This window comes from Ambystoma mexicanum, chromosome 7p (genome assembly GCF_040938575.1).
Source record: "Ambystoma mexicanum isolate Mex_15411 chromosome 7p, UKY_AmexF1_1, whole genome shotgun sequence".
In the NCBI taxonomy this organism is placed as follows: domain Eukaryota; kingdom Metazoa; phylum Chordata; class Amphibia; order Caudata; family Ambystomatidae; genus Ambystoma; species Ambystoma mexicanum.
Window position 1 is genome coordinate 621156892 of NC_090939.1, and position 144179 is coordinate 621301070.

Consider the following 144179-nt stretch of genomic DNA (forward strand, 5'->3'; position numbering starts at 1 on the left):
CATCAATGAGGGAGGGAACAAGGGTGAAGACAGTACATTTATACAAGTCTTTCAAACAGTCCACAATGTGAAAATGAACTATCAAATCAAAGTACATATTACAAGTGCCTGGAACAATAAGGGAGAGTCTAGGGAGGGAATGTTGGAAAACAAAACTTGCATCAACATTGCTATGCCTGACGACAATAGTTGCAGTGCAGGAGTCACATAAGGAGGGGAGTGAGGGAAGAGGAGGGAAGAGGTAAGGAAAGTAAAAAAACAAGTGACAAACTGTGGAAGGTCGACAAAGTATCAAGATATTGCTGGGGAGGGGGAGAAGAAAGACAGAAGGGAATGGGGGAACAGACGGCCTGTAATCAGTGGTGGAGGGACCAATGATAAAACTAAGTGCCAAAACAATGCTAAAAAAGGTGAAGATGGGGGGTGGATGGACGGAGGCAGAACGGCAAATGTCTGCAAAGACCAAGCAGCTACGTATCACGTATGCCTGATGGCAATTGGGGTAGTGGTTGAAAATGACATACAGAGGACAAGGATGAGGGGAAAGGGTGGTGGAGAGGGAGAGGGAGGAGAGAAGGGAGGAGGGGCCAAGGTCAAAATGCATGAAGGTGGAGATGGGGAAAGAAAGCACACACAGGGGACAGTCGGAATGAAGACGGTGCAGAAGGGGAGGGGATGTGATGTTGAAGGGGGGTGACAGAGGGAGACAGGCAGGGGCAGGGTAGACAGGGGGACAATCAAGGGACCCAGAAGGCTGGTGGACAGGCCTAGACAGGGCCTCCATTGTGGGCTTTTAGTAGTGGTGGCAGGCTCCAGCCTCCTGGTTGGCTGGATTGTCACAAGGGACAAGTGCAACCAATGAGAGTGGGGAGCAGGTCCAGGACACAAACATGACAGTCAAGTCAAAAGCAATGCGGCCATACTTCAAAAGGCACATCAAAGCACCAGCCAGGGCTGCAAGATGGCCAAAGTGGTACAAGCAAGGCATGGGTGGTCGTTGAAATGCGTGGTGACATGGATAACTCAACATGCAACCTTCATGTGCCATATCCAAATCACTGTGGGGAAAGTGTCCCAATTCAACATTTTCAGCACACGGACCCCTCCCACCATCAGTGTGTGTTACACAGCCAAAGGGTGCATGGTACAACGTACAGCAGGAAGTGCATGAACACAGACAGTCAATACACAACAAATATCATAAGCAACATGATGAAATGCAGTCAACAGAATACTCACCAAAGTGAAGTGCAGACATGCATTGCAGAATCCATCCGGAATACCCACTAGGGGTGTACACACAAGTAGGACTGCAGGCTGGCCACAGAAATGACGCAAGCCCAATGCCCCTGTGTGAGATGCTGTTACACCGAGCCATCCTATCGAGCCCATGGAAAGGGGAAGCAGGAGCAGCATATGTGTCAGGACCCCAAGCAAAGCACATACACAAGACAAGCCTGAATGGGCCCAGCTGGAACACACAGTGGATGCCTTCCAATGACACAAAGCACCATGTATGCACAATAGACAAAAGAAAATGCAATAAATAAAAATCTGCAGAAAATAAAAATCAAATTAAATAATAATTTGAATTAAAAAAATAAAATGAATAATTAAAAAAATAAATAAAAAAAATACAGAATATCTTGTAAAAAAATAGTAATTAATAAAAAAATGAAAAAAAGAGAAAAAAAAACATACTTACCAGAAACTATAAAATTTGGAGGAAAATAAATATTTTTGCAGGACAAAAAAAAACCTGCTGGAAAAAAAAACAATTGCAGGAAAAAATAAAATAAAATAAAACATGGCCATACATGACCCAGGAGGTGGCGGGGGCACACAGAAGGGGGGAGGGGTACAGGGTGCAGCTCAACACCCACATGTGTAGATGTTGAGATTAAAAAATAAAAACTCACTGGGCTCAGTGCCTTCACGGCCCGACCTATGTGGGAGACAGGTTGTCATCATCACCCTTTGGATGGAAATCAGAAGGTGGACGTGGCTCAGTTGCCTCACCATGTCTAGCCGTGCCATGCCCCTCAATGGCAGCAAGTATGCGGGTTTGGTAAGCCAGGTCCTGGCTGGCAATGAGACTGAGGTCAGCATGCATTACCTCACGTGTCACACGTGCTTCCTCCTGCCAGGACTGACGTGTTAGATGGAGTTCTGCCTGCCTGGGCTCACATGACAAACGGAGTGACTCCCGGCTTGCATGAAGTTCAGCTGAGATGGTTCTTTGAAGCTGCACCATCCTGTCTTCTGCCCGCCTACTCTCGTTCATCCAGAGCACAGCCAGAGAAGATCTGAGGGATTGGTGTTCCACCCTCAGGGCCTCACGGTGTGCCTCTGCTTGAGCATCAAGTGCTTGACGCAGAGCCACCATTTCAGCCCTGAGTGAGCGGCACGTGGACTGCGTAGCCCGCTGCTGGAGCACCATTTGCCTTGCAGAGGGGAGGGTGGAATGAGCCACACGTTCCATACCTTAAGCAATCATCTCAACTGCTTCCCCCTGTTGCTGTGCTATGGCAATCATGGAATGCTCCCACTCAGTTGACCCCGGTAGCACATGGCCACCTCGTTGCCAGACACCACACCTGCTGGGCCCAAGGAGCCATGGTCCTTGCTGGGTTGGTGCCACCCGGGGCTGCAGGACTGCATCCCTCTGTCGACCTGATGCCCCAGGAACATGGCCAACTGGTGTTGAGTGTGACCGTGCACCCATAACCACCACAGGCGGACATTCCAACCCTGCCTGGCCCCCTACTGCAGGTGTTGCGGACAGAAGATCATCCAACACAGGATCACTCACCGGCGACTACACGTCATGATGCAGATCCGGCTCAACATAGTGGTCAGAGGATACATGAGAGCCTGACTCAGAGTCAGCTCTGGACACAATTGCCTGGAGCACCTGTGGGTTCTCATGGGCTGCCACCCCACGACCACCACTGATGTGTCAGGATGCCTACCCCCGGGCATCAGGACCAAGCCCATCAGCTCCGGGAGCAGGCATCCAGATACTTATTAAAACCCCAGTTCCTGCTTGCAGAATGGCTTCTTCCTTGACGTGCCGGAGGCCAGAGCCGTGCCTGGGGTCCCAGACTCTTGCGCAGGAGCATGGTTCCTCCTTTTGGCCGGTGGTACTGACCCTGAGTAGCCAATGTGGCCCTGATCAGTGGGGGCAGTGGTGCTGGTGGACTGGACCAAGGCAGTGGGTGTGAGGACAGAAGGTCTGGCTTGGGTCTGACTCACTGCCGGGGTGGTGGTGGCTGCATCTGCACATGCAGTTACCACCACCCAGCTTCTTGGGGCAGCAGATGTCATAACTGCCCCAGATATGTGTGCCTCAGTCACAGCTACACTGGACACACGTGACCCACATCTCCGGACAAGATGGAAATCGTCCAGGGAGTCCTCGTCACGCAACACAACATGTGCTGCCTGAGCCCGGGTGGTGGTGCCCACAGCTGCACCTGCAGTTACCACCACCGGTGGGCCCGTGACAGCAGATGTAAATTGCTGTTGGGTCATATGGGTGCCAGGTTGTGATGCAACAGCTGCATCACCAGGAGCCACAGGGGGTGGTGGCATGTCTGTATCAGCACATGGCTAGCCATCCCACCCCAGTGGGGCCCCCTTGCCTCTTCCCCCTCTGTAGCCACCCTGGCCACCCTGGACTCCCTGTCCTCCTTGGTCTCTGCGCCCACATGCCCGACCACGCCCAGCCTGGGAGGACGCCCAGCTTTGCCGCCCTTAGCCTTTGGTGGCCTCCCAACCATGTCACAGATGTAAAGTAGTCGAGAAGGGGGCAGGGTACTGAATGGAATAGGTACCCCAGTGCTCCTGCAAGGCTGTCTGTGACCCCTGGGGAAAAATGACAGGTCACGCAACGCTCAGGAACCCCCCAAAAAAAAAAAAGAAATCAAAAATTGACAAAGTATAAAAACAAAAATTTGTAATTTCACAAAAGAAAAAAGTGCTTGCGACCCCGGTAGCCCACGTGCGTGGATTAAACATCCAGCAGTATGGTGTGGCACCCAGGGACACAAAAAACACATACGCGTGGAACACGCGGGGTACTATGACCTCGAAAACGGTACGCGATGCACAGGGGGAACCACAGTGGGAAAAATAGCTTGCGTGACTCACCGCCAGCCTTGCGTGGAAAAAAAAAAAAAAACACGCGCGCTTGTGCGCGTAGGCAACACCCCACCAAAAGAAGAGGTACGAACTTCAAACAATGTGAAGTAATCGCATGTGATTCCAGCAGAGTAAACACACGCGTCAGTCTCCATGAACAGCACGTACAGTGGACTGCTGGCCCGCGCTCACCTTTAACCCGTGCTGAGGGAAACGCCTGTGCGTGTTACATCACATACGCGCTTACGCTCTAAGGGCCTTTCCTCGAATTACATGCTGACGTGCTGTTTTTTCACGTGCCAAATCACTCAGTATCAAGCTGGACATGCAACAACACATGGAAGACCACACTCCTGCCCAGAAGGCCATTTTCCTGCCCCCCAGATCCCTGAGCCGACTCCCACCAGCCATCTGCTGCTGCCTGCCTGCCTGCTGGCCAGGTGCCCTGCTATTTGGTGCCTGCACGTCAGCCATCTGCAGGAGTCCGGTTGCTGTGACCACCCTGCTGGAACAGAAGACTCCCGACTGCAGTTTCATCGCTCCACAGCCCAGCACCAGGACCCAGTTGCCCACCCACACCTGCCTCGGGGTTGCCATGTCGGGGGAAACACCATCAGAGACCACTGGCAACCCCCAGCCAGATATGCAGAGGGCTTCCAGCTTCACTGCAGGAGAAGTTGGCATCCTGGTGGAGCAAGTCCTGGTGCATTATGATGCCCTCTATGGAAGAAGATGTGCTGACAAGGATGGACGAGAGAGGATCTGGAAGGACATTGGGCCTCATTCCGAGTACGGCGCTAACCAATGGCGCTATTAACGCCTTGGTTGACGCCGTACCCGGACCGGCAGCGCCTTGGTGGTTGGCGGAATTACCGCCCCATTCCAAGGTTGGCGGGGCGGTAATTCCCCAATCCCCATTTACCCTTCCCCATTCCCATTCTTGCCCCATAGGGCATAATGGGAGTGGGGAAGGCGTCAATTACGCCACCGTAAATTACGGTGGCGTAATTTACATCAAGGTCCCTTAGCGCCATGGTTTTTAACACCTGCTAAAATCAGGTGTTAAAACCACCATGGCGCAAAGGGAACTCGGAGTATGGCGGTAAGGGATTACCGCCACCGCTCTCGTTAGCGGTGGCCGCTATCCCTTACCGCCATACTCGGAATGAGGCCCATTGTGGTGGCCATCAAGGTGGAGGGGGTGGCAACCCGCGACCTAACACACGTCCGTAAGTGCTGGGAGGACTTCAGGTCCAGGACCCTCAGCCGGGTCCACCTTAACACCGACGACATGAGGGTCCTGGAACACATTAACCCAGCGCTTCACCGCGAGGTCCTCGAGAGGCAGACTGGTCAAGAGTTGAGCGGTAAGTGTCCATGCATACTTATTGGATGCAGTGCATGTTGAGGTGTGCTGGGAGTGTGAAGCTTGGACATGTGTCTGAAATGGGCCATGTATGGATGTGCATGTGCAGGGACATGACCGTGCTGCATGTGAGTCCTGTCATTTGTGATGCACATCAATGGTGTATGTGTTCCAAAGCATGATGCACAACTGCATGTGGAGACGCACACATGATAGCATTTCTGTGTATGTACTATGGCATGGTTGGGGTGTGACACATGGATGCTGGTTCCACCTTCATGTACATGCACGGCATACAGGTGCGTGTGTGTGTTTGACATGTGTGCGACTGTGATACCCCATGCATCCATGTGACACATACATGTAGGAACCCAATCGGCAGATGTGACATAGTTGCCGATGATTGCACTGTGACAGGTGGTGGATATGTACAGATGCATGTCTGTCTGTTGGCATGTGTGCATGTGTTAGGCACTCCCCATGTTGCTTGTGACGTCATGCCAACCTTCAGATGTTCATGCTGTTGTGTGTGTGTGGATGCTGCTGCTTACTGCACGATTCCTGTTAATTTGTGCATGTGTGTGGGTTCAAATGATATGAGTGCTGGGGAGTGTGATGCCATCTGTGAAGTTTGACACTGACACTCATGTGCAACTGTCATGTGTGTATCCGACCATTGTACAGTGCCCTGATGCCTGTGTTCTGTCTCTCCCTGTCTGCAGCGTCGACTGATGAAGAGGGCGGAGACGGAGCTGTGGAGCACAGCGGCAGGGATCCCACCACCAGCCGGAGACGCAAGGCCCAGCTCTCCTCCCACGTAGTCATCTCTTCCGGGAGTGAGGAGTCTGGTGCCACGTCCTTGGCCACAGCTGCCGAGGGATGGTCCAAGAGGCGGAGGTTGGAGGTGGACTCCTCGGCAGCAGTAGGGGCAGCTGAGCCCACACAGGGGCCTATGGAGGGAGATGGCATGGAGTCATCCAGGTTGGTGGTGGGTTCGGTTGAGGAGAAGGCCGTGGAAGGCCCACGCACTGGGTCTGGACGGGGGGATTCCACTGGTGCTAGTGGTGCAGTCCAGGGGCAGGGACAGGAGACAGCACAGGTCGCCGCGGAGGTGCCTGTGTTTAATCCTGTCCCCGATCCTGTGACTGCATCATCCCACACCAGCAGGGATGCCTTCGTCTAGACCCGTTTTCAGAGAGGGGATGTGCAAACAACAACTGGCCTTACTCTCCATGCGGATGTTGCAATCCGCGACCGGATTGAGCCTGTCCTAGCTGGGGCGGCGTTGCATCAAATTGGTATTCGGGATGACATGCAGGGTTCTCGTCTGGACAATGCACGTCATTTCAAATACCTCTTTGACCGCGTCAGCCTACTAGGACAGGTCACCAGCGCTGGGTTCCTCCGTGCGCTGGATCTTCTAGCGACCCCTTCCTCAACTGAACCCCCTATGCACTCTTCCCCCGTGGCATCTTCCTGCCCAAGTATCACATGGGCACCCTGTGTAGCTGCCCCTGAGCCAGTGGCCAGGCAGTGGAGGACACATCCCTGCCACAGTCGGGAGTCGGAGGTCCAGCAGGGGTGGCCACCTCACCAACTGCACCCCAGCAAGAGGAGGAAGAGCAGGCATCGACAGGCAGGGCACGTGCACAGCAGCAGCAGGCTCAGGGTGGGAGCGATGATGGCTCGGGCCATCAACATCACAGGGGCAGGCATTGGCCAGAGGGCAGGAGGACCCTGGATTGGGAGTGTGTGGCAGTGGTTGGGCCAGCAGATAGATGCGGAGCCGCGGCGGGCGGAGGAGGCATGGCTCACTATGGTCAGAGCGGAGAACTCCATGCGCAAGGCATTGAGGCAGACTGAGTGCCTCGAGGCAACTCGCAGAGAGTTGGAGGAGGCCATGGCTGCATCCCTGCAAGACCTCAAGGCCAGGGAAGAGGCCCGCCTTCGCAACATCGACGTGGAGTTCGATGATGCCCTGGCCCAGCACATCAAAAGTGAGCCATAGGACTTGCCCGCCGCCTTTGTACATAGTTCTTTAGCGTTAGGTTTCCTTTGTTTTATCTTTTTTTTGGAGTTCATGGACTTTGCTCCACTTAATGTATATAGTTTTTTATTCATAGGACTTTTTTGTAGGTTTCCTTTTGTTTGGGGATCATGGACCCTTTGGACTTCCATTGTCTATAGTTCCGGACTTGTACATACTTTCATTCTCTGGACATCCCTTATATCAATGTTTTTTAAAATAAATGTTATGTACTTTATTTGGACATTGTCAATGGACCACTTCTCTTTTTTCCTGTTGTGGATTTTTGTTTTACATTGGATTTTTCTATTTTTCTTTTTTTTGCTTTCATTATTTCTTAATTTGCAAGTTTGAATTTTCATTATGTTTTTTCATTACGTTTTTGAATACATTTCATATACCTTAATTATTGGTGTTGTGTACTCTCATTGGTTTTGTGCATGTCTCTTTGAGCATTGCCTCAGTCATGTGTTGCCACTGTTTGGCTCTGTTGTACATTTATGCATGGCCATGGTGGTTCTTTTAAGACTCTCATGGCATGGGTAATTTGGGAGTGGGTACAGTGGATGGTTGCGTGCTTGGACTCGGGGGGGTTTGGATTGGCATTAGGGCCATGGGTCTGTTTTGTTAGGACATGTTGTTTGGTGGGCCATGTGTCGGGGCCTGCGGCAGGTGCCTGTCAATGGTGGGTGGATGGGTGGGGTGGGTGGATGGGTGGGGTGGGGGACATGAGTCAGGGCCTGCTGGCAAGTGCTTGTCAATTTTGGGCGAGGGACGTGAGTCGGGGCCTGCTGGCGGGTGCCCATCAATGGTGGGTGGATGGGTGGGGTGGGGGACATGAGTCGGGGCCTGCTGGCAGGTGCCCGTCAATGGTCGGCTGACATGAGTCGGGGCCTGCTGGCAGGTGCCCGTCAATGGTGGGTGGATGGGTGGGGTGGAGGACATGAGTCGGGGCTTGCTGGCAGGTGCCCATCAATGGTGGGTGGGGGACATGAGTCAGGACTCCCAAGTGCATGGTGCCATGTGGCCTGCCTGCGGGGCATGGTATGGGGTGATGGGCTGCCTGCGGGCCATGGACTAGGGTGATGGGCTGTCTGCGGGGCATGCCCAGGGGTGATGGGCTGCCTGTGGGGCATGGACTGGGATGATAGGCTGCCTGTGGGCCATGTATTGGGGTGATGGGTTGCCAGCGGTGCATGCCCAGTGGTGATGGGCTGCCTGCGGGGCATGGTCAGGGGTGTGGGGTTGTCCCCTGTGGTGTGGGCTGCCTGCGGGGCATGCCCAGGGGTGATGGGCTGTGCAGGGCATGGACTGGGGTGATGGGCTGCCTGCGGGGCATGGCCAGGGGTGTGGGGTGGTCCACTGTGGTGTGGGCTGCCTGCGGGCCATGGACTGGGGTGATAGGCTGCCTGCGGGGCATGGGGAGAGGTGATGGGCTGCCTGCGGGGCATGCCCAGGGGTGATGGGCTGCCTGTGGGGCATGGACTGGGGTTATGGGCTGCCTGCGGGGCATGCCCAGGGGTGATGGGCTTCCTGCAGGGCATGCACAGGGGTAATGGGCTGCCTGCAGGGCATGGTATGGGGTGAATGGCTTCCTGCCCATCACCCCATACTGCCCATGTACACTGCCCATGATGGGAGAACATATTACAGCCAAAATCATCAAGAAGTAAATAGTGTGGAAATAAATACCACTGCATTAACATATTGTTAGATTGACACTCCAGTAACAGGTACTGCTGACAGTAAATAGAATTTAAGATAAGTTCATCTACTCTCACAGAACAGATAGTTAAAATATACTTATATATATATATATTTTTTATGTAGTTAAATTAATAACTTTTTAATAGATCACATCATATATCACATCACAGTATAAAAAGGATAAAAATACATTCAGTAAAAAGTCGTGAATCACATTGCGCTATTGATTCATGCTTCGATTATTGCTAATAAGTCCCAAATTTCATTCCATACCCTGGAGAAGTAGATTATACATCCCTCATGGTTCCCGGACATTAATAAATCCCAGAATTCGTTGGTACTTACTATCAACTGGGGGCCTGAAGCTATAATAGCTTTCCGTCGAAGAGCCGCCACGGAGATGACGCACAGATTCAATTACTGGATCACCACAGTACCGGCAGAGTGGGAGGTTCCTTTCTACTTTATGCCAGCGGCCAGTTGTCTGAAATGTTTAACAGCATTGAATTTAAGGCGTGGGTAGACACAAACCAGGTGATTTCCAATGAAGTTCTTTCCAGTATATATGGGAAGAACGACTCAGCGGTTGCTTTCAAGGCCAAGTCAACTATCATCTGCTCATGAATGTGTGCATCTAATAGTGACCCCATAGATCGTTTATATTGGCCAAGATTAATTTCCAGTGGGTCCGTACTAAGTTTCCCAAGCCATAAGGGCACCACATGAAGAGGATTTCATGTAGTCAAGTTTTGTCTGGAACACCTCATACAGCAGGCCCATGAGAGTATTACTTGCAGCATGGGCGAGCGTCCAATATAAAATTAAGCTCGACAGCATGATGCGTTTGCTTATGGAGGTGAGGCCAAATGCCAGATAGAGCATTTCAGATGGCACATATAGTGGTAAGCGGAAAAGCCGCTTGAGGGTCATTCGCTCTATTCTAGAAATAACTTCTATTAACCCAAGTGCCCATGCCTCTTCAGCGTAGGAAATGATGGCTGCAATCTTTCTTCCAGTACAACTTGGTCACAGATCCCACTGAGTATCCACCTCCCTTATAGGCAAGTGAACGAATTGCACCTGAAGTTTGAGCACTGCAGACTTTTAGCTTCCTCAGATGTAGGAGACCCACTAGTTTTGCCCAAATAGGTGTGTACGTTCACAACGTCGATATAAGCCCCTTTGAGGTTCCATGCAATGAGGGCCGCTTTTTTATGCGGTGGCTTGAACACCATGATTTTCGTTTTTATGGTGTTTATTCATAGGGAGTTAACTTCAGAGAGGGAGAGGAGTTTATCCAGTGCAAGTTGCAAGCCACATGGTGTAAAATCAAGGATAACGATGTCATTGGCATAGCCAAACCATTGCACTTCATGATTGCCCAAGCGTGGTACCTATATATGCATGTTGTCAGAGATCCACAGTGACTTTATGAACACATAAAATGAGCGGGATGTGTGGGGTTTTAAGGCTCTCTGCCGGTGTCATTGAAAGTCGGCAGAATGTGTGGTTTCAATTTGAGTGAAAGTGGTGACTTCCACGAGCCTGAGACTCACTTCATGCCATATGTACTTGCTGCTCCAATACACAATGGGCCTCATTACGAGGTGGGCACAAAGAGATACCGGGCACCATTAAGGACATCAGTGCCGGTAATCCATTTGCGCCCTATTCCAAGGTCCCTTAGCGGGTCCCTTCCTTAATGCCTGGTTTTACCAGGTGTTATGGACGGAGCCCGGTAAGGGACTTCAGAGCTAATAACGGTACCGCAATTTGCGGTACCGTTCCTTGCGCCTTCCCCCTTCCTATTGAGCCCCATGATGGCTGAAATGGGAATGGGGAATGGCTTTTTCAATGGGGATTTACCAGTCCCGCAAAGGTCGGAATAGACCGGTAAGTCCCCATTGAACGAGGGCGGACTCGGTACCAGTATTGGAGGTAGTCATGGCGCTAATAGCGCCATGACTACCTCCAACCTCGTAATGAGGCCCAATGGGTATTTGCCAATAAGCAGCCTTTCTTGCATGTACTCTCGTGTGTCCAAAGGAATATATGACAATGGGCCTCATTACGGGTACGGCGGTAGGGGGTTAACGGCACCGGTAAGGATGCCGGTGCCGTTAACGCCCTACCGCTGCATTCCGAGGTCCCTTAGCGGGTCCCACTAAGGCCGGCTGCTTTTACCAGCCGCCCTTATTGGGAGTCGCTAAGGGACCAGGGAGCTAATAACAGGCCCGCTATTTGCGGGCCCGTTATTAGCTCCTTCCCCACTCCCTTTGAGCCCTATGGGGCTTGAATGGGAATGGGAATGGTTTACAGAATGGGGACTTACCGGGTCCTCTAAAGTTGGAAGGACCCGGTAAGTCCCCATTCCGACTACCCGGACCCGGACCCGAGTTTGGAGGCAGCCAAGGTGCTAATAGCACCATGGCTGCCGCCAAACTTGGAATGAGGCCCAATGTCTGTGACTAACCAATGGTGTGGTTTATTGACCTACCTGAGCATCACATTTGCAGGCTAGGACTGGCCTATAGGACCATAGGCAAATGCCCATAACAAAAATACAAAATGCTAGTGTGGGCCAGTTATTTGGGTCAAAGTGGACCACGTTTCTGGCCCATGTGGGCCAGTTTGATAAGTTACTTCACCATGCAGTAGGGCGGTAATTACGCCATCCACCAAGGCGGACACGGTAAAATACCGGTGGCAACCATGGTGCTAATAGCACCATGGTTACCGCCTACCGTGTAATGAGGCCCTATGTATTCGGTAACACTTATCAAAACTACTGATTGTCTAAGGACAGAGAAACATCAGATTCACTTAAGGTCCTCAGAGGAAAGAACTGTGTTATTTTAGATGCAACAGCCAGACCCGCAACAGCCAGTGCTTTAATTCCTTTGGGGAGAAAATATCTAGAATGGCAGACATCATAAGGGCGAGAGGTCAATTATCGTTGGCAGCTTCTGTTGAACTCACTGAAGTCATAGTTCCTCTTGTTAATGCTGAATCCAAGGAGGAGAAAGAGTGCCCGCTCTGTTCGGCCGCCCAACTTCCAGATGCCATGACGGTAACACGCTTTGCGCGCTTGCTACCACGCCGCAAAACCACCACTACAGCGCTGGGGATGTAATTTATATCAGATGCAGATGGCCGCTCCCAGGGGGTTACAAGAAAGGGTGCGGGGATACCAGAGGAGCTGACATGGATAGTGGGGAAGAGGGAGCTCCAGATGGGGATTATAAGGGTTCAGTGGAATGATCAAAGATTGGTAAAATGCTCTTAGTAGAGAAGGCTCTTTCGGTACTTCTTAAAGTCCACAATGGGGGGGGGGCATCTCATCTGCATTGGTAACTTGAGACAGGGTGTGCAGCAGGAAATGGCTTGTATTTTGTCTTTTCTTTTTTATTGTTCTTTGTTTTCGAGGCAGGGGATGTTGAGGCTTCTGGGGGTGTGCTAGACTCTGGAGACAGTGTGCCTCATTACTGGGTTGGCGGAAAACCCACCGTTAGGCGACGGGGTACTGGCAACCCTGTAGGCAACCCTGTAACACTGTTTCTGCCGCCTGACATCCCAGTGCCACCGGCACATCGCTGCAGGCGGCAGAAACGGTACATTTCCATTCCCGTGGAGTCCCATAGAACTCCATGGGAATGGGGACACTGAAGCACCGGCACTGTTGCTAACGGTGCAAGTGCTTCAGTGGCGACCATGCCGGTAGGGGCCTGGAAACCTGGCAGGTCAGGCCTGCCGGGAATACGTGGCCCCTACCGGCATTGCTGTAGTATGGCAGTTTTGAAAGGGTGCTGGTCCGTTTTTACTGCCACCCTTATTTCTGGACCACCATACTTATAATGAGGGCAGTGTTTTATCAGCCAGGTATGGCAGTGTTTTGGTTGTGATTGCCTTGTAGGTGATGCCGACTGGCTTGCAGCTCCATGAGGATGGGGCTGATGTGGTTCAATTATCTGAGTCTTCGGATGCGCTGTGCTCATCTTCTACACAGAAATGTTTTGATGTTAATATGATGTTAATATGTTATTTTGTTTTTTTATAACGCAAAGGAAGTGTGGTCTAAGGGTCTCCCTTTATTTTTATCTCTATTTATCCTGAGGTTCACCCTAATTCGGCATTCTTTTGTTTGGGTTTGTTTGGAGAACCCATGCCCTCCTTTATCTTACCTATATGTTTTTGAAAGCACCACTTTCAATAGAATTCTTGCAAAAGCTTGCCAGCAAAGCCTTACAATCCATCTCGATTTTGTTAAATGTGTCCTTGTCTCAGGCGTCTTTTCCAGCTCTGCTTAAGCTCTGTTTGATGTCTCCCCTTCTGACAAAGGGGCCTCTAGACCAGCAACACTGAGAAATCGTTGACCCATTGCAAGTCACCCCTTTTTAGAGAAGGGAAGCGGTAGCCATCTTGGTTCGATGTTTCTGAAATCTCTGTGTCAAGTTATCTTGTGTTTGCTTATTTGGTGTTCAGCTCTCCGCTGCCGTTGGCCTAGATTTACCCAGTACACAATGCTTACAATTAAATAAATTAAATAAAATGTGCTCGTTGTGTAGAACAGATTATGTTTGCTAATCACACTGTTGGGTAAAATAGCGTGCAAGCTATGCTTGATGCAAATTAAACACTGCACACAGCATGAAGATTGCTGTGCACTCTCTGCTCATGATAAGTATTTAATAACATAATCACTAGCTCTCCAATACTTGGCTCCAAGTGTCTATTATCGGTGAGAAAACACATTACCCGAATCACACGTTCAATCCCGAACAGGGTTATGTTGCCAGAAATCGACATTTATTTCACTGTTTTAATATCCATTTTTATAATACCCATATCATTTAAATATAGAATACTAGTGGGCTACTTGAATGTGAAAGTTCATTTTATTCACACATCATGTATAATTCATTTCATCTTAAATGTCATCATAACTTAATTTTTATGAATAATGTACTGTCTCTGGCTAGGGTGCACTTGGAGATGGTAGACAACCTTAATTCAAGGTTGCAGTTAAAACGTTGTATCATTTTGTTCTAACTGGGCATCATCAACAACCAATCAGAATATAAATACCCGGAGGGCGACAATACTTGATATGGTCTAAAACCACTGTAGGGAAGTATTACGCTTTGGGATTCCGTACACGTCCCAAAATTAAGTACAAATATTTACAAATGTCCCACCGTTTCAAAGTTTTCACTAGAGGCACATAGTTCCCATAAACTGATTGTTCAGGTGTTTAAGTAAGTGTGTGTTATTTTAGATGGGTAAATGGTGCTGGGGAGAGAAAGCTGTTTTATTATTTTGCCTCAAATCGATTTAACCAAAAATACATTCAGTTTACAAGTGGTAACTCTTTTCACCAAGTGGTCTGAGTTGCCATTTTTTAAATGATTTGCTCCAAATTATTGACAATTCCTCCAAGGACAGAAGGATGATAGAGCTGCTGGGCTAGATAGTACGCCACTTCCAAGTCCTGTTTCTCTCTTGTGGCTGCGCTGGACATGCCAACCTCCTGAGAGGAATCATTTCTGGTGCCATCCTTTCGCCTATTGCGCTTGCCTTGCACTTTTCATTCTAAAAGCAGGCACTTCATTTTTGGTGAGATCTTTAAATCTTTTTGGGAGGACGGGTCCTTAAGAAGGGACTGTTGGGGGTTTGTCCTTGGCCCCAATGCGTGCCCGCAAGCCCCAACCCTGAAAGGACCACACTGCTCACACGTCCTTCCAGTTCTGGCTTCCCGGTCGCTCTGCGGCAGCCGGGAACGCCCCGTTTATTTATACAGCACACGGCGGCGTGCAACGTCACGCTGCCGTGTGTGCGTCCCACACGGGGGCAGCGGCACACTCCTCCTTTTTCGGGAGGACACACAACTGCTTTTATTACTAAACACTACAAACCACACAACACAATAACATCAACATTTTACGCCCATACCCCTTTAATGTCAGCCACCCGGGTCCCCTTTAGTCTGGCATACTGTCCACATGTCCCAGCACGTATTCGCTGAGGTAAGCAGGTTTCCCTCGCCCAGCCCTCTGGGGGTACCTCCCGCTTACCTCCGGCATGGGAAGTCCTTCCGCAGCAGTACCCCGGTCAGGGGAATGCGGTGTGCCCAAGGGACTTCCAGCGTCCTCCGGCACCTCCGCTACATCCGGGTCCAGTGGTGGTTCAGTTCGTGGATCACCCAGCTTCTTAAAGAAACTGACGTTTCGGGTGACGTCAGATTTTCCATCCGAGGCCGTCACAATGGACCCCTTTACGGCTACCACGTCCAATGGCTCCGGCTCATAGGGGAGTGAGAGCTTCCCATGGGGGTGTCGGTTTCGAATGAGCACCTCATCTCCCGGTTCCAGCCGCTGGGGGCGAAGACCCCTTCGCAAGTTCTCCTGGTCAATCCTGACCCGCCTGTCGGGCTCGACCTGCTTGTTGTCAATTACTCCCGGCTCCTTCTCCTGGACCTCGGGTAGTAGGCCCCGGGGACATCGCCTGAACAGAGCCTCCGTCGGGGCTAACCCCGTGGAGGCATGTGGGGTAGTGCGGTACACGCACAGGAACTGGTAGAGGGCTTGTTGAAGTGGCTGCCCTTGTCCATGGGCAATCCTGAAGGTCTTATTGAGTGTACGCATCAGTCTTTCAGCGTCACCATTAGCTCGGGGCCACAGCGGGGATATCCCGCAGCTCTCCAGGAACTCCGAGAACCGCTCACTTTGGAACGGCGACCCATTGTCCGAGCACAGAGTGATGGGGAAACCATGGTCCGCAAACACCTTCTCCACGGCCACGACCACGTGCTCGAAGGCCACCGACTCCACAAACTCCACCTCCGGGTATCGTGAGTACTCATCAGCGATTACGAGAAAATGGGTGCCTATGGACGTCGACCCAAAGTCCGCATGGACGACCTCCCAGGGCTGGGTCCCCAGGGGCATCGCCTCGATGTCCGGCTCTCGTTGCATGGGAGAAGCTGCCTGGCACCACACACAGGCTGCCACAAAGTCATCCACCCTTCTCTCCAGTTCCGGGAACCAGACCTTCAGCCGCAGCCTCGCCTTGGTCTTGGCGGCGCCCTGATGTCCATGGTGGGCCAACGTGATGACCTCCGTTATCTTGGATTGGGGAACCACTATGCTATCACCTCGGAGTAGGAGACCCGATTCCGAGAAGGACAGCTCGTCCTTGACCTTCCACAATTGCTCGAGCCCTGTCCTCGCCTCCTGGGTCCGCCCCTCCAGTGCCTCCAAGATTGATTTCCAGGAGCCGTGCTGCATTGAGTGCTTTAGGATCTGGAAGCACTCATCCTCGGCTGCGGCCGCCTCCAGGTCCGACAGGGGCATCGCATTCAGCGTGGCACCCTCCACCACCATTCGACATGGTCGTCGGCCTCCTCCGCACAGGTGTCGTACTCCTCTCCCCTGCGCTCTCCAGGATGCCGGGAGAGGTAGTCTGCTGCGTTATTGGCCCCGGGCCGATACACCAGGGTAACTCCATACTCAAGCAAGGCAAGCATCCACCTCTCAATCCTAGCCGGGGGCTTCGAGGATGACCCAGCCAGAATGGGAAGCAATGGCTTGTGGTCTGTTACCACGGTCACTGGACGCCCCAAGACGTAGAGTCAAAAATGTCTGCAACCCCAGAGGACCGCCAGCGCCTCCCGCTCGATCTGGGAGTATCGTTGTTCCGTCTCCGAGAGCGCCTTGCTGGTGTATGCCACTGGGCGGACGCTCCCGTCCCGGTCCACCTGAGTCAGTACAGCCCCCAGGCCGAACGGACTGGCATCCACGATGATCTCGGATGCCAGCGCCGGGTCGAAGAATGCCATGGTGTCCTCTACTGTTAAGGCGCTCTTAATGTCCTCAAAAGCCGACTGCTCAAGTGGGCCCCATTGCCAGGTCGACTCCTTTTTCGTCAACGCCCTGAGCGGCTTGGACCTTGACGCGAGATTTAGAATGAAGCGCCCGCAGTATGTCACCATACCAAGGAAGCTCCTCACGTCGGACACCGACTCGGGGGGCTGCGCCTCCTTAATGTCCTGAACCTTCCTCGGATCGGGCGACACCCCCACCTCCTTGAACACAAACCCGAAGAATTCAATGGAGGGGCGCAGGAACTCACATTTATCCCTATGAAGGGTGTGTCCCAGTGACTGCAGCCTCTCAAAGGTCTTTCCAAGCCTCCTCAGATGGTCCACCTCTGTCCTTGCGAACACCAGAATATCATCGCTGATATAAAGGACACCCTCCAGATCTGCTGGGGCGCCCCGTATAATGTTCTGAAATACTTCTGCAGCCGATGACACCCCAAAACTCAACCTCTTGTACCTGTACAGCCCACGGTGGGTGGTAAACGTTGTTATGTACCGGGACTCGGGGTGGAGGGAGGACAACCTGATGATATCCTGCTCAAAGGTCTAGCTTGGAGAAGAAACGGGCCCCTTGTACTTCAGCGATAATGTCATCGATGGTAGGGGTGAGATGCCGCTCCCTCTTAATGGCCTTGTTGGGTAGCCTCATGTCCACACAAATCCGGACAGAGTCAGGTTGTTTAGGTTTTCTAGCCACCACAATGGGGGACACCCAGGGCGTCAGGCCCTCGACCTTTTCGATAATGTCCAGACTCACCAGGTTGTCTAACTCCTTGTCCACCTGCTCCCTGAGATGGAACGGCACCCTGCGGTGCTTCAGGGCGATGGGCTGTACAGAGTCATCAATGTGCAGCCAGACCGGGTCACCGGTCATCTTTCCAATGCCGACGAAGAGGGCAGCATACTTGTCCAGGAGGTCATTGATGTCTTCCAAGTACACCGAGTACACGAAACTGACAATTCCAAAAGCCTCGGCAGCAGCACAGCTTAGGAGAGTGTTGTTACTCACAGGGGTCACATAGAACCGAGCCCTGATCCGGGAGCCCTCATGCTCCACACTTGCCACGAAGGCACCGTCCAGCGGTATTGGTTGTAGTCCTCCAAAAGCGAATATGCGGGCTCTCAGCGTAGCCAGGTCCGGGGGGCGGGTCAAGGGCATCATAGTGTCCCCTGGCCATTACATTGACCGACGCCCCCGTGTCCACCAGCACCGGGACTGGAGAGTGGTTAACCTCCACCACACACCTCGGCTGCCTCCTGCTCTTCCCCTTCAGGACTTCCACACTCGAAACAAAGAAGATGTTCTCTTCCTCTTCCTCATCTGCCTCGTCCACCTGGGCCCCCTCTTCACCTTGCTCCACCTGGGCCACATTTGGTGGTCGGCTCTGGCGCGGAGTCCATGTCTGGGCCAGACCTCTAGGTACCATCACGGGCAGGGCCGCCTTGCACACTCTAGAAAAATGGTCAGGCAGGCCGCACATGCCACATGTTCTTCCCGCTGCCGGGCACTCCGTCGGGTGGGGAAGGTCATAGCCACACTTCTGGCACGACTCCCCTTATCTTCCTGTTCTGTCCCGGGGCTCCACCGCCCGGCCTTCTCATTCCTCGGCCGCCTCGCCACACAGCACACACTTCCTCCGACTTTATTGAGCGGGACCCCGCCTCCATCTTGCTGGCACGAGCCTCTGCCAACTCATGACATCGGCCCAGTTCCAATATGCGGGGCAGTGTGATGCCCGGCTCTCTCAGGACCTGCCTCCTGAGCTTGCCGGAGGAGCACGCCTCAATCAGCATTGTGCGCATCATGTCCTCCGCGTCCCCCCATGCACAGCCCAGGGAGAGGCGGCGCAGGCGACCATAAAAGGTGTCCAGTGTTTCATCGTCCTTTTGTTTGGCCGACAGCATGACAAATCTTTCATAGTCCACGTTGGCAAGGGGCAGAAAATGTGCAAGGAGCACCGCCTTGGCGGCATCATAGGATTGGTCCACCGGAGAAAGTGACTCAAAGATTTCTTGGACCGCAGGCCCCGCCGAGTACAGCATAGTGGCCACCATGCTGTCGTCGTCCGTCACCTGAGCAGCCCTGAAATACATGTCCAGGTGGCCAACCCACTTCCTCCACCGGGCCCCATGCTGGAAGGTGAGCCTGATGCATCAAATTTGAGAATGGGCTGCAGGGCAGCCTGGGCTCGTGCCTGAGCCATGACAGGGAGTCCTTGCTGAGCACCTGGCTGTGCCACCGCCCTGAGCCTGAGCACCCACTTGCGGGGGCAGCTGTAGAGCCGCCGCTGGTTCTTGAACTGGAAACACTGGGGGCTGCAAAACCTGCTGATCATGCGCCGCTTGGCCACCGTCCTGAGGAAGCTGTGCAGCTACGGCGGCCTCACCCTCCTGATCATCAATGTCACTCATGGGCTTGAGCGCACAGGCACCCCCACCTAGTGTCCTGAGGGCCGCAACTCAACCACCCACCACCACCATGCCGACAAACAAAAAACCTCCCCCCCTCTTCCATGCACAGAAACAGTCCAGCCTGGGGGACAGGCGGTGGTGACCTGTCCCTCGCTCACCTGGGACAGCTTCCAGCCACAAAACCACCGGAGGAGAAGAAGACACCCACTGCAGCCAACCCCGTGATGATGAAGGGTACAAAGAAGAAGCCACAGCGTCCTGATGATGAAGGGGACAAAGAAAAACGCTGTGTTTCCACCTTGCCGTGGTCCACAGGGGTGTGGATGTTCCAAAAATTAAGCTACAATTGTGGAGTGGACTAAACAGGCCCTGCCATGTTAGTCCATATCCTAGCTTCCACTCGACGTAGGAGTCCCAAAACTGGATGAAAATTCACAAACCAGGCATGGGCGTGCAGGTTACTCTGCCTGCAAGCAGAATATAAAAAAATTAGACCTGGATCACCTTCACCCTCCAAACCGGAGCCTGATGAAGTTCCACGGCCTCAGAGACAAAATGGCCGCCAGCCGCGTGTACAATCCGCAGCCACGACGTGAAACGAAACATCCGAACGTTCCTTTTCAGGGAAAAATTCCGGAAAGCCTTCACCGCCGGGCCCGGGCATCCGTTGACACTTGTCGCCACTGTTGGGGGTTTGTCCTTGGCCCCATGCATGCCCGCAAGCCCCCACCCTGAAAGGACCACACTGCTCACACGTCCTTCCAGTTCGGGCTTCCCAGTCGCTCTGCGGCAGCCGGGAACGCCCCATTTATTTATACAGCACACGGCGGCGTGCAACGTCACGCCGCCGCGTGCGCGTCTCACACGGGGCAGCGCCACAGGGACCCACAGTAGTGTAATATAACTGATTACGTCTTGTCCCTCTTTGATTTGCTGGTGAGTGTGTGTTTTGTTTTCTGTGAAACTTCTGCAAAGGAGGCTTGGTCTATTTCATTCTTACCAAATTCATTTTGTGAAGATTTTTGGCTGTAACGGCAGATGGGAGATTAAATCCGCAGAACAAGTAGTGTGGTGCAAACTCTTCACTGCAGGCAAAGTTGAAAAAAACCTGGGAAACTTTGCGTAGTTGCGTAGTTTGGAATGTGGCATAATTCCGAGTGCAAGCAGCCATGCCTGTAAAGCGCTGCTTTTGTACCATCTCAAAATAACAATCAACATGATCAACCTTGGGATCCAGCTGAGAGTAACACTGTGGAACCTACCTTCCATTCCACTGTTGGGTTCCTTTGCAGTTCTGACTAGAAAGAGCGTTACGTGTCTGCCAGAGCCTTTGCAGGTGCATCTGACAGAAGCCCTGGTGTCCCTCACCTGCTTCAGATGCAGAACGTTCTTATGACTGAAGACCCTTGTCACCACCCTCCACCAATCATGTCTGATGTTGAAACCAAACATACATTGTCATGGGCCACACTTGGCCTTTGATGCTTTTTCAGACATTGAGCAACTGCTGCAATGGCTGATTGTAACTCAGCGTTCATATAATGTCCATCTCGCTCCCACCCCCTATGTACTGCTTTGAAATGTGTACAAACCCGGCACTGCTTCCCTCCAATTTCTTCAAGATTGCACCATTCCCATTGTTCTTGAATTGGCTTGGCAGGCTTGAGCCACTTAGGTATCACAAGTGCCCCGTGTGATAAGGGTCGCACTGGGGCATGAAATGGTCTCGGACACCAATGAAAAAGTGTCCCACCGCTGCAAATGGCAATTCATTCCTTTTGTGAGAGACTGTTTGCATAATACAGAAGGGGAGTTTTCTGATAGAATGTGATGTAAAATTGGCATTTTAAAGAGTATGGGCCTCATTACACGGTAGGCGGTAAGGGTTTACCGGTACCGGTAAGGGCACCGGTACCGGTAAACCCTTACCGCCTTACTACGAGGTCCCTTTGCGGGACCCGGCCTTAATGGCTGGTTTTACCAGCCGTTAAGGAACAGGCCCACAAAGGGACCTTGGTGCTAATTACGGTACCGCAATTTGCGGTACCGTAATTACCTCCTTCCCCATTCCCATTGAGCCCTATGGGGGCAAAAATGGGAATGGGGAAGTGCCTTGGTGAATGGGGAATTACCACCCCACTCACCTTGGAGTAGGGCGGTAATTACGCCATCCTCCAAGGCGGACACGGTAAAATACCGGCGGCAACCATGGTGCTAATAGCACCATGGTTACCGCCTGCCGTGTAATGAGGCCCTATGTATTCGGTAACACTTATCAAAACTACTGATTGTCTAAGGACAGAGTTGAGCTGTTTGGGGAGTAAAATTATTGAACAGGTTAATAACGCTCCCCAGCCTAATATTGTTGCAACCAATGCCTGTCCTGGCTCTAAACAGCCCTCTACTGTTACCAACATTTATTGCACAGGGGGCTGCAGTAAGAGAGCTTTTACCGGCCCAGATTGTAGTCCATCATCATATGAAGACCTTCTTAGGCAAGAGCCTTGTGTGCACCCCTGAATCGGCCTTACTAAATTCTACCTTAGCAGATGCAGAGAACCCGCATACCTCGATGGGTGTTGAATCCATGAACAATGCAATCAATGCTTCTCCAGCGTCTCCAGATTCTTCATGTTCTCAACACTTAGCATTGGCATCATTGATAAATGTGATTCGATTAATACGAATATGGTTGCTCACTCACATATGATTTCTCAAACCAGCTAGATTGTTGACTAGTGTGGCTTGCATTAGGGATCTGTCCATTGAAATTCTTCCTTCCCCCATGCTTGCGAGTGATGCTGCCTGTAAAAGCAATACAGTGGTTCCTAGGGTCATCCAGACGTGGACCACTTGATCACTGTGCTCAGAGAGGCACAGTCCCACCTCACTGATGAGGCCCAACAATGCTGAAACACGTGTATGGGGTTGCTGTTGGTACTCTTGTTCAGAAGGGATTTGCCATAGCATTTTGGTGCTGGACTGCCCATGTGGGCGGGACAAAGACTGATAGCCAAATGGAAAGGTATCGTGAGCTAACGTGTGGCTGCGGACTCTTGAGTGGACACCTTACCAAAGAACAGGTCAATGGGCCGTGTTCGTTCTCGCAGAGGGGCGCCTATAACTAAACTTTGATTACATAAAGATCTATCCACTGGTTTGTTAGATTTGTTATTACACCAATTGAATGTTCTACTCTCAAGGTCAAAGTAAAAAGAATGATCTTTGAAATGGATTTGGAACAATCTTTGATACATTTGCTAACCAAATCATTGTCCCTAGAATATATTGATTATTATATGCGGTTCTCCAGAGTTGGTGGTTATTTAACCACACATGCCGTAATTGGATCATTGCCAAATAATTAAACATTGAATTAAATCTGATTTCAACTCATGAAGTTACTAGGCATCAGTTGAGATTAGCCATGAATTTGCGTAATTGTCGATTGTATGGAGATTGTAAGCTGAAAACTGCTAAACATTTGATGTTGGGGTGCAAAGCAAATTCTGACACTGTGCCCAATTTATGATTCACTTATCTTGAGGGGAATGGTGTTGATTTATTTTATAATTTTACAAAACTTTGGGGGAGGATTGTAATGATTTCCAATATTGTAGGCTAATGTGTTATTCATTGATTCCCTGTATCATTCATTTTTACTATTGTTATGGATGGAAAGTATTTGAGAGAATTTATACAAAAAAATATTATTAAGCCGTAATGTACTATTTACATTTACAAAAAGAATTAGAAACTATAGTTGTGTTTGTGGCACTGCCATCAATTCTCCACAATACATTTGAATTAAATAGGTGATCAGGCTCTTAGTAAAAAGCCTAGGAATAAGACTACAATGCTATGATAAATCTCGATGGCCCTCTGGGTTTTACAGTCAGCACATCCTGAAAGGATCTTCACCCATTCGAACAAGCCCATTCTCGTTCAGTGCACCAGAGCACAAGGTATTGGTTACCAACTATCAGGAACTTCTGTTTGACAACACATACATAGTGTACATTGCCCTGGCAATTCATGATACCGACAATGGTCCAACATGATGCAGTTGGACTGCTCTTCATGTTTATTTATTTATTTTATTTTTTGTATTATTTGGTTGAAAATGTATCGACCTTTAATACGTGTTTTGTGCACTGCCAGCATAAAGGGAGGACTCTCTTTGTGGTACTGGGAATGAAAGGGGGATGGGATAAGGAAACGTGAAAGGAGAAAAGCGTGGGGAGGCGATGATGTGTTGGCAGAAGCCACTTCAAACATGTCCCTGGGGTAGAAGTCCTCTGGGTCCAGTTACTGAAATCAGAAGTGCAAAAGAGTCATGGGGAAGTATTGAGGTATAAGTATCTCCTCATTTAACACAATCCCAAGGACTTACATGGAGGGAGTCAGTGAAATGTGGGAAATCTTTCATGCGGCTGAGGGAACAGTTGCAACAAGATTCTTGAACTTCCGCAGAGCTCCCAACACAAGTTGCTTATGAAATCCTGTGGAGGAAGAGAGTGCCAAGAACTCCTTAAGCCATCCTGTCTCATGGGTGAGGTTAGTGAATTCATGTTAAATCATATAAGCCAGCTGGAAAAGAAGATTTGGATCTCTTTACCAAAGTGGGTGTTGGCTGATCTCAAGTTCCTAGGTTGGTGGGGGGAGTAACAATTCAATTCCTTGGTGAGGTACTTGGGGCCTTTCTGCCAGATTATTTGATGCACTGTGAGTGGAGTTTGGACTTGAGTCTCTGTTCGAGTGGGAGCCAGTGCCAGCTTTATACGCCCAAGGAGAAAAGAGCACATCTTTTTAGGTCTTGATCATCCAAGCTGACATACTGTGGACGCAGTGCAGTGATTTCATTGAGAACTTGGGGAAACCCATCAATGGACTGTTGCACTAGACTAGCCTGCATAAGACCCGGGTCTGGGTAAATTCTGAGCATGTAGAGATAATAAGTAAGTGAGCTTGTGACTGACATGTTAATGTGGGCTAAGAAACAGCTCCAAGTTCAGGATCACTCCCAGACGTTTCACTGCTGCTACTGGAGAAGGGGCACCCATGGTAGGGGGCAGGGTGGACGGTTGAACAGAAACACTGCGATTCAATTTCCCAATCATAACATCGATATATTGGTTCCCTGGGAATACTTGGGTTACCATCAAGACAGTGAGCCTATAGGGAAATACACGAATGCAGATGTTCTTAAAGACTCCGACAGCAACATTCAGCCGTAGACCCTGAATGCTTCCTGTGCTCGCCACCAAGCATTGTTCTAAGTTTCCCTACCAAGCTGCAGTTCAAAAGGAGGCAGACACTTTGTAGACCAAGGACCCTGGAGATTAATTGTAGTGCCTAGAACCATAATTATTCGTACCAACTGTCCAGATTTCACAAAAACAACACTTCTTTTCTGAAAATCACGTGTTTCCTTTCTCCCACCCAGAAGCAATTTAAGAGGTTCAGAGAGGTGTAATGCACATTCAATAATTCATGAATTAATTCCGAGTACACAGTACCTACAAACTCTATTATATTTTGTTTTATGTGGTATTTTTAGAGTGTTGATTTGTCCTTGGTATGGTCATTTACTGCTGTGGGATGCCTCAATATGCACGATTCTAAGGTTTCTGATAGATGGTAAGCTTGTCAATTGCATAACAGTAACAGTGCATGGTTTAAAGATGGTGCAAGGAAAACAGTTCCATCTTCACTCTGGCACAACTCCTGCAGGGCCGAGAAAGTAAAGGTGGTCAGTAGTTGTACTAAATAGTTTTCTAGACTGCGATGATGGCCATCAGACATACTTTAAGCTTCAATGGAGAGTGATTAATTTTTGCAGTGGCTGCAAACGTTGACATTTTTTCACAGGGGTATCTTGTCCATAATGGCCGAGGGGGTGCCGAAGCACCCGTACCCTTCCCTATCATGGAGGAGCTGTGGCTTTAACTTTAAAATTGCAAGATGGTTTCCCTTTGACAGTTTATGATCCCCAGCATGCATGTACAAGGGGCTATGCAAGGCTGGGAATGTGTTGCATACCCAGCCTTGCATGGCCCATTGGGAATGCAGGCTGGTGAACTGCATGTACTAATGTGCAAGGGGGCGCTGCTGCACCTCTCTGCACATTCAAATTATTTGGGGTTCTGACAGTGTGACGCTCTGGCTCCTGCATGCATGTGCATGAACAAGGAAGCGTTCTCTACTTCCAGATTTCACAAAAACAACACTTCATTTGTGGTGCTCACATGTTCCCTTTCTACAACCAAGAAGCACTTTAAGAGGTTCAGAGAGCTGTTATGCATATTCAATAATTCATTAATTCATTCAGAAGACACAGTACATAAAACCTCTATTATATTTTGTGTTATTGTGCATGGGAGCCAGATGACACTCCTCAAGGGAGGCAGCATCTCAGCAGGAGCATCATCCAGACCAGGTAGTTTTGGAATTTTTTAAGTATGATGTGTATATTTGTTGTTATGTATGAATGTGTGTGTGTGAATGGATGATTAAATGATGTATGTATGGTTGGGTGCACACGTGAATGAGTGAGTGTGTGGTGTTTTGTGAGTGCTTTTTGAATCCTGAGTGAATGCTTGAGTGAATGGTGCATGAATGTGGGCTTGCATGAGTGTGTGAATGAGCGGGTGAATGTGCATGTGATTGTGTTGGGTTTGTGCCAGCACGGGACACTGATTGAGTGAAGGGGCGTAAGAGGGCAGATATTTTCTAATAGACATCCATGATAAAGCAAGCATGTTATGTGGCTAAACTGGCATTGTGGTGCTGCCAGTCTAGCCAGTTCTTACTGTGGCATGACATTTTTTACTGGACACCTTTCTATGATAAAGGAAGCATGATAAATGTTATTACGTGACTAAACTGGCCTTTTGGTGCAGCCAGTCTAGCCATTTCTTACTGTGACATGAGATTTTTTCTGGGGATCTTAGATAAAACCACTATGATAAGAGTATTTACATGCCTAAACTTGCATTTAGGCATAGAATGCGTGTGTGCATGTGTAAAAGAATAGGAATTAGGTGGGCTGGCTAGGTTCCAATAAGTAACCCAAGAGGTCAGGCATGTGGATGGGTGTCGAGGGAGGTAACAAAAGTGTGCTAATGCAAGGGACTCATTATGTGACCAGCTAGAATGAATATTGTCCTAGGTTGTCACTGCATTCTAATGGCAGAGGTGTTGAGGCAAGTCTGGTATAAGGAGGCAAAGGCGTAATGTGTCCAGCTAGACCAAATTTGACATTGTCAAAACTGCATTCTAGAGTGTGTGTAGGGATAGCTGCGCCCGCAGCAGATGTCCACCGAAGTGCTGCGTTTATACGTTCCTTATGCACAGATGGAGCTTGTCTTTGAACTCACTGTGTGATCAGATCGTCTTTGTGAAAAAGACACACTCCCCCATAGGCTCGTTAAGGCACTAATAAACAGACTACCCTCAAGGACTTCTAAGGGCAAATGGACTATCTTAGTACATCTTCTAGGCATGGCAGACAAGCTACCTTATGTGCATCATAGGATTCTCTAAATGCAGTAGGCAGGCTGCTCTTATAGTCTTCCATATATCATCTAAGTTCCATAATAGGTTACCATTGGGCATCTTCTAAGTGCAATATCACTGGGACCTGCACATATCTTTATGTGTTACAATGGCTACCTTATAGAACTTCTAAGTGCAGTGGATAGGTTACCATCATATATCTACGAGTGCAACAGACAGGCTAACACTATTTATTTATTTTATTTTTTACATTTGTATAGCACACAAATAGCCCTCGGGCATAGTGGCGCTGTTTCTTGAGGGGCACTTAGTTCCAGGGAGGGGTACAGGCTGAGTATACATTTGCAGTTTTATATCATATTTAAGTATGCAGTCATGCTGTGTCTCGTGCAGAGGTTGGTTAGGCAAAGAGCATGGTTTTCAGCGCCTTTCGGAATGCCATACGTGATCCCTCCACACATAGTAGCAGCCCAAATTGCCTACTCCAAGATTCAACTAAGACCAGCACCTTGCCCACCCTCCAGTCTGTCTAACCTTCACAGACCTTCTAATTGCAAAACATTTGCCAACCCATATCTTCTAGAGCAGTACATGTGCTACAGTTCCTAATGTGCAATTGTCTTTGAAGTAGTTGGGTGCCTAGGTCACCTGCAAAGTCTGTATTAGCGATAGATCGGAACAGAACATGCTGGCCTAGCATGCACCATTTCAGGATTCTATCTCTCACCTTCGCATGTATACAATGACCCATAGAGCACAAATGGTGCACTTAGATTTGATGTGTCTCCCTTCTCACCTTACTTCCAGCTCTCCCTAATTTCCTCAGAAGCTTATGGAATAATGTATCATCATTCTCCTTGAATTCAACATTGATCAAAATGTCCAAAAAGATTGTCTATGCTGAACACCTCTGAAGCAGACACTAGCCTACAAATCATTCACCTATACCTGCAGACACTTAGAGTTTAAACAATATTTTAGTTGTAGGGATTCAGGGAGTAACGCTATTTTATGGCAAGGCGATTATAAGTGCAGGGACGCAAACCATCTAGTCTTCCCCAACATGGCAAACATTTCATTCATTTGGAATACGATGGTGGTTTGCTCAAATAGCATTGCTTCATTATTTCACGTTGCTACATATATATATATATGTTTGTCTGGTTTCCTGATGACCACTACAGGGGCAAGTGGTCTCTGATCGATCCTTAAACATCGATTTTTTAAAATGTAGTTTTAATTCAAATTAAATTTTCACTCAGTACCGTTGAAAGATATTGATTTGAGTCTGGTAGAATGTTGACCTTGGTTTCCAGGATTTCAAAAGTATGATATCCACAAAAAACATACTGTTCCTAATTGCATTTACATGCAACAATGTGGAAAAACAAAGCTCTACCTCAAACATTCTCTAATTATGTTATAGACTGATAAGAAGCGTTAGGCTTGCACAGAACAGGGAAACTGTTTGAAGCAGGTTTAGTGGAATTTTTTGACCAGCTGGAGTCTGGTATTTAGATCATGCACATAGATTTCTTTAAATACTCTTAGGTTAGAGATCTTTTTATCGAGGACACCTATGTTGCTGTTGGTGCACAAGGTTATAGATGATGAGCCTCATTACGAGTTTGGTGCTGAGTGGTGAAGTTGGCGGTAACTCTGTATACGCCAACTTTACCAGTATGACTACTTACAGGTTTGGGCATGGAGTGGAGGATTTGCCTCCAATAAAATCCTGGAGGTAAATCCTCCAACTCACCGCTGAAAAATCTGCAGAATCTGTGGAATTATCGCAGCGGAAATTCTGTCATGGTAATTCCACCAAAAAAGCCCTATTAAATGGGGACTTACACCACCACTTGTAATCCGGTGAAAATTCCGCCGGACTAATTGGCAGTAACGGTAATTTTGGACACCCCTAAAGCATTTATTTATTTATTAATTACATTTGTATAGCGCACAGCAGCCCTTGGGCATTGAGGCACTGTTACTTGAGGGGATCTTAGTTACAGGGAGATGGCACATGGGGAGAAGCAGTTGTACAATGAGCAAAAAGAGCAAGTATACATTAGAATACATATAATATAAAATGAACATAGGTGAATAACATCTACGTGGGACCACGTTTATGTGGTGAGGTAGATTATGGCTGTAGATAGCGGCGTGTTTCAGGTGAAGAGCACTGTTTTCATGGCTTTGCGAAATGTCATGAGGGAGCATGCACCTTTTGCTTTGAAAATGAATTCTCTGTGACCTGTTAGGAAATGCACAGACATGCTGTCGGGTTCCTCTTTAATGCCATGACTGATTGGCTGAACTAGCAACTTTGAACACGCCCTCCCACTTAAATGAGGGTGCATTTTCAGACTCAAAGGGGCTCATTCACAAAGTGGGAAAAGTGGCTGCTTACTCATGAGTAAATGAATGTGAATTTACAAAATTAGTTATTCATAAAATAATATTCGATTTTCTTTTTGGCTTACTCCAAGACCATCACACGTGGAAGCTCCAAGGGGCTGCCAAGGAGATGGGTTACATCGATTGGCGGCCTGGATAGGAGAGTGGTGCACATACACAAAAGTGGTACTTTGCACATGTTCGCAAAACTTCAAAGTTGTCTTCTGGCTAAATATATATATTTTTTTCATTTTGGTGAATATGCTACATCTTACTTTTCTCCAAGAAAATACTCTGGCCCTCATTACGAGTTCGGCGGTAACCATGCCGCTATTGGCGGCATGGCTGCCGCCGAAATCGCGTCGGGGTCCGGGTCCTCGGAATGAGGACTTACCGGGCCATTCCGAGTTCGGAAGGCCCGGTAATTCCTCGCTCCAAGGACCCGGACACGGTCCTTCCCCATTCCCATTTCAGCCCCCATAGGGCTGAATGGGAATGGGAGAGGGAGCAAACAATGGGCCATTACGAGATGTCCTGTTGTTTGCTCCCTCTTCCCCTCGCGGGACCCGCTAAGCACGCCTGGTTTTCCCAGGCGTGCTTACTGGGTCCCGTGAGGGGAACTCGTAATGTGGTGGTACGGGGTGAACTGCGCCGGCACCTTTTACGGCGCCATTCACTCCGTACCGCCAGGGTCGTAATGAGGCCCTCTGTCTTCTTCCATGCTCCAGCTTGCAGCATCTACCATCATCTAGCCTCTTCTCTCCAAATAGAGACACCAGGTCTGTACTTTTAGAATAGAGTGTGGCAATGTGCTGGAGTCCTGATTGCAAGATGCCCATAGACAAAGCAAACTTGCAATGTGTGAAAGCTGCGAGGCCATAGAACGAAGGCATTTCAATTTATTTTATGTTTATTTCTTTTGAATACAGGACAAAGCTAGCTCCACTCAGCGATGGGGCACTTTGAAGAGATCTCCATTGTAGCAGGTGCATCTCAGGTATGTGGCAGTCTATATAGGACAGCATGGCGGATGGGTTCCCGCTGAAACTGAACTGCAGATACCAGAATTTAATGGACAGGAGGCTGGGGACATGTTATTGGCGCAGTAGATGCAGGGGTGGACTGGGAAGCAAGCGAGGCCCTGGAAATAATTTTCTAAGTGGCCCCATATTACACATTTTGAGCAAGCCCAACCCTTTTTCTATGGAAATAAAATAGGTTACCAAACAAAAGAGGCCTAGGGTGAAGAAGCCTACCAGGAAATCTCCAGAGTTCCCTGTAGGCCAGTCCACCCATGAGTACAAGAGAACATAATGTAGAGATTTGGGTTTTGGCACATATGTGGCACTTTAGCATTACCTTGTGGACAAAACAATGGTACAGAGAGGAGAACTATGGGAAAGAGTATTGAGAGCAGAATAGTTGGTTGTCGCACCAATTGGACATGCTTTTGGCATGCATCCGATGCTTAACATATTGGTATTATTTTATTTCCTGCCACTCACCAGGCGTTCCTCTTTCAGCAGGTCTCAGTGCAGCCTCGAGTAAACAAAAGAAACATGCAGAACTCTGTACTTTATGCAGTCTGGGTCGCAATACAGTCTCTCACGATAGTCCATCATCCTAGTCATAGTCCTTTATTTTAGTCCCTATTATAGTCTCCCATGCTACTCCCTGTCTTTCATCCTTCTGAGTTGATAATTCATGAGTAAAGTGCTGGTCTTTGACATGAGGACAGCCTGCACTTCACAAGTTCAAACACTGTGGCAAGGCCAATTTAGCCTTTTATCTTTCTAAGATAGATAAATCAAGAACCATGATGTTACAGTGCTTAGAAGCTGGAGGAAGCTGTCATGAAGCGCTATATACTGGAGTGCAAACTCCTATTGTTCTAGTTTCTGGTCCTACTTCTACTTTCGTAACATTTTCTCACATCCCGTTTCTCATCCTAGTCCTAGTCTCTTGTTCTAGTCCGTCACCCTAGATTATCATTCTATTTCTTGTCACTTTTGTCCTAGTTGGAGTCCAAGGGCCTGACTCACAGAGTGTTTTCCTATGGATTGCGCCATTATAAAACACTTCTGTGAATCAGGCCTGAGGTCTATAACTCAGTCAATCTTTCACGGATAGTTTGGCTGTCTATGAGGCACAGTTTCTAAATCAATCACAGTTTTTCTCTCTCTCGCCACCCTGTGAATAATTTCATCTGTATGTTCTTTTTTCCCCTCCATGTGTACATGTACATTTCTATCTTGGTCTCTTTCTCTCTCTCTCTCTCGAATGCGCTCTCAACGTCTCGCTTTCACTCCCTCTCACTGAGTAGTGGGGTGCCTGTCAAGGTGCACATTGAGTAAAGGAAGGCGAAGGAAAAATTAAAGGTTCCGTGGGGTGTTTGTAAGGCTCCTAGCGGTATTGTACAAAAATGTCGCCCTCATTTTGCCCTCACTGCGACTTTGGAGGCGCACAACATGAGGGTGACATTTACTGCGCACCAGCAGAAAAGGGGTTGCTGGGGTGTCCCCCGCTCTTCCCGGGTGCAGTAATGGGGGTCGGGGGTTGCGGGGGTGTCCCCCACTTACCATTTCAGAAAGCGGGGAACACCTAAGAAAAAAATAAAGAAAAAAAATAAAAGCACCCTGCGGTGTCAGCTCCAACCCACATCAGTAGGAGGATCTGACACCGCAGGGATCTCAAAGTGCGGGTGGCACACTGGCACACTTCTGCGCACACCGCTGTTGTACGTGGTTAAAAGGGACGCAGCCCCTTTAAGGAAAACGCCCACACCAAGGCGGGAAGAGGGCGGAACGGGAGGGACGAGGGAGAGAAGGGCAGTTATGTTGTGAAGAGAAATAAAGAAGGTTGACAGTAATCATGGCTCCGTGCATCTGTTGTGTGCATGAATGTCGATGAGTGTTGAGAGCCCATAACAACTGGCGAGGAGGATGACACAAACTCTTGTGTGATGGCAGCAGTGGAGGGCCTGTGAGCCCAGCAGCGGTGGACTCGAGCGCCCGACAAATCAGGAGGACCCGTGCGCCTGGCAGTGCGAGCGACCTCGCAGACCCAGCCAGGAAGGAGGGCCTGCGTGCCCAACGTATCTCGGGGGCCCGTGTGCCCAGTCGACCAGGTGGGCCAGTGTGCCCTGCAGGTGGAAAGGGCCTGCGTACAGACCCAGCAAGGAGGGAGGGCCTGCATGCCCAACGTATTTCAGGGGCCCGTGTGCCCAGCTGTCCGGGTGGGCCCGTGTGCCCTGCAGGCGGAAAGGGCCGGCGTGCCCATAGAGCACTGTGGGCCCGAGTGCCCAGCAACCCTTGGGGACTAACCTCGCGGGCCCGTGTGCCCAATACCGACTGAGAGGCCCGTGCGCCTCCCTACATAGACAGACCAGCAGCTGCAGAGCCGCTTCGATCGGAGCGCAGCAGGCCCGGCTGCTACATCCCGCCCGCCCGCCGGAAGAAAAGAAGAATGGACTGCTGCGCACGCATCCGCCACCAAGTAAGGAGCTCTGACGGGGGCTGGGAAGGAAAAACAAGTCAGGGATTAAGAATTCCCTGCGCTTTTCACGCCATAACTGCGGCACCAACAAACACGGGGCCCAGTAGCATAAACCCTGCGTCTCCCATTAAGTGACATGCAAAAACAAAACAAAAAACAAAGGGAATAAAGGTCAAGCAGAAGCCCGCGGTTGGCCCTATACTGACCGACCAACGGGAGGAAAATAACGTGTAAAGGACACACGGACCTAGTGCACAAAATAAGTGGCCCCCACAGTGCCCACACCCACGCCACATGCACACAGGAGAATCGGTGCCCTGCTCCAAAGAACGAAACCCACCATCATGTCAGCTCCAGATGCAGCAGACGCGAATGCCCAGCCACCACTACCAGGAGCACCATCCTCCCACGCCAGCGTAATGAGAAGGCCCGCACCATTTACACTGAACCCTCATCACAACCAGGGTCAGCGATCGGAAGAGTGGGTAGAAGGATTAGAGGACTTCGTAGGTGCCATTGGCACACAGGAACCCCCCAATATACTAAGCATCTTCGCCAACGTTGCTGGGAGAGAAATAAAAAACATCATGCGCCCGATCCCTCCCAGGACCGCACCACTTACTCGAAGCTCCTAGAAGCCATCAATAAGAAACTTGTCATATCACCCAATCCTGACTTTGAGCGGTACACTTTCAATCAATGTGGTCAACTCCCTCATGAATACATAGGAGAATTTGTCATCCACCTTCAAAGAAAGATAACTAAGTGCGACTTCGCCAACTTTAACGATGACGAAGCGATAAAACTACGCATAAAAGAAGGGTGCATATCTTCGATGTTTAGAAAACACCTCCTGAAAAAGCCCCTTTCCCTAAAAGAAGTTTTGGACTTGGCCAGAGTATACGAAAGAGTTGATGTCCAGGCCGCTGCTATTGAAAATCCAAAAAAGGGCGACATCATTGCAGCTGTAAGCCCTTACACCCGATACCCGACCTTGCAGAACAGACCAACTCCCAGATACTCCGCTCAACGGACTCAGAATGAACGTCAATGCTACCGCTGTGGGTTTCAGTACCCACACAGGGGACTGTGCCCTGCCATTGGCCAGCGCTGCCTAAGATGTGGAATGGAAAACCACTTTCAGGTGATGTGCAAGGAGCAACTCCCCCAGGGGAACTCAATTTTCCAACGAACTGCCAGCCGCACAACAGAAATGCACACAGAACAACAGCACCCTGTCGAAAGAAGTACAACACACCCCATGAACTCCTATCAACGCCCGAACACTGTGAGGGCACTAGAAGGGCTCCAGCTTGAACCGGATAGGAAAGATCATGAACTGTATGACATACGCCAACGAGACCCAATGCAAACGCCAGAACATGGAGCGACATACATGAGGGACCCCCTGCCATCTCATGAACAGGACATGGACACATACACCAACTCCCCACCAAGATATCAGCTAAGGGAAAGCGACCAAACTCAATACTTGCAAGACAGATACGATAGGGAATACGTCCGACTCCTCAGCGTCGATATTGAAGACACCTCAGCCCCCAGGGTGACGATACAAATGGGGGACAACAGTAACAAATTCATTGTGGACACAGGAGCGATGGTAAACATCATGAATGAGGACCTGTACCGTAACATCGCCCCTCTGTACCCTCTACGAGAATCCAGAACACACATCTTCCAATGGGGAGCAGTCCTGCCCATGACATCAAGGGGGCAATTTCAATGTGACCTGACGCATCGCGACCTCACGGTGACATCCACGATCCACGTCATAAAGAGTCCATCCATAGGTCGCTCTCTCCTCAGCTACCGAACAGCCAGTGCCCTGGCACTGATTGACCTACAATATGACCAATCGGAAGTAATGAAGGGACACCCCCCAACACGAGAATCCATCATGGCAATAACGTGCCAACCCCTCGCAAAAGGAGACACCCAGGCCCAAGCCTGGAAGATATGCTCATCAGGCTAAATCAGGCGAGGCACTTTTCAAAGCTAGATCTCAATCATGGCTACCACCAGCTCGTCCTGGACCCAGACTCAAGACCCATCACCACCTTTGCAACGCATGATGGGCTGTTTAGATACAAGTGGCTAAAATTTGGTATATCATCTGCTGCTGAGATTTTTTAAGAGACAATCCGACGCCTGATATCATCTGAAATGAATGCCCTAAACTACAGTGATGATATCCTGATCTTTGGAAAGGACCAAGAACAGCACGACAAAGCCCTATTAGCCATTTGCAAGAACATCCAAGAAGCGAGACTGACACTAAATGAACTCAAATGTGACATCAGCAAGACCAGCCTCAAATTCTTCAGGCACATATTCTCAAACAAAGGAATAACATTCGACCCTGACAAGATAAAGGCCATTACCGACCTCCATGCCCCCACGACAGCGGCCAAACTGCACTCCTTCTTAGTTATGGCGGGATACTGTGCGCGCTACCTCCCACAATCACTGACCCGCTCCGTACCCTCCTGAAAAAGGACCAACCTTTTATCTGGGACACACCCTGCCAAGCCGCGTTCATGACCATTAAGGAGAGTCTCACCAACAACCGCCAGCTGGCATACTTTCATCCAGAGTGGCACACCATTATTACAGTGGATGCTAGTCCAGTGGGACTCAGAGCTATCCTTGCCCAGACCGACGCCAAAGACAACGTCTGACATGCGGTGGTGGCATACACCAGCCACGCACTATCAAACACAGAAAGGGCCTATTCGCAAGCCGAGAGGGAAAGCCTAGCTGCAGTATGGGCCTGCGAAAAATATCACCACTTTGTCATTGGCTGGAAATTCACCCTCGTAACAGACCATAAGGCACTCCTCTCGGTATTTGGTAACCTCAAAACCAAAATGCCTCCCCGAATAGAGTGCTGGGGAATAAGATTACAGGAATATGACTACGCGATCATCCACAAACCTGGGGGAGAAGCCAACCCGGCAGACTACCTGTCCAGGCACCCCACGATGAACAAAGATGAAATCCTGGCTCATGAGGCCGCAGAATACATCTCCTACCTGTCCTCAAATGCCATGCCACCGACGATCTCAACTGCAACATTTGAGGAAAGAAGCAAGGCCGACCCGACGATCAAAGCCGCCGTTTCCCTCACCCGCTCCAACAAATGGAGAGAGTGCCAAAAAAAAGGAAACGGAGGGGAGGAAGCAGACAAGAAAGAGCTCGATCGGCTAGCTAAAGTACATGAAGAACTGATAGCCACAGACCAAGGCATACTACTTGGTGGAAACAGACTAGTATCCCCGAGAGACCTAAGGAAGACCCTGGTAACACTAGCCCACGAAGGCCACAGGGGGATTGACAACACAAAACAGATCCTCAGAAATCACATCTGGTTTCCTTACATGGACGCAGTAGTTGAAGACATGCTGATGCACTGTAGACCCTGCCAACTCGCAGCAAAAGGGCCAACCCCGAACCCCCTCCAACTAACCACACTTCCAAGAAGGCCCTGGCAAAAAGTTGCGATGGACTTCTATGAACCTCTAGAAGAAGGTGGATACCTGTTGGTAATCATCGACGAATACTCAAGGTTCCCATTCATCAAGCAAATACCATCAACATCATTCACCGAAACAGCACCCATCGTAGATGAACTATTCAGCGAGTGGGGCATCCCGAACATTGTCAAGACAGATAACAGATCTCCGTTCCAAGGACGAGAGTTTGCTAGGCTCGCGGGCCACCTAGGATTCCACCACCAGAAGGTCACGCCACTCTGGCCCCAAGCCAACGGAATGGTGGAGCGGTTCATGGCCACCATCAAATTAACCAGAAAGAAAGCTGTAGTGGAGCAGACACCCCACACACAAGCCATTTGCAGTATGTACAGAAGCTACAGAAACGCTCAGCACGACGCAACGGGAAAGCCGCCGGCTGAGCTCATGGTGAGATACCAACCCCGAACACGCATTCCCCGGTGGGAAGACAACACACCAGAAGAAGATATGGCCATCAGAGAGCGAGACGCCGTAAAGAAGAGGAAGGCCAAAGAGTGGGCCGACAGAAAGAGGAGAGCGAAAGAACACCAACTAGAGTTAGAACAAACTGTCCTAGTCTGGCAAACTCAGCGTAAGAAAACAGACACACGCTACAGCCCAGAGCCTCGCATCATCACAGCCATCAAAGGACCTATGATCACAGCGACCGGAGAACCAGGGGACATCACCCGAAACTCCTCATTCTTCAAGAGACTATATCTTGAAGAGCCAGAGACACACAAGAGACAGCGGCTGAAGACCCAAGCGGGGAAGACGGAACAGAACCCCCAGTTGAAGCGACTGGTGAAAGCAGGGAATCCCCAGGGAGACCCCTCAGAACAGTAAAGAGACCAGTGAGACTCATCGAACAGATGTAACCTGGCTTTCATGTTAAGAACGGGGGAGGTGTTGTACGTGGTTAAAAGGGATGCAGCCCCTTTAAGGAAAACACACACACCAAGGCGGGAAGAGGGCGGAAAGGGAGGGACGAGGGAGGGAAGAGCAGTTACGTTGTGAAGAGAAATAAAGAAGGTTGACAGTAATCATGGCTCCGTGCATCTGTTGTGTGCATGAATGTCGATCAGTGTTGAGAGCCCCTAACAAGCGCCCTGAAGGTAAGTGGAATGGGGGGCTTGGGAGGGGTAATGCAGGCCAGGAGAAGGGGGCACAGTGATCCATATGATCACTGCGCTGCACCGTATCAGCATTTTGGCCGTCACAGTTACGGGTGGCGCAGTGATCACATAGATCCGCTTCTAGCCACTAAAGCATAACTTGCTATGTAATCTACACGAATTTCAATGTATTGTGTTGAAACAGCTACCTTGTAAGCCTGAACTGCATGTGTGATTACTGCATTTGAAAATGAGGTCTCCGTTTGGTTGAAGGGCAAAGGGTATCAATTGAACTTTACACACTGATATTAATCCTGATTCATGGAATTATTTGCGAGTAAAACGGGGATTTGTGTGCCATTCTGCCCGCAACTCCCTGTTTGATGAATGGGGATTTGCAGGCAGAATGGCACACAAATCCCCGTTTTACATGCAAATAGTTCCATGAATCAGGGCAGAAGTGTGAAACTTGCAGGCTGATGCTTTAATTGTTCCAGATGTACATACTAAGGTATGCATCCTGCTGAAATGCTTCTCAATATGAAATTGGCACATGGTATTTAAGCTATCAGATCTTCCCCCTTGGATATAGCGAGCATGTATGCATGACTGTTGAGACTGCTTTGCACACATATGGCTGTGATAGTGGTGAAGTGTTTTGGTGCAGCTCATTACTCTAATCTTGCTGCAAATGACACTCATCAAGCAGTACATGCCCTCCTATATGTGATCACATATATCGTGCGTCTCTGTATTTTGTTTCAGAGTAGCACTGCCCTACCTTTGGCCTTGTAGTCACCAGATTGTAGGGGTTTAAACTGCTCTTTTGGACACTGCTCACAGCCCCATGTAGGTGGGGTCTGAAGATGTGTTTTAACATTATTGAGGGTGCAATGCTATAGGGTACAGAGATTTAGAAGCACTGATGTGCCTCTGCAGCAGTCTGTGTGCAAGCTGCAGGGTTTGTGCCCATGCTCCGATGTAAAATGTTATGAGTAGTTACTCAGCCAGCACAGGGTAACAGCTCCCATAACAGTAGTCAGTCGCATGATGATCAGACCGTGGCCTTGAATGTTCTTAGGGCTGCTACAATTCTTTGGGCCTCATCACGAGTTTGGCGGTAACCCTTAAATGCGGCGGTAGCGCTATTACCGCTGCATTTAAGGGTCCGCCACATCACGGGTTTGGCAGATTTCCCCCCAGCTCTGAGCTGGGGGGAAATCCGCTGAAATTTCGCGTTCTTACCGCCGGCGGGAAATCCGCCAGCAGTAAGAGCGCGAAAATTCCTCATTGAGCACAATGGGCAATGGGGAATTCCCGAATGGGCTCAGTGGGGAATGGCAATACCCGTTCCGCCAAACCCGTGATCCGGCGGTATTAGCGCCAGCGTTACCGCCCAACTCGTGATGAGGCCCTTTATGCGGCCGACACAAATACATGTGCTACAAATGTAAAATATAATGAACAACTACACAATTTTATTTTTAAAAAGATTCACTTTGTCAATGGTTGTTTTTGTTTGGCACAAGACGCTAAAGGGAGATGCCAGTAGTCACACAACTGATAATTTGCCAAATTGTGGCTTAGAAACCAGGTCTCTGGTTTCCACAGTCACCACTTTAGCCAGTAGAGCACAGACAACTCGTCCCTAAATACTTCCAATGCAGAACTGACTACATCGCCAATGCCCCAGGACAGTCCAGCGGTGCAGAGAGATGTGGCCATACAACACCACATCCACCTTGATCAAAAAGTGCTTGCACCTCACATTCTAGTACACGTCCACCGATGTACCCCGTCTCATATTTCCTTACTCGTCATTTACTTTCTTGATGAAACATGCAGATACATCTAGAAATACTAATGATCTTTGTGGAAGAATGCACCACAGTATCTTGCTGTCTCTGAGCGCAGACTCTGCGGCTGTGAAATGCATTGCAAAGCAATTCCGACATCACTGTAGTTCAATTGAGGTAAGCAGGATGGCATGCAAAGACCAGCTCTGTGAGTGACTAGCGGATACCAGGCTGTAATTGAACATGATCGCGAGATTGAGGTCAAGGTCCCTCATTGCCTTCACTTCCCTCCTAATTCCGCGCGATAGAGTCTAGTCAGTACTGATTATCACTGGGAAAAACCTACTCAAAGACTGGACGATGAATAGACATGCAAAATAAAGCTGTTGATGAGTATAACGTTTTAGCGGCACAAGTCACGTGACATGGTAAAGGTGACTTTATAAGGCCTTCAGCCCATTTCTTGTTCAAATTATCAAACATATGAATCTCAGGATTAGGGCAAAATATCTGATGAAGGTGCCCCTAAAATACATACCACTGGCTCATGTTATATTTAGACAATACATACCGGTTCAATAATTCCATTGATCTGTTTGGGAGCCATTTTAAACCACATATTTGACTGCTTTGTGAAGGAGACCTGAAGCCAACATGCCATATTTGGGCCATGATATAAAAGTTATTAATTTGTATTACATGTTATGAAATATGTAGGCTTACCAATAGTTAGGCTTAATTAGCAGACTGATCTGCAAACAGGTGCAGTAACGTATCCTGTAGTATATGGGATAAAGTACCCAACCTGTACGCTGAATGAACATTGCAAGTCACCAAGTACGCTTGTGACCAAATAGAGGAACAAGGCTAACGGCTGAGTTCCTTTATAAGTTAGGGAACTCCAAGGTGACTTGCAATATCTTTTTCACACAGTTAGTATGGATACTCTGTATAATACATAGCCACACCGTCATACAATGTAATACTTAGGGCCTGATTCACCAAACGTTTTCCTATGGAATTGCACCATTATTAAATGCTTCTGTGAATCAGGCCCTTAGTCTCTTGATTACTCTAATATCTGGGATCTTCCTTTGTTTAATACATATAATCAATATAGAATGTATTTGGATGGGAAACAACAGCAGTGTAAAACTGTTTGTAAGAGCAGTTTTCAGGGATGTAATTGTTGCTGGTGTCTCCCTTGCTACCTCTGTATTTATTTTAAATGGAAGCTCCTGGGCCCTGGAGCTGTAGGGGCCCCAACAGCCCCTGTAGTGCAAGGGGGCACCACACCAGGTCTGAGGGGCTCAAGCCCAGTCCTCACCCATCAGGATGAAAGCTGGGCCGGGGCTTGCATTGCAAGAAGGAAGCAATCAGTAAGGTTTGGAGCTGACTCTGACATGTGGCACGTATCACATGCCACGTTCAGCTCCAACCACTACTGTTTGTGAGCAGCACAGAGGAGCTGAGGGTGGCCTGGAGTGACGGACCGAAGCTGGAAAACCCGATAAGAAGGCTTTTTAAAAAAAAAATGTGATGTGTATTTTGCATGTGTGAAGTGCGTGTCAGATGTATGTATGTGCTATTGGTCATTGAATGGTGGGTGAATAAGAAGAACTGGTATAACGTGGGTTTGAATTATCCGGCTGTGTGTGTGCCTGTGTCTAGAATGCAGTGATAGTGGATGTAAAAGAAGGTGTATGAGTGAGTTACTGGTGAGTGAATGAGTATGCATGAGATAGTGTGTGTTTGAATGTTCTGAGTGGATGGGTGCGTGTGTGCCTGTGTAGAGAATGCAGTTAAGGCAATTTAAGAGAAGGTGTATGAGTGAGTAACTGGTGGGCTAATGTGTATGAATGTGATAGTGTGTGTTTGAATGTTCTGGGTGGATAGGTGGGTCTGTGACCGTGTAGAGAATGAGGTGATAGTGGATGTAAGAGAAGGTGCAGGAGTCAGTGACTGGTGGTTGAATGAGTCTGAATGAGATAGTGTGTTTCAATGTTCTGAAAGGGTGTGAATCTGTATGGAGAATGCAGTGTGAGTGGACGTGAGAGGTTTATGGGTGAGTGAATGGTGGGTGAGTGAGTAACAATGTGAGTGTGTGTGTGTAAATGTTCTGTGTGGGTGCGTGTCAGTGTGAGTGTATGTGAGAGAAGGTATATCGATGAGTGTCTGGTGGGTGAATTGGTATGAATGTGATTGTGTGTGTGAATGTTCTGGGTGGGTGGTTGCATGCCTGAGTGGTGAATGCATGTGTGTGGAGATGTATGGGTGGGCGAAAGGGGATTCCTGCATGCTTAAGTCTCTGGGAGACTGAGGATCACTAAAGCATATTTGACACATTTTTTATTTACTTTGCATGTTTTACTGGTATGTTCCGGAAAATCCAAGTTCATGTTTGTCATTACCTGGCTAGACTGGCATTTCTGTACAGCCAGTCTAGCCATTGCTTACTGTGGCACAACATTTATTACTCAGCATCTTTGATAAAGCATGTATGATAAGTAGTATTACCTCGCAAGTCTGCGGCTTTGCTGTAGCAGCCTGTATATTTCTGACTTTAGCATGACCTTTTACTACCTAAGCATCTATGATGAAGCAAGGATGATAAGTGTTCTTATGCGTCAAGCGTGGCTTACATTGGAACCATTTTAGACAGGTTTTCTTGTTGTGACATGTCACTTTTAATGGCCAAACCAATGGGAGTATTTTCTTGCATAGGAGTACTGGCATATATTGACAGAGCCAGCTTTATGCCTACCACCAGTAATGATACTATAAAAAACATCTCAAAGCGAACATGTGTATGTTCTGATATGGGAATACTAGCATATGTTGGCAGAGCCAGCATGGAAATGTATGGGTACAGGCAGAATCCAAATGTATTTTATACTGGCAGATACTGGAGGCACCTGCACTCATGGTGGCTTGCATCTATTGCACTTTGTTCATGAGTTACCATAGAAAACTGATTGCAAACTGTCTGGCCGTTTGCCCTCATTTTCACAGAAAGTGTGTGTTGTAATGCATCCTTTTTACCCTATTATACAAACATTTTCTCATGGGAGGGGGAAGAATCCCCCTGAACATCCCAAACCCATTTTCGTTAGTTCTGGCCCCCTTGCCATGCTCGGTCGCAATCGCATACTTGTGGCAAATATTTACACCATCCAATAAATCAACTCACCAACTCAACAACCACCACTGGTGGCTGGTATATTTGAGGAGCAGGCACCATCCCCTTCTTTCTACACTAGGTGAAACATTTAAAATTTGATTTAAAAACATATTTACTTTCACTTGGACTAATTAATGCCCCTGCGGCGGCATAATCTTCATAGACATTGCACACATGTGGAGGTCTGAGCGGGCCCAAGGTTTGGCGTGCCCAGTGCTTTGTTAAGGATCTCGTGGGAGAGGGCCCCCAAATGTTGTGCCACACCATTGATTGGGCTTTGCTCACCTTGAATAGATTCAAGTGTGATGTGAATGGTTGAGAGGGGCCGTAGACTGGACCAGGACTCTGCTCTGTTGCAACACTGTATAAGAAAATAAGTACTGGACACAGAGCCTGAGAAGTGAAAGAGCCATTGAGGGACTCACTCCTGCCCACTCAACTCCCTTTTGGTATGGGCTTTGTGGAAGCTTCATTCACAGGTTAGTCGGGGGGTGGGGGGGTGGTAATTGATTAATGCACTTCACACATAGAGCTCTGAAAATCGTAGATGCATTGAGTACCACTCTTGAGGGAAGCGCAGCCCCCCCCCTCACCACACCTCACCCTGCTAAAAAAAGATTGAAGAAGAGTCATGTATCAAAACCTAGGACATTAAGATGTTATGTTTGGTCTGGGTTGTGGGGGACAACGTGTGGTTGCTTGTCACAAAACGTAAAGATAAATGCACCTAGAGACAGATGGCCTCAGCTCACATCCGCACAATATGTTTCTTCTATCCTAGTGGTAGCTGACTCATAGATACATTTATAACCAGGGAATTTTGTTGACAGTAAATCCTAGTCAATTATTTAATTCTCAGGCCTTGCACAGAGCATGCCTCCCCAGGCCAATGCTTTGTTGAATTGTTTAACACACCAATGCCACGGATAACGAGAACATCTGTGCCAATTGATCTATAGATGTTTTATACACTAGCTGTAGCCTGTGTTAGAGATTTTGCTTACCCTGTTACAAGTAGTGCATTATGTATGTTTTACATATAGGCCCCATGCAGAATCTGAAAAATGACATTCTCCAAATGTGTGATCGTAGACAAATCACACCTCCCTCTGTGCCTGGGTTCTTATAGCTGGCTGAAATGAGAGCGCCTGGAAACACGGGTGTTAGACGCATATGAAGGTCGTGTGCCATCACTTCCTGTGATGTCAACAGAGGTCAAGGGTCATGTGATGTCACTACCTCTACCCCTAACATTTTAGTGAAATGACGTCCCTGGCTATTTTGTGGTTTAAAATGAGTGATAACATGCAGATTGATGCCTGTTCTCCTCTGATAAACTCCAGCAGTGCACACACTACACATATGATACCATCACACACAGTTCCTAACAATGAATGCTCTAAACTGCAATCAAAGCTATCATAGAAAAAATCATTTGAAAAGCTGGCCATGCCTTTAATCAAATGCTCCAGCATCAGCTGGAATTCTTCTGTGTGCTGGCTCAACTGTTACATGGTATTACAGTTATTTAGTGATGTGATGTTCCTGTGACCGGTGAGTAGTGATGTCACTACTATACTATAATAAGGACATGATCTGCACATCTTTCTTTCAAACAGGAAATTAAATGAATGTGGGAGTTAATTAAGTTGCATCCTATTTGGTAGAGTGTAGCCACAGATGTATTTACTGGATTTTTGTTATTAGGTAGGAGGGCATTGATTGACATTACTTTCCATTTCGAGATTGCACTTTTTGAGAGGCTTTGAGCTGTAGAAATTGCAGGTTCAATAGGCTGCTGTCTGAAGTGTTCAACTTACAATACAACACCCACAATGCTTCATGGGACGGTAGCTGCGAACTAAACTAAAATAGTCATTTATATTGGTTCAAAGGTGAGAATAAAAAAAAGAGTTTGAGCAGCTTGTTTCACGGGCACTCCTTGCACTATCCGCTCACAATGGGCACAAGTGGGCAGATTTGCATGGAGACTTCTGACACGCTGTGTTTTTATTATTACTTACAGTACAATGGGGCTTCCCAACTCAGTGGATATTCTGGCTAGGCGGCCCATTGGGTGAACAATATGTTTCATTAGAATTCTGTCATCCCTGTGAATTATGGAAAATAATGCACAAGGGTGACATCATCGTTGCAAAATATGAGTTTTGAATCGATTGATGTTCGTAAAAAGCATGGCTAGACACATCCCCCATGTAAGCCCTCTTTTTATTAGCCACAGAATGTAAAAGGGCTAAATATCAGCTACTCTGGGTTAGAGAGTTTTCAGACAAGTGCTTATCCATTGAGCTATGCTAACATCTTTATATGTGCAAACATTCACGGCAGAATGTTTTGTCGCGCTAGACTGACACTGCTGATTATGTTTACCGTATCTTTCACTCAGGGTAGCTATTTTGCACCCTTTTCTGCTTCGCAGCCTTACACATGACTGCCTGAGATTTCCTTTGCCATTTTCTCTGTGCACAGCTTACTCTGCCTAATTCAGGCAATTGGAACAACTGCTATCTGTGAAGATACACTGCAAAAAACAAGCATTGTCAAAGCCAACAGTTCTGACATTTGTGTAAATATGGGACAGGCATTTGCAGGCACCGCCATAATGGCAACACCTGACCATACAATCGTGAGATTACCTGGGCACATGCTAGCAGTGCTTGGTAAATGCTTATCTAATGAATATACACAAGCTCCCAATCTTGGTTTTGTAAATGCTTGTTTTGTACTGGACTGCAGTGCAAAGAAATGATAAAATTCAAGTGGGTGAAGGTCCACTTGGCTAAGACATTTTTATGAAACCAGTAGCACATAATTAGCTGCACCTGTGCCTTTATCTCTCACTAGGCTCCTTAGAAATAACCCTAGCAGGCTAATGTTTAGTGTTCCTGCTTGATAGAGCAAGCTCAGAGAGATCCCACAAGGATGTGTTTTGGGAAGAGACGGGCAGGCAGTGGGTGTAAATGGCCATTATAGATTAGCAAGTTTAATTGCAGTCAACAGGTGGGTAAATAGCCAAACAACACCCACAAGCTTGGTGTCTCGCCACCCTTGTCTTCTCCCTCCTAACTGTACTACATACAATAGTTTTAGCATAATTGTGGCGCTTAAGCCCCACCTAAAAGCTAAAACTAAATATGCAGCTTGTGATGGACAGAAACGTGTTTGTACACGTTTCCATTAAGTTGCGCTGATATTAATGATGTGTAATCAATAAGCTCTGCTAGAGTCTTTCCCAGACAAAGGGCCTCATTACGGGTCGGGCGGTCCAGAAATAACAGTAGCGGTAAACCCGGCGCCACTGTTAATACCGGACCGCCCGATCTCGAGTCTTGCAGGCGGGAGGTGGCTTCCCCACCAGGTCTGACCTGGCGGGTTTAACACTGCCCGCCTGCAGGCGGACGTGGAAACACCAGCACCATCACAAGGTGGTGCCAGTGTTTCCACTTCCCCATTCCCATTGAGTCCTATCGGAATGGGGATTTACAGAATTCCACCTCCGGAATTCCTGGGACACCGGGTCACCGGGTCGTAATGCCCCGGTAATTACAGGAATCACGCAGGCTGCGGTAACCTAGCCGGAAAAACTGGCAGGTTACTGCCGGACTCGTAATGAGGCCCAAAGACTTTTTTTTAAGAGACATTAGATTATTCGTTATATTCTCTGAAGACAGTGTTTGCTGTTCGCTAGTCTACATTAAGTGTACTGCTATTTCAACAGGAGGAAGGTACCAACGGTTCAACATTGTTTCCTCAAAGTAAATTACCTTGTAGTAATTTGCTTCACTGAAACTACATTGTGCCAATTTTTTTATGTTTTAATCCCCATACCCTGCTACACACCCCTAACTAACCCAGTCCCTTACAATCCCCACCCTCTAAACACCCTACCCCTAAACATATACATACTTTTTTAGCATCACAAATGAATGTCAGATAATTAAATTACCACAATGTAATATACTTCAACAAAACAGCAGTATTTATTTAGTTAGTTATTTATTTATTTTGGCATTTGCAAAGCGTACCTAACCCTGAGGCATCTGGGTGCTGAATGAAGCTACCAAAATATTGTTTCCATGAACTGCAGAAATATTGGTGGTAGTGGGTTCCATAAACAGGGCATGTGTTGTGGTGACCCTCTGTTTCTTGTGTTTACCTGAACGGGTGATCGCTGCTTGGAGCACCAGCGATCTTAGTGCCAAATCAAGACAAATTGACTCACACAGCACTCAGGGACCTCAGTAAGCAATCACCTCCTTCTTATTCCTTTTTTCAATAAATATGTCCATCTCCCTCAATGTACTGATTTTCTTCTCAGTCTCTGCTCTCTTGCCTTGTTTTCCACTTGTCTTTACTTCATTTTGCTCTGCCCTCCCTACCCCATCGACCCCTTCTTTTCTTTCTCAATCATCGACCCAGACTTAATGACTGGCTCAGCACTTGTTGGGTTTTTGATTTGCAGAAAGCCTAGAGCTGATACAGATACTTGGCTCCAGGTTGACTCAATGCTTCATTGGCTTGCCTCCTCTACACTTGTGTGTGTGTGAACCTGGTGTCCACAGGTGTAAAAATACATTTTGTGACTTGGGCCCGATGAATATGATTTACTTCTTGCGGTAAGTACATATAATTTCCCAAAAAGTAAACATGTGAAATTATGTGAGTATTCGATTGAAATCTGATTCACAGAGAACTGTAAAACAACCACGTATTTGCTTGTGGATTGCCAAGAGTGGCAAATGCATTGTGCTTATGTGGCTGATTAAAGAAAATGTTCTGTGAACAGTTTGTATTTCGTGTTTTTTTCAATGTAAAGTGGTTATTAGTTTGGTTCAGAAATGAAGGCGCCTCAGATTGGACCAATACACAATACCATTTCTTGAATTGCAAAACAATACTTCATTAATAAGACATAATCATTCTTTCTTCGCATTCGCAAATTCTTTAAATCAACAATTATGGTCTGCTTGTGTCAAAACCGTTACTAGGGAGTTTCATATGTTTTGCTCTGTATTCAGCGATTGGCTAGTTCTATGGCTGATGCATGTATACCCTGCAGGTGAAGTGAATCATGGAACATTTGATCCATTCTGCCTTCCCTGTATCTCATATTGAACAAAATGCAATAATGTGTCCAACACTTGTGAAGTTACGAGCCTGTACAAATGTATCCGGTATTCGAGATCCCGGTCTTGAAGTCTCAATGTCACACATATCACTTCATGGTGAGCCAGTGATACATTGATTCCAGGGACGGAGTTGGTTGAGTCACAAGAAATAGGTCACAGAGGGGGCAATGAGAAGAGCTAGCCCCAGAATCCAAGGATATCCTATATTTTTATTTTTAGAATGGATCTATTGTAACTCTGTAGCATTCTTGGAGAAAGAAGGGATCAGAGGAACCCAGGCTAGGTGAGGATGTGCAGGCTATATTTGTAACCAAAAAAAACCGTTGTTGCCAACAGGTAGTCCCAGCGCACTCCTAATTGGGGATCTCCAATAAACCATTCAAAAATGCATTTTCTTTTTTCTTTAACACTTGCCTACTTTCATCTCTTTACACAAAATATACTTTTAATTTGAATGTATTTATCTACCATCGCATAAATTGTTATTACACATCAGAGTATAGAAACAGAAACATTTTATTTATGTTTTCACGTTTTGTTGCCGATGGCTTTCGGATATAGATCTATCCTTCTCCCACCTTTAATCCGATGTGTTATCTTTATTTTGTTTTTTTTGTTTTTTTAGTGCCCTGGCTGCACGGGCAGGTCTATCCAATTTCCCATCCAATCTATCCACCCTCGGGTTCAATACGCAGTTGAAGTCCCCTCCCCAGATCACCGCGCTTCCCACACATACGCTCAGGTTCGCAATCAGTGTCCTAATGTACGCCACTGTGTTCTGGTTCGGGGCGTACGTGTTAACAATACTTATCTCCCTGTTCTCCACCAGTCCCCTCAGCATAACCATCCTCCCGTCTTTCTCAGCTACCACTTTCAATCGCTGAAACGGGACATGAGGCGCCACCCATATAAGTACTCCTGTTGCGTAGGCCCAGTACGATGAGCCCACCAACACCCCCTTCCACTTTCCTGCAATCATGTCCATCCTCTCACGTGTAAGGTGGGTTTCCTGCAGCAATGCAATATCTATTTTCTGCCTGCGCAGATACAGCATAACCTTGTTCCTTTTTAAATAGCTATTAAGCCCCCGCACATTCCATGTGAGTATTCTAAGGTCGCCCATGGCCTGATATAATCCCATTCCCTCTCCTCCAGGTGCAGTTTAACTTTGAGTTCCAATCCAATCTGTATAGACTCTCATCCCATTCTAAATCCCCTTTAACCAGAACACACCAAACTTCCCGCTCCCTCTCCCCCCACCTCCCATCCCTTCCCCAACATCACCCCCCCAACTGTTGCCCAGCTCCATCCCTGGATCTCAGGCTCGCCCGCATCTAGCTCTTTCCGGCTCTCGCCTGTACTCGAAGCTCCACAGGGTGAGGCTGCCCTAGTGGCCAACCTACTACAACTACAACTATAATTCAGGGGGTAGGGTGCTTTTGCCATGCCGCTCCCATAGCACATCGAATAACTACATGTTGCCATACAGTTTAAATATATGTAACCGCCACTATATTCCAGTCCTTCAAGTCACTCACAATCAGCAGTATGTTATTGAATATCAGCCTCCTACAGCCAGGCCCATTGTTCTTAGCCTTCGCCTAGGCGCCCTTGGGATGTTCACACGCCGCCATAACAGTATGCATACCGTATCTGAGTCACTTATCACGTCCATCTTGGGTCTCTTCCGTGTCTTGTTCCAGGCAGCCCTGCAGATCCAGCCATGTTGTTGCTTCTCCCGGAGTGTCAAAAAAATGCATTTTGCTCTTATGCACCGCCTTCAATTTCGCAGGGTACAGCAGCATATATTTTATCCCAACCGCCCGCAGCCTCCTTTTGATGGTTACATAGCTGTACCGCTGCCTTTGAACCACCATAGTATAATCCGGGTATGCCGTGATAGTGCTCGAGGCCCTCTCGATTGTTCCGCCTTTTCGAAAGTACTCCAGTAATTTCTCGCGGTCTTTGTAGTTCAGTATTTTAGCGATTATCGCTCGTGGAGGGGCCCCTGGTCTCGGCTTCCTCATGAGGGCTCTGTGTGCGTGCTCCACCACAAATCCCTGCGAGAGTGTACCGGCCCCAATTCCTTGTAGGAGTAAGTTCTCGATGTATTCAGTCGGGTCCTGGCCCTCCTCACCTTCCAGCAAACCCACCACGCGGATATTGTTTCTCCTCGCTCTCCCTTCTGCTTCTTCTGCTCGAGACTCCAAGTTGGCCACCTGTTGCTTAAGGACATGGATCTCCTTTGCATTGTTGGTGCTGGTGTCCGTGTTAATTTTCACTGCACCGTCCAGGCTGCTTGTGTGTTCCGCCAGCCCCCTGACATCTTGTCTCAGCAGGGAGACTTCGATGCCCACTGCTTCAATTTTAGCCTCCAGGGAAGTGCGTAGGTCCAACATCGCAACCCCCCAAGATTACTTCAGCTCCGTAATGGCTTCTAAAATCTGATTATTATCAGCCGCTGTGATGCCCTCATCTTGTGCCATCGGGCTTTTGGTTGCGGTGGCCGCAGGAGACTGTTGTGTTTTTGCAAAAATATCCATTGCGGGTTGTTTGTTCTTATTCTTACCCACGGCCCCTTGCGCTGCCATTTTCCGGCCTTCGTTAGGTCTCCCTATTACGATTCAGCGTCCGCGTGTCCCCCAACCGTATTTTCCGCTCTTATCGGCTGTTGTGGGGATCTTCAGGCAGTCGCGACATCCACCTCCTCTCACTGCTGCTAGTTGCTCATCAATGCCGAGCGAGCGCTTCTCGTGTCTGTCGTGGTGCGGCCTGCCTTTTCACACCTCTGCTGCCCTCGGGCTCCTGCCGTCCAGGCCAGCACCCAAGCCTTCGCGACCCAAGGCCCACCGCCCCAGGGGTTTCGCTCCATCTTCACTTCGCCATTATCGTTCTTTCCCCTTGCCCGCCGCCTGTATTCGTCCACTTCGGGTGCCCTAGTTTCGTTCCCTTTGTTGTCGGCCATCTTGTGTGACAATGGATCGAACAGCCGCTGTCATTCGTCGAGCAATTCCTCCAGAATCCTGCTTATGATTCTCTCGATCTTTTTACAATGAGCAGAGCATACATTCCTGTGCGTGTGTGATCAATTCTGGAACCAATGGTGCACTTTCAAAGGTAGTTTTCACAGGTCATCTGTCGGATCCTCCGGAGCTACACAGGAAGCAAGTCCTAATCCATGGCTGCTCAAGCCACGCATGTGTTATCTTTGTACTCTTCCTCTGTCTTATATTTTACAAAATAAATACATATAACATATTATATCTAAAAAATGTATTCTTATGGAATCTTATGCTCCTAATGTTAGTATTAACGTATGTCTCACCCACCTCTGGCTCTCATTGGTTTTGCACCATACTCAGTTGTCCAGAATCCAAAGTCCAAAGAACAAAAAATGAAAAATAAACCTTATAACTGTCCAGCCCAGATACCAAATTCCCTCATTGCCAAGCACAAATCTCTCTACAGCACGATCATGTCTACACTTACCCGATTTTGGGTCGGTAGACATTTATCTTCAATTTCGTTCCTCCAGCATGTCCTTGTCTTGTGTGAACAGCATGTCTATGGGAGCAGAAATGCCTCATTAGCACTATATAGTTCTTAAAATTGGGCAATAAACATGACTTGGCCTGGGCCTAAAATATAGGTAAACCCCTTCCTGATACCTTACCTTACTACAGCTGATAACGATCGCAGAGTGCAAGGCATCGAAACAGAGAAGCCAGTCAGGTGCCCCACGTCAATTTATGTGTATAGGCGTTGCCTTGGTTACCTTCCTCAATGAGAGTGAGGCTCGCAACCCGCCATCTTGTTCTAGTGGTTAAGCTGCATCTAGGCAGTGTAAATCGTCCCTTCAGGGAGTCTCTCCTGCCCAAATCTACACTTCTAACCCTTACTGAGGTATGTGTTTTGTTTTTGGTTGTGTGATTTCTCAAGCCACTTATTCACCCAGATAAACTTCACCATTTTCACTGAACCAGTCTCAACTGTAAACTGGTGGATAATTTCTATCCAGTATTATGGAAGGCTTCTTACCCACTCTGAGCGCTCATTCGTGGCCATATCCCCTCGATTCTCGTGTTCAAATATGCAACTCTGAGTCCCCCCAGATTGGGCTGTACAGTTTGTCATGTGACTACTAGAGCATATATGTTTCCTTTCACAAGCTATCGCTGCATTAAAGTATATAGCTTCCAGCTCCTACCGACAGGGAACGATCATTTCCCATATGGGTGAGATCGTAGGACTTACTCTTGCTCATATTCACCACGCTATCATTCCTGAAGGCCAACATGTATGTGCAATTACCCTGCTTTCATCTCCAACCTTGCCCACTTCACAAAATGCATCTTAGCTGCAAAGTCCTTTCAAAACCGTTATTTACATCTATTTGTGCCATGGATTCCCATTCCCCCAGGAATCTTGCCATGCCGCTTCAACCAGTAATCTTAACAGTCTACAGCTGCTGCAATACATGTTCCCAAGCTGTTGTTCATAGCTCTCTCCCGGACCAAGGACCCAGTCCCACTCTAAATTGCAATTAAATTTGCTTTTCACCATCAGAAACTTAGAGCTAATAGATGTTTGTTCCTTCCAAATCTCTGGCCCGTTCACAATCTGAAGAATAGATCCCCAGCTAGTTGTCTATAAAAAACATGATAGCTCCCACTCCAGGTTCATACACCTTGGGCCTAATGCATCCATTTCTATTTTATTGAGCATTTGCTAGGCGCTTATACAACAGAATTATGCTTCAAAGCACCACAAGGTTAAATGGCAAGTAAAGAGGGGAAAATAACAATGGCAAAACAGTAAAATATACAGTCATGGTCCTACTAGGCCTTTTGGTATTTGGACGTTTCATCTATTGCTGTAACAATCTTTTCTGTAGTTCACCCCCTCTATTGGGCATCACCACTCTTTCCAAAATCACAAATTGTACCTGTGCCGTGCTGTGTTCTGCCTCAAGTAAATGGCTGGCTACTGGGGACTTTGAGTTTCTTGTTCTGATATTCGACTTGTGCTCTGTCCAAAGGGTTTTGGCTTTACATGTTGTCATCCCTACGTTATAAATGCCACATGGACACTTTAAGCCATAAACCATTTTGGAAGAGTCACAAGTGCTCGAATGTCTCAGGGAGATCTTTATGAATGTGCAATGGCACCCCCTTTTAGGATATTCCCACAATGCTGGCAGTTATAACACGGCTGTGTCCCCATGTGTTTCATCTTATTCTGATGTTGTCTGTACTCAGCTTTTACCAACATGTTCCTTAGTGGCATGCTCTTCTTGTAGGCAAATACTGGGGGGATGGAAACAGTTTTTCTAAAGTATTGTCCAGTTTTAAAATGTCCCAATTCCGTTTGATTAGACCTTTGTTTTTCCGGCTTTGCACCGAATATGTGTAACATATACCAATGAAGGGTTTCCTTGGGAGCTTTTGATTTAAGTGCATCTTCTCTTGGAATTATTTGTACCCTGCAGTCAATCTCAATGGGAAAAAGGGATTGGTTATCAATTTTGATGGGGTTGCTACATAACAAAAGTATTGTTTTTAATTTGATTTAGTGTTCTGCTGTCCTCGTCATTTTGAGGACCTGAAATAGTTTCTTTGAAGTGTCATTGCTGTGGAACATTGCAGAGAAATGTGGTTTGTGTTGTGCCGAGTTTTGGGGAAGCCCTTGCGCATCAAAAACGCCAGAAGAATGACACGATACGTTGTCTCAGGAAACACAGCACACCAAGTACGGGTGGTACATGTGTGTCATGGGCAGAAAGGTGCCAGTGGGGGGATGTGAGTGACACAGAAATTGTTTGTGGAGAGGCTGCTGGAACAGTGTGTGCTATTGGTGCCAGGGCTGGCACAGTGATCCTGTGTGTTGATGGAAGAGGTGTGCCACACAGGTTGTGTGGATTGGTGTTAGGAGGCTATGCAGCAGGGGATGCATGCGCTGATGGCAGGGATAGGAGTGAAAGGTTTTATGCACTGGCGGTGGAAGCACCCAACAGTGGTTTTCTGCGCTGGTCGGATGGAAGGGGATGCAGCAGGGATTGTGTATGCAGGAGGGGTCAAAGGTGGCCCACGTATGCTGGTGGGAAATGGGTTGAAGATGAAATAAAATTATATTTTATTTATATCGTGCTCGTACACACAATTTTCAGAGCGCGTCCAGGCAAAAGGGAGGGGAACAGGGGAGAACAAAAAAAAAAGAAAACAGTGATCTTACTAGGCCCAGTGACATTTAAGAAAGAGCAAGTGCATGGAAAAGGGAAAAGGGGGAAAGTACATGGAAGGGGGTAGAGTGGAAAGTGCGCTACTGAGGAGAGAACAGAATAAATATTAAATAAAAAATAAATAAATAAATAAATGCGATAAACATGGTAGTGCAGCCAGCAAGTGGCCGGTGAAAGTTTAGTCAGATAGGGTATATCTGATAAGTGTAGAAGAAATGTGGGAGTGGGACTGTATGGGTACAGATACAGAACCCCAGTTCAGGGGGTGGCCTGGAGGCAGTGCAGGAGGGTGGCAGGGTGAGCAGGTACCTGGGCACGAAAGACAGAATGTGGCCAGGTGCACGATGCCAAGAGAAGAAACAGATCAACAGGGTGTTGATGTTGATCTTTAACTTTTAAACGAACCATCAGAAATGTGTGGCGATCAACAGTTCTCAATATAATTGATATTTTTAGTTTTCAGTAAGGGTGGGCGAACACCCTCAGAAGTGACCCACAGAATTTAGCCCAATTGCTTAATTGTGGCTTCTGTGTTCTGTGGATTGTAATGGCAGGTTTAAAATAAGCATTTACAGATCCTTGGGAGCTCAGGCAATGGGTACCCTGTGGCTGCATTGTTCTTCCCCACTACTTCAATTATTGAAGAAAATTCCTGGAATGCAGTCCAACATACTGCATGTTAATGATGAGCTTTCTAGCTTACAAACATTGAAGTACTTAGATCAGAGAACTCAAGTATGTCCCTCACTGCTCCTCATTCTAATAGATGGTTGAACAGATTATTACAACTTGATAACACATACTACACATACTACTCATTGAACTATCTCTCTGCACTCATCTTAAAGTGAGAATATCTGTGTGGCAAGATATTTTACAAAACAGAACAAATATGAGGTTCAAAGAGGCTAACCTAAGAGTTCTATTATGCACATGATGATTTTGATATTTAGCTTTGAGGGATCCTGAATAGCAGCACATGGAGCACTGAACATCCACCAATTATGCAGAAGTCACTGAGCATGCCAAGAACAATGCAGGGACATATGATTTCCCTATACAGGTTGCAGTTTCCTTGCATGGATGCCCAATGGGCCATACAAGGCTGGGGTGATTGCTTCCACAGCCTTGCATGGCCCTTGGGGCAAACAGGCTGAGATACTGCACAGCACAGTGTGTATACAGGTTTATCCTGCACCTCCCTGAACATTGAGGTGCCCTAACATAGCAATATCTGATGCTCTGTCATCACCACACATGTCAGGAACCAGGCTGGACGGGCCTCCTCCTGCTTACTTGTTCCTGTCAGCACAGAGCAATGGACTCAGAAGGCTACATCACCTTGAAATGAGGCAGTGTCAAATACAGATCTGGAGAAGGTAAGAAACATAGTATTTTTTATGTGTTTGTGTGTGTGTATGTATGCATGTGAGGGGGCTGTTTCTGTAAGTACAGATGCAATTGAGAGTGAAGTGTGAATGTTGTGTATATGGGTGTGCATGTGTCTGTGTGGGCCAGGGAGTGGGGCAAAAGGAAGTGAGGACATTAGTTCATCCACTATGTACGTTTGTACAGTGGTAATTGATGTTTTACTGACATGATGGACAAAGCTAACATGATGAGTGTTTTTACATGAGGGTGTGGGGACTAGATTGCAGGAGACATATGGAAGTTGTCGTACAGTTGCATGGCACATTTTACTGCCATTATGGTCAAAGCCAAAATGATTAATATTCTAACATGGAATATTGACCTACATTCGTGGAGCCAGAGTGAATTTTATTATTATTATAATTTTTATTTACAGTGGCATGGACAGTTTTATTGGCATTATGGGCAAAGCCATCTTGATGAGTGTTCTTACATGGGGTGGGTGGGGAACTACAATGTCCAGCCAGTAAGGACATTTGTATACATTGGCAAGGTATTCTTTACTGTCATTATTGGTAAAACCAACATGTTGAATGGTCTGGAAATTGGTGTGTAGCCCACATTTGGACAGCTCGTATGAAAAAGTTCTTGCAGTGGCAAAGCATGATATACTGGCATTATGGGCAAAACAACCACCATGAATGTTCTTATGTGGAAAAGGTACTACATTGGGGAAGACAGTAAGGATACCTGTATAGTATCATGGTATGCTTTACTGGCATTATGGGCACAACCAACTTGATGAATGTTCCTATGTGTAATACTGGCCTGAATTAGTGCAGCCAGTATGGACATTCTCTTGACATGTTTTATGGGCATTAATGTTAAAGCCACCTTAATGTGAGTTCTCACGTGGTACAGGGAGACTAAATTGGGGCAGATAGTATAGAGGTATTCTTGCTTTGTCTTGGCATGTTATACTGGCACTATGGTCAAAGTCAACATAATGTTCTTATGCAGAATACTGTTCTACATTGGTTCAAGCAGTATACATATTTGCTTACAGTGGCATGAAATGTTTTACTAGCATTATGGGCAAAGCCATTATGATTAATGTTCTTTCATGGAATACTGGCCCACACAGGTGCAGCCAGTATGGACCTTTCCCTACAGTGGGATGGCATGTTTTACTGGCATTTTGGGGACAGACAACATGATAAATGTTTTGGGAGACAGATGGTTACATCATCAATAGCTATTGCCCCTCTCCCAGCCCAATACCGTATAGGTGAGAAACGTTACTCACTGAGGCAACCATCCCACCCAAATCCCAGGCAGGTACAACAGGAGATGGACACAATCTAAGCTAAAGTTGGCAAGAATAAATTAACTGACCATGAAACAATACATGTGCATGCATTTGACACATAGCAAATGTGCACTCAACATGAAGAATGCAAACACTAGGTAATACATGCATTTATACATGAAGAATATTAACATGGCATCATAAGACATGAAGAATACTAACCTAAGCAATGTATAAGCTGAAAGCAACATAAATGACATACGATAATAATAGCTCACTTACATAGAAATGCAAGAGTAATGAGCACATCACGCTTCTTAGTAAATGGAAGGACTCATGACTTCATGAGTTCTCAAAGTGCTGAAATAACAAAAATATAGAACCGTTTTGAGCCTAGACAGTAGCTAGCAACCCAAGCCAAGTATACCCTGAAAAAGGGAGGATAGGAACATTGCAGTGAAAGCACAAGATAATGATTCCTAAGACGTAAGGTATATATTCTTAGATTAATTAAAAGAACAACCAGCCTTTGTAAGCCAGGTGAGCGAACCATAAACCTAAGAAGACCCCACAATGAAAAACTCAAGAGTGTCCCCAGTGGTAAAAGAAACCATAACACTCGTACAAATATTAGCTACAATCCCAATAAATGCACAGTGAAATAATTCCAAATGCAGTTTCATCATACAGGACCCATGATTGAAGAACATTGTTTATTCATTAGCAACAAACACACATAGGACACCTGCCTCACTCCCACACATATTCCTAGACACAAGGTGCCACACAAGGTTGAATACAAAGAAATCACTCTGGCTCATGGCCTAGAAATAAGGGATGGTATTTTCTTTAATTGGAGGGAAAGCAGTCCATGGACCTCTCTCCCCACACACCTGTCTGGCTCATGTCTTGACGACTTGTCAGTTACCCAAGGTTGGGTAGTATGAAGCCAAACAATGAAATTGCCTGATTCTAGGCCACCCAGTAAGTCTTATGCCAACCATGCGATTATATATTTTTACTATTATCAATTTAGCGGTGGTCTCGGGAGGAGCCATCAGATAAGCATTATTCAATCAGAACTTCAAACCCCATAGAATGTATACATAGTCACATTATTATCCAATCCCCATTCACCATAGGTTTTGTGAACTGATATTATGTTATGACGTCACTGAATACGCATTTGTAGTATTAAAGCAACTGGTTTTGATAAGCATGCTGAGAGTGACGACATTTTATAAGTGTATTCTGTCCCTGCTTTATTTTGATGTTCATGAAGCTGGGTTTTGCCTTGCACTTTGTATATTTCCATCATTGAGTCTGGTTTGATCTGGCTCCAGAACCTCTGTGTAAATGTGGTACTTTGCAGGAAGTCTTAACAAATGTTCTTAGATGGAATGGTAGTCTACATTGGTGCAGCTAGTAGGGATATTTTCTTACATTGGCATGGCATGTTGGGTAAAGCCAACTTGATAATTGGTCTTATGTTCAATGCATTCCTACATTGGTTTAGACAATATGAATGTGTCTTTACAGTAGCATAGCATGTTTTACTGGCACTATGGGCAAAGAAAACATGACAATTATTCTTACATCTGGGTGAGTCGCAGTACATTAAGGCAGGAAATATGGACATTGCCTTACAGTGGCATGGCTTTTTTCCTGAAAATATGGTCAAAATCAACACTGGGGATGATGACATATATTGGACCCTGTAACTGGAGTATAAAAGGATTATGATTAGAGGAAGGTTATTCCTTCTTGTTCTAGGCCTACTGTTCTCTAGATCTGGGAGTTGGGTTACCCACATAAAATAAAAGTAGATTGTGCAGCTCTTAGGTTAAAATGCCTGCTGAGATTCTACCATCTGTACGGGACACGTAGGCTTGGCAAGTGTCTGGATGTTTATAAGTTGAAAGTAGCATCACTAATGCTTTACAGAATGGAGGTATGGGAAAATCAAGAATGTAAACCTCTGGAGGTTTGTAAGAACAGGATCCTGACACAACTACTTGGGCTCCCTCCAGGTTGCCCGAGCAGTGCTCTAAGGATTTAACTTCGACTTCAGATTGTGAACCTATTAGCACAGTCCAGATTCTTATCCTACTGGGCAAAACTTAATTTGGGTTTTGATGATAACCCTAATGTGATTACAGGTTTCCAGAGATGGAATCTTTAGTGAGTGTGACCAAAGATTACTCGTTCAGGTCCGGGTTTACCCTTTGGCAGGAGTTCTTGTCAGCTGCTGGGAAAAACCCGGTGAAGGGTACACTGAACAAAATTAAGCAAGTATTAACACCTGGTCCAAGAAAAAGGCCCTGGGAAATGATGTGGTGAAATTTAAATATTTACAATATTTAGTTTGGTTTACTGAATTGAAGATCTTTAAGGTAGTTCTGGGCCCTATCACTAAGTTAAATTCACCTACAGGTAGAACGTTGTTAATCTTGGTCTGTTTGTACTTACTCCCTTTGTTCAAAAGGTTGAGTTGGATGAAGATGTCATCGAAATATAACTGTAAGACACGGTTGGACAAGGATCTGGCAAATTTTCTTTTGATTTGCCCGTATTATCATGATATCATGATGAGAGGAGGGAATGGCTAAAACCATACTTCAAAGGGTATCAAGTAATAATGTCTCCATACATAATGTCACCGGGAAAAGCCATTGGCAACATTATATATGGTGACATTATGTATGGGGATGGGTTGCGAGGATGTCCCCTACTCCCTTTGTAAAAAAAAACAAAATAAAATCAGGGTGTGCGGTGGTGTCCCCTGCATGTTCGATGTAATAATGTCTCCGCAAGAAACTGTGACTTTTTTGTCAGGAGCCATTTTTGCGGGGACATTATTACATGGAACCCTTCAAAAGCAATCCCATTAGGTCTCTTAAGGAAGCTCTGTGTTTTAGATTAAACTCTGAGGATATCCAATTTGTATACTATTTAGTGGTGAGCTACAAATTTGACATTCCACATTCTGCATAATACAGGCGATTAGAAGCCTGTTTTCTTCTTGATCCTGGATCCTAGTTAGCTGTTTTAATTGTTCTTATTTTGGGGGAGTGCAATGGTTTTTAATTGGGTTGTATGCTGTCAGTGTTTATTTATGATTGTGAAATGTATATTTGATGTTGTTGTTAAAGGAATGGTTCGCCCAAAAAATGTTATTGCAAAAAAGATGGGCAATAATAAAAAAAATCGATTGTCACTTTTTTTTTAAGTCCCTATGTAAAATTTTGAGAAAATGAAGCTCAAATTTTTAAAAAGGAAGCACATGGGGGCATCCATTTTATGAAATGGATGCCCGCATGTGCTTGCTTTTGCGGCACTAATGAAGGAAAAGCCAGCCAGCTGTAGTAAACAAAAGCTACCACTGGGTTGGGCTGGAAAAGCCCGGAAAACTTTGAAATAAAACTGCAGCTTTAAAAACATTGTATTTATGTTTGCGGTAGCTTTCGAAGCTCGGAGGAGCCTGAGAAACTTGGAGAGAAAAACCACAGCATTTTCAAACACAACCGCGTTGTGTTTCTGCCTAAAGCTGCTTTTCCATTTGGGGCTTTCGGGCTCCCCGTGGGGAGCCCGAAAGCCCCAAATGGGAAAGCAGCTTTAGGCAGAAACACAACGCAGTTGTTTTCTGAAATGCTAAATGCTGCAGTGTTTCTGCCTAAAGCTGCTTTCCCATTTGGGGCTTTCGGGGCTCCCCGTGGGGAGCCCGAAAGCCCCAAATGGGAAAGCAGCTTTAGGCAGAAACACACCGCGGTTGTTTTCTGAAATGCTAAACGCTGCATTGTTTCTGCCTAAAGCTGCTTTCCCATTTGGGGCTTTCAGGCTCCCTGTGGGGAGCCTGAGAGCCCCAAATGAGAACACAGCTTTAGGCAGAAACACTGCAGCATGGAAACACAACCACGTTGTGTTTCTGCTGCCTTGGCTTTCACTTTGGGTCTCCGGGAACACCGGAGACCCAAAGTGATAGCCACGGCAGCAGAAACACAACGCGGTTGTGTTTCAAAAACGCTGTGGTTTTTCTTTCCAAGTTTCTCAGGCTCCTCCGAGTCGGCGGAGCCTGAGAAACTTCGAAATACAAACCGCAGCATTTTCAAACACAATAACGTTGTATTCATGTGTGCGGTAGCTTCAAAAGCTACCGCAAACTTAAATACAATGTTTTTAAAGCTGTGGTTTTATTTCTAAGTTTTCCGGGCTCCTCCTAGCACTTACCGAGATGCAGCTGCAGCTTTTCTGCCTCTAGTCTCCGGTCTCCGTCCTGAGCGTCCTCCGAGTCCCGGCACCAATGAAGGAAATGCCACCCAGTGGTAGCTTTTGTTTACTACAGCTGGCTGGCTTTTCCTTCATTAGTGCCGCAAAAGCCAAAGCAAGCACAGTGGCGGGCATCCATTTCACAAAATGGATGCCCCCATGTGCTTCCCTTTGAGCTTCATTTTCTCCAAATTTTACATAGGGACTTACAAAAAAGGGCCAATCGATTTTTTTTATTATTGCCTTCCTTTAATGGAAAAATCCAAAATACACTTTTGATTGATTGACATGAATTGGCAAATGTTACACTGGCATACATTGTGGGCAAAAGGGACTACTGTGGTGACCTGGCATCTATTTGTTTTTTTCATGTGTTACCCTATAAAACCAATTGTGTACTGTGTGGCTTTTTACCTAATTTTCAAAGAAAGTGTTCTGTGAAATGGGAAATTTACAATTCTTTAATAAAATGGTCTCAGGAAGAGAAGACCCTTACAAACCTCTCTCAGTGGGTTGGGGTTACCTCACTGAGCTCAGACATTATCGCACATTCATGTGAAAAATGTAGGCCCCTCAATTTTAAAGGTTCACCACCAACCCCTGACTTTTGCTATTTTGGGAGGAAGTAGACTTAATAAAGAAATTTCAAAATATGATCCCTCTATTTAAGCGAAAGTATGAGACACTTGCCTGCATTTTGAACCTGTTGAAATTGGGCTGGTCATTTCTTGAGTAGTCTTAGCTTAACTGAGTAAAGGCATTCAAACATACAGTTGACTGTGGATACTTCTAAAATGAATCTAAAAGCGGGTGGTTGTAAAGGAGAATATTCATGAGATGTTAGTGCAGGAAAGGTTTCACAATATGATATGATAAGTCATTTATGGTGCGCCTGTAAAGAAGTGTTTCTAGCCGCGAAGATGAGGTTTAACTATCACTTCCTTCTACAAAATAGCAGTCTCAGTAAAAAGTAGCTTGTTCTTTAGATATGTGTTTCTTCTTTGAAAGGCATTACCACTATTTATAATAATCCACCTAATGTCATTCCTGTCACCTGCTCTTTATTAAGCCTGGACTGTTTCAGCCAGGATTCCTCAGGTTCAGAAGATGCTTTCATCTCCTATTTCTCTATAATAAACTCTTCAAGGCAGGCTACATAAGACCTGCATATATTAGCACCCGTCCAGTCTGCATATTGTCCTTTTATTATCCTTGTGTGCCCTTGAAATTGTCCACTCACTGAAATCTTCCACCACACACTAATCCTAAAATAGGCCTCTTAAAACTGTTTCCATTACCCCTTTCCTTGGTTTCTAGTAACTTTATTGAAGGACCTGTTTTTATAAGCCATCTTGGCAGAGTTAGTTATCCCCCAACTTTCTCTCTGCAATCTTACACCTATCAGCATGCACCTCACCTACGAGGCCACCTCCTGTACCATTGGCTGGCAAAATATGTCTACTATTTTCACTACTTTATGCCCTTTAGACCAACAACCGTTCCAAAGGTCTTTCTACCCTGTTCCAAAGGTCTGTCTACCATATCCAATCCATTATCGCTTTGTATCCACCTTTAAATGTTCTAGGTCAATTGTAATTAGAAAAGTGGTGTTCCCACTGATAATTGAAAACACGGGTATGATACATGACATCAAAACAAGATAAGATGCCTCCCCTTGTATGTATACTTAATTAAATTACATGTACATGTATTAACACGAAACAGCTAAAATTGAATTTAAACAATTCATCACGGATGTAATTTCACAACATCACACAGCCCGTGACCTCCCTGATAGCTCCGGAAGTGATGTTATCTGACCCTGCCCCCATGTGACATCACAGGAAGTGGTATAATGTAATTTAACCCCACCCCAAAATTACATCACAGGAAATACGGCGCACAGCCTTTCCCCTCTTGACATCACAGGAAGTGGCATCACATAGCATTGTCCCTCAGTACACTAAGAAGAATATGGTTATAATATCACTGTAATATGATATACATGATATATGTCAGAGGCCTCTGTCCTACCGCAGCGTGAAATAGAAAGTGCAGGTCATGTAGTGCATGGGGAAAGGGTGACGCCCAGGATAGTGCAACACCAGGAGCATAGATGCAGGTGGATTTTTTTACCTTCAAACAATCTGTACTACATTCAGAGAAGCCTTTCAATGCCTGTTCTACTAATGTCTTAAGGGTTTTGCATACAATATACATGTCTTCTGTGAAGGCATCATGAAGCAAGACACAGACAATAGACTTAACATCCAAAGTAAAATACTTTATTAAATTAAATGTCAGGATGGTAGAAGGCCTAACTTGCCCTATGCTAAGGTGGGATTTCCCTACGTGAATGAAACTAATTAAAATCTGAGTCAAAGAGTTCAACTTAAAATTCTACCTGTTTCCAAAACCTATCCTTTCCCTCACAACTAAAGCTAACCAATGTATAGGGATGTCAAAACCAAAAAAAATAGTGTTCAACTCAAAGTTCTGAGCTTCTTCCAGCTCACAGCTTCCTTTCCGTTCTCCTACACCAAGTGTAAGAAAGTTCCATGAAAAAGTCTCCAGATTACATTTCTCCAGTTCACGGTAATACAGTTCAATATAGTTCAAAACCAATCCTTCCCCAAGTTCCAAGTAACACAGTTCAGAGAAAAGAAAAGGTCTTGAGGTTTTGCTTTCAAGACGCACAATTTAGCTCCTCAAGTCTCATGGTTCCTTTCCCCAAGACCTTCACTTCATCATCACAATGTCTTTGGGGTTTCAACATTTAAGGCTCACTGGTCTAGTCTCAGTTGTCAGACCAAATCGTCCACCCATAACAAGTCACGCGACCAAGTTCCCTGATGTTCGGCCTCTTGGCTATGCTGTGTAGCTTTACAATCTTCTGGCTTTTCCTTATCAGCCTCTTGGCTCTGCCATCCCATGTCAAACATAATTTCCAGTCTTAGGGCCTTGTCACTCTACATTAATTCATAAAAGCACAGTTAAGGGTGTTTTACTCAAATCCACCTTTTCATGACTTTTACCTGGGCATTTGGGTTATTCACTTTATTAGCTTAGTTTATTCCATTCAATGCTTAGAATGCTTCATTTCAAGGTTTCATTCAATTCAGTGCTCAGCAAGCCTTTGTGCCGCTTAATTGTAAAGTTTCCTTCAGTGCGGTATTCAATATGCATTGGTTTCACTGTATTCAATATGCATTAGTTTTGCTTTGTTTTTAAAGTTCCATTCAATTTGGTAATCAATAAGCATTGTTTTGCTTAATTTTTAAAGTTCCATTTAGTGTGGTATTCAACAAGTATTGTTTTCACTCAACTGAAAAAGTTCCATTCACTCGGCATTCAATAAACATTGTAGGAGTGCCCCAGTGTTTGAGCGTCTTCCCTGACACTTACCAGCTTGTGGCATCTCTTTCCGAAGGTTCCCTCTGCTTCTCCTTCACCAATGACGCCAGGAAACTCACCCTCTAGCGCTCCGCTCCTGCTATGTGTCTTCATCTGCATGCCGAAACCAAGAATGCAGCTTTCCGGATGCGGACAGTGTCCCTTCTTCTTGGTGTCTTCTCACAGTTCCTACTGCTGAGCATGGTTTACAGGGGCACCCAAACTGCCAATACTGAAACAGCACACTGGCTACGGGCTGTAGAAGTCTTCTTGAAAGTTTGCTGACGCAACTGCTCCTTGTCACACCACAGCTGCTTCTGCTGAAACACGGCCCCATGCTGGTTCCTTCCACACAGGCCTCCTTCTTGTTCACTGCTCTGCTCCACTGGTCTCTTTTTATACACCACCAGTCCCTTGACAGGCTGCAGGTGTGGATTTCTGATGAGACTTGCCTGACCATAGTAAAATGGACATACCTTACCCTCATAGGTCCTGGCAGGCATCTTCTTCGTTCCGTACTAAAGTGGTGAAAGGGTATAGTCTTCATTACTCTTAGTTACTTCTTCTTCGTCCGAGTACCAAAGTGGTGAAAGACTGTAGTCTTCATTACTCTTAGTTGCTTCTTCATCCAAGTACTGGCAAGTGTCATATATGGGGAAATGAAGGAAAAAGCTTTACAATAACCTATGAAGGTCGAGGAGGGGTTTGGTTGAGTCTCAACAGGATTAGGGGGATACCATGCCTTGCCTGTTTTATTCTTACCCCTTCACTTCTTTACCCTTCTTCTGGTGCTTCTAGAGTGATACCATCTTTGGGCAATTTCTGGGTCAGTGGGACAGGAATAGCAACCCCTCACAACCACCTCTGACATATAGAGTTCTACCTGAAATGGAAATGGGGAATACTGTGTCCCACCCGAGTACCTCTCATTCCCACTGCCCAAGGACCATCCACTCAGGTGATCCCCTTTCGCTTCTCGACCCCCAGGGTCAGGATCCAAGAGTGAAGGCCTTTCCCTGGCAACCTGAGAAGGGAAAATATGCGAGTGTTCACTCAGGTTTCTCACCCATCATACAACCTTTTTCAGTATGTGTACCATCAAAGCAGACATCAAGCATATATAACAACATTACAGAGTTACAGTAAACAGAACATCTAATGAGTACATATTAAAAGTAAAGAATAAAAGCAGATAAAAATGCTGATGATGTATCACTGGATGTGGCGTTCTCTATAGCCTTAAAAACTCTTGATCTTCTTAACCATGCCCTGCCGCGCTCTGAAACACTTGTGTATGAGCGCGATATAAATAAAATATCATATCATATCACATAAGTACTTTTCTACTGAATAGACCACACGAGGCTCACATATAGTTGTACAAAAATTAAATGCACCTACAGTTCTCCGTATTCCATTTGATCTAAACATGGGCAATATATATGTGGCACTTAGAGCATCATACCCATGGCATAACAACAAAAAGTGAGTAACTGATTCAGTAAGTGTGCCACAGATCAGGCACACAGATCAGGCACTTGGAGGTATTGTGCTGGGATACCACTCGTTTGTATAATCAGCAATTCTCAGAGTGCCAGCTCTTAGATACAAATAAAGTGACCATATTTATGAGGGTTGAAAAAAAGGAAGATAGGGTTCAAACCCAAAATCTTCTTTGATGCTCAAATACTCATGACCACTAGAAATTTTAAGGGAAGATGTCACCATTGATTGCCTGTGAGCACGGAGGACCAACTTTTTTACTAGGTCCAGGGGTCCCTTCACCATTGAGGTTGGAATTTGTACAACCAAACCCTGACATGTTTTATCCAGGGAGTTGAGTGACTACCTTCCAAGGACATGAAATCGGTCCACATGGCTCTATAATTAGGTAAGGTAGGAGAAGTCCACAAATGTACCCAAAATAAATGGTTTTTTTAATAAAAATACGGTCTTCAATAGGCCAAAGGTCACAATCTAAATGTAAATTGCATTTGGTGATCCTTTCGGCTGAGAGAACAATGATTTTAAGAAATTGTTTTCGGTAACCCCCATGGTGGTTGATTTTACATAACCCCAGATTCCAGCACCATACAGTGCGGCAGGAGCAGCCTACAGCCTGTATAGTTGCAGAGCTGGGGATAGTGTGCCCCCACCATGAAGCTGTGAAAACATTCTTATGCCCCTGCCATACTTCTCTAGCTTCAGAATAGCCTCAGAAGCATGCTCAATCCAAAAGCCATTTTCAGCAAAATAGAGACCCAAATAATCTTAGGCTGAAACCTGCTCCAGTTTGTCCCTGTTCACCTCTATATTAATAGTAGATCTCCTAGATGATAAATGTGAAAACAATCATCGTCTTGGTTTTTGCCTTGTTGATGTCCAGGCACAATTCCCCACATTTCCTTGCAAAGATTGACATGGCGTGCTTGGCTTCCATTGGACTGGTGGCAGGCAGAACCGCAGCATCCGGGAAAAACAATGCTGGATAGCATGTGCTGCCCATTTCGGCCACCAACTCAACCATCAGTCCATTAATATAGAGATAGAAGAGTAGTGGACCAGGACGGACCCCTCGCTGCACCACAAAAGGGTCCACACATTTGCCTCTCATAACTCATCGTACTACCGCCTGAATACAAGGCCTGAATAACAACAAGTAGGGAGGGAGGAATACAATAAGAAATTAAAGCCTTCGAGAGATTGTTTCTTTGGACAGACTTAAAAGCAGCGAGGAGGTCTACGACAATTGCATACAATTTGGTGTTAAGTGATGTATGCTTTTTCACCTGCAAATTGAGCCGAAGACACTGCTCCAGGGTCCCATTCCATCATTAATTCCTGCTTGTAGATGGCTCAATATTCCCTATGTTGAGGACCATTTATGCAGATGTTCAAGAATAACTTTAGCATAGATTTTCCCAGCCCCATCTAGGAGCGAGATGGGTCGATAATCACCCGGGAGTTCACTCCCTCCCTTTTTTCGAATGGGGATGATTACAGCCTCTGGCCAGATTGCCGGTAGTGAGTACAATTCAATGACTGCATTAAACACTCTGGTCAGTACTGGTCCCCAAACTATTGCCTCTTCTTTATAGAGATCAATACTTATTCAATCTGGGCAAGGAGCTTTCCCACTTCTCATGTCACCAATTGCCCTCTTTACTTCCTCTAAATTGTATACACCCTAGGACCAGCCTGAGGCATGAAATAAGGACTTCCTTGCATTTTCTGCAGCCCTCAATGAACCAACATACTAAATATTGAAATCACAGTTCAAAGCTGCAATCATAACAACACTTCGAGAATGCAAAGCACACCTTTTTACTGAAAGTTAGCAGAGCCTAATTCATCCTACCTACATGCTGCGTGGGGCAACATCCGGTCGCGCGCCATAACCAGCCACTTCACAGGCATCACCATTTTATATACTTGCAATAGACTCTACCTCAAATATTACCAGCTTCATTGACAGTCATGTACACATCCTCAGAAGTATAAATGGTTGTACAGTGCATTGCTGACATATGACTGGCCTTACCTATGCACTAAGGGTCTTTCACTTGGACATCCCTGTCATGACCTCTCACTGTTGCACATCTGAATGGTGCACGTTTTGCAGAAGGATGAAATGCAAATTGATGTATAATTGACACATGATTAACTCTGCCCAAGACATGAAAAAATTCATCCTTGAATGTACTATTTTTTTTTTAATTCACAAAGATAAGAGGCTGTATCTTCCATGCCCAGAGTTAAACTTGTGAACTGTAAAATACACACTGATTTTAGCTGCAGACACATTTATCTACTGAGATATCTTGCAGAAGTTTGTAATGCAATTTCTTATCTGAATAATGTTGCTGCATGTGTTATGTTTTCCAGCTACACACCGTTACTCATAGGCCTATCACTCGCTGGGCCAGGAACCCTTTCAGGTGACGGCGGTACAACCCATGGGGTGACACCCCGGGTCATTGCATGGCCATTTTCTCAATTTAAACCATAGGCCTAGAGATAGGCCTTACTGCCGCCCGGCAGCTGTGAACTCTGAGAGTCAACAATGAGGTGATGCTTTCTGACAACCAGAAGAAATGTATCCTAGTGTCGAGTCCTCTTGGACGCAGTGCATGGGCAGCAATCCATCGCCTGGAGCGAGATTGAAATATTCCCGATCACATCTACTGTTTAGTAGAGGGCCCTGGGTCTCATGACATCCAGCATACATGTAAGTGTGCCTGCGAATGAGGGCAAATGGTGTGTACTCGTTCTCCTCTTCCATAAGCAGAGAGAGATTACTACCATCCTAAACGCTTATCACAGCTCCTTCTTTAGGGAGCCACATTTCAGTCCCTACCTTCTGAAGAATTGGTGTCAGAACATGGTTCATTGAGACCACAGCCAACACACAGGATCACAATACATTCACAGGACTTATTGGGGAGCAGAAGGGGCACATTTTCATCTCTGGACCATCCTAGTCTTTGAATGCATTATCTCTAGGTGAAGAGCTCACAGGTCAAGCACTCACCTCTGAGACGGGGTAGACCAACCTGTGCTGCACACATTTTGAATGCTGTAGAAGGGGTGACTCAGCCCTTCATTCTTTCATTTTTTCAGGCCATTCACTGTGCTTAGATGCAGGAGTCTGCTATTAAGTGCCATATAAAAACCTGATATTATCATGACTAATAATAATATCTCTATCCACGTAGTGCAAATACAATGCACATCACTGCTTTGTTTTGAATAACACAAGCCACTTTTGTTGTACTCTCCTGCCATCATGCTAGGAGATGAAGGCTCTCTGGAAGCATGTGGAAGATCTCTGGATATCCTCATTGGTGGTCTGTCTGGCTAGGTAGTGAATGATCAGCCAGGTAAGTTCTGCAGGCATTCTGATCGCAATCACTGAGCAGGCGACCATGGTACAGAAGTGTCACTTTAGACTGTGCAGTCTCTGGCTCTATTTATCACTCATAGAAACCTGTGAGACCACAAACTCTACTCCCTATACAGTTGGAACATGGTCTGTGCCCTATTCTCCAGTCACGGAATTCAACAGCCTTGTTGTTGCACAATTAGAGAATTTGGAGAATGTTAAGGTAGTTAATAAAGGTCCCACGGGTACAGAGAGGTTTGAATTACGTGTGCCATATTGGGGACTGGGGTGACAGTGATGTTACAAATCAGCACACATATAGTGTAGTTAATCTGAATGGGATCAATGTTACTTTTAGGGTTATTTGTGTAAGATGATAGATTATTTGCACGCAGCAATATAATGACAACTTTGTTGATATGATATAGATACAATATAAATGCATGGAGGGTCAATAAGCCTTAATGAGAAGCAAAAGGTTAAACATGCACATGCAAGATTGAAGGTTGTAAATCGAGATTGTGATGAAGGGACACAGTAGTCTATAACACACACATGCATGAACGTAGGACTTTTTGGGGATAGTTGGGAGATATGGGCCATATTATGAATACCTCATTCTGTGTGCCGTGTGCCCCCTCATTGTGGGGACTTTGTGTGAATAATGAAGCTTGGATCTGCTGCAGGTGAAACTTTTAATGTCCAGGAAACTGGTTTTACAAGGTAATAGGCTGAGAGGGAGTGCTGCGGTCAGTTTCGACCAAACCTATTTTGTGGCCTGCTGCTATTGTGGAAGAGAGATGTATTCTATGTAAGTATATGGGAGCCTGGTTTTGAATGACAGAGGGATTCCGGCCACCTGCTAGGGCTGGGCTTAAGGGCAAAGGTGTACCAATAGATCATGGATTTTCCATTAAGTTGTCAGGGTGTGGGTTGGGACGAAATGGGCTAGAATGGTAAGTCACATAGTTTAGAATGAAATGTGAACACCAACACGTTTGGGTGATAAAACTAGCAACAATAGATCAAAGTAAGTTTATTTGTTCCCCTCCTCTCCACATCAATGGCATTTCTATAGAATGGCCATGTGCATCACAAGTAGTGTTAAAGTTTTCCAACCAGATGTAACTTGTAATAATTGAAACTGTTTGTCAGTTGTGTAAACTCTGCAACTAGAGATGGGTCTGTGATAAAATATGAAAGGACCCCATAGAGGGATGTAGTGTAAATATGAAACATGCAATTATAAGTTTAAACATTATGGAGCTTAAATTAATGTATGCAAGGAGAAGTGTAGAAACTGAAGAGAATATGGTTACATTGTATAGTTTTAACCAATCGTGTGTGGGGGATTGACTTTGAAACAAAACCTGTGGGAGTGTTTTAAATTTTGCAAATTGTGTAAAATGCGTGTTCTTTGTGTGGTTCAGGGAGACTCTGTTTAGTTTGACTCTTTGATGTCATCTAGCCCCTCCTGACCGTTTGTACAATAAACTTGCTTTACAGATGCACACGCAATTAAGTGGTGGGCCTACTTTGGGTTACGGTGATCAAAGGCCCACTCCTACAAGCTCAAAACCTCTCGTGAAATGCAGGTGAACACTAGCCGTCAGGATGGAGCCACAGGAAAACAATTTGGTGTGATCCATTGGCAGAGCCAGGTTTAATGGTCAGAAAGGGTGAAGGGCTCCTCATTTTCACCAATCCACACCATTTCACTATTTTAGTGGTAGTGGTGGAGGGGCATCGGGATCTTAAGTGTCCTCAGGGCAGGTGGACTGCCCTCCAGTTTTCCCCCTAACTTCACCAGTAGTGTGATCATAATGGCGGGATTATGCTGCTACGAAATTAATGCATCCCCTCTCCTGTCAGAGTGATGTAGAGTGCGTAACTATATCCCACCTCATTTTGTAAAAGTGTATCCTTGATGGCTTGCCACTCAGCTCTGTGGAGGAGCCTAGGTCAGCAACCTTGATGTCCACTGCATTTAGCAAAATTCCACTGGAAAGGTCTCCTGCAAGCTGACCCTAATACTGAGCTCTTGTATGGGCCTAAACATAGTATGATCCCTGCTCAAGAAGCACACACTCGAGGCTGCAAATCTTGCTGATACTAGGTTTCTAGGTACAGTTTTCGGTTTCAGCATTAACTACTGAAAGTCAAATTTTGTATTCTTCCAAACATTTATTTCACTGGATCTGAATCTCTGGATTGACATTACTTGCTAAAATATAAGATACCAGGCATCTTAGAGTTCATTTTATAGGGACCCGTCTGAGTTGAAAATCCCCCTCACAAAAGTGTTCAGTTTATGTTTGCATTTCCAGAATCATAAAGCAACAAACGCCGGAGAGACGACTTGCACACTGCACAAAATCGTGTAACCTTTCATAGTAAACCTGAGTTAATTTAAAGCAAATGACAAACATTGGCTTTCAGTGGGACTGGCATGTCTGTGGTATTTGAGGCCAGCTGGTTTTTGGGGTAGGCGAATTTCTAAAGGGAGCCAAATTTCTAGGATCATAAATAGCAGTTTAATACATAATTTGCTAAAGAGCCTTATGGTGAGACACCTATTGGGTTTAGTGGAACTGGAAATTTCCCCAGATACCACCCATCATGTGTTTCTAAGGGAATATTGTTACACAATATTTGCAGGTTTATAGGCTCTTGGTATGTTGATGGTTAGCAGCATTGTATTCTCAATATGTCAGTATTCTCACATAGTTATGAGACAAGGACTAAGGCTACCCCACCTTGTGGACACTGGCTGTGAAAGGATCCAGCACACTATTAACAGTTCACTGTGCTTGAGAGAACACTCAGGGTACATGTAACACATATACACATGTTATTCATATGATTTTCTTTAAAACCAAACAATTTTTCCTAGCACAACATAGCTAAAATTCACTTAACCTTTTGCTTGCCCGTGAGTACCGGGTAGTCGTGTACTGTTTAAGGCATTTCAAGTGAACTTCATACATTACTTTGTACATTCAGTTTCTGTGCAGTGTGGGTTAGTACATATTGGTGACTTAGAATGTGGTCAGATTGACCTGACATCTGTCTAGTCGACACTAATTGGTGTTTCTGGCACAGAGTCGGTAGCTGGTGTTCTGCTGCCGTCTTCAGGACAATTATAGTGGACTTGATGGTGTCTTCCACGGCGAGCTGTTGCCAAACCGGAAGAGCATGATAATTCATGAGTTCTCTAGTGTTTGGGTGTGGCTGGCTATATAAGCCACACCCAAAAATCTTCCAGTGCTTCATGTTGCTTACTGTGAGCTGTATCAGCAACACACTTGCCGTGATCTGGATTAGCCAGCATCAGCTTACCTGCTCTGGATCATCCTGTTCTGCTTACCTGCTCCAGATCATCCTGCTTCTGCTTACTTGCTCCGGATCATCCTACTTCTACTTACCTGCTCCGGAACATCCTACTTCTGCTTACCCGCTCCAGATCATTCTGCTTCAGCTTAACTGCTCTGGAAGAACCTCCGTTCTTACTCCACGCTGCAGCTTCTCCAGTCAAGAGGGGACTTCTACACCAGCACCTGTAAGAAAAAAGAAGAGCTGCGTTAACACGCGCACATCAGTAACGCTGCGCATACTCACCGGATCTTCCCGCGATGCTGGAATCCAGGTCAGTTGTACGAGCGCACAAATCCTTGCAAAAGTAAGAAGAGACATTATTTATTGTGCTCGCCCCAATAACGCGGACACTTATTTCACTGCACTCTCTATCTCTCTACGCGGTGCATACTTACCAAAAGCCTCCGTGCAAACTTACCCAACCACCAAGTCTGCATTAGCGTTGAACCCGGACTCAATGCGCTAATACCACATCATTTCTCCTGCAAGGGAAAGGGAGAGACATAACCAGGTGCGCTCAAATTGAAGGTGCTGCGCAAACCCACCAGCAGCTAGCTTCTACACGCAGCGCTACTCACCCACAAAAATACCGGCAAACAAAGACAATACGGACAATTTTGGACACTCAACATTCTCTGCGCAATGTTCACTTGTCGGAAGGACTTTCCAGCCAGTGAAGAAACTGGCGCCTTGAACACTCAGCCTCGCTGTGAAGGCATAAAACAGCATTTGGCATCTGAACTCAGCCTACAGACATTGCCACCAATCACAGTGAATCGCGCCCCTGTGAATGCAGGATGGAGTGCACACCTTACTAAAGATCAAGGTAAGCCCATAGGGGGACATCACAGCACACAGTAAAGAGAACGAAAGGGCCCAGGGGAATCAGGTGAATTCAGGTCTGCGTGTACAACTTGTATTTGACAGGTATTGCTCTGGGTGAAACAGGGAAGTGAGGACTCGGGGGCAAGGGAGGCTCGTCCATCGCTCCTGCAGAGACACAGTTGAGTGTGACAGAACACAAAGCCATCCTCAATACCTCTGCCAGAGCGATGGAAACCTCTGAGGTAGACCAGCTTTCCCTATTGTTAGGTGAACTACGGGCGGAGGTGCATGCATCCCACTCTGAGACAAATGCCTTAAGGCGTGACCTGGTAGTCAACAGGGACAAAACAAATGATTTGGCAAGACAGCTCTTACAGACCCAAGCTGGTCTAGCACCCCTACCAGGTGGAGTTCCACAGGGGCAGCCACCCATGGCACCTGTAGCCACACCCGTTCAGGTATTGCTTCCAGGCAACATCTCTTTAGCACCCCCCGAACGCTTCACTGGGTATCCAAAGATATTTGGAGCGTTCATGAATCAATGCCGGCTACACTTCACATGCAAACCAGACACTTTTCTGAACGACCAAGCTAAAGTAGCTTTTGTCCTCTCCTATTTAGGAGGGCACGCGGCGGACTGGTCTGTTTACCTTAGTCTTAGTCTTAGTGTTTAGTGACGACCCTTTACTGAGAAATTACCCAGGTTTTCAGGGTGAACTGGAAAAACGATTTGCCCATCGGACTCGAGGTCAGGCCCTGGATGATGAGCTACTCTCTCTGCAACAGGGTAGTCAGGATCTTATCTCATATATTGCCACATTCAATCGCTTAATAGCTGAATCAGGTTGGCCAGAGGAGAAATGAATAACGTTATTTTATCGAGGACTGAGAGGAGAATTAAAAGATGTCTTGGCGCAAGTAGTTAATCCACCCGAAGATTGCAGTGAAAATATCGACCTAACTATGCAACTAGACCACCGGTTACAGGATCGCAAGGCTGACCGAACCAGATCAGAGCATAGACCAGTGTATGTCCGACCAAAGGAAGTGTCCCATCGACAGGCCTCAGAAACACACTTAGAACCCATGCAATTGGGTGTTCTGATGGGACCACTCACCAAGGCAGAGAGAGAACGGAAGCGTCAGGAAAAACATTGCTTATATTACAGCCAATCTGGTCACTTCCTCCAGAACTACATGGTTAAACCCCCGCGGAAGACAATGGGGGTACTAGATAACACAGGGGAAGACACAGGTGTGGTAGCGGAAAACTCCAATGCCCGACAGATGTAGAGGTCGGTCTGTCGAGCCAGGAACGGAGCACTCAGATCTCACATTTCAGTATTCCTGTGGTTTTGGTAGACCCTTCACAGCCCACCCGAATGCATGCCCTCAAGGCTTTCATAGACAGTGGGGCTGTGGGAACTACCTGGACATAAACACCGCAAAGACCTTGGGATTGGCATTCCATCGTAAGGATACCGTAGAAAGTGTGACAGCTGTGGATGGCACACAACTCCTTTCGGGACCAGTAACACAGTTTACTTCCACCATCACCTTAATCTGCCAAGATGGCCACAGGGGAAGTATTAGATTCGACCTTATCGCTGCACCCCAATTCCAGCTGATTCTTGGGATACCATGGCTAGAGACGCAGAAGCCAAAGATAGATTGGCGAGCTCAAACCTTACTCTTTTCCACGGAATGCGCCTCTTGTTACAACAACAAAGGGATCCAAGGAAGCCCATTGTTAGCTTCACAGGAAAAGATAGCAGGTTTAGGCTTGGTGGGCACTTTACAAGAGGAATACCAGGAGTTCCAGGATGTGTTCGCGAAGGAGCAAGCTAATACACTACCACCACATTGAGTTTACGACTGCCAGATTGACCTGCAACTAGGGGCACAAGTACCATGCAGCCACATTTATGCATTAACCGAGGAAGAAAACGCTGATCTACGGACCTACTTGTATCAATACCTGGCCAATGGCTTCATTAGACCATCTAAGTCACCAGCCGCCTCCCCACTCTTCTTCATACCGAAGAAAGAGGGGGACTTAAGAACGTGTATTGATTACCGGGCCCTAAATCAAGTCACCATAAAAAATAAGTAACGTTACCTCTGATACCAGTAATCATAGACTAGGTGAGACAAGCAAAGATTTTCACCAAGCTAGACTTATGCGGTGCATATCACCTATACGCATGAAGAAAGTGGACGAGTGGAAGACTGCGTTCTGTACCCGCTATGGCTTGTATGAATACCAGGTCATGCCCTTTGGGCTTTGCAATGCCCCGGCTCCGTTCCGGCATTTTATGAATGATGTGCTACGGAAACTCCTTGATGTCTACAGAGTCGTCTACATCGATGACATTCGGATCTACTCCGCCACTCCCCAAGAACACGTAACCCATGTGCGAGCTGTACTCCACAAACTGCATGAAAACCAAGTGTACGCAAAGCTAGAAAAATGCTCCTTCCACGTTACCGAGGTGGAGTTTCTGGGATATGTACTGACACCACAGGGGATCAAGATGGACAATAGAAAAGTGGAGGCAATCCTTACTTGGTCCTCACCCACGTCTGTAAAGGGAGTACAGAGTTTCCCAGGGTTTGCAAACTTTTATCGACGCTTCATACCAGGATTCTCACATATTGTACATCCAATAACATCCTTGCTGCGCAAACACCGCAGGTTCGAATGGACACCAGTGGCGGAAGAAGCTTTTCGAGCTCTCAAGGAAAAATTCACCTCAGCCCCAATACTGCAACACCCACAGCCCAATTTACCGTATTTCGTGGAGATGGACGCTTCAAGCATTGCCATGGGGGCCGTAATGTTCCAACAAAACCCTAAAAATGAATGCCTTCATCCCATTGCCTTTTGGTCAAGGAAATTTTCCACAGCAGAATTAAACTATGCAATTTCTGAGAAAGAACTCCTAGCAATCAAAAGTTCACTGTGTGAATGGTGACATTATTCACTAGTTCCAAAACACACCATCAGAATAGTAACAGATCATCGGATCTTGCAATACTTATTCTCAACAAAAGCTCAGTCTTCTAGGCAGCTCCATTGGGCCCTATCCTTAATGGAATACGACTTTGCATTCACCTACCGCCCCGGAGTTAAGAACGGGAAGGCGGATGCGTTATCCCGCATTGGCACAGGAGAAGAAGTCTACGATGCCCCGAACTCTGTGGAGATCATACCCAGCCATAGAATTTGCGGCCTCTGCATCAGCCCATCTCCGTTAAATACACTGCAGGAAGCAATAAAAGAAAGTATGTCTGAAGAAGACCTACTGGCTTGGGACACGAAGGGAGATCAGTTCACCATTCAAGACAAACTACCATACTACCAAAAACGCCTCTACGTTCCAACTAAGGATCTGCAACAAGCAATCATATCAGACTACCACGACTCGCTTTTAGAAGCCCATCCGGCTATAGCCAAAACCATGAAGAAAGTTAGCAAATCCTATTGGTGGCCAACTTGGCAAGAGGATATTGCCACCTACATAGGCACTTGTCATGAACCATCGATTACGTCTATTCTGGACTTCGTGGTCCATGATGCACCGAGGTCTGAACTCTGTGTTCCTTCCAACTTGGCTGTCACTTTCGAAACACTGCTTACAAGCCTTTGCGCGTTACATGCAACTTCCTACTAAAAAGCCACGCTCCCGTGGCTCTGCGCGTCTCAATGCTACTGCTTGGAGTAGTCAGACGTGTGTTGCCGGAGTACGCTCGGCGCATCCTTTCTAGTCCATGTTCCCAATTCGCTGATTATATTTTCCCGTTCGTTCCCTTTCCTTACCCTCCTACTTCTGTGCTTCCTTCCTGGATCCTTTCTGTACTCGGTCCTACAATACTTCCGTACCTCCGAGTCAGGGCATTGTTCCCTTCCTGGTTCCCGATCATGGATGTTTGAACGTTACCCAGCACAGGACATTGCAAACCTCACGCTGAAATCCGAAGACTTGCACATGGGCCTGTAAAAATCCTAGACCGTGCGAAAGAAGGAAGTCACTTCCAAGAAGGTCGCAAGTAAAGAAAAACAGGTGAGAAGGGGAGAGACTTGTGACAGATTGAGATGCCTCAAACCTGATACAAAGGCATATATGGAAGCTGCAGTTCAAGACCTCATGCGCGGTGTGCAGGAATTAACCACTGAAGTCCAGAACCTTAAGGCAGAGAATGCGGCATTAAACCAGTTTGTTTTATCTCGTGACTCTGCAGCCAAAGAAAGTGTCTTGTTGGGAGGAGTAGTGGACAAATACGATGGCTCATCAAAAACCCTCCGTTCCTTCCATGATTCTTGTTTGGTACATTTTACCTTCAAACCATACTACTTTTCCACCCAAACAGCTAAGGTGGGATTTATGATATCACATCTCACGGGCAATGCCTTAACCTGGGCAACCCCCTTAGTCAATGCGGGTGATGCACTCCTGGATGATTATGATGGGTTTGTGGACGCCCTTAAGGTCATGTTTGATTGCCCAGAACTCGTGTATGGTGCACAAGAAAGACTGCTTGAATTCCAACAAGGGTCCCAGGATATGCTCACATATGTGACTCGCTTTAAACAACTAGCAAAAGAGGCCGATTGGTCCCAAGAAGCCAGCTTCACCCTCTTTCGAAGAGGTCTGTATGATGAGATAAAGGACGAATTAGCTAGGGTGGCTCACCGAAGCTCCTTCCAAGCTCTCATGGACCTCTCGCTACAGATTGATTTCCGGATGCAGGAAAGAAAGGCAGAGAAAAGGAAGTCTAAGCCAACATCCCCAAAGGCAATAACAGACCACCCCTACAAGAAAGAAGCCGTTGCATCACAGGCCTCAGATCCAGAACCCATGCAACTAGGCATCTTCCGTGGACCAATTATCCCCCAAGAAAGGATCCGTCGGATCAATACAGGGCTGTGCATGTATTGTGCCTCTGATAAACACCTTGTAAGAGAGTGTCCTGTTGCGCCACCTCGGCTTTCGGGAAATGCCAGATCCCAATCCTAAATGGAGCACTGTTTCGAGAGAAATATGTTTGCTAATCATCAATTCCTTCCTTGAACTCCCCAGGACAGAACAATCCCGTGATTTTACAGACATTTCTGTCACCTTCCAAAAAAGAATCTTACCCCATCCTGGCCTTAGTGGATTGCAGAGCCATGGGCATTTTCATAGATCATGATTGGGCCCTCAGCCATCATATTCCCCGAGAAACTAAAGAGGTAATGCAACCTGTTGAAGCCATTGATGGCAGGCCCTTGTCTTCGGGACCCATAACTCATCAAACCAAGGAGAGTCTGCTTTTGATAAACAACCATCAAGAAAGGATTAGATTTGACATCATAAGATCTGCCCACTATCCCATGGTTTTAGGCATGCCTTGGCTACAGAAACACAATCCATACATCAATTGGGCAGCAGGCTCCTTGTTTCTTGGATCAGAACACTGCATGACCCATTGTTTATCTCTTACCACCTTGCCAAGCCCCTCAGAAAATCTCCAGGAACACCGGCAATCCTCGGTAACAGTCTCCAACATCGTCCAGATTCCCCAGGCTTACCAAACATACTCAGATGTGTTTTCAACGGCCATTGTTCAATCTCTCCCACCTCACAGGCCTGAAGATTGTGCCATTGATACTGAACCTTCAGCAGTGATTCCCTTTGGAAGAATGTTCATTCTATCCGAGCCAGAAAAGAGGGCCCTCCGAGAATATCTGGACACCAACCTAACAAACGGAACTATTCGACCTTCCAATTCCCCAGCGGAAGCCTCTCTCTTCTTCGTTCCTAAGAAAGATTCCAAGGAGCTTAGACCATGTTTGGATTACCGTGGCCTCAATCAATGCACCCTCAAGGACCGTTACCATTACCCCTTATTTTGGACATCCTGGAGGCAGTGTGGGGTGCAGTCATCTTGACTAACCTCGATCTCAGGGGTGCCTACCATCTCATTCGTATAAAAGAAGGCAATGAGTAATACAGCCTTCAGAACTCCCTTTGGCCACTTTGAGTATCTGATGATGCCCTTTGGACTGCTAATGCCCCCGCTGTATTCCAACGTTTCATGGATCAGGTTTTTTCTGACATGTTGTTCCTTTTCGTCATTGTATACCTAGACGACATATTGATTTACTCCATGGAACCTCGGAAACACCCAGAACACGTCAAGGCAGTTCTACAGCATTGACGTGAACATAAGCTCCTGGTCAAACCTGAAAAATGTCTTTTCCATGTATCAACTGTTCACTACCTCGGATTTGTTCTTAGCCCAAAAGGCATTGGAATGGATTCTTCCAGGGTTGATTCCATCCTGTCTTGGCCAGTTCCTACCACTGTGAAACACATTCAATCCTTCCTGGAGCTCGCTAACTTTTACAGGAAATTCATACCCACGTTTTCCGACATTGTACACCCTATTGTCACACTTTTAAAGAAAGACATTCCGTTTCAGTGGTCCTCAGCTCAGGAGTCAGCATTTCAATGATTGAAATTGGAGTTCACTCGAGCCCCTATCCTAGCCCAACCTGATACAGACCGACCCTTCCTCGTTGAAACTGATGCATCCGACTACGCCATCGGAGCAATTTTCAAACAGGAATTTGATGACAAGATGGAACATCCCATTGCCTATCTCTCCCGTACTTTGACTCCCTGTGAAACTCATTATTCCGTCCTGGAGAAGGAGTTGCTAGCCATCCGACAAGCCTTCACTGACTGGCGTTATCTCCTTCTGGGAGCCAAACACCCAGTACAGGTCCGTACGGACCTGTACTGGGTGTTGCCGGAGTACGCTCGGCGCATCCTTTCTAGTCCTTGTTCCCAATTCCCTGATTATATTTTCCCGTTCGTTCCCTTTCCTTACCCTCCTACTTCTGTGCTTCCTTCCTGGATCCTTTCTGTACTCGGTCCTACAATACTTCCGTACCTCCGAGTCAGGGCATTGTTCCCTTCCTGGTTCCCGATCATGGATGTTTGAACGTTACCCAGCACAGGACATTGCAAACCTCACGCTGAAATCCGAAGACTTGCACATGGGCCTGTAAAAATCCTAGACCGTGCGAAAGAAGGAAGTCACTTCCAAGAAGGTCGCAAGTAAAGAAAAACAGGTGAGAAGGGGAGAGACTTGTGACAGATTGAGATGCCTCAAACCTGATACAAAGGCATATATGGAAGCTGCAGTTCAAGACCTCATGCGCGGTATGCAGGAATTAACCACTGAAGTCCAGAACCTTAAGGCAGAGAATGCGGCATTAAACCAGTTTGTTTTATCTCGTGACTCTGCAGCCAAAGAAAGTGTCTTGTTGGGAGGAGTAGTGGACAAATACGATGGCTCATCAAAAACCCTCCGTTCCTTCCTTGATTCTTGTTTGGTACATTTTACCTTCAAACCATACTACTTTTCCACCCAAACAGCTAAGGTGGGATTTATGATATCACATCTCACGGGCAATGCCTTAACCTGGGCAACCCCCTTAGTCAATGCGGGTGATGCACTCCTGGATGATTATGATGGGTTTGTGGACGCCCTTAAGGTCATGTTTGATTGCCCAGAACTCGTGTATGGTGCACAAGAAAGACTGCTTGAATTCCAACAAGGGTCCCAGGATATGCTCACATATGTGACTCGCTTTAAACAATCCCTGGCGTGCAGAAACAGCCGTCAGGCCAGCTGGGCCTTCTTTTTTGCCCAATATCAATTCCAAATCCACCATTTTCCTGGAGCACATAAGCTCATAGCTGATGCCCTGTCCAGTCGTCCTGATTATGAACCCCTGAAGGATCGGGCCTTTCCCAAGATGTTTCCTAACACAGTGTGCGTTGATCAAGCCATTACACTACTGGAGGATATTCGAGCCAAGACACCGTCTTCCAAACTTTGGAAGAGTTTAAAGGAAGCATTTTAAGGAATATCAAGATGAAGAACGGATTTCTATTCAAGGAAACACGGCTGGCTATTCCCACACAAGAGCTGAGACATAAGATCACAAATCTATGCCATGATACCCTCCATTTCGGACACCGTGGAATCACCAACACCCTCCGTCTTATACAGAGACAGTTATGGTGGCCAAGGATGAAAGACGACGTAAGAACTTATGTCCAATCCTGTGCAGTGTGCAATCAGAATAAATATGATAACAGAAGACCAGCGGGTCTTTTACACCAACCAGCGATACCAACAAGACCTTGCGAAATCATCGCCACATATTTTATCGTGGAATTACCCCCATCCAGAAAATACACAACCATAATGGTTACCATCGATTTGTTTACACACATTGCTCATTTTCCACCTTTGTACAAGCTACCATCTTCATCTGAATTGGCTGGGATTTTTCTGGAACACATATTCAGGCTTCATGGACTACCTTCCAAGATCATTTCCGACAGAGGGCCCCAGTACATATCCCAGTTTTGGAAACAACTATGTCGGATAGTGGGGATCCAGCACGCATTGTCCTCGGGGTATCATCCACAGCCCAATGGAGCAACTGAACGAGTCAACCAGACCTTGGAACAGTACCTTCGCTGCTTCGCCACCAAGGTACAGGATGATTGGTCACTCTTGATTCCTGTAGCCAAATTTGCCTACAACAATTTGGATCATTCAGCTATAAAGATCAGTCCGTTCTTTTGCAGGCAAGGATTTCACCCTTTAGTACTACCCTCTGTTCTTCCACATCCTACCCCAGTTCCTGTGGTCAATTCCTGGATTGAAACACTGATCAATGCGCACAAGGAAGTCAAAGAACACCTGGAAAAGGCCCAAAAAGATGTTAAACACTATGCAGACTCTAAGAGAAGGCCTAGTTCTTCTTATGCAGTAGGAGATAAGGTGTGGTTGTCTTCGAAACTCCTTCCTCGACATCTACAACCAAATAAGTTGGCTCCCAGCTATTACGGACCTTTCTCCATAAAGGAAATTGTTAATCCAGTGGCCTATCGACTCTGACTTCTTGAGTCATGGAAAAGGATCCATCCAGTCTTCCACACTTCTCTGTTAAAACCATTTATATAATCCACTCTAACTGCTCCAAGAACAACTCCAGTAATTGTCAATAACCAACTCGAATTCGAGGTTTCCAGGATATGTGACTCCAGGTACAGAAGAGGTCAACTCCAGTATTTGGTCGAATGGAAAGGATATCCTCCCAGTGAGCGCACCTGGGAACCTGTCTCTAACATGAATGTCCCCCGATTGATACAAAGATATCATATCCACCCAGGCAAACCCGGAGGTGCGGGGCTTCGGAGAAGGCATACTGTCATGAACCGCCGATTACATCCATTCTGGACTTCGTGGTCCTTGATGCACCAAGGTCTGAACTCTGTGTTCCTTCCAACATGGCCGTCACTTTCGAAACACTGCTTACCAGCCTTTGCGCGTTACGTGCAACTTCCTACTTAACAGCCACGTCCCCGTAGCTCTGCGCATCTCAACGATACTGCTTGGAGTAGTCAGACGTGTGTTTCCGGAGTCTGCTCGGCGCATCCTTTCTAGCCCTTGTTCCCACTTCCCTGATTATATTTTCCTGTTCGTTCCCTTTCCTTACCCCCCTACTTCCGTGCTTCCTTCCTGGATCCTTTCTGTACTCGGTCCTACAATACTTCCGTACCTCCGAGTCAGGACATTGTTCCCTTCCTGGTTCCCGATCCTGGATGTTTGAACGTTACCTAGCACAGGACATTGCAAACCTCAAGCTGGAATGTGAAGACTTGCACATGGGCCTGTATAAATCCCAGACCGTGCGAAAGAAGGAAGTCACTTCCAAGAAGGTCGCAAGTAAAGAAAAACAGTTGAGAAGGGGAGAGACTTGTGACAGATTGATATGCCTCAAACCTGATACAAAGGCAGATATGGAAGCTGCAGTTCAAGACCTCATGCGAGGTATGCGGGAATTAACCACTGAAGTTCAGAACCTTAAGGCAGAGAATGCAGCATTAAACCAGTTAGTTTTATCTCGTGACTCTGCAGCCAAAGAAAGTGTCTTGTTGGGAGGAGTAGTGGACAAATACGATGGCTCATCAAAAACCCTCCGTTCCTTCCATGATTCTAGTTTGGTACATTTTACCTTCAAACCATACTACTTTTCCACCCCAAGAGCTAAGGTGGGATTTATGATATCACATCTCACGGGCAATGCCTTAACCTGGGCAACCCCCTTAGTCAATGCGGGTGATGCACTCCTGGATGATTATGATGGGTTTGTGGACGCCCTTAAGGTCATGTTTGATTGCCCAGAACTCATGTATGGTGCACAAGAAATACTGCTTGAATTTCAACAAGGGTCCCAGGATATGCTCACATATGTGACTCGCTTTAAACAACTAGCAAAAGAGGCCGATTGGTCCCAAGAAGCCAGCTTCACCCTCTTTCGAAGAGGTCTGAATGATGAGATAAAGGACGAATTAGCTAGGGTGGCTCACCCAAGCTCCTTCCAAGCTCTCACGGACCCCTCGCTACAGATTGATTTCCTGATCCAGGAAAGAAAGGCAGAGAAAAGGAAGTCTAAGCCAACATCCCCAAAGGCAATCACAGACTACCCCTACAAGAAAGAAGCTGTTGCATCACAGGCCTCAGATCCAGAACCCATGCAACTAGGCGTCTTCCGTGGACCAATAACCCCCCAAGAAAGGATCCGTCGGATCAATACAGGGCTGTGCATGTATTGTGCCTCTGATAAATACCTTGTAAGAGAGTGTCCTGTTGTGCCGCCTGAGCTTTTGGGAAATGCCAGCTCCCGATCCTAAATGGAGCACTGTTTCGAGAGAAAGATGTTTGCTCCTCATCGATTCCGTCCTTGAACTCCCCAGGACAGAACAATCCCGTGATTTTACAGACATTTCTGTCACCTTCCAAAAAAGAATCCTACCCCATCCTGGCCTTAGTGGATTGCGGAGCCATGGGTATTTTCATAGATCATGATTGGGCCCTCAGCCATCACATTCCCCGAGAAACTAAAGAGGTAATGCAACTTGTTGAAGCCATTGATGGCAGGCCCTTGTCTTTGGGACCCATAACTCATCAAACCAAGGAGATTCTGCTTTCTATAAACAACCATCAAGAAAGGATTAGATTTGACATCATAAGATCTGCCCACTATCCCATGGTTTTAGGCATGCCTTGGCTACAGAAACACAATCCATACATCAATTGGGCAGCAGACTCCTTGTTTCTTGGATCAGAACACTGCCTGTGCCATTGTTTATCTCTTACCACCTTGCCAAGCCCCTCAGAACATCTCCAGGAACCCCGGCAATCCTCAGTAACAGTCTTCAACATCGTCCAGATTCCCCAGGCTTACCAAACATACTCAGATGTGTTTTCAACGGCCATTGTTCAATCTCTCCCACCTCACAGGCCTAAGATTGTGCCATTGATACTGAACCTTCAGCAGTGATTTCCTTTGGAAGAATGTTCATTCTATCCGAGCCAGAAAAGAGGGCCCTCCGAGAATATCTGGACACCAACCTAACAAACGAAACTATTCGACCTTCCAAGTCCCCAGCGGAAGCCTCTCTCTTCTTCGTTCCTAAGAAAGATTCCAAGGAGCTTAGACCATGTTTGGATTACCGTGGCCTCAATCAATGCACCCTCAAGGACCGTTACCCATTACCTCTTATTTCGGACATCCTGGAGGCAGTGAGAGGTGCAGTCATCTTGACTAAACTCGATCTCAGGGGTGCCTACCATCTCATTCGTATAAAAGAAGGCAATGAGTGCAATACAGCCTTCAGAACTCCATTTGGCCACTTTGAGTATCTGATGATGCCCTTTGGACTGCTAATGCCCCCGCTGTATTCCAACGTTTCATGGATCGGGTTTTTTCTGACATGTTGTTCCTTTTCGACATTGTATACCTAGACGACATATTGATTTACTCCAAGGAACCTCGGAAACACCCAGAACACGTCAAGGCAGTTCTACAGTGTCTACGTGAACGTAAGCTCCTGGTCAAACCTGAAACATATTTTTTCCATGTATCAACCTTTCACTACCTCGGATTTGTTCTTAGCCCAAAAGGCATCGGAATGGATTCTTCCAAGGTTGATTCCATCCTGTCTTGGCCAGTTCCTACCACTGTGAAACACATTCAATCCTTCCTGGAGCTCGCTAACTTATACAGGAAATTCATATCCACGTTTTCCGACATTGTACACCCTATTGTCACACTTTTAAAGAAAGACATTCTGTTTCAGTGGTCCTCAGCTCAGGAGTCAGCATTTCAACGATTGAAATTGGAGTTCACTCGAGCCCCTATCCTAGCCCAACCTGATACAGACCGACCCTTCCTAGTTGAAACTGATGCATCTGACTACGCCATCGGCGCAGTTTTGAAACAAGAACTTTGTGACAAGATGGAACATCCCATTGGCTATCTCTCCCGTACTTTGACTCCCTGTGAAACTCATTATTCTGTCCTGGAGAAGGAGTTGCTAGCCATCCGACAAGCCTTCACTGACTGGCGTCATCTGCTTCTGGGATCCAAACACCCAGTACAAGTCCGTACGGACCATCGGAACTTACAGGTCTTACAATCCCTGGCGTGCAGAAACAACCGTCAGGCCCGCTGGGCCTTCTTTTTTGCCCAATATCAATTCCAAATCCACCATTTTCCTGGAGCACATAACCTCATAGCTGATGCCCTGTCCAGGTGTCCTGATTATGAACCCCTGGAGGACCGGGCCTTTTCCAAGATGTTTACTAACACAGTGTTCGTTGATCAAGCCATTACACTACTGGAGGATATTCGAGCCAAGACACCGTCTTCCAAACTTTGGAAGGAGTTTAAAGGAAGCATTTTAAGGAATCTCAAGATGAAGAACGGATTTCTATTCAAGGAAACACGGCTGGCTATTCCCACACAAGAGCTGAGACATAAGATCACAAATCTATGCCATGATACCCTCCATTTCGGACACCATGGAATCACCAACACCCTCCGTTTTATACAGAGACAGTTATGGTGGCCAAGGATGAAAGATGACGTAAGAACTTATGTCCAATCCTGTGCAGTGTGCAATCAGAATAAATATGATAACAGAAGACCAGCAGGTCTCTTACACCAACCAGCGATAGCAACAAGACCATGCAAAATCATTGCCACATATTTTATCGTGGAATTACCCCTATCCAGAAAATACACAACCATAATGATTACCATCGATTTGTTTACACACATTGCTCATTTTCCACCTTTGTACAAGCTACCATCTTCATCTGAATTGGCTGGGATTTTTCTGGAACACATATTCAGGCTTCATGGACTACCTTCCAAGATCATTTCCGAGAGAGGGCCCCAATACATATCCCAGTTGTGGAAACAACTATGTTGGATATTGGGGATCCAGCACGCATTGTCCTCGGGGTATCATCCACAGACCAATGGAGCAACTGAACGAGTCAACCAGACGTTGGAACAGTTCCTTCGCTGCTTCGCCACCAAGGTACATAATGATTGGTCACTCTTGATTCCTGTAGCCAAATTTGCCTACAACAATTTGGATCATTCAGCTATTAAGATCAGTCCGTTCTTTTGCAGCCAAGGATTTCACCCTTTAGTACTACCCTCTGTTCTTCCACATCCTACCCCAGTTCCTGTGGTCAATTCCTGGATTGAAACACTGATCAATGTGCACAAGGAAGCCAAAGAACACCTGGAAAAGGCCCAAAAAGATGTTAAACACTATGCAGACTCTAAGAGAAGGCCTAGTCCTTCTTATGCAGTAGGAGATAAGGTTTGGTTGTCTTGAAACTCCTTCCTCGACATCTACGACCAAATATGTTGGCTCCCAGCTATTACCGACCTTCTCCATAAAGGAAATTGTTAATCCAGTGGCCTATCGACTCTGACTTCCAGAGTTGTGGAAAAGGATCCATCCAGTCTTCCACACTTCTCTGTTAAAACCATTTGTATAATCCACTTTAACTGCTCCAAGAACAACTCCAGTAATTGTCAATAACCAACGCGAATTTGAGGTTTCCAGGATATGTGACTCCAGGTATAGAAGAGGTCAACTTCAGTATTTGGTCAAATGGAAAGGCTATCCTCCCAGTGAGCGCACCTGGGAACCTGTCTCTAACATGAATGTCCCCTGATTGATACAAAGATATATCCATCCAGGCAAACCCGGAGGTGCGGGGCTTCGAAGGAGGCATACTGTCATGAACTGCCGATTACGTCCATTCTGGACTTCGTGGTCCTTGATGCACCAAGGTCTGAACTCTGTGTTCCTTCCAACATGGCCGTCACTTTCGAAACACTGCTTACCAGCCTTTGCGCTTTACGTGCAACTTCCTACTAAACAGCAACGTCCCCGTAGCTCTGCGCATCTCAATGCTACTGCTTGGAGTAGTCAGACTTGTGTTGCCGGAGTCCGCTTGGCGCATCCTTTGTAGTCCTTGTTCCCAATTCCCTGATTATATTTTCCCGTTCGTTCCCTTTCCTTACCCTCCTACTTCCGTGCTTCCTTCCTGGATCCTTTCTGTACTCGGTCCTACAATACTTCTGTACCTCCGAGTCAGGACATTGTTCCCTTCCAGGTTCCCGATCCTGGATGTTTGAACGTTACCCAGCACAGGACATTGCAAACCTCACACTGGAATCCGAAGACTAGCACACGGTCCTGTATAAATCCCGGACCGTGCGAAAGAAAGAAGTCACTTCCAAGAAGGTCGCAAGTAAAGAAAAACAGATGAGAAGGGGAGAGACTTGTGATACTTGTGAGGTGTGTGCACAATACAAAACATCCAGGCAAAAACCAGCCGGCCTCCTTCAGCCAATCACCATTTCGCCAGCACCCTGGCACACAGTATCAATGGACTTCGTCACTGATCTACCTCCTAACTCAGGTTATAATACCAACCTCGTAGTAGTGGACCTCTTCTCCAAAATGGCCCATTTCATAGCTCTAAAAGGTCTTCCCTCAGCTCAGACCCTGGCGCAGGTTTTTCGAGACCGAATCGTCAAGTTACATGGATTCCCTACCGTAATCGTTTCTGACGGATGCAGCCGATTTGTATCTCCTTTTTGGAAAAAATGTTGTGCCCTGGCAAGAGTAGAAGTCCATCTGTCTTCTAGTCACCACCCTCAAACGGACGGCCAAACTGAGCGCACAAACAGACCATGGAACAGTATTTGCGCTGTCTATTACACCAAACAAGCCAAAGCTGGACAGAAATTCTATGGATGGCAGAGTATGCCTATAACAACTCAACACATTCATCAACCCAAGCAACACCCTTCTTTACTATATATGGTCCAAACCCCAGAAAGTCGGTCTACGATCCGCCAGAAAACATTGAAATGCCTGCAGTAAAGAATATACATGCCAGCATCATGAAAGCAGCCAGGGAAGCCAGCAGGAACCTACACCAAGCCAAAGAAACACAGAAAAGAAACGCTGATTTGCCATCGACGAAAAGCCTCAGATTATCAAGTGGGAGACTCGGTATGGCTGGCAACTAGACACATTGCTTTAAATTATCCCAAAAAATTTCAGCCTAGATACATCGGCCTATATACAATAGAAAAAGTAATTAATCCAGCAGCCATGAGACTGGTGTTACCTCAACATATACGTATACATTCCGTATTTCACGTGTCACTATTAAAACCAACACACCCAGGAACCCGAACTTCCACACCTCCCGCACCCTTAGAAGTGGGTGAAGAAGCACCAGAATAGGAGGTAAAGAACATATTAGATTCCAAACAAGTACGAAAGACCCTGTATTATTTGATTGACTGGAAGGAGAACGGACCCCAGGAAAGATCATGGGAACCCAGCACGCACGTACATGCCCCCCAATTGGTGCGGAAATTCCATCGGGACCATCCTGAGAAACCAAAGCCCTCATACACACCATTGGGAGGGGGCCTTGAGGGGGAAGACTGTCATGGGTATCAGGCAGGTAGTTGGGGCAAGCTGGGTGGAGGCTTGGCAGGCCTGGCATAGGCACACAAAGAACCCATAGTAGATCCCTCCTTTCATTCCTTACTAGTGTTTGCAGTAACTTCCTGGTTACCACTTCCTTTTGCAAACAGGAAGTGCATGATAATTCATGAGCTCTCTAGTGTTTGGGTGTGGCTGGCTATATAAACCACACCCAAGAATCTTCCAGTGCTTCGTGTTGCTTACTGTGAGCTGGATCAGCAACACACTTGCTGTGCTCTGGATCAGTCAGCATCAGCTTACCTGCTTTGTATTATCCTGCTTCTGCTTACCTGCGCCGCATCATCCTGCTTCTGCTTACCTGCTCCAGATCATCCTACTTCTGCTTACCTGCTCCACAACATCCTGCTTCTGCTTACCCACTCCGATCATTCTGCTTCAGCTTACCTGCTCCGGAAGAACCTCCGTTCTTACTCCACGCCGCAGCTATCTGCAGTCAAGAGGGGACTTCTACAACGTCACCTGTAAGAACAAAGAAGAGCTGTGTTAACACGTGCACATCAGTAACGCGGCGCCTACTCACCGGATCTTCCCGCGACGCTGGAATCCAGCTCAGTTGTACGAGCGCACAAACCCTTGCAAAAGAAAGAAGAGACATTATTTATTGCACTCACCCTAATAAAGCGGACACTTATATCACTGTGCTCTCTCTCTCTCTCTCTACGCGGTGCATACTTACCAAAAGCCTCCGTGCAAACCTACCCAACCACCACGTCTCCAGTAGTGCTGAACCCAGACTCGAGGTGCTAATACCACATCATTTCTCCTGCAAGGGTAAGGAAGAGACATTACGAGGTGCGCTTGAATAGAAGGCGCTGCACAAACCTTCCAGCAGCTAGCTTCTACATGCAGCGCTACTTACCCACAATAATACCGGAAAACAAAGACAATACGGACAATTTTGGACACTCAACATTCTCCGCGCAACGTTCACTTGTAGGAAGGACTTTCTAGCCAGTGAAGAAACTGGCACCTTGAACGCTCGGCCTCGCTGTGAAGGCATAAAACAGCGTTCGACATCTGAACTCAGCCTACAGACATTGCCACCAACAATCATAGTGAATCGTGCCCCTGCGAATGCAAGATGGAGTGCATACCTTACTAAAGATCAAGGTAAACCCATAGGGGGACATCACAGCACACAGTAAAGAGAAGGGAAGGGCCCAGGGGAATCAGGTGAATTCAGATCTGACTGTACAATTTGCATTTGACAGGTATTCCTCCGGGTGAAACAGGGGAAGTGAGGACTCGGGCTCAAGGGAGGCTCGTCCATCGCTCCTGCAGAGACACAGGTGAGTGTGACAATAGGCAAATTCTGCCATGGGAATTAACTCAAACCAGTTGTCTTGTTCCCTGTTACAAAAACAGCAGAAATAGTGCTCCAGATTGGTGTTCAACCTTTCCGTCTGGCCATTGGATAGGGGATGATAACCCAAAGAAAGAGCCTTATGTATGCCCAGTTGTTCGCATAAGGAGGACCAAAACCTGGAGGTAAACTGAGTTCCCCTATCGGATACAATCATTTGGGGAATACCATTGAGCCGTACTATGTCCTTCAGGAACACAGTGCTGTCTCAGAGGCAGAAGGTAAGGCTGACAAGATGGAGAAATGTGCCAATTTGGAATAAGAATCCACCGTAACCATTATAGCTGTCTTCTTGTGAGAAGGGAGTAGCTCTACTACAAAATCCATAGACACATGTTCCCATGTCTAGTAGGAAGAGTTCCTTGTTGCAGCAATCCTAAGGGTCTCTGTCTTGACACCTTGCTAGTGGCACAAACTGGGCAAGAGGCCACATATGACCTAACATCCTGACGCATAGTTGGCCACCAAAAGCTTCTGGTAATTAATTTGGTTGTTGCCTTCTGTCCCTTATGACCAGCCAGGAGTGAATCATGACATAGTTGTAAAGCCTTCTCTTGCAGAGCTACAGATGGTAGGTAGAGGGCTGTTCTGTGGAACAACAGATGTCTGGTCTTCTGCAGTTTGTAATGGGCAAGAATTTCTGGCTTGCATTTATTCGAGTCAGCTTGAACCTCTTGGAGGAAGGTCCTTACCACCGCCAGGAATTTTTTTAGGAGGAAAGAGCTTTTCCTTATCGGTCAAGGGTTCTCCTTCAACCAAGCAGCGACATGATAAGGTGTCAGCTACCTTATTCTGGGATCCCGGAATGTATGTGATATGGAAGTCGAAATTGGAGAAATAGTATGCCCATCGGGCATGTCGGGAATTACGGCATTCCATTTGTTGAAGTACCTTGAGGTTACGATGGTCTGTTTGGATTAAGAATGAGTAGGTAGCTCCCTGTAACAAATGCCTCCACTCCTCACAGGCCTGTCTAATGGCCAAAAGTTCTCTTTCCAAGACATAATAATTCCTTTCACTCAAGGAAAGAGTACGTGAGAAGTCGGCAATAGGATTTTCTTGACAGTCCTTCCCTTCCTGCAGCAGGACAGCACCCAAAGCACCCCCCGAGGCATTAGTCTCGAGGATGAAAGGCTTGGATTGGTCGGGTAAAACCAATACGGGAGCGGTAGTAAATAGCCTTTTAGTCTGAGAAATGCGGCCTGTGCTTCTGGATTCCAAGCAAAGGTCACTCCCTTCTTAAGCAGTGAAGTGAGAGGAAGAACAATCTCTGAGAAATTAGGTATGAAACAGCGGTAAAAGTTGGCCAGTCCCAAAAACCACTGTATTTCCTTCATAGAACCATGTTCAGGCCAGCGTGTCACAGCATTAACCTTTTCTGGGTCCATGCGTATTCCTTTGGCTGATAGTATGAACCCCAAATAGGGTACCTCGGGAACTTCAAAGACATTTTTGTCCTGGTTTAGCGTACAAGTGGTTGTTTCCAAGATGCTGTAGTACCTCAGCCAGGTGCCTTCGATGCTACTTCAGGTTGGGGGAAAAGACTAATATGTCATCGAGATAAATTACAACTGACACATATAGCATGTCTGAAAACACCTTGTCCATAAATCTTTGGAACACCGCTGGAGCGTTAACCAGACCAAATGGCATAACTCTATACTCAAACTGCCCCAGCGGTGTATTAAAGGCTGTTTTCCATTCATCACCTCTTCTGACTCTCAAAAGACGGTAGGCACCCCGTAAGTCCAGCTTGGTATACACTTGGGAATCTTGCACCGCTTCAAGTATATCTCGGATAAGAGGCATAGGATACCTATCCCGGGTGGTTATACTGTTCAAATCACTGTAATCTATACAAGGATGAAGTTCAGAAGAATCCTTTTTGGAACAAAGAACAATGATGATCCTCCTGAGGATTTAGACTCCCTGATCAATCCGTTCTTGAGATTAAGTTCTAGGTAATCCTTTAATGCCTTCTTCTCTATCAGAGAAAGAGGGTACGTGCGACTGAATGGGAGAGGAGTCTCAACCTTCAGCTTGAATCCGCTGTCTTCTGGATGATGAGGTGGGAGGAGTCAGGGTACAACATCTTCAAAAACGTTAGAGAAATCTTGATAGTGTACTGGAACAGAGGATATGGTGGTACACCCAGTGGTGACTATACTGTCAGTCACAACCTCCACTATGGGATCCTCAATACAGTGTTGACAGCAGTAAGAGGAATCAAAACTTAACCGGTTGGCACTCCAATCTATCTTTGGATTGTACACCCTCAACCAGGCTATTCCCAGGATTACTGGAAAATGTGCAGCTCTTATCACATTGAAGGTAAGTGTCTCAGAATGATTGCCCATGGATATCTGAGTGGGTCTAGTTTCCATGACGATAGGTCCTGAAGACAAAGGACGGCCATCAACCCCTTCCACTGGAATTGCCTTCTTCTTTTCCTGTAGTAAAATGTGATTCTCCTCAACCCAAGAGACATCAAAGAAGTTGCCAGCGGCTCCACAATCCAGCATGGTTAAAATGGGGATAGAGGTACATGGAGAGACATCAAACAGTATCTGGAAAACCATTAAGCGAGTGTCTTCTTTGCTACCTGAACTTCCGTTGCTTGGTCTGATGCTGTTGCAAGGATATCAACCGCTCTCCCCGTTGAATCCCTTGTGTAATTTCGGGGCAAAGCGTTTCCCTGGCGGCGTGGAAGTAGTTCAGGGCAGTTCCGTAGTATGTGTCAAGAAGAACCACAGGTCATACAGAGATTTAGATCTCATCGTCTTTTTCTTTCTTCAGCTTTCAAAGGACCTCTTGCAGCCCCTATTTGCATAGGTTCATCCTGTGTTGTTCTCTTCTTTGTAGATGGTGGTAGGTTGAAAATGGGAGATAGGCCTTTGCCCTTTCTTCTTTCATTACGTCTCTCATTCAACCTATATTCGATCTGTAGAGCATATGTGACTAACTCTTGTAAACTATTAGGATGTGCAAAACGTGCAAGCTCATCCTCGATGTCCTCCTGTAGTCCTCTGCGGAAAATAGTCTGTTGGGCTGTTTCTGGCCATCCAGCGCTCGAAGACAGTCTCTGAAACTGAGTTACATAAGATTGGACATCTTCAGCCCCTTGTTTTATGTCCAGCATAGCTTCAAAGGTGGAATATTGGACCTCTGGGCGCTCGAAGCGAGCCTTGAAAACCTAGAACAAACAAATCGTAGTGAGCAATCGAAGGATCTTGATTAGTTACAAGAGGAGTAGCCCAGGCTACAGCATTTCCAACGAGATTAACGATCAAAAATCCCACCTTTGCTCTTCCAGTCTCAAATGTCTTGGGACTAAAGGAATAATAGACCGGACAAGCACCTAGAAACTCCTTCATCTGTTTGGGATTCCCATCCTATTTGCCAAAAGGGAAAGGCATAGGTGGCAGGTCTCCTTTGCCAACATCTCTGGTTGCAGCCTGTTGCCGAAGAGTTAGATTCTCAGCATGTAGGGTTTGCACTTCCACCCGTAGTCCTTGAATGGCATTGCGCAATTCTTGACATTGCTCCAACAAAGCCATCTCACTTTCTTGGCGTTGTATACTCTCAACTCCGGAGGCTAATTCCCGGCCTCCTCCTCACCTGGGTCTTCGATGTGGTATTCTCGATTCCTTTATCTTCCTTTCTTTCTTTTTGTGCAAGTGGGGACGAGCTCCCTCGGAGGCCAACTTGACAAGTATAGCTACCAGGTCCAGCGGGCCACAGAGGAGCAAGCCCCCAATCATGGAAAAAGCCTTTGAGGCACAAAAAACCCAGGGTTGCAGCTGGGTCAATTTAAGAATTTGCAGAGTAGTAACTGGTGGACAGAAAGTAGTCCTTCTTCCTAGATAAGTAGTCTCTTTCCAGGAAACACAACCAATGCAGAGATGTAAGTGAACCAACCAAAGAAAATGTCAGTTCCAAGCATGTAATCACGTGAGTACCAAGAAGTAGCTCTTGGAAGTACAGCTGCAGAAAGTAACACCGTAAACAAGACGGCAAGGGCTTGTCCAATGTGATAAGTAAAGGATGTGAATACGAGGTAGATGGAAAGAGGGTCCGCTATACAGAGGCATAGCGTAAACACGTAAGGAACTGGATGAACAGAAAAAAAATAGTTAGCAAAGCTACAACAAGAGATACAAAATGAAATTTAAAAAAACAAGGTGGACTGAAGCTGAACTGGAGAGGAGGAGCTGAGAAAGAAAGTACTAGCAAAAGGTAGCTACCAGTAAGATCCCAAAGTAAATGAACACGTGGAAAATAGATAGATGAGATGATGCGGAAAAGAAAGTATAGAGAAATCTACAGGATAGAGTAGTGGTCTTAGTAAGATCCTGCGAAATAAATACCTGGAGAATAATAACACCCAAGCGTGTCGAAATGCACCAAGGAATGAAGAAGAGTACAAGGAAATAACAAGAGAGCAGTAATGGGGAAATTTGCTGGAACGCTGATGAGAAAGGCATCGGCAGCGCTTCACCATAGACGGATACAATGCAAGGAAGCAACAAACAAACACAGTATTATGGGAGCAACGGCCATCTTGGAAAGAACTAGACCTGTGCAATGGAACAATGGGTGGCCATTTTAGGTGTACTTCCACCTTTGCCAGCATTTCCAAGGGCGGTGCATGACAGTTTGTGTCCCAAAGTACAGATGCCACGTGTGTTTTTTGTCTAACGCTGCTAAGTCGTGGTGTCTCTATCGATATCAGCAACATGGCTTCTAGGTGCTTTAATCAATACAGTCAATTGTGGTGACTTTTTTTGCATCCTGGGGCTCCTCGTCCACTGTGGGGTAGATTTGTACCACTCCTGGACTATAGGGCTGGTTAAGGGGGTACCTCCTGACATACTTATCAATCATTGGAGCACTGGGAATTGGTCCAAAATAGTTTGGGTGATTGCGGGGTCTTCTGCCTTTTTTCTGTGTCATGTATCTTATAGGAGGGGGAGGAAGGGGTATACTCCCCCATTCCTCTTAAGACCCCCCTCTGGTCGACCTGTTGACCACATCCTTATATGACAGTCGTTTTGCTCTGAGCTGCCATATCTTTGTTATTCCTCCAAGGTGTCCATAATAGTTTGTGTGGTCATTGAATAGCCAGTGCATGTAACAGAACACTCCCTCAGGGTTACATCAAACCCACTTCCATTCATAGAACTTTGGGTCATGCAGATTATCCATCTTCAGGGATCCTGCTGGAAATAGTTCACACTGCACAATCTTCGTTCTGAGCTTGTCTCGTTCTGCAACAATGTCGTTCTTTGTCTCTCCTATGTTCACATCCATCAGGATCTGCATTCGGTAGCCTCTTCTGCTGTTTTCTTGCACCTTCCCATGCAGATCTTGATCTCACACACTGATTCTGCTCCCAGCACTAGATCTCCTGCTATCACCTTCAGTCCATCTGACAGCCATGATGGCATCCAAGACCATACATACACTAGTCAGCTTTTGTCCTTCCCTGTTCCTTGGGCTTCATCTTCCATATTGGCATGCATCTGGGCCAGCTGTGCTACTGTATCTGAGAGAGTTATGTTATCTTCGTCATTAGCAGGTCTAAATGTGCAACAGGAACTCCCTATCTTTGCACAAACTCCTCCTTCCATAGCTGTGAGGAGATCCAGAACATATGTATTATGGAGCACCACCAAACCTATTGCTCTGAGCTCTTCTTTTATGGTGTTTACCGCACAGTTAATCATTACCATCAGCTCCCAACGAGTGATCTGTAACCACTTGGCATTTGTGTATGTCTGTATCCCTGGTATTATTGATGCAAAGAACATTTGTGTCCTGCTGAATAGTCTGTGTTCTAATGGGATCTCTTCTAGTGCAATTTCTGATGCCTTCGAGAAGTAATTTCCCCCTCTCTTTACTCTGCTCAGCCCTTCCTTGTTCTCTGTCTTCTCGGCCTTGGCTGTTGGTGCCACCTCGACCGATCTCTTCCTTCTCTTATTGTTGTCCATCTTTGGGAATTCATCAAGCTTTACATCTTTCTTAGGTAAGACCAATGAGGGCATATTGATGTGTACCAATGAGAAACCTCCTCCCCATTCGGGTTGCAGCTTCTCATATGCTTTTGATCCACAAGCCCAGTAATGATCAATCAGTACTGCCGTTCCTGCCTTCATGGCTGCAATCTGTTCAACTAGCTTGCACCCAATGTTCTTGCCAACTTCAACTTGCCGTTTTTCTGATAGCACAGAGCTAGTGTCTTCAGCGGGATTATAGGCATCAGTCCAGCTTCATTCTCCACCCATGTCAGTAACTTCACACTCATGTCCCACACCTTCAGGCATTTGTCACATTCTTCCTGCACATTGTTCACTGACGATTGGGCTAGTGTCAGTGCCTTACTTCCTACCACTCCATCTTGCCATCCATCGTTAATGTACACTCATCCATACACTAATATCTGTGGTCTTTCCCAGCAGCCAGGCTCTCCCCCAATTTCCTTCAGTCTTTTCCAGGGACATGGCAGTTCCTTCACTTTGTTTACCCCTTCTCAAGTCCGTCATTTATGTACTGTATGGCTTCATCTAGCTGCCAGTAATTGTTCATCATATCCAATGTCTTTTATTAAGTATCTTCATATGGGAATATTCCTTTGGACATCTATCTCAATGTTGCTGTCTTCCCTTGGAATCTGCGAGATACATGCGGCACTGTGCTCTTCCTGCAGGTATTTCAGTTGCTATAAATGTTCTAGAGGCACTCATGTCATAGGCGATTAAAGAGCAGACATAACAGCTCTCCCCACTGGTTTCCTTACCTACTTCTGTCATTTGTTTGTACCACATGTTGTTAGACACTCGAGCAGTGTCAGTGAGACATGTCTTGTCCATTCATGACTGTGTCAACACTTCACTTATCTCTCCTTACCTGACATGGTCGTCCCACCTGCTTGGGTCGGGGGAATGTTAATATAGGATAGAGCGGTAGCAGTAACAACAATATATAATTGCCTGAATATGAATCAAGCCACTGGGAATTAATAGACACAACATGACAATAATGTTCTTTATTGTTTCCTTCATATCCACATTACGCTGCTTCATTCTTGCAGCCTGGTGATACAGTTGCCCACCTGAAATCGCAAAAAAAGGCGTTATTGTGTTTTGTCAGTGCCATAAAGCCACGCAAACCAAATAATCACTTATTGCAAAGGCAAATACGTCCTCCCTGACCTCCCTTACTGATGGGTCTCTTAACGTGGCCAACACTGGTAGTTCACTGTGCTCAAGTTGTGGGTATGTTTGGACCAAGTACTCTACAAAGACAAGATAATATACCACAGGGGATCGTGCTCTAAATCATGCTCTAAATCATTTGGGTCTTGTCACATAATGGACAAACTGATCACAGAAAGTTTATGGGTGATGGGTGGAAGGTAACATCAGTCAACCAAACAATACATTCCCCATCACATTCACATATTTATTATTATTATTATTATTTATTTTTATTTCTTCATAGCCCCTGCGTGTGCGTAAAGGACAATAACAAACAGTGGGCCTCATTACAAGTTTGGAGGTAGCCATGTCCTTAATAAAGGCATGGTTACCCCCAAACCCGGGACCAGGTTCCCTGAATGGGGAAATACCGGGCCATTCGGCCCTTGGAGGCCCCGGTATTTCCCCATTCAGGGAACCCGGACCCGGTCCATCCCCATTCCCATTTGAACCCTCATAGGGCTCAATGGGAATGGGGAGCATGCTAACAACAGGCCCATTAATGACGGGCCCATTGTTAGCATGCTGGGCCGCTCGCGGGACGCGCTAAGGACATCTGGTAAAACCAGGCATCCTGAGCGGGTCCCACAAACGGACCTCATAAGGGGTCGGTAAGGGGTTAACGGCTCCGGCACCTTTACCAGCGCCATTAACCCCTTACCGCCCTCAGGCCTGTTAATGACGGGCCCATTGTTAGCATGCTGGGCCACTCACGGGACCCGCTAAAGACGTCTGGTAAGACCAGGCGTCCTGAGCGGGTCCCACAAGCGGACCTCGTAAGGGGTCGGTAAGGGGTTAACGGCTCCGGCACCTTTACCAGCGCCATTAACCCCTTACCACCCTCCTCGTAATGAGGCCCAGTGTAGTTTAGTCAATTTGTACAAGTATTGCAGTTGCTGCCTCTGCTGCTTGTGATTGTGTAACCATGGGGTGTCCATGTTTCCCTAATTGGGTAAGTTCTGCACCCACTTGTAGTTCATCTAGGTCCTGAACATTGGCCCTGTTGGTCACGGATTCTCTGTTGCCAGGTGAGGCCACTGCTTTGTAGGGCTTGACGTCTTGAAGATGATTCCGCACCGACTTGCCTACTAGCTTAACAGCATGGTCTGCCACTGCCTCGACCACATGAGGGCCAGTAAATCGGGGTGCTTTCCACTGCCTAATGAAATTGTGCAATTGAATGATATCATCCACTTTCGTAAAATATTTCAGTTCACTGTCTTGTGGTGCATCGTCACAGTTGATCACTTTGCAGTCTTCTGGGCCCCCATGAGTTAGCTGTATCTGGTGAGAAATAAAAGAAGCGTTAGCAACCAAAGAAGTAATGTAGTCATACAGCTCTTGTACTCACACATATGCACTATTCTCACATTATTTCAGTGCTCTTGTGGGAGGGGCCAGGGGAAGATGCGTGCGCCACCCTGTCACCACCCCATGGGCCGTTGAATGGTGGTCAGACCCTTGCTTATTGTGCAATGCAAACAAGTAGAAAGTTAAACAATGCAACCGATTTCTCTTGGTGCTTTGCTGAGTCTGGGCTATGCACTCCTTTAAGAGTCCATTCAGGCATTCACACAGCTCATTTGCTTACGGGTGGTACACACAGGCAAATTCATGCCTAATGCCTAGCAGGATTGTGATGTGCTGAAACAGTTTACTGGCAAAGTGAGGGCCGTTGTCACACTGCAGGACCTCACACACACCCCATATCAGGAAAACTTCCCTAACCAAGAATTTGGCTGCTCTATGGGCATCAGCATTGAACAGGGACCGACCTCGATCCACCTAGAGAATGGGCAGACAAACACTATCATGTAGCGGTACCCTTGCCAAACTTGGATCATATCCACATAATCCACATGGAGGTTTAGAAATGGGCCTATAGGATTTGGTATGGCTCCTCTCACAACTCTCAGAGTATGCCCTGCTGTAAACTGCTGGCATGTCAAGCAGTTACTTACAAAATCAGCTACATTTTCATTCACATTTTGACAGAACCACGTTTCTCCAATGCGTATAGCAATGACCTCCTTCCCTGTGTGTGTTGTATAGTGCAATTGTGCTAATGCTGTCTTCAATAATGCTAGTGGCATGACCACTTTCCCTGTGTTGTTCTGTCACCATAAGGCATCTGTCAACGACATGGAGCATCCTCTTTTTACCCATAGCTCCTTCTCCTCCTGGGGTGCAGCACCCTGAAGCTGCATAATCTGTTTCTCGGATAGTACATTGTAACCTTCCTTCATCACCATGTTCCTCACACCTCCATGTGCCTTTTTTCTCTCTTTCAGTTCCCACAATTGCCCAATGTACGCTGCACATGTTGTCGCATAATATGCAGTTTCATTCCCTTTTGAGATAGGGTCTTCTCCTTTATTGTGGGCCTGGCCCTTCACTAGTGCTCCGTTTTCTTGGATATGCAATCACCACAATCAATCTGTCCAATAATAGCACATGCTCCACGGTGGTCCCGTCTGCTCTCCTGAATCCTCTCTTAAGTCATCGTGCCAGTCCTGAGTGTACTGTTAACATCACATAGGTGGAGTCAGAATAAATGGTCACTTCTTTCTCTACACTGCTCTCCAGTAGTAATATGAGTGCCACTATTTCTGCTGCTTGTGCTGAATAATGGGATGGTAGTTGCAGAGTTGCAACTACCTCACTTGTCCCATCCTCCTTCAGTCTTACCACTGCAATCCCAGTCAATTGTTGATGAACCATCAATGTACAGCACATCTCCCCACTCAAGTGCGTCCTCCTCCACTTTGCATGCCTCACTGAACGTCTCTATGTTCCTTGTGCACTCATGTGCATAGTCTCCTACCTGGAGAACATCTGCCAAAAATATTGCTGGGTTTACAGTCTTGCATCTTTCTATCTTCAATCCTACATTTGATAGTATCACCTAGTACCCTGATGCTCTCTGTTTGGTCAGTGTGCTCTTTGGCTTGTGCAGTATTGCGAAGAGGGGGTGCTCCATGTACAGAGTGGTGGTGCATCCCATTGTTATTGTTGATGACTTCTCCACTGCGAAGGCCAAGGCTGGCAAAGACAGTTCACAAAGATAATGTCCTCTCATCACTGGGTCAAGTTGTTCACTGTAGTAAGTAATTGGCTTATGGCTCATGCTTGTCTGCTGTGTCAGTACAACCTTCATCACTATACAGTCAGTGTGTGAAAAAATGAACAATTCCTTTTTGTAGTCTGGGGTCCCTAACACTGGGTCAGTGCTTATGGCCTCATTCAGTTCCTCAGTCATCTCTGTAGTCCATGTCAGTGTCTTTGTTCCCATCTGTTGCCCCTCAGGGGCAACGTGCTTGCCTTAGGAGCAAGATGACATGGATCACCACAGGTTCGATCTCCAGGTCTGTGCTTAGAAACCTCTGGGTATTAAGCACGTTATAAATAACCTATCATATCATATCATATAATATATTTTAGTGTGCCTGGTATGGGCCTTGTGTATGTGCTGTAGTCAAAGACCCATGCTCTGCAGTAATTACACAACCCATTTGCATCTCCCTCACTGTCATGGGCTGGGGTGTCTGGCGTATTGTCTCTACTCTCGTAGGGCAATCTGTCAACTGCCTTTGGATATCACCTGTCCAAAGTACAACACCTCAATCTGGCAATACTGTAATTTGGCATTGACCACTGTGTACCCTTTGTCAGCTAGCACTGTCAGCATGTGTACAGAGTCCATCCTGCACTGATCTTCTGAGTCATTGCAAATCAAAATGTTGTGTACATACTGTAAGACTGCAGTTTCTGTCTGTATGTTACTTAGATCCATCTATATCACTCTGTTAATGATAGATGGTGACACGCAGTACCCTTGTGGCAAACAAGTATGTCAAGTATTGTGAGTCTGGGTGTAGTGGCACTGAGAAGAATGCATTCTTCAAATCAATGACCGTGAAACAGACAGCCTCCGCTGCAATACTGCACAAATGGTTTTGCTGATAGAGGATACTCTGCTTCAACAATATGGTTAAGGGGTCTGAAATCCTGCATAACATGCTGTGATCTCCCATTTGCCTTGCGCAAAGAGTACACTGCTGTGTTACATGGGGATCCTGATTGCTACCAGAATGCCTCTCTCAATCAGGGCTGTAATTGTCTCATAAATTCCCTCATTTGCCTCCTTTGTTAGAGGGTATTGTTTTACTCTTGGCAAAATGGCTCCTGATTTCAGTTTAATCTTCACCCCTTCTATGCTTTTTATGCATCCCACGTCATAAGAACTTGGTCCATAAACTGCTGGGTACTTTGGCCATGTCATCCTCCCATAATGAGGGTGGTGGCTCAAGCGCCATTTCCATTCTCTGTGGCACCTCCCTGTAGTGTATCTGTAACCAGTAGGTTACACTCATTTCGAACACCATCTCAAGTCCCTGTCTTTCTTCTTTCAATAGTTCCTCATCTGTCACTGTGGTCAACCTGCATCCTTCTGCAACTGCAATGCCCTGCCTGTGTCATCCATCCTGTGCACTGCAATCCAATACTTTCTTGCCAACACTGCATTTATTTCTATGGATACTATCTTTCCCTATGGCTTGTCCAATGGTGTTTCTGGCCTGAACCGGTATTCGTTTGGAACTCGCCACACCTTCCCTGCAATGCCTCGCATCCATGCAATAGCAATGTCAGTCCCATATTGAAACATCTCTGGGTACACTGGCAGCCCCCTCTGTACCGTACATCCACAATATGCTTGGACAATCTGCCTTACGTTTAACACGTGTATGTCTGGTGTTGAGCACACTATGGCCTTGTCTGTGAATCGCATGGTCGTGTTTAGTCTGATCATGATGTCTTGTTCCAATCTGTTTACAGGTGTCTGTCGAGAGTAAAGTAGAGGTAGTGATAAGTCATGATCTCCTATAGATAGTGAGATATTATCAGTAAAATGAACCATTTCTCAAGCTCCAGAGAATCCTTAAGTGTTCATGGCATTCCCTGTCAATGTAAATGTTCCTTCCCTAATGCATGACCTAGTCGCCTCACTGTCAACAAGAAATGAAAATGTTTTGTTACCTGTCGCCACCCCTATGTGTGGTTCGTCTGCAGGGTTGGGTGTGATTGACGGGTTGGGACACATTACGTTTGTCTGTGGGTTGTCCTATTGATGGTACAGGGATAACCCATTTCCTGTAAAGAGGTTGTTTGCCACCATGGTAACTCCACCCGGTTGTCGGATCGATACTGTCGCCACTGTGTCTGTGTGTGCTGGTGCATCATCATTTTGTATTTGTGCTAGCTGTTGTTTGCTCGCTCTAATCTGTGGTACTTGTAAATACTGTTGTAGTGGTGATGGCATCTGTGGTACCTGCATCTGTGCTTGTGGTACTTGTGTTTGTGCTTGTGGCATCTGCTGGTATGTACCATGCGTCTGTCCTTGTTGTTCTTGCTCCTGTGAATAATAATCTTCTTGTCCCCCTTGATATGGCTACTGGGCCTGCTCTCCTCAAATCTGTTGCGTCCCTCTAAACCGACATACCCTTGAGATCTGCCCTCGCTGCCCGCAGGTCCAGCACTGTGGTGGCTCCCTCCCTTGCCCTTGAAAACCCCCGAAAAGTCTCCTGGGTTCTGCTGTATCTGTTGTCCATACCCCTGACATCCTACTGGAAACCCCCTTGGCTGTGAGGCCTACAAAGGGGGCCTGAAGCCATGCCCCCTTTGTAGGCCTTCCCTTCCTCGGGAACCCCTGCTGTGTGCTCCCACGCCCCTTATATCCTCCTCCCATCGGCGGTGCGATCTGTTGTGTCTGCTGATGCTGCAGCTGCTGCTGTGTCTGTAGGGGTGCGGGGGCTGGTTATAACTAACCCTTCCATCGCATACTGTGGAATTGGGTGAAATGAGTAGCCTGGAATTGTTATCATTATTAGAAATCATAAGACTATCTGTAGAGAACCATTACCCATTATTAGACTCACTGTTAGAGAATCATTAGAATTACCATTGCCTACATGGTTACACTTTGCTATGGAATCATTCCATTATTGCATTCTGTTTAGCTATCCATAGTACATTGCTCAAGTAGACACTATCCACATATTAGACTGTCACCTTTGTATGCATTTGCAATTTGCTTAATGATTGACATATTAGGCATGTGAAGAGATAGGCCCTGTTATATGAGGAGTCTTCTTATAGATTGATATGTTTGCATATTTTTCTTGCCATTAGGAGAGAAACATGCTGCCACTTTGCCATTTGAAATAGAATGACACTTGCACATATTTGAAGTGCCATGTAGTGTTTTAGAGACACAACATATACTCACCATGATTTGCTGTTCATCTATGTTTGCATTAGATATAGCGCTTAGGCTGAGAGAGAAAATGCATTGCTTGCACCACACACACACACTGGCATATTTGAAATGCACGTAAAGCCATTTAGTATAACACACATTGTTATGCTTTGTAGAGACACATGAAGAGACTGTCATGTATGTATGTATGTATGTTGAGTCACTTAGAATGAGTTTGCATTATGTAGTGCTTGTATTGTGAGAGAAATCATAAACGCTAGAAAGCATTAGGCTGGCATTTGAATCCATTTGCTGATGGAGAAAGACACTGGGCACAGTGAGGAGAAATGTTATAGTACACTGTTCGTAAACATTGGCAGACATACACAGACAGATAACATGAACCCTTGTCCGAGAGGGAAGCTTATCAGCTTGGCTGGTGTGCTTCGTGGAGAGAACCACGAGGGTTGGGGCCATGAAGGGAACACGATGGGGAGATGGGAGAAGGTGCTTTTGTATGAGAGGGACGGGGCCTAAAAGTGCATTTTGTAATGCAGAGAGAGCCTACAGTGAAGGAGAGAATGGGTATGAACAGTGAATAGATGGAATCAACAGACTCAGAAGGCCAAGGCAGAGAGATATGAGGTCACGCTGACAGCACACGAAGTGACAGAACATGCCGTGAAAGTACACGCAACAAGAACACGTCAGGAACACATAACACAGACAGGCAGGCATTGCTATATGCTGACACAGAGAGAGACATTCTTAGACATTCTGTGCGTCATTGGAGACTATAACCAGGAGTTAGAGAGTTGTTGGGGAGGAGCTGAGGAGATTGGAAGTTGTTTGCTGGAGCTAGTTCGAGGGAGTTCGGGAGAGCAAGAGAGTTGCGGGGAGTTCCAGTTGTTGATTGCTGAAGGAGAGTTGCCAGAGAGTTGGAGTCTGCACGAGAGGAGTCTGCACGAGAGGGGACTGCACGAGAGATCGAGAGTTGGCCAGAGAGATCGGGAGAGCCACAGAGAGAGAGTTGGCTGGAGATGGTGCTTGGTGCAGCAGACTGATGGGCCTTGATGAGATCGATGAGGCAGAGAGAGAGCTTGAGAGAGCTTGGCAGTTGGCAGTCCCAGAATGGGAAGTATGGTTATGGCCTACACTAAATTGATTGATTAGGACAGACACTCACATAAGGGGTGAAGGGTAAAACCAGACAGGGGATTGTCTAGAGTGAGAGTGTGGATTGATGGTGTGGATTTGCCCATGAAGGTGATGTATGATTGGCGCTTGCATTAGATTGCATTAGAACCACACATTAGACATTTGCAACACAGGCTTACATTAGGAACCTGAAAGGCTTATAGATACTGCATGGTAGCTTTGCACCAGAAGTACAAAAGGTGCAAATTAGACATAGCATTAGAACTGTTTGCATTGTCATGCATTATGCTTAGCTGTGTGTATATAAATAAATGTATCCCATTGTTATAAATTGAATTGATTAACTGTGTTTTCTTTGTGTCTTAATGTTATTTGTTATTTGTGTAAGTATCACAGTGCACATAGGGCCTGATACGAATGCAGTCAAGGGGGGGTATAGTGATCCATAACCCCCTAGGAGATTTCCAAGATTGTCTGAAGACCGGAGCGTGCTTGGCCAAAAAGGGGGGGGGGGCAACACGACAGTTAGGGGTTTGGGTTTTTCAGACTGACAATACTTTGATAGCTTTCTCTGTACTAACTTCGCTTCATCTTCCTTCCTGTCTTCTGCTTTTTGCTTAACCTTTTCCTGCCGTAGTCTACAATGATGCACTATTGTGAGCTGTATCTCTGGCCATTCTTTCACTTACATCCCCACCAGTGTCCTCAAACTCTTCTGAACTTACTCTGGTAGTCCCTGCATGAATATATGATAAAATATTGCTACTGTTTTGTCCCAAAGCTCTTGAATCTCCTGAATGTACTGCATGGGGTCTTCGTCATCTCACATTTTGCGTGATGTAATCGCCCCTATGCCTGATGTCTCTGGCTATTGTGTCCTCAATGCCTGCCATACTGCCGCCCTGCGTTTGCAAATGGTTCCCCGTCGTGTGCTGTGTTCTGTTTAGTCACTCCTGGAAACCCCACCATTTTCCACATGTCATCAGCTGCGTCTCCTAATATCGATACTAACAGTCCTTTTACATCATCCACTGCTAACATGTGGCCAGCTGTCATCTTCTCCATCTCATAAATCCATTGCCCAGCTCCCAGGCTCAAAGATGGTAACCTACACTTCACATTCTCCTTGTCTGTGTGCTTCCATGGTATGTACTGATGTCTCACCCCCTCCCCTCTCCAATAGAGGTATCTATGTATATGCTGTCACCTCATCAGGTGTCCTTCTGGTCAGTCAGATTTGCCAAGGGCCTCTCGAATCCTCAATGTCTGTGCATACATCTACTGGTTATAATATGGGTATTCTCCTGTTGTCGTCATAAGCTCTAGACAATCGTTCTCTTGAGCAAGCCATAGCTGTCTCCCCCTCCTTCGTCTTGGGAGATCCCATAGTCTATTAACATAGGTGTTGTGTGAGGTGCAAAAGTCACCCGTCTGTTGTGTCTGCTCGTCTGGGCTACCTCCCTCTTCTACCTGTGTATGTGTCCTGAGCTCCCATGACACCCGTTTTTATGTCCCCGTTTCCATGGACTGTGATCGATACTGCTCCCCTCTCGTTCCCACTGTATTTGTCCTCATTTTCGCACCCTGTGTCCAAGTTGCTACAAAGATCATCTGTGAAACTCAGTCTTTGTGATGTCAAGTCTATATTGGGCTTCATGCTAAGATCGGTGTCTCTCAAGTAGTCCCTGCTTCCTCCTGCCCAGGCCCCTAGGCCTGCTCCACCCCCCTCATTTGCATTCCTGCCCTGAGAGTTTGTGCTGTCTGGTTCTGCAGTCAGTCCTCCTCAAATCTATTCCTTTCCCTATCCATTGCTGCCTGTGTCTTCACTGCCCTTATGGCTCGCTCGTCCTCCTCATGGTGTGCTTGTTCCCTTGCCATTTTGTCCAACTGCAACTTCCTCTGCTATCTCTTGCCATCTATCCGCCTTTTCCAGTTCCCTTTCCCTCTTCTCCCTGATCTCCCTTTCGGCTTTCTTCCTTTCCTTGAGATCTCTCTCGATTCTTTCTTCCTGCTCCCTTTCCAAGTGCTCCCTCTCTTTCCTCCCTTCTTCGTCCCCTGTCTTCCGAATCCAGTTTCTTCTCTCTCCTTTTCTCTCTGTCCTCATGCTCTAGTCTCACCTCTCTGTCCTTCTCCTTCCTGTCCTCTTTGTGCATTAGTTCTGCCCAGTCGTGTCGCTATTCCTATTCCCTTGAAGCTTCAAAAGTACCTGCGCTGCTATTCATTTGTTCACGCTGGCTGCCCTGCGCCTTTCGGTTTCTCCTCCTTCATGTATGGTGGTGGCTTATATATCAGATTTGAGTACCCCTCTGCTGCGCTGAGCTCCCTCATGGGATACATTCCCTGCTCATTGTCTGTATCATCAGATACTACACTCTGAGGGTGAGGGGGAGGTGCAGAGGGATGAGTCCCTGGGTCCTTCACCTCCTGCTGGCTTAGCATCCACTGATGCCTCGAGGCATCCCCCTCTCCCTCCTGAAACATGCGCAACAACTCGAATATGGCCATGCGTTTAGTCAATTTCTTCCCCTTATAGGTACCCTGTATGTGTGTCAATAGTGATTGCTGCACGTCTTTGGAGAAACTTCCACAAGGTGGCCATGGTTTGGTTAACTTCCCTTCTGTACTTTTGGACCATCCTATGCTATATTTACAAATCTTTTCCCTGTAAGGTGGAAGTGTTTTACACAAGTGCTGAAGGGGTGTATCCCCCCACATTTACATTGGTACATCTCCATACCCTTTACCTGACCTCAAGTCGAGGGTTTCGATAGTCCTCTGTTCATGGAGAAAAGGTCACAATGCAATGATAATACTTTTCAGTTTCTACAAACCTCTCTGGCTCCACAACTTATCAGGCATGATCCACGCATTGCCCCTCCTATATAAGCACTGCCTCCTCAGGCACACCCACAATACTTACGCATTCACCTTCCACGCATTGCCACTCTTTCACCTTGTCTACCAATCCCAACTTTCCAATATTAGCTCCTCACAGTCTCAAGCTCTCTGTGTCGTATATGCAACCCTAAGCGTGATGTCACCAAGCTACCAAAACGACATAGGAAAATCAAATATCGTGTGCACACTATAATAGCCCATTACTCCCAAACCACACAAAACGCCACAGCTGTCTTCCTGCACTACAGGTACAGTACCAATATTCTCTTGTGATAGAACTGCACGCGCTGCGACACCTAACGTGTGACACGTCTCATTCCAGGAGAATTAAACAGTCGACTCACCTTCCACAATCTAGGCCAGCTCCCTTACAAACCCTCACAGGGATATTGTCATCTATGACCCAAGCTAAAACACCCAACCGACAGGAATACCTTTATTTACAGAAATGTTGTCACCCAAGCCCTTGAGTCAATAGTCTAGGTTTTTGACCAGACCCTTTTACCTCTAAGACCGAATGTGCCCTAAACATAGAAAAGGGACTTCTACCTCTGCTCCCATACCTACTCACTATAATACTACTAAACAATACTTGACAATACTCAAGCATACTAAACAATACTCCACAATACTCAATACCCTCCCTCACACCTACAGTTGCCTTTAGAATGGGTCAATACTTACACTTGGTGGTTTGCTAGTGCTACTCATCTTCCGGCTCCCCATCAAGGCACTCTCCTCCCTGTCCTGGTCAGCCGCGACAACTCACTGACTTTCGGGCAGGATGATTTTGAAGGGGCACCTGACGACCTGTCCTGATGACCTGTAAACGGGCACGCATTTTCCCATCTTCTCAAAACATGCGAGGGTCCCACAGCCTCTCAGGTTTGGTGGAAAAGGAGACAACCTGGTGCCGGGCTGGTGCAGCCAACTATCCCTCTGCAACCAACTTGTTGGGACAAACTCCCAGGTAGGCCAGAGGGACACTAGGAGTTTGTGGATTCTCGGAAGGCCCAACACCTTCCACAGGACAAACAGAGAACTCTGTAACGCTCACCTGATTCCCACGGAGGCGCTGGTCTTGGCAGGAAGGTGTCTGTGACTCGAAAAGTGATGTGCAGGACTCGATTGGCTTCTGGGGTCGAACCTCTTCTCACTGTGTGTCGAACTCGAAGGGTGAGGTTTCTGCAGGTGAAAGAATATGGGGGTTAAGGGTCTGGGTTGTTGAATGTCCCTCTCTCTCTCCCTCTCTTCCTAGCTTCTCCGTAGAGCCCCCAGGTCAACGTGCTCACCTTAGATAGGTGAATGCTGGACTCTCCATCTGCGTCTGGTGCAGGGTGCCGTTGCCAGTTCCTTCACTGGTGAAACATAGGCCTCTTGAACTCAGAGGATCGTTACCCTCGTTAACTGCACGAGCGGTGAGTTTCCGGACACCTTTTTAGTCTTTATAGTCTTTAGGTGCGTGGCACGTTAATATTGAACAGGACTCTGTATAATGCTTTTCCCTTTTTGTCTTGCAGGACTCTGGAGATGGAAGATGGAGTGAAGCGCCTGGAAATGAGTAAGTAAATGCAAGCGCTCAAACTGTCTTTTTCCCTTGCTGCTTAGTTCGTGCTGAAGAGACGCCGGAGTATTTGCAGGCGTTCTATTGTGACGAGCGCGATGAGCGTAAGTAAATACCTGTCTAATGTCTCTTCTTTTGTCTTCACAGGCGGCGATGCAGCGTGAAGAAATCTGGAATTCGCGGAGTGCCGGTAAGTAATAACAATGCTTTTGTCTTCACAGGTGCAGCGGGAAGAAATGGCCGCAGCCGATGGATCAGGTGAGTAAGCACTGCGTGTAAAGGTTGCCTTGCTAACCTGTTGTTTCTTGTCTTTGCAGGTGCTGTTGTTGACTGGATACAGGAATGGTAAGTATAATTCTTGCAGGTTCAGGATCGAAAGAAGAAAGGCTGGAACAGACTCAGTGAGCGTTCTGCTGCAGATGCAGAATAACGCGAAGCACGTTTCATCTATCGAGTGCGGTTTAAGTAGCCTTGGAGTGATGAGGCGTCTTCCTCCACGGCCCCGCCTAGGTAAGAGAAGAGTTCCAGTTCCAGAAGAGTTCCAGTGCTGTATCCAGGGAGTGGAGCTTGCCCCACCCAGGTAAGAAAGTAGTTCCTGTTCACAGAGGACTTCTAAGTGGCTGGTAAGTAAGCAGCATGGTCTGCTGCAGGTAAGTCCACCCAAGCATCTTCATACATAATATGAGCCCGGCGCTTCCAGTGACTTTGATGAGCCTGGTGCCACCGGCGCCAGGACAAGGTCCAAAAGGTCCGAGTGGGGACCGGCTGGTGCCTAAGATAACGGTTAGGGGCCTGCTTCCAAGGATGTTGGGCTGTTCCTGACTCCTTGGAAGAAGTGATCATGACAACTCAGTCAATGGCAAGTTCAAACTGCGGTTTATTACAAATAAAACCAACAGAGGTCAGCACACAGACAGAAGAAATCCATGGACATCACAACTTCTCCTGGCTCGCAGGCCAGTTTTATACCCTAATTGCATCAGAGTGACGTCACAACCTGGGCCCTACTCCAGAAAACCTATTGTCCTCTGTGATTGGCTGTCAGGAGCCTAATAACCTATTTGATCGCTTATATGTGTTATTCCACTGGCTCGGCCATGTTAGGCGGCTAGCCTGATCCATCCCCAAGTCACTATCTATAACAATGTTGCAGTGTGAGGGTCTTACCATTGGTTCTTGCCCGTTGCTACCCACCCTAAGCATACTAAACTGTGCTTGGCTAGAGCTGACGTCCCCAGGCCTGGATCCGCAAATGTTCTCAGCTCTTGGTGTACCTTTTCAAGGTAACAAGAATGACTATGTGTCTGCATTGTAACTTGTGTACAACCTTAGTCTATGAGAGTGCTCTTTCGCTCTGTGCAACACTTGTCTCAAACTGTAGCATCTGTGAGCTTCTGCCTGGCCCGTGAGATCAGCTCCCTTTCTCAGCATTGGTTACTGTCCATTGTCTGCACTGGCCAGGTCACGTGTTCCGAGACCATTGGCCTCATTACAAGTTTGCCGGTCCGGTAACAACGGTGCCGGTAAGCTACCCGCACTATAGTTACTGGACCGGCAAACGACGAGCGGGTGCCGTTCTGCCTGCCAGGTGAGATCTGGCTGGCGGAAAGGCACCTGCTCGCAGACCATGTCAGATGCACCGGCACCATTCAAGAATGGAGCCGGTGCATACGACCTCCCCATTCCCATTGAGTACAATGGGACTCAAATGGGAATGGGGAGTAATATTTTCTGGCGCCCGGGAATGGGAAAGAAAATGACTCCGGCGGCAGCCGTGCCAGTTTTATCAGCATGGCTACCGCCGGACTCATAATTAGGCCCCATGATTTGGAGCTTTGCAGCTCTTAATTATGAGGAATTTTTTGCATTTCCTGCAGCTGGGGCTATTGTTGTTCAGGGAATGGAATGTCATCCATATCTGGTGGCCTTGGCAGCGGGTCCTGTCTCACACGTTTGCTCTTGTCCAGCCTGAATTCAACTCAGCTTGATCCTTGCTGAGAGGCTTTTAGCCTGCTGTAATTTTCCTAAACCATAATGCGGTTTCTACAGTGTTCATGCTATTTTGTATTCTCCATAGGTTAGTCGCACTTGTTTCTGTGAAGTCCTATAGGTGCACTTACAGTTCCAAACAGTTATTCGCATATAAGCATCTGCAAGCTCTATTCAGGTTCTCTTGCTCTTGTGGTTTCTGCGTTGCTGTGTCTAGCTAATGGCAAAATAATGAAAGCAATGACAGTATGTATATGTATCTGTCCTATAACTATAGAACTGTACACTCGTGTCCTTCATGTATTTGAGTGCGTCTTTGTGCCCCAAAGTGCAGATGCCATGTGTGCTTCATGTCTAACCATGCTAAGTCGTGGTGTCTCTATCGACGTCAGTAAGATGGCTTATTAGCGCTTTAATCAATACTGTCAACTGAGGTGTCTTTAGTTGCAGCCTGTGGCTCCTCGTCCACTGTGGGGTAGATTTGTACAGCTCCTGGCCTATAAGGCTGGCTAAGGGGTACCTCTCAACATACTTATCAATCATTGGAGCACTGGGAATTGGTCTGAAATAGTATCGGCGATCGCAGTGTCTCCAGGTCTTTTTCCGTCTCTTGCATTTTATAGGAGGGGGAGAAGGGGATTAACTTCCCCATCACTCTTCAGGGCCTTGTTATACGTTTGGTGATATCTCAGTGGCAAATCCGCCAAGATACCACCAAACTGTATTACCATTACCACCACTAGGTCCAGCGATGGTAGTCCATAGGACTTCATGGGGGATGTCAGCGGTATTAGTGCTGGTGGTAATACTGCCGAATTGGCTGATTTTGGGTGGTAAAGTGCAGAAATACCTCCAGCGTCTTGCTGGAGGTTTTTCCTCCACCTTACCCCCAAACCTGTAGTTGGGTGTTGTGGTAATGCAGCAGTAAATGGTATTACCACCGCATTTTACTGCACCACTCAACTTACAATGAGGCCTTAAAAAGAATTGGAAATCAGGCAGCATTGTCGAAGAATTGCAGCCCTACTAGCTGACAGCTGGACGTCAAATAGAAACTGTAAGGAACCTCATCTGCCACTCTCCTCTCAGAAGAAAAATGAAGACAGTTGACAAAAAACACAGCACTGACAGATATATCTCAAGGCAGAATGTCAGATGAAACTGACATAAACCATGAGGAAATATATTTGCAGTGTGATATCCAGTCGCCTTTTTGCTGCCTCATCAAACATGTTCGGATAAGCAACCGAATTTCCCCTGCCTAAGGAACATGCAAGCTACTTAAAAGAAGAATGTTGACAACATCGAATTTAGCCCTCCCTACTCACTTGCCTAAAATTATTTTTGAGTTCTTGTTTTTTAAATACATAAAGTACAGATACAATACCGCCGTCTGGAAAGACAAAAAAAGCCAGTCTGAAATTCTTTTTTTTTCTCCGGCTCTACCAGAAATGTCGTCAGACCTAGTACGGTAGTCGTCTGTCTGTTTCCATTTCCTTCACACTCTCCCCCTTCTTATCTATGTCTGAAATGACATCTGGCCAAGTACGATAGTTAATTTCACATCCTTACTGTTCATGGCCTGTAAGAATGCCATTATATGTTCCCTTGTTCCCTCCCTTGCCTTGAAGCGCTTTGAAACACATTAGGGGTCATTACGACCCTGGCGGACGCGGAATGAACGGTGCCGGTAAGGGCCAGAAGTGCATACCAGCACCCGCGAGCAGACCAGGATGCTAACAACAGACCCGTCATTAAAAGGTTTGTTGTTAGCATCCTCCCCATTCCCATTGAGCCCTATAGGGGCTCAAATGGGAATGGGGGCACACTTTGTCCGGTTCCCAAAAATGGGAATTACTGGGCCTGCAAAAGTCAGAATGGCAAGGTAATTTCCTTTTTTCGTGACCCGGACACGAGTTTGGAGGTTAATGACGGCATGGCTACCTCCAAACTCGTAATGAGGCCCATTCTGTATAGGCGCTATATAAATAACCTATCATATGATATCATATACTTTAAGAATCAGATTCACAATAGTAATATTATTCGAGGGGGGGAGCACTTGTGTCAGATTGAGGAATAGTGGCCCCGGCTTTATATCAGGACTCTTCACCTCGACCCTAAATCAATGACTTTGAGGGAGCGCCCACCCCTTTGGTTATTAGCATGAAAATTCATCATGTTCAGCTGTGGCAACGGGCAACTTCGGTCACAGGTTTGAATCCTGGAAGGGCCGACTCAGCCCTTCACACTGTTGTAGTTGATACATTATGCACCATCAGATTTGGTAATTGTAACACCTATTTGAACAGCGCTTAGAAGCGAGAGGAATGTGGCACTGTATAACAACTTGATGTTATTTGCAGTAACCGTTTTATCCATTCCCTACCTGTGGAAATGAGTAATATTTCTATGTATGTGCATATATACTTCGTTAATTTTATTCGTAAGAACGCATGATAAAATGGAGCAGGTTCCTTTCCAATGAACCCATCACTCAGTGGAATTGCATAAGGAAATCTATGTCGGTTGCTTTTTGTGTACATTCTTCTTAGGGTTGCAGCGCATCTGAGACTGGAATGCGCCGCATTTCTCAAACAGTTTTTACGGGCAACAGTGCTGCTTGGCGCGTACCTCCACACCAGCACGCACGTCAGATATTAATTTCCTTTCCGGACCCCGTTTGTGGCTGAATGCATTTCTGCCGGGGCGCGTGCGCATGCATTACTGATACACCTGTTTTTAAATGTGAAATTGAACTCGCAGCCTTTGATCCCAGCCGCGGTCCGCTCTGAATTCAAAGGCAGCCCGCTGCTCGCTCCCATTCCCTTTCAATCCATTAAACCGCTCGGTCCCCAGCCCCTCATCACACCCGCTCCTAATTTGACAATGACAAAGAGCTCTGGAGCGATTTTAAATTTCATAATTTTAATCTGTCAAATCTGACATTTAATTAGTGCCCTCCTCACCTGTGCCCACTCGCTTGAAGGTTGCTGTTGGTTTTCCTTTAGAAAGGCTTGCATTGGGAGAGCGGCTCGATACATATGTACATAACTGGCAGGGGAAAAGACAATACGCACACACACACAATGGTCTATTAGTTCCACATCTAGACAGATGAGGTTAATAATATCTTAAAGCGCTGCTTTATTGTATTAAGAGTGATTAAAGCCTCCGCCGCGGCCCGCAAGAGTTGCTGATTGAAAAAGGTAAAGTGCCGCCTCCATTAGGCAAAGTCTGGCTGCGCAGTCGCTTGTAAGCCTCGCGCCATGTTCTCGGAACAGATGACAAGATAGCGCGGCGGCGGCGGCTTCGCCATTACTCGCGAGGCTTCCCACCGCAGCCAAGCACTGTGCTCTGAATACACTGGAGGGAGACTGACCATGTTTGTCAAACACGACTGGGAATAGGGAAATCTCCCTGAAACCGCATCAAAACAGAAAGCCGTTCGTTAAAATGTTTTCCAAATGCATGTCCCCCGAACCCAAAAAAGAAATGAACCGTCAGTTAACCATTTTTAACGCTGGTGTCCTATATACACTCCCTACCAGTGGTTACTCAAAACATTTGGCAAGTGGTTACCTCCAATTGTGAGGTGCGACCTTGGCATGTTCAGCAGATATTTTACCACAATTAATACTAAATATTACAGGGTCGGCGATTGCAACCCGAAGTTAATGAATAGCTTCTCGGTGGAAAGTTGAATTTAGAAGGGTGCCCAATAGCCTCTCTGTGAAAAGTTGAATTTAGAAGTGTGCCCAATAGCCTCTCTGTGAAAAGTAGAATATAGAAGTGTGCCCAACAGCATCTCTGTGAAAAGTCGAATTTAGAAGTGTGCCCAATAGCCTCTATGTGAAAAGTAGAATTTGAAGTGTGCCCAATAGCCTCTCTGTGAAAAGTTGAATTTAGAAGTGTGCCCAATAGCCTCTCTGTGAAAAGTAGAATATAGAAGTGTGCCCAATAGCCTCTCTGTGAAAAGTAGAATATAGAAGTGTGCCCAATAGCATCTCTGTGAAAAGTCGAATTTAGAAGTACATTTAGAAAGTTGCATTTAGAAGTGTACCCAATTAGCTTCTCTGTGGAAAGTTGAATTTAGAAGTGTGCCCAATAACCTCTCTGTGAAAAGTAGAATATAGAAGTGTGCCCAATAGCATCTCTGTGAAAAGTTGAATTTAGAAGTACATTTAGAAAGTTGCATTTAGAAGTGTACCCAATAGCCTCTTTGTGAAAAGTTGAATTTAGAAGTGTGCCCAATAGCCTCTCTGTGGAAAGTTGAATTTAGAAGTGTGCCCAAGAGCCTCTCTGTGAAAAGTAGAATTTAGAAGTACATTTAGAAAGTTGCATTTAGAAGTGTAGCCAATAGCTTCTCTGTGAAAAGTTGAATTTAGAAGTACATTTAGAAAGTTGCATTTAGAAGTGTACCCAATTAGCTTCTCTGTGGAAAGTTGAATTTAGAAGTGTGCCCAATAACCTCTCTGTGAAAAGTAGAATATAGAAGTGTGCCCAATAGCATCTCTGTGAAAAGTTGAATTTAGAAGTACATTTAGAAAGTTGCATTTAGAAGTGTACCCAATAGCCTCTCTGTGAAAAGTTGAATTTAGAAGTGTGCCCAATAGCCTCTCTGTGGAAAGCTGAATTTAGAAGTGTGCCCAAGAGCCTCTCTGTGAAAAGTAGAATTTAGAAGTACATTTAGAAAGTTGCATTTAGAAGTGTAGCCAATAGCTTCTCTGTGAAAAGTTGAATTTAGAAGTACATTTAGAAAGTTGAATTCAGAAGTGCACCCAATAGCTGTGAAATGTTGCATTTAGAATTGTGCTCAATAGCCTCTCTGTGAAAGTTAAATTTAGAAATGTGCCCAATAGCCTCTCCCTGAAAGTTGATTTTAGAAATGTGCCCAATAGCCTCTCCCTGAAAGTTGATTTTAGAAATGTGCCCAATAGCCTCTCTATGAAGTTGAATTTAGAAGTGTCCCCAATAACCTCCCTGTGAAGTAGAAGTCTCTGAAAGGGCATGAAACCCATCATATCTCACCAACACGCTTACTCTCTCCTTACATCACCACTCAACTAGAACACAGAGATACTATGACACCATTCGGTATAACTGTTCTCATATCAACATTCGCCGCTCTCTCCACATCATTCTAAATAATCACTGCTGGTTACACACCCCTCAGCGAGGCGTTCTCCTCAGGCCTAACGCAGCCACATCCGATCTGGATTAATCCTGCCAGAACGAACACATACTCCTGACCTCTCAACCACCACACCTACCGCTAGAAAGCAGCTATTACATTGATACTGCACGAGCTGTACACATACCCGGTGCTCACACGCACCTTTTTGACTCTCTCTACTCTCTCTACTGATATGAACTTCGGTTCCCAAGGGCGTTCAACCTACCAGCGCCTTCAGACCATACCAATGGTATATAAGGCGCTATATAAATGCAAAATAACAATAACAACAATAACAATTAAGTTGGCATCAAATTGGTAGAGCCTTTTTGGAGATGATGCTTCTATCGTTTGATAAATATTCAAGTTCAAGTTTATTTTGGACAAAAAAATTATTCCATAACAACGTAAAGCATAATATATGTAAATAAATACTTACATACATATCATGTGCAAATGAGCAAATGTTCGAGCTATGCAATTCATCATTAAAAAACGTTTCCTCATGATTGGAGCCTTGCAGAGGTAAGTAAGAAGTGTCCAGGTTTATGACCTTAAAAAATAGCATAACGCAGGACAACACTGATCAAAAATCTGCCTTCCTTACAAACAAACACAATGGGGGTCATTAAAAAGATTGCCGGTAAGCCGCCGGTAGTACCGTATCTTGATTTACCGTTTCTGCTACACGATATCCCAGTATTACTGGGATATTATGGGCGGCGGTGCAACGGTAAATTCCCATTCCCATGGAGTCCCATAGTACTCCATGAAATGGGAACCACTGAAGCAACAGTGCTGGTGCTTCAGTGAATTATCTGCCGATAGGTTCCTGAACTAGTGGCAGGTAAGGCCTGCCGGTAGTTCACAGCCCCTACCGGCAGATGCAGAGTATGCCGGTCCAGAAAAGGCACTGGTACATGTTGTTACCGGCACCTTATTTTCAGACCAGCATAAACGTAATTATCCCCGATGTATGCCTTCTGATACTAATAGAACCTGGGCAAAAAAATATAAGGTGCAACAAGTCTTCACTTACATCGGGACAAGAAGGCCAATACATGTCTTTGGGTGACTTATTCCATATTGCCTGTATTGAGAGGGAAATAATTAAATCTCAACCTGGTAATTAAGATTCTATTATATCCATAATTAATGCAGGAGAGATAATCCTGTCATGTTGAGAAAGCCAGTTGCTTACGATTTGATTGTTTCACAATCTTATCATTTTCCATCTGTTCTAACTTTTAAATGCTCAAGCGTTCTTTAAAATAAGGTGCAGTCATGCGATGTAAAATGTACAAATGGTTACAATAATTTTGAGCACTAATGTTCCCTAATAGTTGTTTTGTGGGGTATCCAAGGGATAGTAGTACCGCCTCCTTTACTCAATATGCTCCTCATTAGCATTTTAGTAAGAGTTGCTTTTGGGTTAGAACATAGGCACAGCCAATGATAGGCTGGTTCAAGTGTTACTTTACCCATTAGGAAGCCTATTCCCAGTTCTATATGTGCTGCATAGTTTGCAGCTGATCTAGGAAACCCCACCAGTTTTAAAAAGTCATTTATATAGTTGGAAATTAGTTCAAATTTGAGAAGCCCCACAAAGAGGCTCCATATCTCATAGTTGATTTGGTTTTCATACTGTAGATTAATAGGATTTAGTTGAGCGTGGCACATTTTAGTAAATCGTGAAATGCCATCCAAGCTTGTTTCTTTCCGCTGGATTATAAATGTATGTGATAAGGAAAGTAAGAGTCCTAGATTTAAGGACCCTTGCATCCACTTCACACCACTGTACAGACTCAACAGTCAATCATACATAAAAGAAATCATGTTTTAGGATTAATTGTAAGAGAAATTAATCAAACAAACTATTATCAGAAGTCAGGATCAGAGCTCTACGTGTTTCGGGCTTCCACACATCGTCAGGAGCAAGTATTGCACATTGTGATTTCAGAATCTTATATGAATCATCTACAAGATAAACAACATTTTTTTTAGAAAAATGTATAGTCTTTTGGTCACTCATTTAGGCTTACATTCAGCGCAAGTGCATAACTGGCTATATTATAATAGCTTTCTCCCATAGTAAAGCATTGTCATTCACCTGGATTATGTTGCGTTCAAAGATCAACATTTCCAATGGGCACCTTAGAGCAAATAAGGATAGCATCCACTCACTGTGGATACACGGCTTATAATTCACACTGGAAAAAAGAGAAATCAAATAGTAAAATCAGTGGGAGGACCACTATCTATTTAACGTCAAAAAAGTCTCACTATATTAATCTTCATAATACAGAGGGTATCAGGCCTTACCTCCTAATGTAGGAGCCAACAGCTACACACAATATCTAATGTAGCAATCTGGACAACAGGGGTCAAGATCCAAATCAATAAGGTCAGTTTAATGTATCTGTGTCAAAAAAAGTATTTCGAAAGGCGAAAACGAAGAACTTTGGTTAACAAAACAAGGCATGCAAGAAGGACTATCTATCTGGAAAGAAAAGGAAAGTTTTAAATGAAGTGAAAATGTTGTAATAAATTAAACACTAATAATAAAGAAAAGATGAATTGGCTGAGTTTCGACATTATCTTAACTCTATTCACCAACGCATGAAATCAACAATGAAAAATGCCAATGCCTAATTACACTTTCTCGATGTAGAGACTGAAATAGTTGGAAATGGTGTCTCCATGAATATCTTCTGAAAATCAACTGATGTGAATATCACTCTACACTATTTAAGCCACCCCCCAACACCTCAAGGATAATTTCCCATTTAGCCAGTTCCTGAGATTGAGATGAATAATATCAGATGAAACAACTTTTGAGACTGAATGTGACAAAATGGCTGAAAGATACCATCAGTGGGGGTATCTCTCAGAAGTAGATACTAGGGCACATAACAAAGCTCACCAACAAGAACGAGAGGGCATCCTGACACACCGTTCCTATACACCATTAAGTATTCCAACCAGAGTCTCCACATAACCAAGCTAATTAAGAAAAAACTGGAGACACATTCAGCTTGATACCCAATTGAATAAACTCTTCCGAAAACCACCGATGATCGCCAATAAGAGAGGCAGAGACTTCCATGAACACCTTGTTAAACAATGACAGCCTGTTCTCCAAAAATGTAAAACCGGTACGTGCCCGTGCTTAAGTTTCAACAACTCTAAACATATAATTTTATATATATGTGGACTCATGTAAGACACCCATGATCAGGAGCCGAATTAAACATAGAGATTTCAACACTTGTGACACAAGCAATGTCAGCTACGACCTGAGCTACCCATGTGGAATCTTTTATGTTGGCCAGACCACCAGGCGTGTAAAAGAAAGAATGGAATGAGCACAAAAGTAACATTCGTTCACATAATGCCAAATCACCAGTGGTAAGGCACTTCATTGAAAAAAGGCACTTAGTAGCTCAATTATGCTGTGTGATATGTAGACCCCAGAGAGGTGACGATCTGAATAAAAAATGGACAGAGCGTAAACTAATATGGATAGATAAACTTGACTCCCTACAACCAACAGGGATGAACAAAGAGTTTTACCTTGGAGCCTTTTTATGAATAGGTTGCCAAACGTATCCACTGCTCACTGTCCCATAGGTTGTCATCTGATACTGTCACACATGGTCACACCTGATATCATATCTAAATATATTTATCTCAAGCATGTTCACGTGTCTCATAATAACATGTAAAAATACAGCTAGGGGCGATGAATACTATGCAATATAGACACAAGCTATGATTGGATGAAAGAATACAGCCTAGGTGAAAATGTAGCACAAGATATATTTCACACAGAGACACTACCTACAATTTGAATGTTATGAAATGTGTTGTTAGATTGTGAACATGGGTGGCATTGTTGTGCTCATGCAACTGGATTGAGATAATAATTGAGTTAAAAACTAACCAGTCTACCCCCAACTATATTTATGGACTGTCTTTTCTCGATCGTATAATTTTGACCTAAGCCAAATATACACATATTCTTTAAGCATACCACTCTTATTTACTCACTCTACACTGGCCCTCTACTTTACACCACCTCAGGTTATTGTACAACTTCAGCCCCACCTGGGACTTGACTGCTTTATACACATTTTTTCATAAAGGCTCTTTGGCCTACTAGATATTCATATTCATGACATACTTAGGTTCCATCTAGATAGTTAAAACATATGTACTAGACAGATTAATTCCCCCAAAACCGCACACTAGACGGTTACTAGAGCGGAACGCTCACACGTACTGCTATGTTTACATCTGATGTCATCATGTAGCTCTGTTATGATGTCATAAGGCACGCAATTAAAATGGCAGCCATTTTAGACACGCCAGCTCCCACATTGTGAGAGTCTGGTGTTATTTCACTTAGATTGAATACAAGGTGAGCTCCCATTATATAGGATACATTTGCTTCCCTTTTGTGGACATTGTGCTCTTGTGCCACATTTAGAAGTAGAACATTTTTCTATGTATGTTTTTTATTGACACAGATATACCAAGTTGACCAGCCTGATATGGATCTTGAGCCCTGCTGTCTAGATTGCTACATTGCCTGTGGCCGTTGGCTCCTACATTAGGAGGTAAGGCCTGATAACTTCTATTAGATAGGATGGATTTGTTTTACCTTTTTGGGGGCATTGTGGAAAACCGAAACTCTGGAGAGTTGTTGTTTAGCTACCGGCAAGAGACAAGAGAGTTTTGTTTTTCTGCAATGGCCGTATAATCATCCATATAATTCAGCTCACTTCAATTACCCAAAAGTGAGGTTAAGTTAAGGAACGCAGTACAGCCTGGAAAAAGATCTGTGGTCGAAACACATGTTGGCTGTGTAATTCTTCTTAAATGTTGCTTTGTTTGACATTCTTGTTCATGCGCAGTGTGGTTGTGTAATTGTTGAATTGGTTGTTTTGCTGGACACCGTGGGCATAGATTCCATCTCGACACAACCACCCACTGCAGTTACACTCAATGCATTATTCAGTGCAATTCAGTAATTATATTATTCTTATAAAAAGGTCATAGAACTGACAATCACTTTGAGTTCCAGTCTTATAGCCCATAAGTCTCTAGATCACATCCATTGCAATACAACAATAACTCAGACACAGCCATGCACTGCTCAGGACAGTGCATATATCTACATAAATGAGATTCACATATCCACAGTACCTTAAATGAGCAGCACATAAACGGTAAAGGAAAATAGTAATACCCCAAACAAGTTAGGGTTACTTTAAATAAGAAATGAGGGACAGCACCAAAATATTCCCAAAGGCACTGTAACCATTATTTTGAATGCCATTGTCCTTGTGTCACAAACCAACTGGTCATGGAAGCATTCGGGGTCAGCCAGTGGGAATGGGGTGGGTAATAACAAAGGCAGTGCCCCAGGGGCAGGGGGCAGGACCGGGGGGGGGGGACTGGATTGACATCAGCACCCGCAAACTTCTAGTCAGGAAGCGGGTGAGCTGCAATGTGTACAGCATTGCTCTGCTGATTCAGGACAGCATGGGCAGCCACCATATCGGTGCATGGATCAGAGACGGCCTGCAACAAAGCAGCCATTGGATTACCCCTTGCATCCATCATTGAGATAATGTAGACTTCCCAATCTGTCATGAACCAACCATCACTAACAGCTGTAAGGTCAAAAACGGAGGGCCTCCTATAACAAGGTGACTTTCCTCCCGAGAGCTCAGTCTTCAAATGCAAAAACAAAAAAGAATGGCTAGGGGCTCAGGCGAAAAGGCGGGAGGGAGAGAGCCTGAACCATTCCCAGGCTGTGGGAAGGAAATAACAAGAAAATCAGACACTTATGTACCTGTATTCAAGAACAGCAAAGTCCCTCCTCAGGTCTCGAAATATGCCTTCTCCTGCCTGAGTGCAGAATCCAGAATGCTGATACCGCTATTGAAGAATCGCTCCTACCATCAGCATACACAGGGTATAGAGCAGAAAAACCACCCAACGGTGAGTTGCCAGGCGGAGGCAAAAAAGTCACCTAACACAAGGACTTATGCCTGGATGGAACAAGGATGGAAACTAAGAATAACATAAGCACTTGATCCCAAGAGGGAAACAGGTAACAATGTTCCAGAATGCGGGGTCCAAATTGCAGTACCAGCAAAAATCCAGGAAGATAGGTGGAGTCAGTAAATCAAAGTTCCAAATCTAATAGGTAAGCAGATCCAGCGAGCAAAACCCAAAAGCAATCCAGGGAACAGGCATGTTCAAGACTCAAAAGATTCAAGTTCAACAGGTGACCAGGGTCCAACAAGGAGCATCCAAAAGCAATCCAAAAATGGGAAAAAAACCGACAGAGACACAAAATCACCAGGAAAGTAGAAATTACGAATTTACAGATGTAAAAACTACTATTGAGAAGCACCATACATTTATTCTACAGGTCTGTTATGATTTTTCTGCACCACGGGAAAGTCTGCCCTTATTGCATGCCCGGCACATAACGTTGGAGCATGATGATGTCATCATGCTGTGTGCACACGGAATTCTGGGGATTGTAGTTCCACGAGAAAACCATTATTGCGCGAGGTACCATGGAAAACACCAGCCCTGAGCCGTATGGCTTGTTTTGCTACAGCAGGACGCCGGCAGGTAAATCCTGACACCTATTCAGGCTCATTCCAAATCACTCAGATATATAGTTTTTTGAAAATATCAAGCTTCCCTGAAATTTATCTGGGTTTGGATTTGGACTGTCAGTGAGTCTGGCTAAAAATGGTATGCATAGGGCATGCATGGTTCAATTTCTGGGTTAATACTGTAAGCAAAGGCAACAACAGGGGGCTGCCAGAACAACTGAGAGAAGAGGTAGAAAGTAAATAAGCTGTAGTTGAGGGGATAGTATACAATTATAAGAGGCTTTATTTCAAGAAGAGGCAGAACATCACGATAGCATTAAGATGACTGAAAGGTTTAAAACTGATCTACGGTAGGCAATCATTTTGTAATTCCCACTGATTATGGATGGAGGGAATCCCAGTGACCAATTGGCATGCCAACCTACACATGACGTTTCCTATCAGTGACTGGGAAGTCAATAGAAAGTACCTGAATTGTTTGGAGATGACCACATTATTAAATTCAGTTACTGTGATTGAGCGTGCCTTGCTGTGATGAGAGAAAAAAACTAGTTGCCAAGAAAAAGTCTTAGAATTTATTTTGAGACAATGCAGGGGGATATTATTTCCAGTGGCTGCAACGGAGCACACCATCTTGTTGTAATGACAGAAAAAAGAAAACCAACACAAGTCTAAGGTTTGTGTGGAAGAAGCAGGCTATGCCAATATGGGGGAGAAAATGAATGTGCAATCATTTTGTGGCAATGTGAAATAAAAGTGTCAAGGAAAGTCTTAGAATGCTTTGAGTGCTTGTGAAGGGTGTGCTAAATTTGTGTGACAACTGTGAGAAAATACTAGTTGTGAAAAAATCTCTTTGATTTCTTTGGGGGGCAGGAGAGCAACTTCAATGGTTGTGTTGGGTATACCAACTTATTGTGAACGACAAGAGAAACTACTGGCACGCGAGCAGCGCAGAGAGGGAGCATGCGCCAGCCGTGTGCGCTAAACAGCATTCTGGCGCACCACGTATTCATGGAATTCCCAAGCCATAATGAGCGCTGGCGCAGAGAACATCCCGCAGCACCAGTTACGCCCCCAAGAACACCCGTTGCGCAAGGAAAAGCCATTGAAATCCCCAATGCAGCGCAAAGGGCCGTGCTAACCCTGGACCAGCTTACAGGGGCGCTACGCTATCACACGCGATAGGGATTGGGTGACATGGGTACGTGTATTTCTGGGGGTGTGTGGGAAGTGTCCCACGAAATAGGCCTTGTGCGAGTGGGGTATGTGTATTTTGGGGGGTATACTGGTGTGTCACATGTGATAGGCCTTGTGTGAGTGGGGTATGTGTATTTTGGGGGGTGTGAGGGAAGTGTCACACGCGATAGGCCTTGTGCGAGCGGGGTATGTGTATTTTGGGGGTGTGAAGGAATTTTCACATGCGATAGGGCTTGTGTGAGCAGGGTATGTGTATTTTGGGGGTGCGTGGGAAGTTTCACACGCGATAGGGCTTGTGCGAGTGGGGTATGTGTATTTTGGGAGTGCGCTGGAATTTTCACACACGATAGGGCTTGTGCGAGCGGGGTATGTGTATTTTGGGGGTGCGCGGGAAGTTTCACACGCGATATGGCTTGTGCAAGTGGGGTACGTGTATTTTGGGGGGCGCGGGAAGTTTCACACGCGATAGGGCTTGTGCGAGTGGGGTACATGTATTTTGGGGGTGTGCGGGAAGTTTCACATGCGATAGGGCTTGCGGAGTATGTGTATTTCTGGGGTGCGCTGGAATTATCACACACGATAGGGCTTGGGGGTGCGGGGTACGTGTATTTCTGGGGGTGTGCGGGAAGTGTCCCACGTGATAGGCTTTGTGCGAGCGGGGTACGTGTATTTTGGGTGGTGTGCGGGAAGTGTCACATGAGATAGGCCTTGTGCGTGCGGGGTATATGTATTTTGGGGGTGTGCGGGAAGTGTCACACGCGATAGGCCTTGTGCGAGCAGGATACGTGTATTTTGGGGTGCGCAGGAATTTTCACACGCGATAGGGCTTGTGCGAGCGGGGTATGTGTATTTCGGGAGTGCGTGGGAAGTTTCACACGTGATAGGGCTTGTGCGAGCGGGGTATGTGTATTTGTGGGGTGTGCGTGGAGTTCCACACACGATTTCGCTGGGTGAGCGGGTTACGTGTATTCCTGGGGTGCCCCAATGCGAAATGGCAGTGTGTGTCCTCCCAGGTGAGCCCTCTCCCCCCTCCCCAGGGCCTGCAGCCAGCCCACACCACAGGGGACTACCCTGCACCCCTGGCCATGCCCCGCAGGCAGCCCACCCACTCTGGCCATGGCCTCCAGCCAGCCCACATGTCACCATGCACAAGTGAGCACCAACACCTGTCCCCCTGCACCCCCACCCACCCAGCAGTGACGGGCACCTGCCAGAAGGCCCCTACTTATGTCCCCCTGTACCCACTCAACCACCCAGCAGTGAGGGGCACCTGTCAGCAGGCCCTGACTCATGTCCCCCTGCACCCTCACCCACCCAGCAGTGACGGGCACCTACCAGCAGGCCCCGACTCATGTCCCCATGCACCCCTAACCACCCAGCAGTGACGGGCACCTGCCAGCAGGCCCCGACTCATGTCCCCCTGAACCCCCACCCACCCAGCAGTGACGGGCACCTGCCAGCAGGCCCCGACTCATGTCCCCCCACCCACTCACCCACCCAGCAGTGATGGGCACCTGCCAGCAGGTCCCGACTCATGTCCCCCTGCACCCCCACCCACCCAGCAGTGACGGGCACCTGCCAGCTGGCCCCGACTCATGTCCCCCCACCCACTCACCCACCCAGCAGTGATGGGCACCTGCCAGCAGGCCCCGACTCATGTCCCCCTGCACCCCCACCCAGCCAGCAGTGACGGGCACCTGCCAGCAGGCCCTGACTCATGTCCCCCCAACACGTCATCATGATCCACAATCATGGCCCTCATGGCCACCCAAATCCCACCGCACGCCACCCCTGCCCAAAGAAACAACCAAGTATTACATACACCCCACATTGAAATGGCCATTACATGAAACAACCCAAATGGCATGTATGTACATCAACACATGTCCGTCACACACACACAATGGGTGCCAGTGAATGTGAAAAACCACATTGTGACATGCATGAAACCAATCAGAGAATACCACACATTGAAGTATGAAACAAAAATGTATTCAACACAAAATGCCGTAATTCAAATGAAAACACACAATAATGGTAATGAGAAATAAAATGCTGCATGTTCCAAAATGAGAAAAAAATGAAATCAGAATCCAAAAAAATCCAAATGAAAATGTGTCCAAAGTCTCCGTCCAGCAAAGCAAATCCAAAGGGAAAGAAATAAGTAAAATCTATTGCTCCATGGTGAAAAAAAAAAATGACGATGAATCCACTGTTCTACTATACACAAATAACAAATCCAAGGTCCATGAGCCCAACCATTGAAATAAAACCTACAAAAAAAACTACCTAATAAACAACTTTCTACCAAAAGGTGGGGCATAGTCCAAGCGTCCCAAATGAAAGAAAAACATAAATGAAACCTAACACTAACTACTATATACAATGGCGGCGGGCAAATCCTACGGCTCACTTGCCGATTTCCCGTTCTATGTCCTGGAGGCAGGCCTGTTCACTGGCCCCGAGGTCTCGCAGGGATAACGCCATGTTCACCTCCAAATCCCTGTGAATTCTCTCGAGGCACTCAGCCCGCCTCAGCGCCCTGCGCATGGAGTTCTTCGCCCTGACCATAGTGAGCCGTGCCTCTTCCGCCCGCCACCGCTCCGCATCTATGGCCTGCCCCAACCGCTGCCACACGGAAGACACTCCCAATCCAGGGTCCTCCTGCCCTCTGGCCGATGCCTGCCCCTCTGATGTTGATGTCCCCGAGCCATCATCGCTCCCACCTTGAGCCTGCTGCTGCCGTGCATGTCCCCTGCTTTGTGATGCCTGCACGTCCTCCTCCTGCTGGGGTCCAGTTGTTGTGGTGGCCACCCTAGCTGGACCTCTGTCTCCCGCCTGTGGCAGGGATGTCTCCTCCACCAGCCTGGCCCCTGGGTCAGGCCGGCTCCGCAGGGTGCCCGGGTGACACTTGGGCAGGCAGATGGCACAGAGGACGACTGGCGCATAGGGGGTTCAGTTGAGGAGGGGTTGGTAGAAGCTCCAGCACACGGAGGAACCCAGCACCAGTGATCCCTCCTAGCCGGTCGACGCGGTCTTCGAGGCATTTGAAATGACGTGCATTGTCCTCACGAGAACCCTGCACGTCACCCCGAATGTCACAAACACACAACGCCACCCCAGCCAGGACAGGCTGAACACAGTCCCGGATTGCCACATCCGCAGGGAGAGGAAGGCCAGTTGCTGTGCGGCTATCCGCTCCCTGAAAATGGGTCTGGACGAAGGCATCCCTGCTGGTGCCAGATGATGCAGTCACAGGATCGGGGACAGGATTACACACAGGCATCTCCGTGGCAGCCTGTGCTGCCTCCTGTCCCTGCCCCTGGACTGCACCACTGGCACCAGTGGAATTCCCCCCCCTCCAGGCCCCGCGCGTGTGACTTCCATGGCCTCCTCCTCAACCAAACCCCCCACCAACCAGGATGACTGCGTGCCATCTTCCTCTGTAGGCCCCTGTGGGGTCTCAGCTGACCCTTCTGCTGCCGAGGAGTCCACCTCCGTCCTCCGCCTCTTGGACCTACCTCCGGCAGCTGCAGCTGCAGATGCGGCACCAGACTCCTCACTTCCCGAAGAGATGTCAACCTGGGAGGGAAGCTGGGCCTTGCGTCTCCGGCTGGCGGTGGGATCCCTGCCACTGTGCTCCACAGCACCGTCTCCGCCCTCTTCATCAGTTGATGCTGCAGACAGGGAGAGACAGAACACAGGCATCAGGGCAATGTACAATGGTCTGATACATACATGACAGTTACAGATGAGTGGCAGTTGCAGACTTCAGACATGACATCACACACCCCAACACACATGTCATTTCAACTCACACACATGAGCAAAACAACAGGAATGTTGCACCAGGCAGCACCATCCCCACACAAACAATAGCATGAGTAGCCGAAGGTGAGCCTGACGTCACATGCAACACAGGGAGTTCAGAACGTATGCACACACGCCACCAGACATACATGCATCTGTACATCTCCACCACCCATCGCAGTGATAACATCGCCATCCATGTCACATCTGGCAATCAGCCTCCTACATGTCAGTGTCACATGCATCCATGGTGTATCACAGTTGCACGCTTGTCATATACACATACATGCACATGTACATAGTGCAGATACATGCAGGTGGAACCAGCATCCAAGTGTGACACCACAAGCATGCCACAGTACATACACAGAAAGTCACAAATGTGTGCACCCACACCTGCATTTGGCCAGCATGCTTACCAACACATACACCATCGATGTGTCTCACACATGAGAGGACTCACATGTGGCAGGTTCACGTCCCTGTACATACACATCCATACATGGCCCTACAAAAACATATGTGCAACCTGCACACTCCTGCCACACCTCAACACGCACAGCGTCCAATCAGTACGCATGTACACTTACCGCTCGACTCCAGACGGGTCTGCCTCTCAAGGACCTGGACGTGGAGCGCTGGGTGTATACGTTCCAGGACCCTCATTTGGTTGTTGGTTAGGCGGACCCGGCACCCCTCAGCATCCGCTGCCTTCAAGAGGCGCCGGGCCTTGTTGAGGGTCCTGGACCTGAAGTCCTCCCAGCGCTTCCGGACGTGTTTGATGTTGTGGACTGCCATCTCCTCCATGTTGATGGCAGCCACGATGTCCATCCAGATCCTCTTCCGTCCTTCATAGTCGGCGCGCTAACTTACAAAGAGGGTATCATACTGCCCTAGGACTTGCTCCACCAGGATACCAACTTCATTGGCACTGAAGCTGGTAGCCCTCTGCCTCCCTGCTGGGGGGGGGTTGCCACTGGTGCCAGATGGTGTTGTGCCCGACATGGCAACCCCTGAGGCAGGTGTGGGTGGGCAACTGGGTCCTGGGGCTGGGCTGTGGAGTGATGGTATCCCAGTCAGGAGGCTTCTGTTCCAGCAGGGGTGGTCACAGCAACTGGACCCCTGCAGATGGCTGACGTGCAGGCACCAAAGAGCAGGGCAGTTGTTCTGCAGGCAGGCAGGAAGCAGCAGATGGCAGGTGGGAGCCTGCTCAGGGATCTGGGGGGCAGGAAAATGGCCTTCTGGGCAGGAGGGTGGTCTTCCGTGTGTTGTCGTGTGGCCAGCTTGATACAGAGTAATTTGGCACGTGAAAAAAGTGCACGTCAGCGTGAAATTCGAGGAAAGACCCTTAGCGCGTAAGCGCGTCTGTGACGTTACGCGCGCGGGTGTTTCCCACAACACGGGTGCATGTTTATTGTACACATGAAAAAACTACACGTCCGGTTGTCACTGCATGTAATTGGAGGAAAGGCCCTTTGCGCGTACGCACGTAAGTGGCGTCGCACGTGTGGGCTGGCTTAAAAGGTACACGTAGGACTCCATTTTCTTGTACGTGCTTTTTGTGGAGAGCGAGCAGGTAATTCTTGTACTTCTTGTCGGTTCACACGCTATTACTTCACAACGGTTCCAGTTCGTACTCCCTGTTTACTCAGACAGCGTTCAATTCTTCTTTTGGCGGGGGTGTTGCCAACGCGCACACACGCGTCTTTTTCACGTTCTTTTTCCAGGCAGACGGTGAGTCGCGCACGTATTTTCCAACTGTGGCTGCCCCTGTGTGTCGCGTACCCCTTCAGAGGTCATTGTAGTCTGCGTGTATCACGCATACGCTTATTTTTGTGTTTCTGGGTGCCACAGCATAGTGCAGGTTCATTTTTCCAAGCACATGGTCTACCAGGGGTTGCATGCACGTTTAATATTGTTTTCGGGGTGCCTGTGTGTTGCTTGACCCGTCATCTTCCCCCAGGGGTCACAGACAGCCTTGCTAGAGCACTAGGGTATGAATTCCATCTAGTACCCTACCCCTTTCACCCCAATTGCCCAGGACAATTGTTTACTACAACTCCCATACGCACAACAACATCAGTGCCATGGTTGAGAGGCGACCAAGCAGTAAGGGAGGCAAAGGTAGCCGAGCTCAAAGAGGTGGGTGCGGTAGGGGACATGGCCAGGATGTGCAGGGTGGCCCAAGAGGCCAGTGTGTGGAGGACCAATAGGGGCCACCTATGCCCCCACACCCCCAATGGTTGGAGAAAAATGTAGCTGACACCATCCCAGCTCAGCCCTTGTTAAACCGGCCCATATTGTTAACTGAACCGGCACAGGATGACTCCCAGGCTGACTGCCGTGTCATCAAGTCTAAGCCACGTGTGGCGGTGAAAGTTGCTGTCACCAGGCCACGTGGATCTGGGGCAGCAATGTCATCTGCTGCCCCAAGTAGCCCGGGTGAGGAGGCTGCAGGGGCAGCGGCAGCTCAATCCACCCCAGCTCCGAGTCTCCCAGCCGGGACAGTGTCGGTCCAAGTCCATCACACCGAGGTTGGTCCTGCCAACATCACCCAGCAGCCAATGCCTGCAGTGAGACCTTTGGTCATTGTGCCTTTGGAAACTTCCAGTACCCAGTCCACCTGCGCTTCTGCCCCTACCAACCAGAGCGGCGTAAGCCACTCAGGATCCGCACCACCTTCAAAGAAGAAGAAGGGTGCTCTTGCACTACAGGCTGGGACTCCAGACACGGCTTCACACTCCAGCACGTCAAGGAAGACTAGCTTCAATGACGCCAAACTAGATGCACTTGTGGCTTATGTGTTGGCACATAGCCGTGAAATGGTGGTGACTGCAGGGTGCAAGACTACGCCTGCTCAAAGTAGGGCCCACTGGCAGACCATCACGGACCACATTAGTGCCCTTGGATTTGTGAGGCGCACAGCTGATGATTGCTATAAGCGGTGGAATGACCTGAAACGCAGAGCAAAGAACAAGCTGGCTTCCAATTATGCCTCTACTCTGGTGACTGGCAGTGGGTCTCCACCAGAGGACGACCAACTCACTGAACATGAGTCTGTCGCTGGAGGCTTCATCACAGAGGATCAGATCCGAGGCATAGGAGACCTACCAGATCTTGAAGCATAGTCCGGTGAGTGCCCATGCATGTGTGTGCAAACCATGTGTATGTTGCTTGGGTGATGTGTTCTGATTGAGTGCCAGGTGAGGCTGTGTAGTCATGACTGGTATGGGTCCCCCATGTGGTCCCTCCAAACCATTCCCCGGCCTTGGGTTTGGGTATGACAGTATCCCTTCTGGCCACAGTTGCCAATTTGCAACAGATTACTGCAGTTGCCCTTCAACTGTCATCTTGCAACAACATTGTTCAAAATGTTTTGCTGTTCATTCAGCCTGATTGTTTCAATCCTTGTCATTTTTTAGGACAATTCTTTTTGCCGTACTGCCACAAATGTAGCATACTTCTGTCATGGACTCGACCCACAATGGCCCACATTTATTACCTTGTTATGGGAATGATTTGACCATTCAGGCTGATTGAGTAATGGCCTGCACACAATCATTTTTGGGCCCTGTTTGAATGTTGAACATGACTGTTGTCTTCTGTCATGTTGAAGTGACCAACCATTGATGTATTCATCTGCCTGCCATCACTGTATCAGTGAACACTGGATCTGTTGCAGTGTGTGGCACATGCATATTTTGTCATACCATTTTGCATGTTTTATCTCATGATGTCCATCTCAGATGGATGGGTGACAGTACTAATTTCCTACCATATAGCTGTACTTGTTAAATGTACCATGGCTATGCTACGTGCCATCTGTGTGCTGTTATGTGTCTTGTATGTGTATTGGACATGCCACTCACAGGCTAATGTGTGATGCCAGTGCTATCCAGCATGCAGCACACGTGTTGCTTTTCCATCTTGGAGTCCTCAGTGTCTGCTTTTTGCCTCCCCTTCCAACTCATTGACAGTGCATGCATGCCAGGGTTATAGTCTTGTGGGACATGTGTAATTTATGTACTGGATCTCTGCCTCGTCAGGCCTATGTGTGTGCTATGGTGCTCATGCCTGTTTCCATTTGTTATCTTTCATGTTTTTGCAGGTGATGATGCACTTGATGCTGTTGAGGAGGAGGAGGTGGTGCAGACCCAGGAGGAATCACAGCCACAACCGGGCACCACTGGAGGACATGGGGTGGTGGTGGGTGAAAACCCATTTGTCCTACAGACCATGCTGTCCATGGGTGTCTATGGGTACACCTCCGTTGAACTCTATGAATTAGGTGCTGAATGGGACAGTGAGACATATGTGCCGTCGCAGGTGAGTGTTTCTGGGAGGGATACTGTTCTGTCCAACCCACCTGCACCGGGGGTAGACCCCTCTATGGGGATTTCACTGTTGGTAAATCCGCCTTTGGCGGTTACGGATGCAGGGTCACACTCCAGAATATTTGCTCCTGTTCCTGGGCCAGCAGATTAAAGGAGGAATGCAGTCCTGCAGTCTCAGGCAGTGCCAGCACAGCAAGGTGCAGATCGCCTTGCCTCAAACAGGTGTGGTGCCCACCAGCGCGGTGGCCGTGCGCCACCAGGCAATACTGTGTGGGAGAACTCCATGTACAGTATTGCAGCACAACAGGGGGCATCGTGTGAAATGATGGCTCAGGCAATGGATAGGGTGGCCCCTTCCATTCTCTCCCCTGAAAGGCAGATGGAGCTCCAGCAGTAGGCAACAGACTCCATTTGCCACTCAAACACGGAGGACATGTTGGTGTCCAACAGGGACCGACGGGCTGGACTGGAGACTCTGCGCGCAGCCATATCGTTAGAGTCACAAGCCCACAGGGAAGCCCTGAGGTTAGAACACGGGTCCCTCAGAGATTGTTACGCTCACCTGGCTCCCACAGGGTCGCCGATCGGAACTGGACAGCTACGGTTTCCACCCACGTGACGCGGAGTGCAGAGATGACAGACTGGACTGGCCCACCTAATCTCGTCTGCTTGACCAGAAGAAGTATTCTCCTGAAAGTCGAGAAAGGGAATTAGCCACCCGTGGATTTGAGTGATAACCCCCCCTACTGTTCTCCCCTCTAATCACCTCCGATGTCTCCTTTTATATTCTCACCTTAGGTTTTTAAAGGATGAGCTTTCCATCCTGCGTAGAATGCAGGGGCGCGTGGATAACCAGTTACTTCACTGGTCCGAAGGAATTCAGGAGTTCCAGAACAATATTGACTCTGAGGTTCCTGGCGAGGAGCCGTAAGTATATAGTTCGTAAGAGATCAAAATGTCTGACTTTCACTCTTGTCCGATTCCTTGCAGCTTGCAGCTTGACCCTAGAGAAGATTGCCTCGTGCGGCTGGTAAAGTTCAGGTAAGAGTCTGTATTATCCAACACTGTCTGGCAAATGACACCTGTATGTAATCTGTTGCTTTCTCCCTTATTACAGGTGCAGAGTGAGAAATTATGGTGTTTTGAGGAATAATACTTCCGGCGGTAAAATCAGGTAAGTCTATTATGGTGAAAGACATTCCCTTGGTTTGTTCTTTCGGCTCACCTGGCTGTCCTTTTGTTCCCCTTAGGTGCCGAAGATGAATGGAGGCTGCGCCGGCCCGTGGATATGAAGAATGCCTCCGGCGGTAAAATCAGGTAAGTCTATTGTGGTGACTAATATTGCCTTATTTAGTCTCTCGGCTCACTTTACTGTTCTTTTATTCCCCTTAGGTGCCAGATTTTGACGAAGAAATTATGAAGACAGAGGTGGATCATGGAGGTGCTGCGAAGGCTGGTGAGTATAGCGCGGCGCAGCAGCAGGCGATGCGACGCGGATCAAATAATGTCTTTCTTCCTATTCGAAAGTGCGTTGGATCGAGAATCAACTGAGGAATAAAGTATTGTTCTTGTTCTAACCTTTTTCCTTCTTTCCCCCTTTTTTCTAGGAGCTCCAGACTCGAGGCGGGCGTGGCAGAAGACTGGATGCTGGCTTGCAGGCACAGTGAGCGTTACGCTGCAGGATGCAGAATAACGCGAAGCGTGAGCTGCTCTTCGGGCATGGTTTAAATAGCCTTCAAGTAGTCCCAGCTAAGAAGTTCCCAAGACCACACCCGAATAAGAAAATAGTACCTGAAATAAAGTAGTCCCCCTTCAGACTTCACATTGGCTTGAATGCTGAGCAGCATGGTCTGTATGAGGTAAGTGAAAGCAAATGAGCCTGGCACCTATGGCGCCAGGACTGACCCCTTCTATGAGCCTGCCGCCTATGGCACCAGGACTGTACCCAGAAAGCCCCTAGCCGGGGCTGCTGGGTTTTTCCCAAGTATCTGGATGCCTGCTCCCGGGACAGATGGACCTGATCTCGATGCCCGGGGGTAGGAATCATGACAGCGATACTCTGGGTGAACTTGAGGTTTCCTGGAATTTTAGGTCAGAACAGCAGCTGACGCAGCTTACACGTTCAATCTCAGCTGAGCTCCAGGCAACCCGTGTGGAGATCCGGGCATCACGCGAGGCCATGCACGCAGAAATGTGTGCTACCCGTGAGGTGATGCATGGGGATCTCCGTACCATCATCCTGCAGAACCAAACCTTCCAGACCTGCATGCTTGCTGCCATGGAGGACCATACCAGGGCTTTGCGTGGGCTGCCTCCCATATCACGGCCACCTCCTGATGTTGCAGCAGAGGGTGATGACAGCAACGGCAGTTCTCCCACTGTAGCGTAGCCGTGCAGGCCATGAGCCCATGGAGGTATTTTTTTTTTCTCAACATCTACGCATGTGGGTGTTGGGGTGTACCCTGTACCTCGTACCTCCTGGGTGCTCCCCCCGGTCCACACATGGCCATTTTTGATTGTGTATTCCAGCTGGGCACATGCAGGCTTGTCCTGTCTTTGGGTTAGATGCTTGGTTTGCTGACACAAACACCCCTCCTGCTTCCCCTTTCCATGGGCTTGCAAAGGGTGTGACCAAGTGACAGTAACTTACACAGTGACATTGGGCTCCCATGAGTTGTGTGGGCAGTCTGTAGTCAAAACTGTGTGTACATCCCTAGTGGGGATTGTTGTTGGATTTTACACTGCATGGTGTATTGATATGTGCTTGTGCATCCATGTCTTTCTCCTTATATACATGTAGGTTCTTCATGTCTTCACAAGGCCGTCTCCTTTGCAGATGCAGTTCATGTTGTATGCAGTACACTGAGACAGTTGCCTGACAGCAACACTCTGCAGTTGGAAGGGGTCGATGTGCTATCTTAGTCAGGTTGTGTGACTTGCACTACTTTAATTTTTTCCTGTCATATATTGCCACGGTTTCATCCTGTACTGATGTTTTGTGTTGCTGGCAAGTATTTGTTCATGTGTGCTGTTTCTTATTGATTACTGAGAGCATATTGTCTGTGGCCTGTTTACATTAGGGACAGTGCACTTTGTGACACTTGTGTCATGTGTTGTGCATTCATTTGGTTGCTTTCACATTGCATGCCATGCCACGGTGTGTTGGGTAGCTGAGATGTGGAGGCGTTGCGTGACATGGCACTATTTTGATGTGGTATTTTGCAAGGGGGTAGTCATTCCTGCTGCATGAATGTGTGTCTTTTTGTGACACAGCATTGGGTGTCTTTAAGTAGGTCGGGATGCACACAATGTAACACTTCCAGGTGAACAATCTCAGGCTGGTATGGTTGTGACAGTTGACTGTCCCTTTTGTCATCATCATTGATTGTCAGCTGGTATGTGCCAGGCCTCTGTGCACTCCGCAGGGGTGGGATTTTAGGTGAAGTAATTTGCCACAAGCTGGGTACGGGCTGTCTCACCACGTGCCCTTTCACCTCCCATGCACAGCAGCTGTGCACGTGGTTGAGGATGTGGGAGCACCATCATGTCCACCGGCACACCCCGGCAGGTTGCAACATTGTGCAGGACACATGCTGCCACTATGATCCTGCACACTACTGGGGGCGCATATAGCAGCTGCCCACCAGAGCGGTCAAGGGAGCGAAAGCGTGACTTGAGCACTCCAAATGTGCGCTCCACTATGCCCAGGGTTGCAATATGGGCTGTGTTGTATCTTAGCTCAGGTGGTGTGGCGGGGTTCCAAATTGGCGTCCTCATGTAGGTGCTCAGAGGGTAGGCACTGTCCCCTGGGGAGGTGATGAAGGCTATCATTAGTGGGGTTGTCACATTACTCAGTATCTGACATGCATGCATGTGCAGAGGCATTTATACTCGCCAATCAGCCATGCGTCGCCATGCCGCCCAGCTTTCAGGTCCCAGTTTAGGGGTGACATTCTGAAAATGAAACTATCATAGCTTGACCCTGGATAGTTGGCATATACTGAAGTGATGATTCCCTTGGCATCACATACTACCTGCACGTTGATTGAATGCCAGTGCTTGCGGTTTTGATATATGTGCTCAGTGGCCCTGGGAGGACGTAGAGCCACATGGGTGCAATCAATGGCACCTAGCACTTTGGGAAAGTTTGCCACCCCGTAAAAGTCCTGGACCACGGCCTGCCTTTATGCAGGTGTTCTGGGCATGTATATGTGCCTGCGGACTGAGGGGCATGCAATCATGATGGCCAACACCTGGTGTAGGCAGCGTGACTGCGTGGCCTGTGACCCACCCCCCACTATGGCATTTGTCCGCTGAAATTAACCAGTAGCCAAGAAGTGCAGTACATTGAGCACCTTTTCCAAGGGGCTCAGTGCTTGTGAGCACAGGGTGGGTGATGTGAGGTCATCCTCCCACTCACTCACCAGGTCGAGGATTATTTGTGGTGGAAACCTGCACCTCCCATGCACCTGGTCATCAGGCATCCCAAAAAGGCTGGTCCTGGGTAAAAAAATGCGGGGCCTGGCTATCCTCCTGCGGTGTCCCACGACCACTGCTGCAAGGAACGGTATATTCATCGTAGCGTCTGAGCTTGTTTGTTGTTTGCGCGCAATTTTATGCTGCGTGGGGCCGCTTACGCCTGCTTCCTGCTGGCGTACGTGTTTCCAGATTAGCGCGTCTTTTTTGATGCACGCCTTTCCCCTGTTCGATTCCATGAATACATGTTGTTGGTGCGCGTGTGGGCGTTGCGAGCATTTACCCCCTGTACTTCCCCCGTAACGCCCACATTTTCACGCGTTGTTCCCCACTTTTGTTGTGTGCGCTGCGCTATGTGCACTTTCCCTGTGCGCATAGCGCACGCCGTTTAATGACGTGTGTGCCCGCGTGCACCACCCACGATTTTAGCGCACATCCCAGGATTTACACGCGCACTGAATTCCATGAATCGATGTGCGCGGCTTTGGCACACGTGCACTGCGGTTTTCATGCTTGCGCTGCAATTTTCACGCTTGCGCTCTCCTTTTCGGTGCACATTTATTCCATGAATCGGCCCGTTAATCATGGACAAAGATGAATAAATAAAAGTAATCATATTGATCGAGAAACATCCTGCTGCTGGCACAACTGGCTATGACTGGGGTAAAATATCTCCAAAAATAAATCCAACAGTGAGACATTAGAACATGCCACTTCAAAAGTAAAACCGTTCATAACCCTATACATGCCTGTGTTGCAGAGAGCCATTATTCATTTGAGAGGGTACATAAATCAATCCTGAATGTGGAGGAACGCAAAATATAACAAAGGCATAAGGTGACGAGTTACCCAGCATCCCCCCCCCACTACCAAAAGAGTTTCTGACTATGGTGGGATGTGTCAGAACAGATAGAGGGCACCCTTGGTAGTAAAGCATGTGCATATTAAGAAGTGTGAAGCATTCTATGCGCACTAACCAAAACTACATATAAACATGAGAAGTGGCACATTCTCCCACTTTCTACAACTACATTGACATTCTGGGGCCCAGTGCTTAAGTGTGGCAATTAAATGAACTTAAACAATGGCTTTCAAACAAATTATTCCATACAAGATGTGATAGTAAAATAACTACATGTTCCACACAAACAGTGAACAGTGAAGTGGCTGTAACATATACTTACTAACACAATGTTAGGTGTACAGCCTGGGTTTGTACGGCATCAATAATGCAGACACAGTATAAGAAAAATCGTATATCATGGATTTATGGTCACTGAAGTCAGAGTGAACAGTAGGACTGGCATGTTTGTTTTCATAATCTGCCTGATGTAATTAGTGTGGATGACATACTATATGCAATAGTCACTAGGTATGTCCCTTTGGGAGGTCTGGTTTTATGAATATAGGAAATGTATGAATTAACAAAGTGTCACTGAGTAAAAACAGATTTCTTAGCTTTTCAAAAAACAGTAGATGCACAATATAATTGAATTGTATCAATGAAAGCTAAGTGTGGATGAAAATGTTTATGACAAGCCACTCAGACATTACTGATTGTGCAAACGTTCACTGTTTCCCAACTAAGTGCTTTGTAAACCCATTTGTAATCATTTGGTATGTAAAAAATAATGTAATGCATTTCCAGGGAAATAAAATATAAAGGCACATATGATGTTTTAGCAAACTCCATGCTCCTCATTATACCATAAATGCTCAACAATAAACAGAGACATGTGTCAAATCATCTGGGAGTTCTGCATGCAGTAACAAGTGCAGAGTTTTCTTATCAGAATCTTACAGACTGTAAATGAGCTTGTTTCTGCTCAAGATGAGAATAAACAATGTTTGCTTTTATATTTAATGCTCTGTCAATTATGGCTTCAAGAAAACATTTTCATTGATAGTTCACAAGTGTACCATTTTCAGCATGTCACTTAAGGATTGACACAACATTGGTTCGGCAGAAGTTGTTTCTCTGAATTGTGTACATGGTACACATTGTCATTAGCAGACTGACCTTTATTTATAGAAATAACTGTATTAGAACAGAGTTATTTTCTCCTATCTTTGGGAGTAGGGGGACATCAATATTCTGTTTACAAGCAGGGCATCTACATTTTGAAAGGTGACCTGAATTTGTTCTGTTGCAACCACACCTTTTAAATGTTTTTAAAGGAAGGTGAGTGTAAAAAGGAAAAGCTGTTTCACCAGTCTGTTATTTTATTTGGGTCTGGGCTTTGGTTTGCTTTTTCGTTTGTCTATTTGAGAAACAAGAGAAAGCTGTGAACATTGCACATTGAGAACCCATTTCTCTATAAGGTAAATAAGATATTGATGCTCAGTTAAACATTGAACAGGAAGTAGTGGACTAGGAATGTGCACATGGAATCTGCAGAATGGCAGCATACTGTTTATGTATGTATGTATGTATGTATGTATGTATGTATGTATGTATTTACATATAATCACACTGCCTTTAAAACCAACTCAATTAACTTTAAAATATTTATTCATAAGGATATTTCATTTTAATTCATCATTCGATTCCAGACATAATCTTGGGATAATAGTAATTCATGTTAAAAAAAAGAAAAACCTAGTAAACAATTGCTTTCAGAGTTTCGACCGTGAAATGACAAACACTACATAATCTCTCGTTTCTTACCATTCCCATGCAAGCACCTGAGACTTCATTTGTTAAAAGCCAATTAAACCTGGACTTTAAAAACGTAGCTCTAAAAACCCAAGATGGGTGTTTGCACAAATACAGGGGTAAAACATTAAAAGGTCTAATTTCATAAGGTGAACAATAACAGAGATGATAGTCCGCAATACTCTTCTGCTTATCCATTCCAATTCATATCATTTTTGTTTCACTTTAATTGGAGCATATATCAGTTCTTCCATCGAGCAGCCAGTCCCGTCCAACATAATTTTGCATTTGTTTACCCAACTCTTCAACACTTTACAGACATCGAGTTCCAGCTGCATATGCAAGAACATGAATAATAAATACTTTGGAGGACATAGCACTTTAGCAAAAAGCTGTAATACCTGCCAATTGATATGAGCTTTTATTGAAACCAGGCCTAATTAATGTTTGATCATATTTATCGGTACACCACTTGGGAGATCTAGTGTTCTTCTCCAAATGGCTGCCTCATCCTTGGCCCAGTTCAGAAGATCCCGGTCTGTTTGGGACCCACAGGCAATTCTTGGAAGGATTTTTTGATGACATTTGAATAGTGGAAGGATTGAAAACGTACCAAATCTCTTATCCAGCAGTCTCAATTGGACTGAAGCGACCACAGCCCGAGCCCTTTTACTTAAAAGTGTATCCTGCTTATTTGGGCTGCCACATACTGTGATGGCCAAATATCTATACTCAGCTACCTTTTCTATTTTGACGTTGCCCAAGTTAAAATTAAATGTGCAACCTTTTCTGCGTGATTGGGGGGTTCGGTTTCAGTATCAACACATTTGTTTTGCACACATTTATGGTCAAATCCAAATCCTTCAGAAAATCATGCACCACCTTCAGACCTATTTGAAGCCTAATGGCAGTAAAATCACACACAACAAGGTCATCCACATATGCCATATACTGATCCTGTAAAAGACCCAGCCACAGGGATTCGTACAAATATTAATAAAGGCTTGAGCAATGCTGTTTATATAAAAATTCAGTAACAATGGAGATAAAATGCAACCTTGTCGCAACCCATGACTGCTCTAAATCCAGGCCCTAAAATTCCCTTGTTGGTCCAGTCTGACGCAGACACGAGTATCTGAGTGCAGGGGAAATAAAATATTCAAAAGGTGTGGGGGACATTTCTTCTCCTGCATCTTTTCCCAGAGCCTACCTCTACTCACACTGTCAAAGGCTTGGGCCAGATCCAGGAATGCAATATATACCGGGGCACCTTGTTTCTTAACTTGCTCTGAAAACAACTTTAACAAAATGAACAGGGTAATTCATAGAATTCAGCGCACAAGTGGTGCACGCGGCTGGCGCACAGTGTGCGCGTGTGACTTTCTGCACCAGCCGCGTGCGCTAAAATCCATTTCTGCGCACAGCGTATTCATGGATCTTAACATCCAAAACCAGCCGCGGCGCAGAGTGGCGCATCCACCCTGCAGCAGTGCCAGTTATACCCCCAACCCCTCCCGTGCGCCATGTACAGTGCACAAATCCCGTACATGGCGCACAGATTCACAACCACGAAAACGCCTGTAAAACTCCCCGCGTACCCCTCTGAATACGCGTACCCCGCTGCGTGGGTAGTCTCACACGCGATTGGCCCTGTGCGAGCGGGGTACGTGTATTACTGGGGTTTGCGGGAAGTTTCACACGCGATTGGCCCTGTGTGAGTGGGGTACGTGTATTACTGGGGTTCGCGGGAAGTGTCACATGCGATTGGCCCTCTGCGAGTGGGGTACGTGTATTACTGGGGTTCGCGTGAAGTTTCACACGCAATTGGCCCTGTGCGAGCGGGGTACGTGTATTTCGGGGGTTCGCGGAAAGTTTCACACGCGATTGGCCCTGTGCGAGCGGGGTACGTGTATTACTGGGGTTCGGGGGAAGTGTCACACGCGATTGTCTCCGTGCAAGCGGGGTACGTGTATTACTGGGGTTCGTGGGAAGTTTCACACGCGATTGGCCCTGTGCGAGCGGGGTACGTGTATTACTGGGGTTCGCGGGAAGTGTCACATGCTATTGGCCCTGTATGAGTGGGATATGTGTATTACTGGGGTTTGCGGGAAATTTCACATGCGATTGGCCCTGTGCGAGCAAGGTACGTGTATTACTGGGGTTCGCGGGAAGTGTCACACGCGATTGGCCCTGTGCGAGCGGGGTACGTGTATTACTGGGGTTCATGGGAAGTTTCACACGCGATTGGTCCTGTGTGAGCCGGGTACCTGTATTTCGGGTGTTCGCGTGAAGTTTCACACACGATTGGCCCTGTGCGAGCGGGGTACGTGTATTACTGGGGTTCGCGGGAAGTTTCACACGTGATTGGCCGTGTGCAAGTGGGGTATGTGTATTGCTGAGGTTCGTGGGAAGTTTCACACGCAATTGGCCCTGTGCGAGCGGGGTACGTGTATTTCGGAGGTGCGCGTGAAGTTTCACACGCGATTTTGCTGTCAGAGCGGGGCACATGTATTACGGGGGTGCGCGTGAAGTTTCATATGCGATTTTGCTGTCAGAGCGGGGTACGTGCATCCAGTGTGGTGTGCGGGGAGTCCTACATGTGAATTGGCAGTGTGGGTCCACCCAGGTGTCCCCTCTACCCCCTCCATGGCCCCTGCAGGCAGCCCACACCACAGGGGACTACCCTGCACCCCTGGTCATGTCCCGCAGGCAGCCCATCCACCATGAGCATGCCCCCCAGCCAAGCCACATGTCACCTTGCAATATGATCACCAACTCATGTCCACCTGCACCCCCACCCCCCAGCAGTGAGGGGCACTTGCCAGTAGGCCCCCACTCATGTCCCCCTGCACCCCCACCCACCAGCAGTGAGGGGCATCTGCCAGCAGGCCCCCGCTCATGTCCCCCAGCACCCCCACCTCCCAGCAGTGAGGGGCACCTGCCAGCAGGCCCCCACTCATGTCCCCCTGTACCCCCACCCCCCAGCAGTGAGGGGCACCTGCCAGCAGGCCCCCACTCATGCCCCACTCATGTCCCCCTGCACCCCCAGCCCCCAGCAGTGAGGGGCACCTGCCAGCAGGACCCCACTCATGTCCCCCTGCACCCCCACCCCCCAGCAGTGAGGGGCACCTGCCAGCAGGCCCCCACTCATGTCCCATTCATGTCCCCCAGAACCCCCACCCCCCAGCAGTGAGGGGCACCTGCCAGCAGGCCCCCACTCATGTCCCCCTGCACCCCCACCCCCCAGCAGTGAGGGGCACCTGCTAGCAGGCCCCCACCCATGTCCCATTCATGTCCCCCTGCACCCCCACCCCTCAGCAGTGAGGGGCACCTGCCAGCAGGCCCCCACTCATGTCCCCCTGCACCCCCAGCAGTGAGGGGCCCCTGCCAGCAGGCCTCCACTCATGACCCCCTGCACCCCCACCCCCCAGCAGTGAGGGGCACCTTCAGCAGGCCCCCACTCATGTCCCACTCATGTCCCCCAGCACCCCCACACCCCAGTAGTGATGGGCACCTGCCAGCAGGTCCCCACTCATGTCCCCCTGCATCCCCACCCCCCAGCAGTGAGGGGCACCTGCCAGCAGGCCCCCACTCATGTCCCACTCATGTCCCCCTGCACCCCCACCCCCAGCAGTGAGGGGCACCTGCCAGCAGGCCCCCACTCATGTCCCCCAGCACTCCCACCCCCCAGCAGTGAGGGGCCCCTGCCAGCAGGCCCCCGCTCATGTCCCCCTGCACCCCACCCCCAGCAGTGAGGGGCACCTGCCAGCAGGCCCCCACTCATGTCCCCCAGCACCCCCACCCCCCCAGCAGTGAGGGGGACCTGCCAGCAGGCCCCCACTCATGTCCTCCTGCACCCCCACCCCCCAGCAGTGAGGGGTACCTGCCAGCAGGCCCCCACTCATTTCCCCCTGCATTCCCACCCCCAGCAGTGAGGGGCTCCGGCCAGCAGGCCCCCACTCATGTCCCACTCATGTCCCCCGGCACCCCCACCCCCCAGCAGTGAGGGGCACCTGCCAGCAGGCCCCCACTCATGTCCCCCAGCGCCCCCACCCCC